This window comes from Pelophylax lessonae (assembly GCF_965119305.1).
Source record: "Pelophylax lessonae genome assembly, chromosome: 1".
NCBI classification, from domain to species: Eukaryota; Metazoa; Chordata; class Amphibia; order Anura; family Ranidae; genus Pelophylax; species Pelophylax lessonae.
This window is the reverse complement of record NC_138768.1, coordinates 289,392,180-289,508,479: the sequence shown is the minus strand read 5'-3', so window position 1 is coordinate 289,508,479 and position 116,300 is coordinate 289,392,180. Positions and strand designations below refer to the sequence as shown.

General features: G+C 42.8%; 1 protein-coding gene across 1 annotated transcript; it reads left to right on the top strand.

The window, feature by feature from the left end:
- Positions 1 to 37,341: 37,341 nt before the first annotated feature.
- LOC309544336 (olfactory receptor 6B1-like) lies at positions 37,342 to 98,942 on the top strand (the record flags this gene model as incomplete). Its single annotated transcript, XM_082243241.1, has 4 exons — positions 37,342 to 38,133; positions 89,791 to 89,802; positions 89,910 to 90,022; positions 98,882 to 98,942. The coding sequence occupies 4 exons, from the start codon at positions 37,342 to 37,344 to the stop codon at positions 98,940 to 98,942; spliced, it is 978 nt and encodes a 325-aa protein (XP_082099367.1).
- Between the last annotated feature and the right edge of the window lie 17,358 nt (positions 98,943 to 116,300).

The following is a 116,300-nucleotide window of genomic DNA, read 5'->3' as shown; positions in this document are numbered from 1 at the left end:
TGCCATTGGTCTATCACACCAGTTCAAAAATTTGGCCAGTGAGTTTGGCACTGTGTGTACCAAACTTAACACAGCAAATGAGGCAATATTGGTGCAGGACACAAATATACTTGTAAAAGTTTACTCAGATAACACCCCACTTTAATATGTGGTATTGGGGGGGCATTGGTCTATCACACCAGTTATAATACATTATAAGTGCTTTTGTCACTGTGTGTAGTATTGCTGCAGCAACGCTAAGTCACTCTATTATGATCGGTAAAGGTAGGCATGTCTTACCATCCATAGATTTGATTTGTAGTACATCAGCTCTTCTCCCCTCCATCTCCACTTTACCTGCACAGGTCCTATGGGAGTAAGGACTGCTGGGGCCCTTAATGTTTAGAATGTCAAATAACTCAGATCTAGCTAGTGACTTATTTCTCTGATCATCCAAGATGGCGTAGAGCTTGACTGCTTTGTCTCTGCCTCCTTTCAGGTAAACTCTTACTAGACAGATTTTGGAACAGGATCTGCCACCTGTAATTCCTTTGCAGACTCCAGTGCACTGTGAAGTTAATTACAAAACAAATGCAAGATCAATATAAAAGGAAGTACTTTTTGGATTACTGAATGCTTCCCAAAAGGAAACACAGGAGATGTATGTTTCCCTTGTTTTCGATTATCCTATTTTTTGCAAAATGCTGTTCAGACATTTTTCAAACTTGAGAAAACAAGAACTACAATCAATGTCTTCTTTCTATGATTTACTATGTACCCTATACTTTTTCACATGTGGGGGTGATGATTTGAGGGCCCTTTATTCTAGATGAGACCTTTAAGTCCCCTCCTGTAGACCCCACACTCATGGATGAGGCCCTTATTCTCTCAACATGGGCATTAGATGTTTTGCAAGAAGGAACGCTTTGCAACCACCCTTTGCATGCTCACTGTCTCTGCTTTCCTGGCCAGCCAGGCTGCATGCCTGGATAAGGGAATTTTATGAACGCTTAGAGAGATCCTTCACCATTTTAAAATTGTGTACTGGACCTTTTAAAAAGCAGCATGGAATCCTCAAATATCCATAAAACACTCTTGATCAAGCATACAACCTGGCTGGCCAAAAAAGGGGGTGGCAGCAAGCATGCTCCCCCTTCCCCCCCAGAACCATAGGCTACAAGCCTTTAACACTGAAAAGGCACCTTGTGGAAAGGCAGCCAAGCCTCCTTCTTTGCAAGGTACCTGCTCCACGTGTTGAAGGACAAGGGTGTTCTGTCCCCCAAAAGGAATGTGGGGATGTGAAGAGAAACTTATGAGAATTTGTAAGCACCCATTAGAATAAAGGGGCTCCTAGATATCATCGCATCCTACATGAATGTATATGTACATTGTACCCCTTAATACTTATTCAAAGAAAACAAAATAGTAAATACAAATATATATGGAATGAAAGAGTCTTTCACTAAATAAAAAATAAATAAAAAAGTAAACAGTGTGTGTCCAATATAAATCATGTCATTCAGCAAAATAGATCAACTTCAATAATTGTGAACAATACCATTGACCTGTTTACATGACAACCCGCTGCCACTTCTACTGTTAGATGTTAAAGGACAGAGGCACAACTACTCCTTGTTAAGTATCCTCGCAATGTTGAAGGCATATGACCTATTTTTGTTCTGGGGGGATCACATGCTCACTGACCCCTTTTCCTGGCCTGGATAAGGGTCTTTTATAAATTTTAAGATGGACCCCCACACTATTTTCAATTTTATTTATTAAAAAAAACCCTTATCCAGGCTTGCAACCTGACTAGACTGGAAGGGGGGCACAATCATGAAGACCCCACTCCTGAACCATACTAGGCCACATGCAAGGCAGCCTGGGTTTGACTTACTAAAGGCAAATAGACTGTTCATTGTACATTTTTTGCAAAGGACAACTTTCCCTGCAAAGTAAGCAGCGTACTTGGCTTTAGTAAATCAACCTCTTTTTCTCCACGTTAAGAGGACAAAGGCCTCATACTCACATCTTGTGGGGAACTTATAGGAACTGGAAACCCTCTTTGGAATATAGGGTCCCCAGATACCCCCCCCCCCCAAGTGAACAGTACGGGGCACATGATCCCGCTTCTAACACATTTACAAAAAATGTAAATAGTAAGCTTTTTATTAAATAAAACATGAAGACATGAACAATGTTCACCAATCATCAGGTTGTCCAGTGATCTAGATCCTTTTTAGTTCCAATGAGTGATGCCCAATAACATTAACCAGAATCTCATCACTAGAAATCATACTATCGGATCCAAATAGCTCCTGGAAAAAATATTTAGTTTATTGTGTACAATAAATTGAGTCTACAATGCCACACTAAAAAATTTAAGTGAATACCATAAATAAAAAACTATAATACAAATTATGAAAATATCAGTCCTAAGCAGAGGAAAAAAGTCCAAACGTGTGCAATATGGTAAAAGGAATTCTATAAACCTCCACCACCTCAAATATATAGAACACTTATTAGAGTGTACTCTTTGTACATAAAAAGAGTTACTTACAGTAGGCTTGTGTAAGAGTAAAATCATCTGGTGGGGAACATGTACCACCTCCACATATGGTCACTAAAACATCATATCCAATAACGCAAGATGATCAGCCATAAGAAATAAGGAGGACCAGAACCCCAAACATAGTGTAAAACTGTATACCAATGTTATTTAAAAAACGTACTAACCTCTCACATTATTTTTCTTTTTCAAAAACAAAGTTTATTGGGATGAAAACATAACATCATGGTATAACCCAGTTCAAAACAAATTGGAACATGGTACATGGTAAGACATTAAGGAAAACCGCAGCAACTACACTGAAACAGCCACAGAGGCGCCATCTTCCACTGACGGGCCAGGGTCTTTTCTCCAGAATTTTTCCAGCCCTGGAGCCTCAGATGTGACTTTCCGAGGTGGCGACATGACAGGGATAGCGGGGGTAATGTACCACATGGGTCCAGTAGCAGTTAGGAAGGTTTTATGTTCTATTTATGTTATTTACTTTATTTTTTTTAGTGCTGCAATATACACTCACAATAATTTTTTTTTTTTTTTCAATTAGTTTTTATTAAACTTCAAACAAGGTAAATAGAAGCTTACAAACATTCAAAGTGTCCAACAGTCGGACAATGCATAAACAAGACAAGATAACAGTGTTCATACGTCAATCGATACATTTGTCCAGTGCAGGTAATCACAAATAACATAAGATCGATAAGGCAACTAAATGACAAATAAGCTGCCACCCGGAGCAGCAAGGTGCAAATGCGTCCCATAGCGTTCCCTGAGGATTTTTCATGGTGAGACCCGGGTACGGACACCCCCAGCGGGAGCAATAACTGTGTCCCCGTCTAGGTCCCACCTAGATGCCAGGGAGCATTCCCCACAGGAAAGTGATGACCTAGTGGTGGTCACGGGTGAAAGGTGTGAACACCTAGGCAGTAGTCGACCATTGGAGAAAACAAGGTGCAAAAACAACAGCACGAAATGTAGAAGAATGGTTCAGACAAACAATAAAACAAAAAAAAAAAAAAAAAAGGAAAGAGAAAGATGGGGAAGGGATGAAACCAAAAAAAAGAAAAGTACAAAAAACCACCAAACATGTCAGTGATTAATCATCATCAAGAAAACAGTAAGAACTCGAGCTGCACCTTAGTTAGGAGGTGTTTTCGAGAATTGCTCACACCAGGCTGACCATACATTTGAGAATCGTTTAAGAGAACCATGCGAAAGGCGAAGAATTCTTCATAGGAGCAGTGTGTCTGCACTAATTACATCCGTGACATTTGGTGCCTCAAGTGACTTCCATTTAGATGTGATAGCTAGCCATGCTGCTATCAGAATATGAGTTATAATTGGTCTGTATTGTTTGGGAAAACTATCAATTTGTAAGTTCAGGATCGCAAGATCTGCTTTAATTGAGAAAATCAATCCTGTGACTTGGGCTATCAGTCTGGCCACAGCGTTCCAAAAACTACAAAGGCATTTGCAACCAAACATAATATGTAATAAGGTACCTGTGCCGTCGTAGCCTCTCCAGCACAAGTCAGAGGACTGAGGAAACATGCGGTTCAAACGTACAGGGGTTAAGTAACTCCTATGAAGAAGTTTCATGGCCAGCTCCCAATGATTCGTGCAGTGGGATGCTTTGAGAATAGAGAGCGAGGCTAGTCCCCACTTTTTAGGGGTATATTTAGCCTGAAGATCCTTTTCCCAGTTAAGCATACTCGTGGTTTTATTGGGTTTAGACTGGGTTTGTAAGTGGGTATAAAGCCATGAAATGCCTTTTGGTTTGTGTAGTCGTGACGTCAGGTATTGACATACCGCAGACGGCAGGGTCCAGGTAGTCTCAGGATAGCTAATATGATAGTATTTAAGTTGGGCATTGGCATACTAATGGGACCTATTAGCTTGTGCAAGGTAGAGTCGGTAGGAGGTATTTTGAAGGTCAATTCCCGTGGGGATTTTCAACGACGGAATTAGGAACCCATACATGGCTAGGGAAAGCTCTACATCATGAGTAGTGATGTGACTCTGGAGGCGGGAGGAAACAGCCCTCCAGGCCTCCAGAGTAGCATATATGGATGGGAAACTGGAGTAATATAGTGGTCTATTTAGGGTAGTAGCCATCAGTAAGGAGGCAAGATCCCTTCCTAGGAGAATCACCTTTTCGATGGAAACCCACAGTTTATCCGTGGCGGGCTCAAACCAAGCTTGTAATTGATCCAGAAGGGCTGCTTGATAGTAATCGCGTAAGTTGGGAAGGCCAGGACCCCCCATTTCTTTTGAACGAAGCATTGTTGAAAATGGGATTTTGGCTAACTTACCCTTCCATAGGAGGTGGCGAAGCATTCTATTTAAAGAATTAAAGTAGGACATCGGGATATGGACCGGTACCGTACAAAAATAATAAAGTAATTTTGGCAAAGTTTGCATCTTAAAAGCGGTTACTCTGCCTAGCCAGCTGAGCTCATGTTTAGCAATGTGTTCCAGATCTGATTTGATCTTAGGCAAGAGAGTAAGATAATTCTGCTTGAATGTGTCTTTTGATGGGGAAGTGAGAGTGATCCCGAGGTAAGTTAGCGTTTTTTAACCCAGTTAAAGGGGAACGAGGCTTTAAGCGACCGTAAAGTGGAGGCGGGTACATGTAAGGGCAAGCAAGAGGATTTGGCGACATTGAGTTTGTAAAAGGAGATACGACCAAAGGAGTCCAAAAGTTCAGATGCAAATTTAAGTGAAGTGGCCGGGGAGGTAAGGGTGAGGACTACATCGTCAGCAAACAATCCGAACTTATGCTCCTTGACTCCCACAGTGATGCCTTTGATACCGTCGTGTTGCCTAATGGCCTATGCCAGGGGCTCCATCATTAACGTAAATATGATGGGGGATAAGGGGCACCCCTGGCGCGTGCCATTGGTGATACGGAATTTCGTGGACATTGCCGCTGACGTATAGACATAAGCTGAGGGGGTGGTATAGAGAGCTGTGATTGCTGACAAGATAGGGCCAGTGAAACCAAACCGCTGGAGAATAGTCTTTAAATAACCCAGTGTATGCGGTCGAAAGCCTTTTCAGCATCAAGCATCAAAAAGGCTGTTGGTGTCCCCCTCTGTACAGCAAGTTTAAGCAAACTAAGCATCCTACGTGTGCCGTCTGGGGCCTGGCGGCCTTTCACAAATCTGACCTGTTCTGGGTTGATTAAATTAGGGGTGATGGGGGCCAGCCGGTTGGCAAGAATTTTCACGTAGATTTTAATATCGCTATTAAGCAACGAAATGGGATGGAAATTGGCAGGAGTGTCTGGTTTCTTACCAGGTTTTGGCAGGGCAACTATAACTGCTTCCAGCATCTCTGCGGGAAACAGCTTGGAAGAAAGAACTGCGTTGAACATAGGGAGCATATGTGGGACTAGGATGTCTTCAAACACTTTTTAGTACTCCGCTGACATACCATCTGCTCCTGGAGACTTGTGCGCGGGCAACGAGCGGATCACCACAGAAATCTCTGACGCGGTAATCGGCTCATTCAACCCGCGCAGAACCTCCCCTGAAAGGGCTGGAAGATTTAAGGGTCTCAGGAACTCCAATATGGAGCTCCCGGAGGGCTGTGTAGTGTCAGGGTCCGATTGTAGGTTATAAAGATTAGTATAATAATTACTTAACGCATTGGCAATTTCAGTAGGGTGATAAACTAATGTGTCCGTGGAGGGATCTTTAATATTGGCTAGTCTAGTGCTTGCCTGCTTTTTACGGAGATAGTTGGCCAGGAACTTCCCAGCTTTATTACCATGGGAATAATAAGTAGCTTGCGTCCTCTTAAGATGGAGTTGGTTTTCTTCCATGAGGTGTGTCTTAAGGTTTTGTCTACATTGGAGTAACTCCGACGTAGTCACAGGGTTGGGGTCTAACTTATTTTGCTTTTCTAAGGTTTTAAGTGTCGACAACAGCTTATTGAGGGCCTGCAGCTTACGCTTTTTTTCTCTAGCAGCCATTTGCAGCTGTATTCCCCTGCTGAAGGCCTTGTGGGCGTTCCACAGGGAAAACACATCCGTGTCAGGCAGATCATTCAAGGAAAAATAGTCCACCAGTTGACGATGCAAACGATCTCTCAGAGCAGGTATGGAGAACAAGGACGTGTTATTGCACCAAAGATGAACAGGGGTAGTTTTAACACGCTCCTCCAACTGAAGAGAGATCGGAGCATGGTCAGACCATGTCATGGTATGTACAGTCACCGAAATAGCATGAGGGACCAAGGTAACATCAGACAAAAACAAATCAATTTTAGAATATGTGGGGAGCCGAATAATAGGTATAGTCCCGGTCCGTAGGATTTAGGCATCTTCACAGATCATGCAGGTCATACTCATGGAGCAATGGTCGGAGTTCAGGTCTAGGACGCTTCTGTGGGTTAGAACAATCTAGGGCAGAGTCAGGTATGCAATTAAAGTCTCCACCCAGTAGTAGGAAGCCCAGTTTGTGCGCATTAACCTTTTTAAAAGTGAATGCAGGAATTAAATTTGCCACGAATTTGGAGCGTACACATTAACTAAAGTGTATTTAGCATTGTTTAAAGTACAGTTCAGAATAAAGAACCTTCCTTTAGGGTCCTCATAGGAGTCCTGCAACTGAAAAGCAACTGAGCTGTTGATAGCGATAAGTACCCCTCCTCGTTTTTTAGGACCTGAAGCTGTAAAGATATGAGGGAAACGTTTATCTGTACAGCGGGGATGCTTTGTGGCAATAAAGTGCATCTCTTGAATAAAGAGGATGTCCACTTTCAAAGTCCTAGCGTCCCGCCACATAGTCCTCCTGTGAAAGGGACTGTTCAGGCCATGTACGTTTAAAGAGACAAAGTTGAGCACCATAGGGACATAGTGTGAGGGAGATGGGTACTAGTAGCAATGACTTGCATAGACCAAAACAGGGTATAAACAATATACTTGCTGTGCCAAGTCCGGGCCGGAGTCGTGTACAACGAGGTTCATACCGGTAAAGCAGCCACGAGTGGTGTGACGTTCCAGCAGTGACATCAATTCCAATGGTGTAGGAAGGCGGTGGTGAAAGAAAAAAAGAAAAGAGACTGAAAAAAAAAAGGACAACAACAAAAACAGTCAAATAGTTAAAAAGATGACGGAGGTAAACCTCCTTATGCGAAACAGTCCGCATAACAGTGGTGGGAGTGAATTCTCCGCAGCCATGCCTGCAATCACTGCAGGGAAAGAGTATCCACACGGCCTTGAGGGCCTAAGGCAGGGCAGCCAAGCAAGTTCAACCTGGTTTAACTTGTCGCCATTCTGGAGCGACCCAGCTGGGTCTCGCTGGTTCAGCAGGGAGGTTGCCATCCGGGGGAGAAGTCCCCACTTCCTAGCCAGGAGAAGACCTTCTTCCAGTGATTTGATCGCATAGGTTCTGCCATCTTTTGTCACCAAGAGCTTGGTTGGGAAGCCCCAGGAGTATGTCAATTGATTGTTGCGTAAAAGTTTAGTCAAGGAAAGAAGTTTCTTGCGGGCTTGCATGGTATGTTGTGACAGGTCTGCATAAACAGCAATGCCAGTGTAGGGTTCAGGAAGGGTGGGAGTCTGCCTAGCGAAGCGCATCAAATCGTCCTTGATGTGAAAGAAGTGTTTTCTTGTGATCACATCGCGGGGCACCTTGTCAGGGAGGAATCTTGGCTTCGGGAGCCTGTGGGCACGATCCACTGTGATTTCCCCGGCCGGGGTATCAGGTAGCAGGTCTTGGATGAAGCGCTGGACATAGTTCCGCAGTTCTGATGGCGGGATGGACTCCGCCACCCTCCGCAGCTTGACATTGTTCCTGCGGGACCTGTCTTCCAGATCCGCAAGTTTGCATTTAAGCATATCCATCTCTTCATCCCTATCATTGTGGGCATCCACAAGTTCATTATGGGCAGTAGTGAATTCCACCATCTTGTGCTCCACTTGGTCCACCCGACTCCGCACCTCCCCAAGCTCTAATTTCATGCGGGACACACACTCCATCAGAGCCCTCTGCATGGAGCCTTGAAAGGTGATCAGCATGTCTTTCATGATAGTATCTTTCAGCGGTTGGCCTGTAGTGGGCAAGTCATGGATGTTATCATGAAACTCCAGGGTGCTGTCTGAGAGGTTGAGGCCTGGTCTGTCCCCGGCATAGGTGTGGGCCTCAGAGCGCTTAGGAGCCAATTTCTGGGGAATCTGGTGGGGAGTACGGCTCCTCGAGGAGCTGGGGCTACCATGCTGGGATCTATAGTCTGCCCTACTTTCATCCCTCCGGACTTGGGAGCCCGGGCTGGTGGAATCACGGCACCGTGGAGAGGCCACGGCGCCATCTTGGGATGTCGGGGTGCTGGCGGAGTAAAAAAAACTCTGTTAACTTGCGGGGGCCGCCACCCTTTTTTCGCTTCCCCATGTTCCGGGCAGTTGTAAGGGGAAAAAGGGCTGCCTCACCAGATCGTGGATCGCCGTCCTTCGTCACGGATGATGCGGATTGCTGGCGGATTGGCACGGAGCTCTCCTCTCAAGCGGCCATTTCCTTCAGCCGCCAGCCACGATCAACCTCCTAACAATGTTCAGTCACCACTACTTCCGTCACAAGTGACAGATGTATGGCCAGCATCTGCATGTAAACAAATGAGCTGAGGGTAGAAAATATTCTCTCAAAATATGCTCACATGTGTACTGTATGTGACAAGTTGACAACATGCCATTTAACACCATGTGCCTATGTGCATCCTCTATTCCCTCTTTGTGTATATCCTCACTGAAGACATAAATTTCCAATTGCACATCAATCCACAACAGCGCGGTGCTCCAAAGATGTTCCTCCAAATCTTGCAAGCCTCCTTGAGCACATTTTTTATGCAAAACAAAATAACAATAGTGCAATATACTCACACCAATTAATATTTTTATGTCTTTGTGCTCATGCTAATTAATACTCAGATTTGTGCAAAACCGACTTTCCCTTATTCCCTCACATGAATGTTATCCTTCCCCTATGTACAAAACAACTTACCAAGCTTGCCCTCTAAAACAAAGGGTTAGGTGGATTTGCTCAAAATATCCAGTATTTCAGGCAGATCACTTCCCCATGGTAGGTAGCATAAAGACACATGGGAAGAATAAAAACTAAATAGTGCAGAACATCTCACTAAAAATCGTTTATTTAGACCAGTATTGCTTAAATTGGCAGATAGGAACAAATTTCCTATTCCCAAGATGGTGGAGTGCGCACTTCTGGTTCCAGTCTGATGTCACTTCCTGACTCTCTAAAGGTTCCCTGTTTCCTGTTTCCTGCTCTGTGATTTAATTTGTGTACCAGATATTTGATCTTCTTACTAAGTTTTTTGGTCTGAACTTCGGCTCTCTTTGGTTCTCTTCATATTTTTGTATCACGTGTTTGGTCCATGCTCCATTTTTACCAGCAAATGAAAGATACTATTTTACAAGTAACACCAGATCTGGCCAAATAAATTGACTGAAAGCACACCAAGAGTAAAGATGGCCTTGCGGTTCGCCCGGCGGTCGGTTCACGGCGAATTTTGCTTGTTCGCTACCCGCCAAATTTGCGGACACATGACGTTGTTTGCGGCGGCCATATTTGTTTACATTGGGGAGAACTTTGACCCGTGACACAGCCGTCAGGTGGAACGGGACAGCCAGTTGAAACATTCCAGCACATGGACAGTCCCCCTACCCTATAAACCCTATAGACCCGATCTGGGGGCCATTTCACATTCCGCTCTCTGCCAATGTAGGGAGAGGTCTGCTGTGCTCATCAGGGAGAGGTTGCTAGACACATATAGCGCTGTGAAGATCCACATGTCCTTTTCAGGGCTGGTATTTCGGTATAGGTCTAGTATCTTTTGAGCTTAGGGAGAGGTATCCAGTGGTTGCTTTAGGGGCAGTTAGAGATCAGCTGCAGTCACACACAAATCGCTCTGTCAATGTCCACAAAAGTCCTTTTGAGGGCTGGTATTTCGGTATAGGTCTAGTATCGTTTGAACTTAGAGAGAGGTATCCAGTGGTTGCTTTAGGGGCAGTTAGAGATCGGCTGCAGTCACACACAAATCGATCTGTCAATGTCCACAAAAGTCATTTAAAGTGCTCCAATGTCGTTCTAGGGTCTATTACAGTCTCTTTACTATAGGGAGAGGTATCCAGTGGTTGCTGTAGGGGCAGTTAGAGATCGTCATCTGCAGTGTCACAAATTGCTCTGTTAATGTTCACAAAAGTAATTTAAAGTGCTCCAATGTCATTTTAGGGTCTATTACAGTCTCTTTAGTATAGGGAGATATATCCAGTGGTTGCTTTAGGGGCAGTTAGAGATCGGCTGCAGTCACACACAAATCGCTCTGTCAATGTCCACAAAAGTCATTTAAAGGGCTGCAAATTATTTGGTATTGCTGTGCAGTGCACTAAAAAGGGGGGGGGGGTGGGGGAGGGGGTTGATAACAGTATAATATACTTTGTAGAAAGCATATTATAGTGGATTAGTAGTATTATTGTGCACTGTGCAAGCATTGTGACAGGTGTGGTGGTGAGACTGAGCGTTTCTGCAGCAACACTACACACAGTGGCAAACTCCCTGGCCAATTATTTGTAGAACTGGTGTGATAGACCAGTGGCCCCCCAATAACACATATTGAAGTTGGGTGTTATCTGAGTATACTTTTACAAGTGTATTTGTGTCCTGCAACAATATTGCCTCTTTTGCTGTGTGAAGTCTTATACACACAGTGCCAAACTCACTGGCCAATTTTTTCAACAACTGGTGTGATAAACCAGTGGCCCCCCAATAGCACATATTGAAGCGGGTGTTATTTAACAGTATACTTTTCTAAGAGTGTATTTTAGTCCTGCAAAAATTTGGCTTCTCTTACTGTGTTGACTGTGCTACACATAGTGACAACAGTTACTGGAAAATTATTTGTAGAACTGGTGTGATAGACCAGTGGCCCCCCAATAGCACATATTGAAGTGGGGTGTTATCAGAGTATACTTTTACAAGTGTATTTGTGTCCTGCAACAATATTGCCTCTTTTGCTGTGTGAAGTCTGATACACACAGTGCCAAACTCACTGGCCAATTTTTTGTAGAACTGGTGTGATAGACCAGTGGCCCCCCAATAGCACATATTGAAGCAGGGTGTTATTTAACAGTATACTTTTCTAAGAGTGTATTTTAGTCCTGCAAAAAATTGGCCTCTCTTGCTGTGTTGACTGTGCTTCACACAGTGACAACAGTTACTGGCCAATTATTTTTAGAACTGGTGTGATAGACCAGTGGCCCCCCAATAGCACATATTGAAGTGGGGTGTTATCAGAGTATACTTTTACAAGTGTATTTGTGTTCTGCAACAATATTGCCTCTTTTGCTGTGTGAAGACTGATACACACAGTGCCAAACTCACTGGCCAATTTTTTGTAGAACTGGTGTGATAGACAAGTGGCCCCCCAATAGCACATATTGAAGCGGGGTGTTATTTAACTGTATACTTTTCTAAGAGTGTATTTTAGTCCTGCAAAAATTTGGCCTCTTTTGCTGTGTTAACTGTGCTGCACACAGTGACAATAGTTACTAGCAAATTATTTGTAGAACTGGTGTGATATAACTGTGGCCCCCCAATGTCACATATTGAAGTGGGGTGTTATTTAACAGTATACTTTTCTTAGATTGTATTTTAGTACTGCAAAAATGTGGCCTCTTTTGCTGTGTTAACTGTGCTACAGACAGGGACAACAGTTACTGGCCAATTATTTGTAGAACTGGTGTGATAGACCAGTGGCCCCCCAATAGCACATATTGAAGTGGGGTGTTATCAGAGTATACTTTTACAAGTGTATTTGTGTCCTGCAACAATATTGCCTCTTTTGCTGTGTGAAGTCTGATACACACAGTGCCAAACTCACTGGCCAATTTTTTGTAGAACTGGTGTGATAGACCAGTGGCCCCCCAATAGCACATATTGAAGCGGGGTGTTATTTAACAGTATACTTTTCTAAGAGTGTATTTTAGTCCTGCAAATATTTGCACTCTTTTGCTGTGTTAACTGTGCTACACACAGTGACAATAGTTACTGGCCAATTATTTGTAGAACTGGTGTGATATAACTGTGGCCCCCCAATTTCACATATTGAAGTGGGGTGTTATTTAACAGTATACTTTTCTAAGATTGTATTTTAGTCCTGCAAAAATGTGGCCTCTTTTGCTGTGTTAACTGTGCTACAGACAGTGACAACAGTTACTGGCCAATTATTTGTAGAACTGGTGTGATAAAACTGTGGCCCTCCAATACCACAGATTGAAGCGGGGTGTTATCTACCTTTTTCCAGATATACTGCGATTCTCTAGAGACTTTTGTCACAGGGTAATTAAAAAACATGGCAGGCAGAGGAAGAGGCAGAGACTTACACAGGGGTGGTAGGGGTAGGGCAGGAGCAGTAGGCCGGAGCCTAACTGTGAAGTTTCAAAAGCCGCAAGCAATTACGACAAAGGACGCACCAGACTTGGTTGAGTGGGTCACTCAGCCTTCCTCTTCTGCACCCTCCTCATCCTCTCTATCTGCACCCTCTTCACGCTCTGCTGTGTGCACCCCCAGAGACACCACCACCACCACATACCCTCCACTGGAATTATTTTTAGATCCATCACAAGATGTTTGCGATGCGCAGCCATTGTTGGCATCGGATCCAGCCAACACTCAGCAGTCTGACGACAGTACCCAGATCAGCCCAAGGAGGTTGGTCCCTGCTGTTGCTGCCTACTCCGAGATCTCGAATGTTAGTGGTGGGGATTCTGGAGAAGGTGACATGGATGATGACGAGTCTATGGACGTCACATGGGTGTCCACAAGAGAGGAAGAGGAAGGGAGGTCAGAGGGAGAGACGGACCGGCAGATAGGGAGGAGAGGCAGGCAGAACTTGCATTGCACAAGAGGTAGAAGCAGACTGCAAATGTATCAGGAGCGAGCCATCAACCATGTATAGTCACATCTGGCGCTCCCAGAATGTCGGCACATGGGTCCGCAGTGTGGGCTTTTTTTAATGTGTCCGTTAGGGATGATAAAATGGTTCGGGTCGACCATCGGTTCGACCCGTACATTGACTGTTTGAAATTCGGCCGAATTCCGAACTTTTTGTGGTAAAAGTTCGGAATTCGGCACCAGAACCGCCCAAAATGCAATGGGACAGGAACTGGGCTTTAAAAGCCCGTGATTGGACCAGAAACATGAGTAAAAGCCAATTGAGGGGGCAGGAGGATGCTAGGAATGTGATTGGAGTGACTAGGGGGTCCAGAGGCCAATCAGTAGTGAATTTGCCCCCCAGTATATAACATAGCCCCGCCAAATCTCTAGCACTGTAATACAGGGGCTGTGGAAGAGAGTGGAAGCAGTTCTGTTACTCCTGCTGCAAAAGTGTCATTTAGCAATTATTAGTGTGAGGAAAGGGATATGCAGTGTAGTTAGGGTACTATATACCACTATAGTTAGATTCAATAATCTAGTTTCTGTAGGTTAAGTGTTAAGTGTCAGGGTGACCGTAGTGTAGTTTAGGGTGAAATGACTCTGACTGCCATGTCAGGGTGACCGCCAGAGAAAAAAGATAAATGTATATGAATAGGTGGTTCCTGCGCTATCTGAGGTGGTTTTAATCCCTTCTTATTGCTGCACCACGATACTGGTACCAGGAACCAGTTTACACAGCAATTTAAACAGGGGGGTTATGGTACGCTTCAGAAGTGAATTAAACTCAAAAGAAAATTATTTAAATATTAAATTACAGTTGATTTGTTACAATTAATTTCAGTGCTGTGCTTGTGGGAAATGGGGTATTATATTTTGTTGAATCACATCCTCATAACCTTAAATATATAATAGTGCTTCAGTAAACCATGTGATCAAATAAATTAATCGTGAGACAAAACAATCTTTATCAATCTCTAAAGTGCTGGGTGCTGCAGTTCATATATAAATGCAAATGATACAGAAAAAATCCTTAAAAATCAAAATTTGTGATTTAAATAAATGTCCGTTCTTCCAGATCACCACAAATAATATAATCAGGTGTGTGACTTCAATCTCAAACCTAAACAACAAAGTGCTTCCGTGCAGTTAAGGTGCTGTGACTTTCTCCTCCACCAGGTGTCACTTCTAGGTGCTCTAAACTCTCACGTCAGTAATATGTATAAATCGCCTGTGTGTGTATATCTTTTCCCTCGGTATCGTGCTTCACGGCTCCCGGGTCCTGCCTAAAGGATCTTATCAGTGGTCCCGATATGCCTATAGGGGTCCGTATTGGGGCGCTTTCTACTGTGGATTCTTTAACTGCTGCCACGACCTCAGGGGCTCATCAAATAAAGAGGGCCATCATGGTGCAGTATTAAAACCAATTTATTTCGCATAAAAAGAAATACACTTACATTCGGCCCGCTTGTTTCAGGCATATAAACAATCTGAATAGCGCTGCGGGGACTTTGCCCCGATTACCAATGTCACTTCCGGTTACGGTGGCTCCTCCTACGCGTTACGTCACGTCACGTGACTTCCTCAGGGAGTGGGAGAGAAAAAAGATAATTTTTCTTAGAATTTTTAGTAGAGCAGGGATGGGGCTCCGCTCCTTTCACACCTGTGCATTTTTGTTGCAGGCGTTTATTGGGCTTTTTTGTGGACGTCTTTATATATATACACATATGTGTGTGTGTGTGTGTGTGTGTGTGTGTGTGTGTATATATACCCCTATACAGAAGTTCAGATGTCATGCCTGCCTCCAAAGATGCCCAAAAAATCCCCAATAAAAGCCTGAAACAACACACCTGGGCGTTTTTGTTGCAGGCTTTATTGGGCATTTTTTGGGCGTCTTTGGAGGCAGGCATGACATCTGAACTTCTGTATAGGGGTATATATACACACACACATATACAGTATATATATATATATATATATATATATTTATATACACTTACACACATATAGGTGTGAAAGGAGTGGAACCCCATCCCTGCGCTAATGAAATTATTTGCAGGGATGGGGTTCCGCTCCTTTCACACCTATATGTGTGTATGTGTATATATATATATATATATATATATATATATATATATATATATGTGTGTATATATATATATACCCCTATACAGAAGTTCAGATGTCATGCCTGCCTCCAAAGACGCCCAAAAAATGCCCAATAAACGCCTGAAACAAAAACGCCCAGGTGTGAAAGGAGCGTAGCCCCATCCCTGCGCTATTGAAATTCTAAGAAAAATGATCGTTTTTTTCTGGTTCTGGACATGCTACAGAGCTGAAAGTTCACATGTACACTTTTTAGACCCCCCAGACACTAAATCCAAAGAAATCTCATTTTTTTTTCAATAATTTCTTCAATAATTGGCTCTCTATCAAAAACGACAATTTTTAAGAACTTTTTTGTGTGATTAATAGTCCCTGGGGCATGACCCAGAACCCTAGGCACTTTTTAGGGGCATTTAGTGTGTTTTAGGGCTTCAAAATGGTGTTTTTTGATTACCGAAGTTCGGGTCCCATTGATTTCAATGGGGTTCTGGAATCCGGACCCGAACTTTTGGGAAGTTCGGGTGTTCTGGCCGAACCAAACTTTTCAAAAGTTCGATCATCCCTAGTGTCCGTTGCTGACAACAGTGTTGCCATCTGCAGCCTTTGCAGTCAACACATAAGTCGCGGTAAGCCCAACACTCACCTAGGGACAACTGCCTTAAGAAGGCACCTGAACTCCCATCACCGAGCCCAGAACTCCCATCACCGAACCCACAAAGCCACACTCCAGGCTCTCACCATCCAGCCCCTTCTCCTTCTGCTTCTCCTTCTCCTCTCTCCTCACATTTTCCCTCCACTCCACCTTCCATGATGCCGTCGTCATGTTGTTCTGGAAAAAGGCAGGCTTCTGTGGTCCAAATGTTGGAGCGGAAAAAAATTATGATGCCGGATAACCCTCTTGCCCAACGTTTGACTGCTGGCTTGTAGGAACTGATAGCCCGTCAACTACTGCCATATCAACTGGTGGACTCGGAGGCCTTTCCTAAATTTGTGGCCATTGGAACATCACAATGGAAGGTCCCAGGCAGGAAATATTTCTCGCAAAAGGGCATTCCAGAGCTGTATGACCATGTTAAGTGGCAAGTGAATATATCTCTGGCACACAGTGTTGGTGCCAAGATACATCTGACCACAGACACATGGTCTAGCAAACACGGGCAGGGAAGGTATATCACTTTTACTGCCCACTGGGTGAACCTTCTGACGGCCGTTAAGCGTGTAACCCGTGGCACCCATGTAGATTTAGTTGTACTGCCATGGATTGCAAGCAGGCCCGCCTCTTCGTCTCCTCCTCCTCCATCCTCCCCCTCCTCCTCGGCTGACTCCTCCTCTTCCGCTGCTACCGTCTCTTCTCCTGCGCCGCCCAAGATCCCCAGAACCTATTCCACATGCTAGGTGAGACGTTGCCATGCTGTGCTTTGTCTGTTGTGCCTGGAAGCAGAGAGCCACACTGGTCCTGCACTCCTTTCAGCTTTGCGTTCACAGGCAGATCAGTGGCTGAGACCGCTGAATTTGTCAGTTGGTAAAGTGGTGTGCGACAATAGTGCCAATCTGCTGAGCACGCTGAAACAGGGCAAAATAACACACGTACCATGCATGGCACACATCCTGAACTTGGTGGTGCAGCGATTCGTTGGCAAATACCCTGGGGTCCAGGACGTCTTGCGGCAGGCCAGGAAAATCTCAGGCCATTTCTGAAGATCTTACACAGCCATGGCTCGCCTTGCTGAGATTCAGCGGCGACACAACCTGCCCCTCAGACGTCTTATTTGTGACTGCCCGACGCGATGGAACTCAACGTTGCATATGCTCGATAGGCTGCTCCAGCAGAAACATGCAGTTAATGACTACCTGTTCGAACTCGGCGGCAGGACAGGTTCTGGGGAGCTTGGGTTTTTTTCACCAGTGGCTGCTCATGCGGGACACATGCAGACTTCTGCGGCCATTCGATGAGATCACTAAACTGGTCAGTCACGGCCAGAGCGCCATAAGTGACATCATACCTTACGCCTTCTTTCTGGAGCGTGCATTGTGTCGTGTCATTGATCAAGCCGTCGAGGAGCAGGAGCAGGAAGATCAGGAAGTCGCAATGTTGGATGAATTCCCAGGAGTTGCTACTCCATCTGAGAAAAATCAAACGCAGGAGTCTGAAGAGGAGTCAGAGGAGGAGGATGGTGCTGGGGGGGGGAGAGGATGAGGAGGAGCAAGAAGAGCATGCTTTAAACCTTTATGGTACATATATATAATTTGTTTTTTTTACAACTGATTGTATACACTGCATCTCCACAGCAACAGGCCCCTACCCCCAGAGACTCTCTGTCATATGACTTCCTTTTTCGGCCAGATTACTCATTGTATATACCGCATCTCCACAGCAACAGGCCCCCACCCCCCGGAGACTTTCTGTCATATGACTTCCTGTTCTGACCTGATGATTCATTGAATATATCGCATCTCCACAGCAACAAGCTCCCGCCCCCTGAGTCCCTCAGCTATAAAACTCCCAGTCTGACACACAAATCAGCATCGCCTGAGGAAGGAGCATGCATGCTCCGAACGCGAGCACCCCCCCTGCCACTATTGGATGTAAGCCTGGATACTGAATGCTGCCAGAAACACAGGAAGTGTCGGACTCCAACGGCACAGCCAGGACCACGGCTGCCACAGTGTACTTCCCTTACATCCCTGCAGTGTTGCAGATGAACCATCAGCATTTGCTGATCAACTATTTCCTCTGTGTGAGTTACTACGTTGTTTTTATGTAATAAATAACCTTTTAATCTACACTGAGGTGGCGCTGCTTTTCTTCTCCTACCCCTTTTAAACCTTTCTGGGATCCCTGGTGTTATCCGTGGATGGGGGGAGGAGAACGAGGACGACATTATCCTGGATGATGAGCTGGAAGCAGGCCACTATACTGCTTCCAGTTTAGTGGAAATGGGGGCCTACATGCTGCAGTGTTTTAACCGCTTGCCGACCGCCACATGACTATTTACAGTCAGCCCCTCACAGGCAAAGCGATGTAGGGCTGCGTTGCTAGCCTGTGAGGGTGTAGGGAGCGAGCTCCCGCGCGGTCATGGACCCCCCCGCGCGTGTGCCCGGTGGACCCGATGTCCGCTGGTCACTCGCGATCGTCCGTTAGAGCAGGAGAAAGGCATTTCATTCTCCCCTGTGTAAGAATAGTGATCATACGGTTCTACTATGTAGGACCGTTGATCACTGTCCCTACACCTCAAGCCACAGCCAATCACAGTTAGAATCACGCCCCTAGGGACACACTTAACCCCTCCCTCTCAAAAAAGTTAACCCTTCACTGCCAGTGTCATTTTACAGGAACAGTGCATATGTATAGCACTGATTACTATAGTAATGTCACTGTTAACCCCAAAAGTGTCAAAAATGTCAATCAAGGGTCCAATCTGCCTGCCGCAATGTCGCAGTACCCCAAAAAAATCGCAGATCGCCGCCATTATGCATTAAAAAAAACAACAAAAATGACAAAAATCTTTCCCTTAGTTAGTAAACGCAATAACGTTTGCGCAAACCAATCAAAATAAGCTTTTTGCAATTTTTTTTACCAAACATATGTAGCATAAAACAAATTGGCCTAAAATGTTAAAAAATTTTGATTTTTACATTTTTTGGGGGGAATTTCATATAAAAAAAATGTGAAAAATATTGTTATTTTTGCAAAATTTATGCACTTTTTTTTTTATAGCGCAAAAAGTAAAAATCTCACAGGTGATCAAATACCACCAAAAGAAAGCTCTGTTTGTGGGAAACAAAGGACGTCAAATTCGTTTAGGTACAGCGTCACACGACCGTGCAATTGTCCGTTAAATTTCACGCAGTGCCGAATCGCAAAATAGGCCCTGGTCAGGAAGGGGGTGAAATCTTCCGGGGCTTAAGTGGTTAAGGGGGACCCCCGTATAAAACGCATAAAGGCCAAGGACCAGTACTGGGTGGCAACGTACTTAGACCCCCGGTACAAACACAAAATGGCAGAAATGTTACCACAATCACAGAGGGCGGTCAGAATGCAACACTTCCAGGCCTTGCTGTGGGAAATGCTGCATTCTGCTTTTCCGTGCGCTGGCAGAGGAATTTCCAGTCACAGAGAGACAGTTGTGGGTAGCAATCCAACAGCGCCTGCAAGAAGAGGGCGGTTGGAAGATGTCTTGGTTACTTCAGATATGATATCCTTCTTTCAGCCAAACCATCGACAGCTGTACTCCGGATCCAGCATGAGGGAGCTCCTAGACTGACAGGTGTCCGACTACATCGGGTTAACGGCCGATGTGGACGCTCTGAGGAGTGATGAACCCCTGGACTACTGGGTGGGCAGGCTTGACCTCTGGCCAGAGCTTGCACAACTTGCAATGGAAATCTTGGCTTGCCCCCCATCCAGTGTCCTGTCTGAAAGGACGTTCAGGGCAGCAGGGGGGATCGTGACCGATAAGCACACTCGCCTAGCTCATGACAGTGTACACTACCTCACATTTATAAAAATGAATGAGGCATGGATCTCTGAGGAATTCAACACATGTGACCAGTAGACCAGGTTTCATCTAAATTCCTCATGCCAGGCCACAAATATCTGCCAGACCGCCATCCACCCACAGAAATTCCTGGTCCTTGGCTTCGCTACATACAGCAGCATAAAGGCATTTCATGTCCATTGAATGGCAAATTTTTATGACCTTTCAGGGCAGACAATAATTTTTTCTGTGAATGCCTAATGTACCTCCAGTCACCAAATACTAAGTTGTTTGCTGTCAGTTCAACCCATGTGAGCTAATTTTTGGAGCCTATACAGGCCGACACTTACCGTTCTGTGTACTGTGAACGCCTACCCTACCTCTAGCCATCAAAAACAATGTTCTTTGCTGTCAGTTCAAACCATGTGAGCTAATTTTTGGAGCCTATACAGGCCGACACTTACTTCTGTAACCTGTGAACGCCTACCGTACCTCTAGCCATCAAAAACAAAGTTCTTTGCTGTCAATTCATCCCATGTAAGCTAATTTTTGGAGCCAATACAGGCTGACACTTACCTTTCTGTGTACTGTGAATGCCTACCGTACCTCTAGCCATCAAAATCGAAGTTCTTTGCTGTCAGTTCAACCCACGTGAGCTAATTTTTGGAGCCTATACAGGTTGACACTTACTTCTGTATCCTGTGAACGCCTACTGTACCTCTAGCCATCAAAAATTAAGTTCTTTGCTGTCAGTTCAACCCATGTGAGGTAATTTTTGGAACCTATACAGGCCGACACTTACTGTTCTGTGTACTGTGAATGCCTACCGTACCTCTAGCCATCAAAAATGAAGTTCTTTGCTGTCAGTTCAACCCATGTGAGCTAATTTTTGGAGCCTATACAGGCCGACACTTACTTCTGTATCCTGTGAAGCCTACCGTACCTCTAGCCATCAAAAACAAAGTTCTTTGCTGTCAGTTCAAACCATGTGAGCTAATTTTTGGAGCCTATACAGGCCGACACTCACTTACCATTCTGTGTACTGTGAACACCTACCGTACCTCTAGCCATCAAAAACGACGTTCTTTGCTGTCAATCCATCAAAAACGAAGTTCTTTGCTGTCAGTTCAAACCATGTGAACTAATTTTTGGAGTCTATACAGGCCGACACTTACTTATGCATCCTGTGAACGCCTACCGTACCTCTAGCCATCAAGAATGAAGTTCTTTGCTGTCAGTTCAACCCATGTGAGCTCATTTTTGGAGCCTATACAGGCCGACACTTACTTCTGTATCCTGTGAACGCCTACCATACCTCTAGCCATCAAAAACGAAGTTCTTTGATGTCAGTTCAACCCAAGTGAGCTAATTTTTGGAGCCTATACAGGCCGACACTTACTTCTGTATCCTGTGAAGCCTACCGTACCTCTAGCCATCAAAAACGAAGTTCTTTGCTGTCAGTTCAAACCATGTGAGCTAATTTTTGGAGCCTATACAGGCCGAAACTTACCATTCTGTGTACTGTGAACGCCTACCGTACCTCTAGCCATCAAAAACGAAGTTCTTTGCTGTCAGTTCAAACCATGTGAGCTAATTTTTGGAGCCTATACAGATCGACACTTACTTCTGTATCCTGTGAACGCCTACCGTACCTCTAGCCATCAAAAACAAAGTTCTTTGCTGACAGTTCAACCCATGTGAGCTAATTTTTGGAGCCTATACAGGACGACACTTACCGTTCTGTGCACTGTGAACGCCTACCGTACCTCTAGCCATCAAAAACTAAGTTCTTTGCTGTCAGTTCAAACCATGTGAGCTAATTTTTGAGCTTATACAGGCTGACACTTACTTATGTATCCTGTGAACGCCTACTGTACCTCTAGCCATCAAAAACGAAGTTCTTTGCTGTCAGTTAAACCCATGTGGGCTAATTTTAGGGGCCGTTTATGGCCGACACTTACTTCTGTTTCATGTGAATGCCTAATGTACCTTCAGCCACAGAAAACTACATTCTTAGCTGTCAGGTAAACGCACGTGGGCTAATTTTTGGGGCCTGGAATGGCCGACACTTACTTCTTTATCCTGTGAATGCCTCATTTTTCAGACTTGAAATGAAAAACAATGGGTCTGTTAAGGTTCCACCAAATTGTGGAATGGATGCGGACCCATTTTACAGATGTGTGAATGGACCCTATATGTATTAGACAATGTATTTACCGGCTGCTGTCGGTTCTGTCTGATTTATGAAAAAAAATATATATATTTTTTGCTGTAAAAAAAAAAAAAATGTAGAGCAACTTTTCCAATTGCAATACTTCTGTTATGACATTGTCCATGTTCTGGGACTATTTGTGCACAGCTAGTATGTCTTTTGTAGCTGCAAATATGACCTAAAGGTTTTTAAAGTTCGCCTCCCATTAAAGTCAATGGGGCCCGCCGCGAACTCGCGGTTTGCGGACTTTTGAGAAAATTTGCGGCTGGCGTTCGCGAACCGCCCCGGCCGATGTTCGTCCATCACTAACCAAGAGTAAGGTCCAGTACACCAAAAATTGTTGTCTCTTTGACAACAGACAGGTGTAGGTTGAGGGATATTTTTGAATAATGACGCAACTAAACATAATGTACATTATGAGCCAAATATCCTTTTGGTAATATTTTATTCTCATCTAATAAAATGTAATTAGCATTCCAGCTTTTGCTTTTATTTTGAATTAGGTAAATGTCTAGTTTTCTCTCTTTTTTATTTAAGAACATTTTTTTTAGGGGGGGTGTGTCCGGCTGCCGGTGAAGACGGCCGCATAGCAGGGAGCTCCTCTAGCCTCACACCGTTAACACTAAACAGCAACTGAAGGGAGAAACGCCTGAAGAACTGACCCAGATCCCTCTGCTGTCGCTCACCCTCAGGATGCATGTTGAATCGGGGGAAGTCGAACAAGCCACCCCAGCGCCTCATGGACTTTTACCCGCCCGCCGCTCCACAAGTCAGGCAAGATGGTCATGACACCTGCTCCGGCAGAACGGCCCACACACTACTACAAGCAGCCCAGCTAAGACCAGGCAGCAAAGGGAGGAAGATGAGCTCTCCCCTGGGCTGCAGCATAGTATGTCTCAAGCACACACACAGGGAGGACACTCAGAACTATGGATTGAGCTGTTCCCAGCCACAGACCAGGCTGTCTAAGAGAACACACTGAAAAATATGCTCAACTCCTTCAGGAGAACCCTATTCAGTGATTTCTCTGACATGTTTGCACCCCTGAATGATACTGTACAAACCCACTCTAACAAAATCCAACACTTGGAATCCAAAATGGCAGACTTATATGTTGCACATAATGACCTTGTTGATGCCTATGCTGACCAAGAATCTGAGATCCAGTTCCTCCAAAACAAAATAGCGAACCTAGAAGACCGCTCGAGGTGGAATAACATAAAATTTAGAGGGATACCCGAATCCATACCCCCAATGGATGTGACCAGCTTTATTCAACGCCTCATGAAGGCCCTCATCCCCTTTCTGACTGATATTGAATTGTGCGTGGACAGGGCCCACCGCGATCCCAAATCTAAATTCCTGCCAGACACTGCGCTCAGGAATACCCTGGCACGCATCCATTCTTATCATGTAAAAAAGCGTATTATGGAGGCGGCAAAGCAAGGTTCGTTAGTACCAGATGAATTTACTGGGATCTCCTTATACACAGATATTTCTCAGCAGACAGCAATGAATAGGAAGAAACTCAGGCCTCTTACTAAAATCTTACATAACCACAGCATCATCTACCAGTGGGGATTCCCCATGAAACTTCTGGTCACCTGGAATGGTAAAATGTACCCCATTTATAGTGTGGAAAAAGGCATCCAACTTTTCAAGCAATGGCAACTACTCCCCCAATATGCGCAATCCAAGGATCCACCTCCTCTGCAGAGACTACAGGCAGAATGGACCTAATATGGTCCCCACAATTTAAATAGGCTTCTCCCTTCTACCATTGCAAATATTACATTGGCGTGAGGCATGAGGCCCAGCACTAAGTTCTCTTCCCTTTTCTGCTCTCCCCTGTCCTGTTGCCCAATGCGTGGCACAACCAACCTGCCTTACCCCCCAAGTTACCATAGCAGCCCCAGCTGCCCGTTTGCCTGCGTTTTGTCAGGAGGTTTTTTTTTTACGAATGTTGCTCATGATTTTGTCTTTCTGTTTTGTTATCCCATCCCTAATCTCCTATCTTCAACCAGTCATTAACCAGGGCCCTCAGATTACCATCATTGGAACTGAAATAAGGACCATACTACTCCCATATTGAGCGAACATCGATGAAGTCCCATCTAACGTACCTGAAGAATCACACCTGACTACCTGGACAGTCCACAGCTCCATCCTTCAATCTTCGAACCTCATGTCTGAAAGGTACTCTCCCCCCAACATATCCCCTTATAGTAAAATTACCTTTAGCCACATCAAAGCAATCAGTCGATTTTGGATATGCCTCTGAGGATTACGTCCATTAATGCTAAGGGCCTTAACAGCCCCTTTAAGCATGCTGTACTCCAAAAAGAGGCTCACGCTCTGAAAGCAGATGCCATTTTTGCTCAAGAAACGCACTTTGCGGCTAACAAGAGTCCACGTTTGAACTTCCGCCACTTTCCTCATATATACCTAGCGAATGGCCCTAAAAAAGCCTGTGGAGTACTCATCGCAGTAAGAGACTCTGTGATGTTTCGCCATATCCAAACTTTTCAAGACCCCCAAGGTAGATACTGTACATCATCCTTATCTGTGAACTAAACCAAACGTTTTTTACACTACTAAATTTATATGCCCCAAATACAAAACAACTGAAGTTTCTTTCTCCACTTCTAACTAAAACCCTGGAAGGAAAACAAGGCACCTTAATTTTTGGTGGAAACTTCAACACTATCCTAAGCCCCGAGATGGACCCCTCCACCCCATCTAGAAGACTCTATCACTACCCTGCTTCGAAAGCATGAACTCTACAATGTTTGGCGTTGTCTTCATGGGTCTCAGAAGGACTTTGCCTTCTTGACTTTCTTTTTACTTTTTTTTAACTAATCTTTAGTAATCATTACAGAATGTTCTGCATGCTGACATTGGTACAATTGCTTGGTCAGACCATGCCCCGATTATTTTGGAATTTGATGATAAATTCTGTAATTTTTCCCCCTACACTTTAGAGATTAAATACCTCTCTCCTGGAGAACAAGCAACTGTACCAAAAGATTGTGCAAGAGCTTCAAGATTTTTTGTGTACATGTGAACAGGTTTACTTTATGGAATACTTACAAGGTGTATATGAGGGGAGTATTGATCAAAATGGCTTCCTATGTTAGGAAACAGAGGGAGAGGCAGAGCGAAGACTTGCTTACTACTACTACACAAAAAGAACAGGCAAACAAGACCAACGCAACTCCCCAGCTTATACAAGACATTCTTCTCCATAGACAGGAACTGAAGACTTTAATACTTTACAAATATGAAAAAAAACTTCAAGTTCCTTAAAGTCATTTATTATGGCTTGGGTAACAAAGTGGGAGCTTGGATGGCCAAAAGGGTTAAAACAAAACAAATCAAACAAAGACTTACTGCCCTCACCTACCCCCTGTCTCAAAACACTCTAACCAACCCAAAATATTTTGGCAATGCCTTTGCAGACTACTATCAGTCCCTCTATGATCTTTGAAGTGATAAGTCTACCCCCCAGCCCTCGCCCAAGTTGATTCAGGACTTCTTAAGGAAAGTGCTGATGACCAACTAGCTTCTATATCCCAACCCTTCTTCACATAAGAAATTTGCTCGGTCATCAACAAATTACCCAATCGTAAATCCCCAGGAGAGGATGGTTTCTCCAACGTATATTACAAATGCCTTAGCAATGAACTCGCCCCTTAGGCTCCATGTACACGGGTCGTTAGAAAAAACGTGCTGCAAAGCTAGTTCTGACGCCGGGAAAAAGCAGCTGTTAAACGTGCTTTCAGTAGCTTTTTCCATTGGCGTTATTGCACGTTTGGCCATGTTGCTTTTAGCAGCGTTTTTTCTGCCTCCATTCAAAATCAATGGTTCCCTATGGGAGCCTATTGATTTGAGTGGAAGTCGCACCGCAAGTCGGATCAGGATGATCCGACTTGCGCTGTGAGAATCTTGAGGGGGAACTCCAAGCCAAAAATGGGAAAAAAACTGGGTGGGGGTCCCCCCCAGGTTCCAAACCAGGCCCTTCGGGTCTGGTATGGAATTTGAGGGTAGCCCCACGCCGAAAAAACGGCATGGGGTCCCCCCAAAATCCATACCAGACCCTTATCCGAGCATGCAGCCCGGTAGGGCAGGAAGGGGGAGGGGACGAGCGAGCGGCCCCACCCCTCCTGGACCATACCAGGTCACATGCCCTCAACATGGGGGGGTGTTGGTACTTTGGGGCAGGGGGGGCTCTGCACCCCCCACCTCAAAGCACCTTACCCCCATGTTGATGGGGACAAGGGCCTCATCCCCTCAACCCTGGCCGGTGGTTGTGGGGGTCTGCGGGCAGGGGGCTCATCGGTATCTGGAAGCCCCCTTGAACAAGGGGGCCCCCCAGATCCCGGACCCCCTCCCTATGTGAATGGGTATGGGGTACACTGTACCCCTACCCATTCACCCCATAAAAGGCAGTGTATGTAAATAACGACAGGAGACGTTTTGGAAAGTTTATTAAAAATCTTCATCCAGACTTCATCCAGACGCTCTGGTCTTCTCCCTCTCTGCTCTTCTTGTCTTCTGCTCTTTTGCTGTCCGCTCTTCTGCTGTCCAATCTTCTGCTCTTTTGCAGTCCGCTCTTCTGCTGTCCAATCTTCTGCTCTTTTGCTTCGCCTCATTAACCTGATCTCCGGGATCCTTGCGAGTGCCTTTTCTGCTCCTATCCCTGGATGCGGAGAAGGCATTCGACAGGGTCCATCGGGGCTATCTCCAATTTGTACTTAACAAGTTTGTAATTGAAGGATGGCTACATTCCGCTAATCTATCCCTCTACTCCACCCCGTCAGCTCGGGGTTCTTACATCGGGATCACCTCCAAAACCATAACCATATCTAACGGAACTAGACAGGGTTGCCCCCTATCACTACTAATTTTTACTCTCCTTAGGAACCTCTTGCTGAAAGTATTAGAACTAACCCCAAAATTACAGGCCTGCCCATAGCTGGTATAGAACATAAAATAAGTCTCTTTGAGGAATGATGTTATGCTTATCCTCTCCAACCCCCTGACATCCCTACAAGAGACACAGATTTATTATCACAAATTAAATGCCATGAAGTCCCAAATATTAGGTATTCATATTCCACCACCCATGCAAGCTTCTTTAACCGAAAAATACCCGTTAAGCTGGTGCCAATACTCTTTACCGTTCCTAGGAATTCAATTAACCCCGAACACATCTCAGCTTTATAGATATAACTTCAAGCCCTTCTTGGATATGTTACCCCAACAACTGACCCACTTAAAAAAAAACAAGAATTATCCAAGGCTGGGAGGATAGCGACTTTGAAAATGCTGCTCCTTCTCAAACTCCTCTACCTGTTCCGCACTTTGATAATCCCCTTACTGCGTAAATTTCTCACCTCTATTCAAAAACAGTTTATCCAATATATATGGAATCACAGGCCCCCTAGATGTTTTCTCCAAATTATGTTGCGACACAATAGATATGGAGGTATGGGGACCCCCAATATTATGGCCTATTATAAGTCCTATGCCTTGGAGCAAATCAAGCACTGGTGGAACCCCTCCAAACACAAGACTTGGTCTACTATTGAGGCCACCGATGTACCCCAAAGGGACCTCAAATGCTCTCTTATTGCCCCCATATTGGGAGCCCCACCTCCGTCCTCCACCACTCCAACTGTCCAAGCCTCCTTTAAGACATGGTCAGACTTTTTCCTCTCATCCGCAAATCTAGAAACACGGTACAAACTCCCCACCCCACTAATGGCACTCCAATATTTCATACCTTGAATTGACCTAAAAGTATGGCTAAATAATTGACTCACCCTTGTGAAGGACCTGTTTAAGGATACCTCATTTCATACCTTTAAGGAATTATCCTCCCTTTATAGCCTTCCCACAAAAGCATACTTTACCTACCTACAAATCAGATCCTTCCTTCATAGACACCCTTTACCTCTACACCTAGAATTACCAGCCTCAACATACGCATTCTTCTAAGACACTACAATCCCCTTAAGAGGAATATTGCTATTTTATGGGATACTCAATGCCCATGATTCCTTTTTCTAAAACAACCACTATTCACAAATGGGAAGAAATATTGGGGAAGACTTTCCCAGATATTCACTGGAAAAAGACCTTTTCCATTACATACACCTCGTCTAAATGTATGAATCTCTGGGAACATTTCCAGAAAGTAATCCACTTCTGGTATCTCACTCCATTTAAACTTTCCAAGTTTTATCCTTACCAATTGGCCCTGTGTTGGCGGTAATGCAGGGAGAGGGGGACACTGTATCACATAATGTGGTCTTGTGTATCACTAAGGTCGTTCTGGAATAACATTTTTTCTATGATATCGGAGATAATTGGCCACTATGTCACCCCTAACCCCGAGCTAGCTCTCTTTCACCTGAATATTCATGACCTGCCAACCAGGGTGAGAATAGTGATTGTACAACTCCTACTGGCAGCAAAACTCACCATCACAAGACTGTAGAACTCTCCGAATCCACCTTCTCCTAATGACACTATTACCACTCTTAACCACCAACGTGGAATGGAAAAACGATTAGCAGTTATAAACCTTAATGTCAGGTCGTTTCAACTTAAATGGAACTATTGGTTGGACAATCCCAAATGTACGGTAAAAATCGGAAATCTGTTTCTTGATTGTTATATAAGTTGGTTCCTGTAGTACCAATATAGAAATACATTAATGTTAATTACTGGGTCCCCATATCCTTCCTTCCCTAGCCCCTCTCCCCCTTCCTTTACTGCCTTGTGCATGTTTATTTTGTTTGTTTGCATATCCCTTACCCCTCATGAAGACTACCAACCTACATGACCAATGTCAGGTGATATTGTATCTCTTGTTTAAACAACAGTTATTGCATTTATGATCCATGCTAACCTTTTTCTCAATTCAAATCTTGCAAATGTAAGAACTACCTGATGTGTATTTTTCATTAACTGTTCTCTGTACTACCTTCTTTATTCTAATAAAGCTATATTGGAAAAAAAGAAAACATTTTTAAATGTTTAAACAACTAGCTTCCAAATTGTTAATCACTTGGTAATATATCCCTTTGGCTCACAAAATAGGATTATTAACTCATTCCCTGAAGAATGTTTAGATATTATCTTGATGCAATTATGTTATATTGTACATTCAAAGATGATTCATGCTTTTTCTGAAATCCAGGTACTTTCCTGTATCCCACAGATGATTATTTGCAGTTTTCCTATAAAAGCAACTATGTGTTTGATTGAAAGTGGGCAGAAGAGAACAATGGAAGAATAGAGGCAATACATATGTGACAAACAAGCAAACAGCAAAACAAATCCTTATTTTGTTCTGAAGTAACATTTTTAAGGAAGAGCCAACAACTAAGAGTTTTTAAAGTATAGTATTAAAACTAAAACAGTGTTTATTTACCTCTCTGCAAGACCATAGCTTTTAATTTGCTAAATTAAAAAATAAAAATTAAATAAGGAAACATATGTGAGTTTTTACATTTTTCTTTCTTTCTAGACCAAGATCTAGTCTAATTTTTGCACATTCATATGGCTGATTAAATTTAGCAACACAGGAGGTTTTACCATATTCTTTCAATATAAAAACACAGTTTTCTTTCAATACTTTGTTTTAGTGTGAAATCTGTTTACAGCAAGAGTTTATTTATATGTACATTTTTTTGAAAGCTTTGTCTTCAGATATTGGTAAAATGCTTTAATGTATGCAATGTGTGCTTTAATTTATGTTAATATCAGTCTTAACTTAAGGAATCATTCACATGGGGCTATTACATCCAAGCTCTATTGAGGACTAGGGATGATCGAACGGTTCGGGTCCACCATCGGTTCGGCCCAAACATTGGGTGTTCGAGGTTCGGCCGAATTTAGAACTTTTTGCCCAAAAAGTTCGGAATTCGGCAACCAGAACCGAGCAAAATGCAATGCTTCAGGAAATGGGCTTTAAAAGCCCGTGATTGGACCAGAACCATTAGCAAAAGCCAATTGAGGGGGCAGGAGAATGCTAGGAATGTGGAATGTGATTGGAGTGACTAGGGGGTCCCTAGACCAATCATTAGTGAATACGCCCCCCAGTATATAAGATCGCCCCCGCCATTTTCCTAGCATTGTCATACTGGACATGGAAGAGAGTGGAAGCAGCTCTGTTAATTTTACTTTAAAAGTGTCATTTAGCATTTATTAGTGTGAGGAAAGGGATATCTAGTGTAGTTAGAGTGCTCCTTTACACTTAAGTTAGCTTCAAAAATTTAGTTTCTGTAGGGAAAGTGTTAAGTGTAAGGGGACCGTAATGTAGTGTAGGGTTAACTGACAGTGACTGCTATGGAAGGGTGACAAAACCCTTCCATAGCAGGGTGACCGCTATAGAGAAATGATCATTTCTCTGAGTTGCTTCGGGACAGGAATATGGCTTCTCACCAGCAAGCATTTTTCATGCTGCAGTGGTTGCCACTGCCAGTGCTTTTTTGAGGACATGTTTGATGTCAGACATGACATCTGAACATGTGTATAGGGGGTATATATACACATTTATGTCTGTATATATACCCCTAGACATATATAGGTGTGATAGTAGCAGAAATATATGCTTGCGCTAATGAAATCATTTACAGTAATATATTTCTGCTACTATCACACCTATATATGGCTAGGTGTCTATATACATATAATTATGTGTGTATATATACCACTATACACAAGTTCAGATGTTTTGCCTGCCTCAAAAGAACCCAAAAAAATGCCAAAAAAACGCTAGCGTCAAAAAAAAAATGCCCAGGTGTGTTTTTGCTGGCATTTTTTGGGGGGTTTTGGAGGCAGGCAAAACATCTGAACTTGTGTATAGTGGTGTATATACACACATACATATATTTATATACACACCTAGACATATATAGGTGTGATAGTAGCAGAAATATATGCTTGCGCTAATGAAATCAATTACAGTAATATATTTCTGCTACTATCACACCTATATATGGCTAGGTGTCTATATACATATAATTATGTGTGTATATATACCACTATACACAAGTTCAGATGTTTTGCCTGCCTCAAAAGAACCCCAAAAAATGCCAAAAAAAACGCCAGCGTCAAAAAAAAAAATGCCCAGGTGTGTTTTTACTGGCATTTTTTGGGGGTTTTTGGAGGCAGGCAAAACATCTGAACTTGTGCACAGTACCACTATACACAAGTTCAGATGTTTTTCCTGACTGCAAAGAACCCAAAAAAATGCCTGCTATTAAACCGGCAAGGTGTGAAAACCGAGAAGAGAAGCCAACCCCCTGAGCTGAAAGTGATCTAATACAAACAATCCTTTTTTTTATGGTTCTGGACATGCTACAGAGCTGAAACTTCACAGGTACACCTTTTAGACCCCCCAGATACGAAATCACACAAAAAAAGTTCTTAAAAATTTTAATTTTTGATAAAAAAAGCCAATTATTGAAAAAATGTAAAAAAAAAGAGATTTTTTGATTTTTACTTTGGATTTCAGATCTGGGGGGTCTAAAAAGTGTACATGTGGAGTTTCAGCTCTGTAGCATGTCCAGAAGAATAAAAAAAGATTGTTTGTATTAGAACACTTTCAGCTCAGGGGGTTGACTTCTCTTCTCGGTTTTCACACCTTGCCGGTTTAATAGCAGGCATTTTTTTGGGTTCTTTGCAGTCAGGAAAAACATCTGAACTTGTGTATAGTGGTACTGTGCACAAGTTCTGATGTTTTGCCTGCCTCCAAAAACTCCCAAAAAATGCCAGCAAAAACACACCTGGGCATTTTTTTGTGACGCTAGCGTTTTTTTTGGCATTTTTTGGGGTTCTTTTGAGGCAGGCAAAACATCTGAACTTGTGTATAGTGGTATATATACACACACATAATTATATGTATATAGACACCTAGCCATATATAGGTGTGATAGTAGCAAAAATATATTACTGTAAATGATTTAATTAGCGCAAGCATATATTTATGCTACTATCACACCTATATATGTCTAGGTGTGTATATAAATATATGTATGTGTGTATATACACCACTATACACAAGTTCAGATGTTTTGCCTGCCTCAAAAGAACCCCAAAAAATGCCAAAAAAAATCGCTAGCGTCAAAAAAAAGATGCCCAGGTGTGTTTTTGCTGGCATTTTTTGGGGGTTTTTGGAGGCAGGCAAAACATCAGAACTTGTGCACAGTACCACTATACACAAGTTCAGATGTTTTTCCTGACTGCAAAGAACCCAAAAAAATGCCTGCTATTAAACCGGCAAGGTGTGAAAACCGAGAAGAGAAGCCAACCCCCTGAGCTGAAAGTGTTCTAATACAAACAATCTTTTTTTTTATGGTTCTGGACATGCTACAGAGCTGAAACTTCACATGTACACTTTTTAGACCCCCCAGATACGAAATCCAAAGTAAAAATCAAAAATCTCTTTTTTTTTTTTTTTTTTTTAATTTTTCAATAATTGGCTTTTTTATAAAAAATGACAATTTTTAAGAACTTTTTTGTGTGATTTTGTGTCTGGGGGGGGTCTAAAAGGTGTACCTGTGAAGTTTCAGCTCTGTAGCATGTCCAGAACCAAAAAAAAGATCATATAGGTGTAAAAGGAGGGTCCCACATCCCTGTTCTACTGAAAAATTATCTTTTTTTTTTTCATGGTTCTGGACATGCTACAGAGCTGAAACTTCACATGTACACTTTTTAGACCCCCCGATACTAAATCCAAAGTCAAAATCAAAAAATCTCTCTCTTTTTTTTCTTTTCAATAATTGGCTTTTTTATCAAAAATTACAATTTTTAAGAACTTTTTTTTGTGTGATTAATAGTTAATGGGGCATGACCCAGAACCCTATGCACTTTTTAGGGGCGTTTATTGGGTTTTAGGGCTTAAAAATTGTGTTTTTTGATTACCGAAGTTCGGGTCCCATTGATTTCAATGGGGTTCTGAAATCCGGGCTGAACTTTCGGGAAGTTCGGATGTTCTGGCAAAACCGAACTTTTCAAAAGTTCGATCATCCCTATTGAGGACTATATTTTGCCAGCATGGGGATACACAAGTGTTCCATGCATCCCCATGCTGGCAGTCCTATTATTGTCTATTGGACGCATTTGCAGCCTGGACATGGCTGATGCTCCTATTGTGTCATTTGTTCGAGAGCAAGAGTAGGGCTCCGAACACAACCAGGGAGAGTTTGGGAACATACACTAGCACCCACACGAATGTCATATTGGGACACAGTGGCTGTGTCCGTGCAGCCGCTGTTTCTTAATAGACATGAATGGGGATGCCAGGAACACCTGTGCATCCTTGGATGGCCCTACACAGGGCATAGATGTAATCGACCCACGTGAACGAGGCCTTAACTAATTGTAATAACTTTTTCATAGGCTGTTATATTTTTAAGATAGGTTGAGCTATGCTTTCTATATAAAAATCTCATTGATGGTGAAAATTCATCTATGTCCATAATACCTGCAGGAGTACACAGTGCCTAGAGTAGTATGTATTCTAATAAAGTGGGAAGGTTTCTAGAGGTCCTCTTTGGGCAGATTAACCTTTGTAAACAACATGTAACTGCAAGTTATTTCTGTGAAAGATAGATGCAGATTCGTTTTGAGGCTAATATGGTCACTGAAAGGACTGACGAGAAGGACAAGGGTGAAACCAAAGCCCTGGTGTCTGATAGGGGTCCAGGCTAGGAGGGGTTACAGTGCTAAAAGCCCCCAACATGGTGAATTTGCGTGGTTTTTGATCAATGTACCTTTTTGTGTTATCATTAAGCTTACAAATAGGGGCAGATATCTCTCTCCACTGTCTTGCCTGATGTTTAAATCACTTGCTCCTCAACTCACTGATTGGACAATACCACTTTCATAAGTCACTGGACACAAACATTACTGTGAGGAGTTGGGAGTCACTACATGTGAATGTGGAACATATGTAAGGGGTAAGGACAGAAGACTGGTGGCTGTGGAAGACTAAATACAAACAGTTGAAACTATACAGGCGGCTGATTACAGTTAGAGATTGCAGGGCCTGCTTAACTCCTTAAACACTGACTTAACATGTCTTAACGTGTGAACCCTGACAACAAACTTCTTTACTTTGCTCCCTTTAACCACTTCCAGCTCCGGAAGGTTTTACCTCCTTAATGACCAGGCCATATTTTGCGATTCGGCACTGCCTTACTTTAACTAACAATTGCACGGACGTGCAACATTGTACCCACATACAATTGATGTCCTTTTTTTTCCAACAAATAGAGCTTTCTTTTGGTGGTATTTGATCACCTCTATGGTTTTTAGATTTTGCACTATAAACAAACAAATAGCGACAATTTTGAAGAAAACACAATAACTTTCTGCTATAAAACATTCCCAATAAAATAATTTTAAACATCAATTTTTTTTTTCAATTTTGGCCAATTTGTATTCTGCTACATATTTTTGGTATAAAAAAAATCCCAAGAAGCATATTATAATTGGTTTGCGCAAAATTTATAGCGTTTACAAACTACAGGATAGATTTTTGGACTTTTTATTTATTTTTTTGTTTTTATTAGTAATGGCGGCGATCAGTGATTTTTAGTAGGACTGCGACATTGCAGCGGACAGATCGGACCCCTAACTGACATTTATGACTCTTTTTGGGGACCAGTGACATTAATACAGTAAGCAGTGCTAAATAATATGCACTGTTACTGTATAAATGACACTGGCAGGAAGGGGATTAACACTGGGGGGTGATCAAGGGGTTAAATGTAAGCCTAATTGTGCTTGCTACTAACTGTGTGGGGGAGGGCTCTGTGACAGGCACACAGAGATCGGTGTTTCGGCCTGTGTGACAGAGGAGCCGCCTGCTTTGTTTACATAGGCAGGCGGCTTTCCTGTCAGTTTCTGTGAAGACCACGAGAGGCCGGTGGCGATCCTGCCTGCTCTTCCTGCGATTTGGCTCTCGCTGTGTCTAATCACAGGTGCACATAATCACATAGATCTAAATGATTATGCGCAGCCGAGCCGCCTTATCACAGTAAATCTGCGTGGGGCGGTCGGCATGTGGTTAATCCTGTTAAATATACCATTGGATGCATTTTTTATTTGTTTGATGATTGTGTGCCTGCACTGTCATTCTGCCACCACAAGTTCTCTCATGCAGAGGAGAAACAGAAGGCATGTAACAGAATGCACCACACCAGGTACTGTGCTATCTGCTCTTTGGCAATCCAATAAAGGGTTTGTTTGAATCCTTACCAATTCCCTGCATGGATGCCTTTGCAAGATACTTGCATTGCATCCCAGAGTGCAGGATTACTAACATTTCTACAATGCATAAGAGCTAAACACTGTGCTTCCAAAGATAGTACTTGAAGTAGGGATGCACCAATATCATTTTTTTTTAACACAGAGTACTAATACCAATACTTTTTTCAATTACCCGCCGATACCAATTACCATACCTATTGCTTAGGAAGAATATGTATAGGGGTGGTTTGGGAAGTGGGAGTTGTTAGGGAGTTGGGTGAGGCTGGGGTAAGGGCAGGGTGGGGGGGGCATAGAGGGATAGGTGAGGGCAGGATAGTTGAGGGTGGGATGAAATATGGATTATGGGGTGGGCGAGTTGGGATGGAAAAGGCTGTGATCCCTTGGGGGAAGAGGATAGGGATGGGAGGGTCATGGGGAGACCTAGGGCAGAGGTGACAGCTGGTGGAGGGAAGAAGAATGCAACACAGGGAAGGCACAGCACAGGAGACAGGAGGGCACAGTACAGGGGGTTAAGATGGCAAAGTACAGGGGTACTGCAGGGTTCAGGCACAGGACATACAGAGTGCAGGGCACATTACATATAGAGTGCAGGGCACATTACATATAGAGTGCAGAGTTCAGGCACAGAACATACAGAGTGTAGGGTTCAGGCACATTACATACAGAGTGAAGGGCACATTACATACTGAGAGCAGGGTTCAGGCACAGAGTGCAGGGTTCAGGCACATTACATACAGAGCGCAGGGTTCAGGCACATTACATGCAGAGTACAGGGTTCAGTTCTCCTCCACTTCTTTCCACTGCATTCTCATCCACGTGATCCCCATTTACCCCTCCTCAGCTCAGACCTCATCTACTGTCTTCATCTTCTCACCCCTCCCTTAAAAGCTATATCCTGCACATGCCTTACCATTGTTGTACTAATGTAAAGTAATGTAATGTCAAGTATTGTAAAGTAATGTCAGGCCAACTCTAGCACAGACATCCCCACTGCAAGTGCTGCCTCTCTGCAGCCAGATCATCCAGGGACATCACCATCCAGGCATCAAAGTCAGAGAAAGTGCAACCTACCACCTGCCTCTGACAGTACTACCTGGAATGCCAGCATCTCCCCTGCACTGCATTTAGGGAGACAAGCTGTTAAAAAGCCCTGATCCAAGTACAGATTTAGCTAACAGCCTGGGGCTGATTTTGTGTCTGGTTCAGGTCACTTCGGGTATCAGTTTAGGGTATCAGAACCTTTTCGCGAGTACCAATTCTCACAAAAATGCATAGTATCGGCACTGATATGGATATCAGTATCGGTATCGGTGCAACCCTAATTCGAAGCATTTGTTTTCTTTTACATATTTCTCCATTTTGAGCAAAAAGAACTGAACAACAAATCAAGTAACTGAATTCTCATGCCATCTCTCTTTAGATAATTTTTGGTTACCTACTTAGTACTCCTCAACAACACCCTTACACTACTATTGTAAGGGATTATGCAAACAAAAAGTTAAAAAAAAAGTTCATTCCTTGACAGTAGGTTTTAACGATCACTGCTTCTGAGATAACTTTTAATGCTGTGTAATGAAGGTTGGTACAAACAACTTTTGGAAAGATGCTAACAATCATGCTTTTTTCCCCTCCTATTGATAAATTTAGATGTATGTTAATCAAAGCAAACCGGCTGAATTCATAATCCTTGGGTTTCCTGATTCTCTTAGTTTGCAATATTTGTGCTTCCTGCTCCTACTGATAACATACCTGTTAACACTTATGAGTAATTTTGTGATCATCATTATTACACGGATAGAAAGATGTCTGCACACCCCAATGTATTTTTATCTACGTAACCTCTCTTTTCTGGAGATTTGCTATGTTTCTGTAATTGTTCCCAAGATTCTCTCCACTATAACTCCACATGGGAGATATATTTCTTTTCCTGGTTGCATAATGCAGCTGTTTTTCTTCTTCTTCTTGGGATCCACAGAATGTTTTTTGTTTGGTGTCATGGCGTATGACCGCTACTTGGCCATCTGTCAGCCACTGCGATACACATCCCTGATGAATAATACCATGTGCTACAGTCTTAGTATAGGCTCAGTCATTGGCGGCTTTGTGACCACTTTCCCACATATTGTTCTAATCTCCCAACTTCCATTTTGTGGCGATCGTAATATTAACCATTTCTTTTGTGACACTCCCCCCCTACTTCTACTGTCTTATGCAGACACATACCTAATTGATATGTTGGATTTTATGTGTGCTTCCCTAGTAATATTATCATCTTTCTTTGTGACTTTGATTTCTTATTTTTATATTCTTGCTGCAGTCTTACGTATACCTAGTAAAAATAGAAGAAAAACCCTTTCAACCTGTTCTACCCACTTAATTGTTGTGTTTATTTATTATAGTACTGTAATATTTATGTATGTTAAGCCAAAAGTAAGTTTTGCTTTTACTCTTAATCGAGTAGTTGCAGTTTTTTACACTGTTGTAACTCCTATACTTAATCCTCTAATATACTGTTTAAGGAATAAAGAAGTGAAACATTCCATTAAAAAGCAAGTAGGTTATTTGATGAAATTTTATAGAAGATAACAAATATATTTATTAAAGGTAATGTAACGTGTTGTTGTACTTATATTATCCTTCCTCATTTCTCTATTTTTCTTTTTTTTTTTTGGTGGTTGGTAAAAAATTTTTCAGGTAAATTTGAAAGATTCAATATGGTTATTATGTACTGTATTCTCCTATCCACCCAGTAGGTGGAGCATAATGCTTCCATTTTCATTTTGTCTTTTTTTATCTAGTTGTAAAAAAGCTTGTTGATTGCAGATCTCAACACCTTGCACTGCAGTATACAAGCACAATAAGAGTAGATTTAATATGCCTATATATATATATATATACACCCCTCACATTTTTATAAATATTGTATTACCGTATATACTCGAGTATAAGCCGACCCGAGTATAAGCCGAGGCCCCTACTTTTACCACAAAAAGATGGGAAAAATCATTGACTCGAATATAAGCCTAGGGTGAGAATGCAGGGCGGCGGGCATGGTGCAGGAGAATGCAGGGTGACTGGCATGGTGCAGGAGAATGCAGGGTGACTGGCATGGTGCAGGAGAATGCAGGGTACTGGCATGGTACAGGAGAATGCAGGGTACTGGCATGGTACAGGAGAATGTAGGGTACTGGCATGGTGCAGGAGAATGCAGGGTACTGGCATGGTACAGGAGAATGCAGGGTACTGGCATGGTGCAGGAGAATGCAGGGTACTGGCATGGTACAGGAGAATGCAGGGTACTGGCATGGTACAGGAGAATGCAGGGTACTGGCATGGTGCAGGAGAATGCAGGGTACTGGCATGGTGCAGGAGATTGCAGGGTACTGGCATGGTGAAGGAGATTGCAGGGTACTGGCATGGTGCAGGAGAATGCAGGGTACTGGCATGGTGCCGGAGAATGCAGGGTACTGGCATGGTGCAGGAGATTGCAGGGTACTGGCATGGTGCAGGAGATTGCAGGGTACTGGCATGGTGCAGGAGATTGCAGGGTACTGGCATGGTGCGGGAGATTGCAGGGTACTGGCATGGTACTAGAGGATCCGGGGTTGTGGGCATACTACAGGAGATGCAGTGCTGTGGGCATGGTACATGTGGACCATGCCCGCAGCACTGCATCCCTCGTAGTGTGCCCGCAGCCCATGGCAGGTAGTGAAGCTGTTTCACTTACCTGTTCCAGAGGCGCCTTCATTTTAAAAATGGCGCCGCCCGGCGCCGACACGTCATTGCGCATGCGCCGCCGCCGCTCATATACTTTCGGCTATTCCCGGCCTCTCCCGAGCGGCGCCGGGAATAGCTGAAATTACACGAGCGGCGGCGGCGCGTGCGCGGTAACATGTATGCGACGGGCGGCGCCTTTTTTAAACCTTAAACCCGTCGGAGAGGACATTTTTTTCCTTGACTCGAGTATAAGCCGAGGGGGACGTTTTCAGCACAAAAAAATGTGCTGAAAAACTCGGCTAATACTCGAGTATATACGGTATATCTTTTCATGTGACAACACTGAAGAGATCACACTTTGCTACAATGTAAAGTAGTGAGTGTACAGCTTGTATAACAGTGTAAATTTGCTGTCCCTTCAAAATAACTCAACACACAGCCATTAATGTCTAAACCACTGGCAACAAAATTGAGTACACCCCTAAGTAAAAATGCCCTAATTGGGCCCAATTAGCCATTTTCCTTCCCCTGGGTTATGTGACTCATTAGTGTTACAAGATCTTGGGTGTGAATGGGGAACAGATGTGTTAAATTTGGTGTTATTGCTCGAACTCTCTCATACTGGTCACTGGAAGTTCAACATGGCACCTCATGGCAAAGAACTCTTTGAGGATCTGAAAAAAAACAATTGTTGATCTACATAAAGATAGCCTAGTCTATAAGAAGATTTCCAAGACCCTGAAATTGAGCTGCAGCACCGTGGTCAAGACCATACAGCAGTTTAACAGGACAGGTTCCACTCAGAACAGGCCTCACCAAGGTCGACCAAAGAAGTTGAGTGCACATGCTCAGCGTCATATCCAGAGGTTGTCTGTGGGAAATAGAGGTATGAGTGCTGCCAGCATTGCTGCAGATGTTAAACGGGTGGGGAGTCAGCCTGTCAGTGCTCAGACCATACGCCACACACTGCATCAAATTGGTCCCCATGGCTGTCGTTCCAGGAGGAAGCCTCTTCTAAAGATGGTCGAATACAAGCAGACTAAGGACATGGATTACTGGAACCATGTCCTGTGGTCTAATGAGATAAACTTATTTGGTTCAGATGGTGTCGAGTGTGTGTGGTGGCAACCAGGTGAGGAGTACAAAGACAAGTGTGCTTTGCCTACAGTCAAGCATGATGGTGGGAGTGTCATGGTCTGGGACTGCATGGATGCTGCCACCACTGGGGTGCTACAGTTCATTGAAGGAACTATGAATGGCAATATGTACTGTGACATTCTGAAGCAGAGCATGATCCCCTCCCTTCAGAGACTGGGCTGCAGGGTAGTATTCCAACATGGTAATGATCCCAAACAAATCTTGAAGATGACCACCAAAGAAGCTGAGGGTAAAGGTGATGGACTGGCCAAGCATGCCTTCAGACCTAAAATGTATTGAGCATCTGTGGGGTGTCCTCAAATGGAAGGTGGAGGAGAACAAGATCTCTGACATCCACCAGCTCTGTAATGTCACCATGGAGGAGTGGAAGAGGACTCCAGTGGCAATCTGTGATGCTCTGGTGGACTATATGCCTAAGAGGGTTAAGGCAGTGCTGGAAAATAAGGGTGGCCACACAAAATATTGACACTTTGGCCCCAATTTGGACTTTGGGCCAAAATATCACAAAATATTGACAATTTGGGCCCGATTTTGGACAGTTAGGCTTTTTCCTAGTCAAATATGTTTTACTGATTTAAATGAACTTGAATGGGCCCTAAAAACACTTTAAAACTAACTCTAATACACCTCTATAGTTGCATGCATTATAAAGAATTTTACACTCAAAGTTCAAAACAGGGACACTGAAGTTTATTTTTAGCTACCGTGTTTCCCCGAAAATTTTGACTACAAAAAACACACTAGGGTTTATTTTCAGAGGATGTCTTATCTATGCCCCTTGTCTTCTCTCTCCCTCTCTCCCTGTCAGCTCAGGAGTCATCATTATAACATCCTTAATCACAAAAATAAACCTTAGTTAAAGTCATTGTAAAAATATATAATCTGTTTTGTAAAAAGATTATATAATGTCCAGTGTGTCTCCTTTTGCAATTGTTTAAAAATATTATTTAAGGTCCAGTGTGTCTCCTTTAGTAACTTTAATAAAATATTATATAATGTACAGTGAGTCTCCTTTTGTAATGTGTCAAAAATTCCTTATTTACAGTGCCACTTGGTGCCCACATAATCCCTGCTGAAGGGAAGGGCCGAGATCACTCTGAGCACTGCAGAGGATGGGGCCGCTGACATTAGTGGGGAGGAGAAGAGAAGATCTCCAGCGGGTCAGGTGAGCACCCAGCAGCACTGGAAATAAGGTATTTTCGATAATAAAGTTACAAAAGGAGACACACTGAACATTATATACTCTTTTTACAAAACAGGAAAAAAGCTTATATTGCAACCCTCCCTGAAAATCATGTTAGGTCTTATTTTCAGGGTAGGGTTTATTTTCAGGGAAACACAGTATTACAAAGCAGGTGTTTGTAAACTATTGGAAACCAAATGAAACATGACCTGTGTGCCGGTATTGTGATCTTTGAGGATGTAATGATTTTGATATATGTGGCCAGAAAGGTTACAAATGGCTGGTTTTAACACTTGTAACTGCTTGTTAAGAATATGTTAATAATTTACTGTTCATTGTCTGGGCACAGGTACTATTTAACTTTAACTTCAGTCCAGTTAGATACTCAAAATACATAAATACAATAAAATAAGAGACATAAACATAATACTGCTTTAGCAAAGGCATCAGTCAAGGAAACACTGAAATACAAAAATATATATTCCAGTTAATATCTATGTGTATGTGCTGTGACAACATGCTTGCATTTTTTTACAACAAACCCGTAAATCTTTACCACAGTGGCCATGATGCATAAAAGATTCAGGGTCCAATAGAAGTATGAACAAACCTGTACAATTTTAACATCTGATTCTAATTTTGTGCATTACATTTTTTTATCTTTTCACCTACCAAACATCATTATACATAAGCCATTTAAACCTCTGAGCTATTAAGTGAAACTGCCTTTGTTAATGGGATTTGATGCCCTGTAGTTTAGTTTTACTCTAAGCAAAGACTTTCTTTTTTAATTATATTCCTTTACAATAGTCTGCCATCCTGCCTCTAGTATTCTGTGTGCTTTGGGTTTAAATGGAGAGAAAAACATATCAATAACTCCTAAAACTCTGAGAAATGCATTGATAAAGAAAAAAAAAAAAAAACTAGCATTGAATATTGGCCAGTGCAAGTGCATGTCTATTCGTTCTGTGTGAATCAGGGAAAAAAAGTTATTAGGCTATTTCTTGTGGTGGTTAAATGTCTTTCATTGATTTTAAATGGTAAATACTGCATTTGGTCACTAGATGATGCTAGGTATCACATTAAATTCCTACGACATTCTGTGCCATCTAGTGGCCAAATGTGGTATTTTAAATTTTAAATCAATGAAAAATATTCAGCCAGCATAGAAATAGCCCAATAGCATTTTATTTCTTGCCCTATCCACACAGAATGAATGAAAATGCATTTTCACTGAGTGAATTGCTATGCCGTTTTTATTTTTTTATTTTTTTATAAATACACCCTAAAGCAATTAGCTTTTACATTTATTAAATTAGTTACATACCCTCTTAGGCATGGAGTCCACCAGAGCATCACATATTAGGGAAATAAGTATTATTGATTCACTTTCATGACAAGGTTTCCCTAGATCTTATTTCCAGGGTAACCAGAGAATGTTCAGTAGTAAGATAGTTTAGACTGATTCATGTGGTGTTTCTCCACATGTCTGCAGGTGGACAATTTTCACTATTACAGGTGTAAAGTTAGATATTCACCACAAAGGTCATAAAACGTTTGTCGAATCCCTTAAATCTGTGTTTTAGGTTCCCTGACTATAAAAATGATTATTGCAATTCTGTCCTGAACCTGTGAAATGTTCTCTTTGATGATTATAAAGCAAATAGAACACAAATGAAAAATTAAATATTCCTTGGATTACTGAGTGTTTCCCAAAAAGAAAGTAGGATGCCTTAGTTTTTCCTATTTTTTTACATAATGTCAGGATTTTATTCAAGTTTGAGGAAAAAAAAATCTATGTGAATTTTCTACAATTTACACTATAGCTTACTAACTCCTGGAACAAACAGTGTTTCTTGAACAAAAGATTTATTTTTGTTTTTTCTGCCTCACTTAATCTGAACCAATTCCTCAGCAAAGGTTTAGCTAATGTTCTACTTCACAGTATAGAGGGATATGGGTCAATTCATAACTACGGAGAAGCATAAAGGAGAAGTATAGCCAAAGCAGTTCGTTCTGCACTTCATCCATTTTCAGCAGACTACTTCAGAAGCCTGCTGTCAGCTGAAATCACAGAGCCGGTCCAGGCTTGGGCAAGATTGCAACAATATAGTCAAGATCTGCCCACCACCCTGAACCAGCACCTGAGCCAGCCGCTCCCACTCCCTCCACAGCCCAGTACTCCACAGAGCTCGGAGGGCAGAGCAGAAAACCGGTGACTGACAGTCACCAGCTCTCTGCTCATGGAGCTCTGAGAACTGAACGATCAGCTTTTTTTTATTGCTCGGTACTCAGTCTTAGAGCCTGAGGGGGACAGATGCAGCATCAGACCAATGCTGCATCCACCTAGGTAAGTATGATTCTTGCAAAAAAAAAAAAAAAAGCCAAACTTCTCTTTTAAGGTTTGGGTCAAACCTAAGTCTGACCCAAGCCCAGCCGGTTGGCAGTTTGGTGAATGGGTGAATAAACTGGCCATATTTGTCCAGTTTGCCGGCCCTAACCTCTGGCTGTTGTTTGTAAAAGTGGTGGGCAAACATTGACACTCATTGTGATTGACATAGATTCATATTGTTGTACAACATGGCTGATATTGATTTTACATGGTAAAGCATTATTTATTTTTTAATTACCGTATCTTTTTCTCATTATTTTTTCACAGTGTGCTTGCTTTTATTTACTTTTTCATTTTTGTGTGTGTAAATAAGTAACAAGGGTGCTGTGTACCCCATGCTTCTTAACATGAGGAAAACATTTGTTGTGTCTTTTTTCTAAAGTTGGATCTCAGATTCCCATAAGTCCCATCTGTAGATCTCATATCCCTTTGGGGGACAGGATATGAGGGTGAGGCCCTTATCCTCTCAACAAAGGGCTTTGCTACACCCTCTTGCAAGATACTCTCCAAATGTTGGTCTGGCTCACTGTTTCTCTTACCTGTCTAGCCAGACTGCATGCTGCATGGCTGCATGTATATTTTATGAACTTTTAGCAGGACAATACACTTAAACAAAAAAAAAAAAAAAACTGGGTAGTAAACAGCATTGGTTTACCCAATAATTAATAAAAAAAAAAACTTTTATCCAAGCAAACAGCCTAGCTGGCCAGGAAAAAGGGAAGGGGCGGGGGCAGCAATCATGCACCCCCAAGAATCATACCATGCCACGCTGTACCTATGTTTTGAGTTTAAGGGTGTCCTGTCTCATAAGAAGAATGTGGGTTTGTGAGGGTAAATGTATCAGGATCAGACACCGTTACAATTAGGGGGCCCCTGGTCCCCCCCCCCAAACACACACACAAATGTTTACAATGTATTACATCATTGTTACTTATGCACACAAAATGTAATAGTAAAAAAAAATCCTAACTAGTAAAAAATAATTTTATTGGTTATAAAAGAAAATTAATTTGTAAAAGCAGCTAGACATGTGCAGAATGAAAAAAATGTGTTTAATTTTGTTTTGGATACATTCGTTATGTTACTAATTTTGTTTCATTGATTTGTCTCAGAATTAATTTAGTTTTGTTTCATTAAATTTTGTTTAGTTTAATAATTTTATGAGTTCTAAATTTTTGGAACTATTCAAATTTGGATCGGTCGAAAAATGATCGACCAATTTTAATTCTGTGTGAAGAATAGCTGGTTGTTAAGTGGCTGGGAAAACCTGTCACCACATCCTTAACCACTTTAGGACTGCTCACTGTGCTGCTACTGTGGCACAGTGGCAGCCCTGGGTCCAGCGACATAGATCTATGTTGCTGGACCCTAGCTGTCTCGGCAGATCGCGCGCGCCGCCGGAGGCTCGTTCCTGCTGTGTTTAAACATAGCGGGAGTCAGGCCGATCTTCGGGGAACATGTAAGAAAATCTGCCTGCTTGTGTAAACAAAACAGGTGGATCTTCTCTGTGACAGACAGAGAGAGATCACAGGATTCAGCATAGCTGAATCTGCGATCTCTGTCACAGAACCCCCTCCCCCCACACACGTCAGTAAGCATGAGGCATACATTTAACCCCTTGATCCCCAACAATGATCCCCTTCCCTGCCAGTGTCATTATTACAATAACAGTGCATATTTTTAGCACTGATAACTGTAGTAATGTCACTGGTCCCCCCATAAGTGTCAAAAATGTCAGTTAGGGGTCCGATCTGTCCGCTGCAATGTCGCAGTCCCGCAAGAAAATTGCAGATCGCCACCATTACTAGTAAAAAAAAAAAACAATAAAAATGACAAATCTTTCCTGTGGTTAGTAAACGCGATAACTTTTGCGCAAACCAATCAAAATACGCTTATTGCAATTTTTTTACCAAAAATATGTAGCAGAAAACAAAATGTTAAAACATTTAGATTTATACATTTTGTTTTGGGAATGTTATATATCAGAATGTGAAAAGTATTGTTTTTTTTTTCTCAAAATTGTCACTCTTTTCTCAAAAATTTCAGTGAGTGAACAACCCCCTTTTGAACCATACCAGGCCACATGCCCTCATAATGGGGGGGTGCTTTGGACCAGAAGTGGCTCTGCCCCCCAAAGCATCTTGTCCCCATGTTGATAGGCACAATGGGGTCTTCCCCACAACCCTTGCCCGGTGGTTGCAGGGGTGTGGGGGGTGACTTATCAGAAATCTGGCAGCCCCCTTTTGTGAATAAGTATAGGGTATATAGGGACGTAAACGAGATGACCCCACCCCTATGTCTACCTCTCATTGCGTAAGTGTTATTCCCGAATGAAAGATAGACACGGGGGCAGGGTTACCCAGTGGTGGCATCGGGTGATCCTGCCCCATAATGGCACTCGCATAATGAGAGGTAGGCATGGGGGCAGGGTCATCCGGTTACATAACTGGATAACCCCCACCCCCATGTATACCTTTCATTTGGCTGTGTCCCTGGATGGGAGCAGTCGTGTTCGTGAGCAACTGTTTTTTTTTTGGGTCAGTACTGGTGTTGTGTTTTTATTAACTTTGACTTTTTTTTATCCCATACACATTCATATGTGGGGTGGGGCAGGATCTGGGGGCCCCCTTGTTAAAGCAGGCTTCCAGATTTCGATAAGTCCCCCCCATCCCCCCACAACCACCACACTAGGGTTGTGGGAGGAGGCCCTTGTCCCCATTAACAAGGGGACAATGTGTTTTAGGGGGCAGGGGCCCCCTGCCTTAAGGAAGCCCCCCTCATGTTGAGGGCATGAAACCTGACATGGTTCAGGAGGGAGAGGTGCTCCCACCCCTTTCCTGGCTTTCCAGGCATCATGCTCGGATTAGGGTCTGGTAATGATTTTGGGGGTCCCACATAATTTTTTTTTTTTTTTTGGCATGTGAAAATCTATATCAGACCCAAAGGGCCTAGTATATGGTATGGATAGGGGGGACCTCCATGCAGTTTTTTTTCTGAAGTTTTATTTACAGGCAATTCTGTTAATATTCAGCTGTCAGTGAGGAGGCCCACTGACAGCTAAAAAGTCATCGTTTTTTTAAGGACACCGCAGCCGGATTCCCAGCCTGCACCTTAACAACCAGCTATTCTTCACACAGAGTTAAAATCGGTTGAGTATTTTTTGACTGATCCAAATTCTAATCATTCTGAAAATTTGAAATTCTTTAGAAAATGAATACAAAAAACCAAAACTAAATAAATTTCAAGAAAATGTGTTACTCTTGTCATTCGGAGATTTGGATACATTCGGTTTGCACCAGAACTCTCAAACATCACAAAAGTTTGGGCTTGAACCACAAACCCTATTGAAGTTTATGGGACCCGAATTTGAAAAATCAAAAGTCCCCATTCTGAAGGCTTATATGAAAGTTATTGGCCATAAAAAGCATATGGGGGCCCGGGTACTGCCCTGGGGGACATGTACCAATGCAAAAAAAACCCTTTTTAAAAAAATTGCTTTTAAAGGAGCAGTGATTTTAATAATGGTTAAAGTGAAGCAATAAACATGAAACAATATTTTAGATATTCTGCCTGGGGGGTCCCCATAGTCAGCCTGCAAAAAGGCACATTTGTACGGTGTTAAGAACCCGTTGCAACAAAACTGACATTTATAAAAAATAAAAAAATCCATTTAAATTGATTTCCCCTGCAAGCTTTCTTTATTTTGATAATAACGACTTGGGGAGCCAGTCTGTATGATGAGGCCACAATTTAGTGCACTGGGAACAAGATTACAGATTTTTTGGATAAATTCTGGTGTCTCTTTGGCAGACTTTGGGTGGAAAAAACAAAGTTTTGCACCATGGTGAGCATGCCTTATGTGAAGAAGCCAATTTATAGTACAAAAAAGCTTCTGTCTCTTTCCCAGACTTTGGATAGAAGTAACAGGTGTGGAAAAATTGGGCTTTGGGTATTAGTGGTGCCTTCACACCATAACTCTATATAGATATTTTTGATGAAAGCAAGAATTGAACTTGCTGTAAAAAATTTAAATCAGTGCATGGGAACGTCTGTCTCTCCTTGTTGGCCTGCCAGACATAATGGGGGGCTTATTACACAAACTTAATAGAAACTGGGAAATGTGGGATTGGATGCACTCTATTGCAAGAAATGTGGAGTTTGGTGGACTTTAACCACTTAAGCCCCGGAGGATTTGGCTGCTCAAAGACCAGAGCCTATTTTGCGATTCGGCACTGCGTTACTTTAACCGACAATTGCACGGTCATGCTACGCTGTACCCAAATTAAATTGATGTCCTTTTTTTCCCACAAACAGAGCTTTCTTTTGGTGGTATTTGATCACCTGTGCAGTTTTTACTTTTTGTGCTATAAACAAAAAAAGAGCGACAATTTTGAAAAAATTATATTTTTCACATTTTTTTATATGAAATTCCCCCCCAAAAAATGTAAAAATCAAAACTTTTTAACATTTTAGCCCAATTTGTTTTCTGCTACATATTTTTGCTAAAAGAAATCCCAATAAGCGTATTTTGAATGGTTTGCACAAAAGTTATTGCGTTTACTAACTACGGGAAAGATTTACGTCATTTTTATTGTTTTTTTTTTTAACTAGCAATGGGCGGCGATCTGCGATTTTTTTTGCGGGACTGCGACAGTGCGGTGGACAGATCGGACCCTTGACTGACATTTTTTACACTTTTGGGGGTACCAGTGACATTACTACAGTAATCAGTGCTATACATATGCACTGTTACTATAAAAATGGCACTGGCAGGGAAGGGGTTAACTTTATTGGTGATCAGTGGGTTAAATGTATCCCTAGAGGCGTGATTCTAACTGTGGGGGCGTGGCTTGTGACGTAGCCACAGAGACATACGATCCTACATAGCAGGATCGTACAGTCTCTGCAGTTACATCAGGGAAAATGACAGACGACTGTGTTTACATCAGCCGTCTGCCTTTCTCCCTCTCCAGCGGGAGATAGCGAGTGGCCGGCAGACATTGGTGCCGCCGGTCACTCGCGCGGGGATGTCAGGGAACGAGCAGGGGCGGGAGTGCGCTAGCCCCCTAGAGGCTCATGGGCGAGTGACATACCGATACGTCACTTTGCCCAGGAGGGGCTGACCGCCGCAGTATATAGTCGAGGAAATTGAGGACTGAAAGAAATGTAAAAACTATAAAAAAAATACAATAATAAAAAAGAGGGAATACAAGCGTCGCAGTCAGAACAACTGCGGCTGACAATTAAAAAAAAAAAAGGGGGCAGGCAGAAGACAAAAAAAAACCCAAAACAAAACAAAAAGGAAAAAAATTCAGCAACCAAAAAAAAAAAAAAGAAAAAAGGGTTTACAGCACTGTATATAGCACTAAATGTTATGTAATGCTGTGTTAAACACTGCACTACACTAACACACTATAATGACACTATACTGACACTATATATACTCACACTATACGGAAACACTATACTGACACTACACTATACTGTCACACTATACTGAAACACTATACTGAAACTACGCTATACTGACATACTATGCGCACATTACACTAACACTCTACACTCTGAGTCACAAAAACACAATAATTCAATAGCTTCCAACTGCCCCTGGTTTTGGGGGACTGTCCTTGGTTTGGAATAAAGTCCCTCTGTCCCTCTTTCCTCCTCATTTTTCTCTCATTTTGGTCTGAGCTATATAGTTGTATAAAAAGCACTATTTATTTTTCAAAAAGCGTTTCCCAGAGCTAAACCTTTCATCCAATTTCTAAATTGCTGCATTTGTATACATTTCAAAAACCAGTATAAAGGAATAGTAATGGTTACTTGTAGGTTTAACAAATCATTTTTTTTATATTTCTCCTTTAACCACTTCTGGACTGGAAGGATTTACCCCCTTAATGACCAGGCCATATTTTGCGATTAGGCACTGCGTTATTTTAACGGACAATTGCGTGATTGAGCGACACTGTACTTAAATAAAATTGATGTCCTTTTTTCCCCACAAACAGAGCTTTCTTTTGGTGGTATTTTATCACCTGTGTGATTTTTATTTTTTATGCTATAAACAAAAAAAGAGCGACAATTCTGAAAAAAAAAAAACAATATTTTTCACATTCTGTTATATAACATTCTCAAAAAAAAAAAATTAAAAATCAATTTTTTTAACATTTTAGGCCAATTTATTTTCTGCTACATATTTTTGGTAAAAAAAAATTGCAATAAGCGTATTTTGATTGGTTTGTGCAAAAGTTATTGCGTCTACTATCTACAGGAAATATTTATGTAATTTTTTGTATTGTTTTTTTTTTTTTACTAGTAATGGCGGCGATCTGTGATTTTTAGCGGGACTGCGACATTGCGGCGGACAGATTGGACCCCTAACTGACATTTTTGACACTTTTGGGGGGACCAGTGACATTACTACAGTAATCAGTGCTAAAAATATGCACTGTCACTGTACTAATGACACTGGCAGGGAAGGGGTTAACATTGTAAATGATCAAGGGGTTAAATGTGAGCCTAGGGGAGTGATTCTAACTGTGGGGGGGTGTGGCTTCTGAAATGACCATAGAGACATGTGATCCTATATAGAAGGATCACAGGGGTTCTATGATCATTCCAGGGAGAAGAACGGTCAGCTGTGTTTACAACAGCCGACAGTCCTTCTCTCTCAGTGAGGAACGATCGTGGGTGTGAGGCGGCAATCAGAGCCATCTGACCCGTGCATCAGTTTCCCCGCTGCCGACTAGGGGTAGGAGCGTGTCGCCGCCGACATGTTCTCGCCCTCTAGCTCCCCCTTGCCTGGGGGAGCCACACTGCCGCAGTAAATACACGGCATGTGGTCGGCAACCGGTTAAGGGGGAGTGGCAGGGGGAGAGTCCTATACCTATATACTTTTGCTAATCAGTGTCCCTCGTTCCCATCTCAAAAAGTTGGGAGGTATGTAACTCGCTAGTAGCAAACTGAGCCCTGCTCTATTTATCTTTAACAACACTCTGCAGAAGCTTTCTGTGGTAAGGAACCTTTTATAGTTTGGGATGAGACTATTTGCACTGAGCCATGATTGGGCAAAGTCATCATGACTTTGTCCAATCATGGCTCTGACAGTGCTCTGTACCTGACTGCGCAAAGCTCTGCACCTGACCAGCGGCCAGGTGCATTGCTCCGGCCAATCAGGGCCCTAGAATACACTGTGTGTCACACAGGTCATTATGGAGTGCTCGGCAGGTGAACATTCCGCTGAGCACCACACAAATTTGGGTGTTCGCTGAATGGAGAACAAGTGACGTATGGCCTCATGAACTAACCAATTACTCACATGGCCCTTAGGGTTCACTCATGAGGTTAGTGACAGTAAAACCTTGTGGTTAAGCACACTTTTCTGCCCCCCAACTGTTACCCCCTGCAGATGCAGCAGCTGGGGGTTTATAGTAGGGGTGTATGCTCCTGCCCCAGCAGGAATTATACCAACCTTTATGTTGGTTTGGTGCATTGTACAGAGGCTTCCTATTTGTTCATAAACTGAAGCAAATTAAACATAGTTTGCTATGCTTCGGTTATGAATGAACACAAGAACTGAAGCAGCAAGTAAATACAAGCCATGTTATCTGGCCCCTCGTTCTCCATCCTGACACTGATCCTACTGTGCCCCGCAGCAGCTAAGATCTAGTGGGAAAGATCGAAGGAGAAGTCAGCATTGTTGTAGGGGATCTGAGCTGTGGGAAGGGGGGAAGTCAGATTGTGGAGGGGAGTCTTTGTAGCAGTGGAGGGATAGTGCAACTACCGGAACCAATAGCCTATGGCTCCCTGCACAGCTGAAAGCCAGTGGGAAGCAAAGGAGAACCTGGCTATGCTGCAGGGGTATCCAGAGGAGGATCAGATACAGGGATTAACTGTCTGCAGCTTTGATCATCCCCTTCCTGTATGTCAGCTGCCCAGGCCCCCCTGTTGAACTGATGGGGCCTGGGCTTCATACAGGAGGCTAACACTTCCCACCTATTAGAGACCCTGCCCAAACAAATTTAAGAAATCCACAGTGGGGGACTTAAAGGAATTTGAAGCCCTCTTTAAAAAAAAGGGCCCTAAGATATTCTCTGCTTAGGTGAACAGTATGGGATACGTACGCCATGTTATTCATTCACAAAAATGTTAAAAATTCACACAATTAAAAAAGTTTTTTTAATAAATATATATTTTTTTAAATGACCAATGTCCCCTGTTGTAGATCAGCATAAGTCCATTGATGTAAAAGATGCTCACAAGATTACACACCTTCCGACGATGTTAACCCACCACTATTCCTCTTGTAAATGACAGTCAGCTTGTGTCTGTAAACAAACCGGGCAGGGATGGAGAATGATGGATGGTTCAACCAAAATCTCCAACCACGTTGTAGCGTTAGTGGTGGTAGTGCTACTACTGCTAAATGGCAAATTCTCTATTTGTTTGCAAACACAAGCTGGGCAGGAATCTGTCAAAGCTATCAGATGAACATGTTAATTTGCTGACTGCAGAAATTATAAAAATCCTTCCTTAATATCATCAAGAATCTCTGAGAGTGCCAAACCTTACTGCAGCATTGGATAATCACAAGTATCTACATGTATACACCCCTTTAGACTGGCAATTCAACTTTACCAGTGCACCCAAGTTTGTCTAAATCAACTGGTCTTCCCTTCAGGAAACTGGCATTTACTCATTAAAGCCACAGTGCCTAAGTATACCAACCATATCACAGCAGAGTCATTTTATATATGATATCACAAGCACTGAAAAGGTAGACTTCAACAATCCTCAAAACTTACTTTTGTGCTGTCAAGAAGACACCATCTCCTTATCTCTCATACCTATGTATTGGTTCTTTACTGATGAGCTGTCTCACTGGCCAATAAGGAGCTCCAGGTGATAGGAGTGGACAGGTCAGGACTAAACCAGGATACATCTGTTACAAACATGCGTACATACTGCTTCCTAAACCATGCCAGGATTTGTGGCACCTAGGGTTCTAGATGAAACATTGCAAGGTATGTGCAGACACTCTGGATATCTTCATTTTATTATAATGGCATTGTATTTTAATGGCTAATATAGTTGAAGTGACATGAACGCTTTACCAATTCCCCCAATTTTTTTTTTCACTTGGCATAGACTTTTATAGTTTGCCAATATTCAGGTTGTCTACACTCTCTCGATCCAGGGCCGCTGATAAGACAGTACACTCAGCCCTCCTGTACAGGGCCCAGGCCTCATTAGTTCAAAAGGGGGGCCCAGGCACCTGCCCAGCTGGAGGGCTGGCAATACTGCCTTATCGCTGACATTTGTGGCTCTTGTGCAGTCCTGCTGGCTTCTACTTTTCTTTTCTCCCTCCAGCTGCCCTACAGGGGGATTGTTTCTAGTTTCTGCACTCCCTGCTATATGGGACCCCTGTGTGCTCCTTTCACCACACAAGTGTTGCTGGTTTCACTCCTCTCCCGGGGGGTTGTTTCAGGATGGTGAGCAGGGGAGGGGGGCTCACCTTCCTGAATGAACACAGGGGTACAGATATTGCCTCCATGCCACTATTCACTTGAATGGGTCTTCTTCAATGGGAGTATAATTTCTTCCATGGCTGCAAAGCATAGCAAGGCGGCTGTTGCATTTTAGCAAAAAACTCATTTGATATTTTCAGAGGAGAGGGGCCCTGTCAGGTAGGCTGTATGGGGCCTGTATGAGGCCTGTATGAAATCGTGATTTTTGTCAGCAGCCCTGTCTCCATCCATACAATTTACTTTATCTTTCCACACATTTTTTTTTTTGTGTTATCCTGCTTTAGGTGCTATGGAAGACCTTCTCAGGTAGTGTCCATCAAATGTACAGTTACCAGCTGCAATCCAAAGTTTTTCTCTATACCATTTTCCTGCATTGGCTATGGCTAATCTTTTTTAGCTGGTCAACAGGCAGGGATATCAGATTTCAATGCATGACCTCTCTTTGCTGCTTTATGAGCATCATGTGACATACAAGGTGACAAATGACATAATGGTCATCTCAGCTCTTCTGGAAACAGGAAGGTTAGGCTGGGCTTCACCAAAGTTAGGTTCCTGTAGATGTCAATGGAAGCCAAGGGCAGCAGAATAAAGCCTTGTACACACTACGTCATGTGTATTGTGTAAGTTGCCAATTGTCTACTTAACCACTTTACCACCGGAGGATTTTGCTGTCTTACGTCTGGGCCACTTTTTGCGATTCGGCACTGTGCGACTTTAACTGACAATTGCGCGGTCATGCAACGCCGTACCCAAACAAAATTTACGTCCTTTTTTTCCCACAAATAGAGCTTTCTTTTGGTGGTATTTGATCACCTGTGCGGTTTTTACTTTTTGCGCGATAAACAACAAAATAGCGACAATTTTGAAAAAATAACAATATTTTTCACATTTTTTATATGAAATTCCCCCCAAAAAAAATTTAAAAATCAAAATTTTTTATCATTTTAGGCCAATTTGTTTTCTGCTACATATTTTTGGTAAAAAAAAATCGTAATAAGCGTATTTTGATTGGTTTGCGCAAAAGTTATTGCGTTTACTAACTAAGGGAAAGATTTCTGTTGTTTTTGATGGGTTTTTTTTAGCGAGTAATAGTGGCGATCTGCGATTTTTTTTGCGGGACTGCGACATTGCGGCAGACAGATCGAACCCTTGACTGAAATTTTTGACACTTTTGGGGGTACCAGTGACATTACTACAGTAATCAGTGCTATAAATATGCACTGTTACTGTAAAAATGACACTGGCATGGAAGGGGTTAATTTTATTGGAGAGGGAGGGGTTAATGTATGCCTGGTGCTTACTGACATGTGTGGGGGGAGATGACTGAGTGACACAGGGACAGATCGCAGGTTCAGCTATGCTGAACCCTGCAATCTGACACTGCCTGTCACTTAGGAGATCCGCCCGCTTTGTTTACACAAGCAGGCGGATCTCCACACTCGATTCCCCGATGATCGGGGAAGAGCAGCGGCTGTCGCCGCTGCTCCTCCCCTGGCCCGACTCCCGCTGTGACTGAATACAGTGGGAGCGAGCCTCCGGCGGAGCGCACGCGCCGCCGAGAGAGGGGAACGTCTGGCGACGTAGGTCTACGTCGCCAGACGTTATCGAACCACTTTGCCGCAGTAGAGCTCTAGTGAGCAGCGGTAAAGTGGTTAAAGGATAGATTCACCTTTGGGAACACGTTACATGTCCCACCCATTTTTAGGGTGGAACATGTACAGTAATATGTCCCCACTGCTGCAGCCTTTCCCCAACCCCCCGCCACTAGTAACAGTGAGCTGGCGATCTTCTCCCCAAACCCCCTCTTACAATTAAGACAAATGCATCCATGCGGGGCTCTGCCCTGCCACGTCATTCATTTACAGAGTTCTGTGAAAGAATGAACTACAAGTACCAACATCCTTTGTGACTGTCAGCTTGTAGTTCTCAATGAACTACCAATATTCTGTTGAGTTCTCTAGGAAGTTTTGTTTCCTTCTGTCAGTGTGTACCTGCCTGCTCATATTAGGTACAAGCAGATAGCTTACACAGACAGTCTGCAGGAGATCTGCCTTACACCCATGGTCTGCTGATCTTGGGTGCAATGTTTTGCAGGCTCCTAGTCAAAAAATAATAAATGCACGTATTTTTAATAGCAAAAAAAAAATGTGCATTTATTTTTTTTATAAAGGCGAACTTATCCTTTAAATAAATGTTTTTTTTAATAACCACTACACTCAGATGCATCCTCTGCTGTCCATAGCTAGGATAGAGTCAAGATATGAAAGTATGTCTAAATGACAACAGAGAAAAATCAGACCTTGCAAGACAGAGCTGTGATGTGTGGCAGAGTTGTTTAACCACCTCTGGACGGGAAGCCATTTTTTTGATACAGCACTGCATTACTTTAACTGACAATTGCGCGGTTGTGCGACGCTGTACCCAAATAAAATTGATGTCCATTTTTTCCCACAAATATAACTTTCTTTTGGGGGTATTTGATCACCTCTGCGATATTTATTTTTTACTCCATAAACAAAAAAAGAGTGACAATTCTGGGAAAAAAAACAATATTTTTTATTTTCTGCTATAAAACATATCCAAGTTTGTATTTTGCCACATATTTTTGGTTAAAAAAATCCCAATAAGCGTAAATTGATTGGTTTGCCCAAAAGTTATAGCGTCTACAAACTAGGCGAAAGATTTATGTCATTTTTAATTTTTTTTATTTTTACTAGTAACGGCGGCGATTGGTGATTTTTAGCGGGACTGTGACATTGTGGGGGTCAGATCGGACACTTAACTGACATTTTTGACACTTCGGGGGGGGGGGGGCAGTGACATTACCACAGTAATCAGTGCTAAAAATATGCACTGTTACTGTACTAATGACACTGGCAGGGAAGGGGTTAACACCAGGGGTAATCAAAGGGTTAAATGTGTCCCTAGGGGTGCTTTCTAACTGTGGGGGGTGGACTTGCTGCATGAACACAGAGACCTGCATTTCTAAATAATAGGAATAAAGGACCCCTGTGTTCATGACTGACAGAACAGAAGCCTGCTGTGTTTACAACGGTAGTCCACCATTCTGTCTCCATGGGGAGCGATCGCGGATGCCCGGCGGCAATTGCGGCCGCCAGACCAACTGATTTGCTGTAGACAATTGGCAGGTGCACACGCCTTACGTCGTTTCACGGGACAGAGCCTACCTGCCGCAGTATATGTGCTGCTGGCGGTCGGCAAGTGGTTTAATCTCCAAACTGGAAGGACAGAAATACAAATGCTACAAATGAAACAACACCTTATGATTCTAGGACAATATCCCCCCGGACAATATCCCCCCTGGACAACATCCCCCCCAGACAATATCCCCCCTGGACAACATCCCCCTTGGACAATATCCCCCTAGACAATATCCCCCTAACCCTATGTCCAGGGGGATGTTTTCCGGGGGGATATTGTCCCGGGGATATTGCCCGGGGGTTGTTGTCCCGGGGGGATATTATCCGGGGGGATGTTGTCCCGGGGGGATTATGTCTAGGGAGATGATTTCCGGGGGGATATTGTCCGGAGGGATATTGTCCTGATACCGCACCTTATATGTATTCTTTAGATTATTGCCTAAAGTTCAGCTTTAAAACAAAATATACTGTAGTAAAATGTAGAATATATATGTATATATAAATGTAAAATGAGAAACATGAATTCTGTCAGGACTGTTTCAAGTTCAATACCAAAGCTATAGATGATGTGTTTTTTAAATTATGTAATCAGCAATGTATTAAAGCATTATCTAATAAATTATATCTCTTAAGATGTATTCCTAAGAGATGCACATCATGTATTTATATTGTGCAAACACTAAAGACATTGTGTTCTTTTTCAGAATATTGCAACCTGGGAAATATTAGCAGTATTTCCAAACCATATGTGGTCATATAAACAGATTTTCCAGCACTGCTTACTGTGTCTTGAGTCTGAAACAGTTGTATTAATACCCCTAGGTTAGAAACAAGTATAAAATACTATTCGAAATAATAAACTTTAATTCTTGATATTTTTATGTTTTTTTATTTTGATCAAACTTACTTACTTAATTTGACTGCTACATGCATTTGGTGGATTCTGTTTGTAAATGGATAGGAAAAATATTTCCTGTTCTGAACATTTTTTTCTTTATGGACTTCTGCACGATTCTCCATTTGATATATTTTTGTTTTATTTTTTTACCATGATATATTGCATGTCATTGATTGGAAATGTGGCAATAATTCTTACAATATTTTTGAGCTCCAGTTTACACATACCATTATACTTCTTTCTTGCTAATCTGGCAATTCTTGATATCTGTTGTATTTCTACCACGGTTCCCAAGATGTTACATAACTTTGTGATGGCTTCATTTACAATCACATTTTATGAATGTGCTGTTCAATTGTTTATGTTTTCATGGGTCGAGATTACTGAGCTTCTACTTTTTACATGCATGGCTTTCGACCGCTATATTGCCATCTGTAAACCTTTACATTACACTATTATCATAACCCATAAAGTCTGTGTACAGGCATCGGTCAGTATTTGGCTAGTAGGAGCTTTCAGTTCTGTTGTCCACACTTCACTGACTTTTTCTCTGACATTCTGTAAAGACCAAGAGATTAATAATTTTTTCTGTGAGGTCCCGCCATTATTAAAATTATCATGTACTGACACTACTCTAAATGAATTGTTTACACTTTTAACAGATCTCATAGCTGGTATCCTCTGTTTTATCTGTATAGCAATTTCATACTGCTTTATTATTATTAGTATTTCACATATCAGGTCAGCAGAAGGCAGGAAAAAAGCAATATCAACCTGCACTTCTCATATCACAGTTGTGTTAGTTTATTATGGAACATTATTTGTTGCCTATATAAAACCCCATTCTGTTTTTTTTGAAAACCAAGACATCATTCTATCTATTATTTATGGCATATTTATTCCCTTTCTTAATCCTCTTATATATGCTCTTAGGAACAAGGAATTGACAAATGCTATAACCAAACTGAGCAGTAAGATCATGGTTAATTGATGGCATAGTGTATATTTTTATTATGCAAATGCTAGCTAATTCAATTGTTGTGATTTTACTTATAATTTTATTTGCCCAGCTAATTTTTTTAAACATTTTAATCCACTGTGAAAATCAATTACACGGTAGATTATTATGTTTAATCTACTGTGTAATTGATTCATGTTTATGTGGAACAGCTTACATACAGTACCTTAGAAGAAACAGAAGGGTGTCAAAATGTAACTGTTCTAGTTGAGTAAAAGGTACAAATCAGGTCCTAGCACTAATAAATTGTAAGGGGGTGTTTTTCCTCCAATGGTTCACCAGTATGGTATATTTTCCTGGTTTCTTTACACTGTATTCCATTGAACTTTACAATGTACATACTCCTGACCACTGCACTCTGTACACTGTGGTGCCTTTTCTTCCTCCAAGAAATAGATCAATTTTTGTCTCCTTACCAATTTTAGCCACTTCTTTTGTAGTAGCTAAGTAAGGCACAGGTGATTGCAGTAAAGAAGTAGTATTGATAACAACATCTTCCCCTAGGTCAGTCAGTAGCAGCTTCAGTTTAATACGGCCCCAGGGACACCTCTGACTTTTCTCAATGTCTCTCTTTTCTCAATATCTCATTCCCTGGCCTGATGCAGATGCGATGGCTCGGGGGTGGGGCCTCGTCGCCTCTGGCCTCCCTCGGCAGCTCAGCTCGGTCGCTCCTGAGTCCCACCGAGTTCCACTCCAACCCCCACTCGGCGCCTCCCACAAGTAAAGTGGTGGCGCGAGAGAAACGCGATTGCGCGGCTGCGGAGTTCAGAGTGATCTCTGGGCCCTGGCTGGGGGAGGGACTGAAACTGAGGACTGTGCACTGCAGCGCCGCTGCCAAAGTGCGGGAGGAGAACTGGATGGAGGGAGGATTTGGACTCTGGAGGAATAAATTCTTGGAGACTGGAGAGAGAGGCTGGACTGGAGGACTCAAGACAACAGCTTAAGGTAGGCAAAGTAAGAAGAGAACTGTCTTGAAGTCAAGACAGAGTCACTCACTACAATACTCACTATGGATCAGATCTTTTCTATGGAGGAGGGACATGCTCTGGCCTGCTCTAAGGAGATCTATAATGGGAGGGGGACCCTGGCCTTTTCTAAGGGGGATCTATAATGGGAGGGAGACCCTGGCCTGCTCTAAGGGGATCTATATTGGGAGGGGGACCCTGGCCTGCTCTAATGTCAGGCAAAATAGTTGGCCCTTACGCATGTTCACTTCATCAAGTCTGGCCCTCTTTGAAAAATGTTTGGACACCCCTGCCCTAGGCCTTTGAGAGTGGGATCAGAGGGATCTGCATGACTCTTGTAGGTAGGAGGTCTCAGAAGAAAGCAATCCATTACTGGGTCCTGGAGGGCCACTGATGTCATGGACGAGAAGCGGGCATCTTCTGCCGGCTGATCTTACCTGTCTGAGTTAGAAGGAAAACAAGGGGAGTCGGGACTTTGAATGAGGTTATAAAAACTTATGTATCTCCATCCCTAATATTAATATGAGAAAAGGGGGGGTTTTTTGGGACTTTAAATGAGGCGTGTGATAAACTGGCCATTGACTATACAAAAAATAAAATATGAGGTATATATATGTGCATACCCATCCAAACAAAAACATGAGTAGGTACACATGTAAATTTATTTATTGTGTATGCACGGGTAGTAATATCATAGAGACAGTAGATGACATACAATAATCCCAATGACCAGAGCATATAAAAAATATATATATATACAATTACATGTTCAAATGGAGTATAAAAACAACATGAAATAAAGTGTAACAAGATAGTACATAATCCACAGAAATTGCATCATAATTGCTCTACGCGTTTCGTGTTGTGTAACACTTCCTCAGGAGCTGGTGCAAATTATTAACTATAAAAAAGAGAATATCATGAAGTAATGCATATAGTAGTATACATGCCCATTGAAAAAGGTATTAATTGTATAGGGTTGCTTACAATGAAATGAAGCTGTTGCCTCAAGGGACTCGCCAAGGAAGGACCCCTGTATACCATCTGCCCCGGGAGCTGAGGGAGCAATACCAGGCATGCATAGGGGGCGAACCATAGAAGTACAGTGACAGAATCTTGATAGTTGGAAGAATGGTAGACATCTCAATAAACATCCGATATAATATCTAGGATTGAGTTAAATATATATATAATAATAATAATAATAATAATAATTTGTATATTAAATTGTAATAGTAGTATAGTAACCAATTATTGAGTAGAACAGATTGATGAGTACCAAAGTAGGAAAAAGAACCCGAGTGACAAACCCAACATGGAGTATCCCCGTAGTGTGTACATACTGAAAGTGTCAGAAAAACGTGCAACTAGAGCATTGAATGAGGTGAAATGGTAGTGAGGATGAAATGAGTGAAGAGCATCACAAATGACCCAAGGTGAAAATTGTGAACCGAGGTGGTTGAAAAGATAAGATAAAGTGAATTGTAATGATGGTGAAACCAGCGTGGAGAAACAGACCCCTGTTCCAAAGAATAAGGGCAGATGGTATACAGGGGTCCTTCCTTGGTGAGTCCCTTGAGGCAACAGCTTCATTTCATTGTAAGCAACCCTATACAATTAATACCTTTTTCAATGGGCATGTATACTACTATATGCATTACTATAAACTAGGATTATGTACTATCTTGTTACACTTTATTTCATGTTGTTTTTATACTCCATTTGAACATGTAATTGTATATATATATTTTTTATATGCTCTGGTCATTGGGATTATTGTATGTCATCTACTGTCTCTATGATATTACTACCCGTGCATACACAATAAATCAATTTACATGTGTACCTACTCATGTTTTTGTTTGGATGGGTATGCACATATATATATCTATATATTTATTTTTTGTATAGTCAATTGCCAGTTTATCACATGCCTCATTTAAAGTCCCAAACCCCCCCCCCCCCTTACCTGTCTGAGTTAAGCTGATGTCAGACTGAATCCTCCTATTTTTTAAACTTCAAATGTTGTCTGGAAAGGAGAAGGAAGATGAGTTTTGGCAGGGCTCTCGAGTCACATGTCTATCCTTAGTTGCTACCAGCCATCCCATAATAGTAATAATGTTGCAAGCAGAACTTGGAAATTAGAGGAGGAATTAAATAGCAGGGATGGTGCTCTAGGAAAGCCAGGGGTCTTAAGAGAAAAAGTCCCCAAGTAATGACACCTCATGATCTCATGATAGTGCTGCTAAGATGGTAGACAAGGGTTGGGATGCAGAGTCTCATAAAGCAGCCATGCGTACCTGACGTGTCAGCGCCAGGTGATGAAAGGGATCTGCCAGTTGTCTGAGATCCTGGTTTAGTCTTCTTCAGTGTCCAGGAAGAAAGTTGTCTGGACTTCTGACTGCTCCCAATAGTGAGGCATTTCCAGCTGTGACGTGTGCCTTTCAAAGAAGAACTTCCAATGTTGCTTTTCTATCAATGTTAGACCCATCAGGCTAGTCCTGTCAATCAATCAGCAAATGACCTGCCATCTGTCTTTAAAATCCATGTTTTTAAATATTAAATTAAATGAAATAATTAAATTACATATTTTATTATATCTAAATTCAAAACAGTTTTTTTACCTTTGGTTTGAGTAGAAAATGGTTAATAATAATATAATTTATTTTTTTTTTGCTGTCTTTGTGGGGAGATTTCACTTCACTTCCTGTCCTGAAGAAACAGAAAGAGAAGATCTATTTAAAGTGTGTGAAATACTTTATTAGGCAGCTGTCCCCAAAATAAGTGGATATCCTATCACTCGTGTGCTCAGTGACAATTGTCAACAGGAAAAACAGAGTGATTTAGGACTTTTTTGTAGTACAGTAGTGCGACCCAAGGTCGCAGCGGACCCTTGTAAATGCTTGCAAAGATTTACCTGGTCTTTCAAAACAGTATCAAAACAAAAGAATCATCTGGAAAGCATTGCTTTTCTTTCTTTTTTTTTTCAGGGTAGCTTTATTAGACTTTTACGAACAATACATCAGCAACTAAAGCAAAGTTTTAAATATAATAAAACAAACAAAACAAAAAAAAAAAACATGCCAAATATGGCGGTGCACTGAGCCGCAGATCAGAAGAGTACTGACATAAAAGAGAGATTTTCATTTATCCATAGAAGATGACATCAGTGAGTACTGAGGGACCAAAAAGTCTCAAAGCCAGTCATAACAAAATAATAAACAAAGGCTATACAGTAAAAGTAAATATGCACAAAATACCTCATAGCCAATAACATTACATAGTCATGGGTGCGAGGACACAGAGCATTATTCTGGTGGAACCGTACCTTGGAAATCCAGCCAGGGAGACCAAACTTTAGTAATTTTTTTAAGGCATTTTCTCTCTTCATAGGTTAATTTGTACATACAGTAGGTTGAGCTTGATGAACCAAAGTGTGCCAAGAAGATTGGGAAAAGAAGGGGTTATAGATTTCCAATTTAAAAGTATCGCCAAGTATTGATTTCAACGCAGAAGGTTCTTATCTGGGCTCCAATTTCCTGCCTCACTCACATTTGGGATTATGAACATGAACCCTATCCCCAGGTCAATGGGTCAACCACATGTTTATCTGCCTGCCTGTCCTCCCAACAGATATTCCACAAACCTTAAGGCTATGACCCATACCAGCACTACTAACTCTAGCTGGAAGGAATTATTGCTATATAGATTATTCTCAGTTTGCTGTAAGCTTTGGCTGGCATAGGCAAAAGCTCATTTAATCCAATCCTGATTCTGTGTACACATGTACACATGTACATGTACACGTGTTCAATACAGCCCCAAGTTGCTAAGAGTTGTCATTGATTTACACATGCAAGGGGTTGGTGTAATCAGCATATACCAGAAGTTGTGAAGCAGTTAGTTATTCCTTAAGTGTGTTAACCAAACTGGTGGTCTGATTATGTCCAGATTTCTGTGCTAAAAGCGGTACATTGTTTTGCATGGAAATCTGTTGTTTTATATTTAAAAACTCACCTTCCCCTGTGATCCCCCACCGTCCTCCCACAATCCTTCCAGCAGATGCCAGCACCTGTCTTTCGGTTCCCTTCCCTGCAAGCGTTGTGAAGCAGGGGGGTGGAACCGGCAGCTATTTCAAAAATGTAAATACACTAAATGACATGATACAAAGCTGTGATCCTAATGGATTACACTGTATCATGCCATTTCAGCACAGGATTGCACCAGGTGACCTTTCCAGTGCCCTGCCTGTTCTTTTCCAGTTCTTTGTGCCTGGAAAATTGAGAACGACCATGGCGTCCAAACAGCGTTCTTTTTGCGCAAAAGAGCTTTTAGCTGTCGCTGTTTTCCAGTTCGTCTAAAAGCGCTTTTGCACAAAAAGAACACTTTTAGGACACCATGGTCGTTCAAAATTTTCCAGGCACAAAGCACTGGAAAAGCACAGGCAGGATACTGGAAAAGCACAGGCAGGGCACTGGAAAAGACACCAGGTGCAATCCTGTGCGGAAATGGCATCATACAGTGTAATCCGTTAGGATCACAGCTTTGTATCATGTCATTTGTGTATTTACACTTTTGAATTTGCTGCCGCTTCCACCCCTCTGCGTCGCAACACTCGCAGGGAAGGGAACCGGAAAGCAAGTGCCGGCAATCGGCCGTGCACAGAGTGGGGATAGAGTGTAAGGATGGCGGGGAGGATGGCGGGAGATTGCAGGGAAGGTGAGTAACATTCCAGGGTAATCCCAAGTGTGGCTCTGGGTTACCGCTTTTGGTACTGAAAGTTAACCCCAAGCCACACTCCGGAATACCGCCAGGGAGGTTAAAAGCTTAGACAGATTGTCAGCTAGATTAGAAGAGGAAATTTTACCTTTCAAGTGGGTTGGATGTCCACATAGGAATTGCATAAGGGTACCAGCAATCTAGGTGAAATTGGGAATACATTTGCGGTAGTACCCTAGGAGTCCCAGAAATTAGTAAAGTTAGGTAACTGTTTATGGATCCAGCCAATTCTATACCTCCTGAGTCTTGATGGAATTGGGATATACTCCCCCAGCATTCCTGATATGGCTCAGATACTGTATCTAGCTTTGAATAAAATGACACTTACTAGGCTTTAGCTTAAAATGGTTGTAACCCACATTCCTAAAATCTATCTGTAGTGTTTACTTTTTTTTTTCCAAAATATTTTTTTGGGGTATCAAATGCATAGTATACAGAATTGTCAAACAACAAATAACAGAATTATCAGAGTATACGTTTGCTAATACATAAATCAACTACTGTATGGCATAGTAAGTAAACAGTTTGAGTACAATATAGCGTATTCACTGCAGTGTTGAGAATAGCATATAGAAAGAACAGTGATAATCTAGAGAACATTCACAGTACGTTAGTGCAGAGCAGGTAACGGTTAACAATATAGAAACTGTTTTCTTCAAAATCCTCCTGCAGGCATAAGAAAAATCGCAATGTTTGGGAACCGGGAGGGGATCAACAATATCAATGTGATTTGATCATGGTGGAATAGGTTCAGATGTTTTAGCTGTATAAAGTTGTGGAGCGGGAACCTATGTCCAACACTCCAGGGAGCATCCAACACTTACCCCAAGCTCCAATCATGCATTAGGTAGCATACAATGTCAGGGGAAAGGAGTGGGGAAGATATAAAAGGAAGAAAAGAAGGAGAGAAAGAAAGGGGAGAGAGGTAGGAGGTTGGGGGAAAAATGGGGGGGGGTGACAGTGGGGGGGAGGGAAGGGAGGATTGTGTCACTTCCCAGTCTCTGTCCCAAATGTAGCTATAGGAGTGCATAGATTGATTCTTAAGCCACTCTGAGTGGAGTTTGTGGGTAGTTCTAGTGGGGAGGCGAGTGAAAGATCAAGGAAGATAAGGTGCCTCTCATACTCGTTGGTTAGGGGTGAGAGGAACCCTGTAACATAGCGAACCATCTAGCTTTAGGTTCTCCTTATTCTTCCATTTTTCGTTTCCTTTGGGGGAAGGAAGACAGAAATCAAGAAAAGGAGATAAGCTCTATTGATATTATAAATTGGTTATTTTGTTAGTGTTGCATGGTATACTGTAGGTTGGCTCGTAAGTGTTGTATATGTGTTAGAAGTACGAAAGTGTGTCCATGGATCCCATAGGCGGGCATATTTTTCAGTGGAATCGCATGACATGGAGATCAGCTCCTTCATTTTTGCTATCTTGTCAACCTTATGTAGCCATTCAAGAATGGAAGGGGGGTTGGGTGATTTCCAATGTATTAGGATACATGTTTTAGCTGCATTAATTAGGTGCAGTATGAGAGTTTTGAGATATTGGTGAGTTGGGAAATCAGAATTGTGTAGCAAAGATTGGGCCAGGGAGTGGTCTAGAGTGATGTTTCCAGAATGGCTGAATTGAAGGGCAAGGCCAAAATAGATGTAGTAATGTACCCGGATCTTTGTTACACCTCCAACATTTGGATGTTGGATTCATTTTGGATGGAGTTCTATACCACTGGGTTATAATTTTGTAATTATTTTCTTGTATTGACACATTTAGGGAGCCTTTGTGGGCAATGGTACAGATCCGTTCCCATTGGGGTTCTGTAAGTTCAAGGTTTAGTTCGGATTCCCATGTAGCAAAGGCCTTGGCAGCCTTTAGCGAGGCATGTTGTATGTAATAGATATTAGGTGTCCTTGTGAGGATGTGCTTAGGCAAAGGTGTTCGAAAGGCGTGAGGGCTCTGGAGACTGAGCCTTCTCGATTCAGAGTGTTTAGAAAACGGTGTACCTGAAAGTACGTCCAGTAAGGCATAGGGGCAGCGTTTGTGTTGGTTCTAAGAGAGGTGTGTTCAAGTAGGACTCCATCCTTATAGAATTAGTAAGCCAAGATCGATGGACCTTGCCAGGAGTTAGAGAGGAAGCGGGTAGACATACCCGGACAGAAGGCTGGGTTGAGTCTTACGGGAGTTAAGGGTCCTGGGTTAGAGGAGATAGAAGTATGTCAACAGGTCTCCTTAAAACAGGATAGCATCTATCAACGAGTGATCTTTAAGATATTGGGGAATATGATTTGATGTAATCCAGGGTGTTGTGTGTATGGGTATGCTGGAGCGCGAGTTTTCTAGATTGACCCAATCTTTACTACTCTTGTGAAGGGACCAGTCTACCATTCTAGTGAGATGGCAGGCCCAACGGTATTTTTTAGGTCAGGTAAACCGATACCTCCTGTATGCTTGGGCCTAGTCAAGAGGTCATATGGTAGTCTGAACGTTTTTGGTTCCATAAGAATTTTAGACACAGACGTTTGAATGTGTGGAATTTTGATAGGGATTGTTTGGAAAAGATATAGAAGGCGTGGAAGGACATTCATTTTTAATATGGCAGCTCGCCCAAACCAAGAGAAATGGAGTTTGTTCCACTTTCCTACATCCTGGGCTATAGTTTTGAGGGTGGGCAGGCAAGGTTTTTCATACAGTTCAGAGAATTTAGTCGGTAAGTGGATACCTAGGTATCTGTCTTCCAGTGGAATGGGAAATTGTTCATGCACTGTGTCACTAATAGGGATGAGCTTCGAGTTGAACGTAAGTTTGACTTGAACATTGGCTGTTTGCTCGTTTGTGGAATGATGAACAAATGGGCTTCTTCGCAAGAACTTTGAGTTCCCGCATTATCATGGACTCTGACCTCTGAATTCCAATAAATCACTTGCTGGCCAGGGGATTTGAACCAACAACCCTCTCTCATTGCAAGCCTGGTATCCTACCACCTACGCCACTACACCACCTAAGCCTGCTCAAGCTGACCACACTCTCCCTAACTTTTATCTCATCCACTGTGTGTAGGGTGAGATAGGAGTTAGTTAGTTAGTTAGGCAGGGAAAGCGTGGACAACCTAAGTGTACTTGATGGTGGCGTAGCAGGTAGAATACCAGGCCTGCAGGTGCAAGGTTGTGAGTGTGAATCCCTTGGCCAGTGGGTGATTTATAAGTGGCATTCTATAATTAATAATACATTGGTGGCAGGGAGAGAGATTTTTGCTTTCCACAGTTTATTGAGATCAGACACAGTGCAGTGGTGCAGTGTATACCACAAAAAAAAAAAAAAAAAAAAAAATATATATATATATATATATATATATATATATATATATATATATATATATATAATATAGGCACTTCAGTTTATAGAATTTTATGTCAGTATTGCTGAAAAAAACAGCGTGGGGTTCCCCCTAAAATCCATACCAGACCCTTTTCTAAGCACACAGCCTGGCTGGCCAGGATGGGGGGGTGGGGGTCAGTGAGCACCCCCCTTCTGAACCATACCAGGCCACATGCCCTCAACATGGGGGGTGGGTGCTTTGGGGCAGAGGGGGCTCTGCCGCTGTCCCCCAAAGCACCTTGTCCCCATGTTGATGGGGACAGGGGTCTCTTCCCGACAACCATGGGCTGTGGTTGTGGGGGTCTGCGGGGGGAGGCTTATTGGAATCTGGAAGCCCCCTTTAACAAGGGGGCCCCCAGACCCAAGCCCCCCCATGTGAATGGATATCGGGTACATCGTACCCCTACCCATTCACCAAAAAAGTGTACAAAAATATAAAGACAAAAGCTAGTTTTGGAAAAGTCCTTTATTAAAAAATAAAAAAATAGTTTCCCCCGATGATCAAGTTGCCAGCCCGAAAAATAGAAAAAAAAAAGAAGCTCCTGCTTCTACGGACACTTCACACACTCTGAGCTGTTTTGATTGTTTCAGCTATTTTATTGGGACCTGACGTCATGAGCCACTCCACAATGCACTGCTGAGTTGCAGTGAATAAATTACTGATGTCACATCATTTATTCACTGTACCTGAGCAGTGCATTGTGTGGGTGTTCGGCTCATCATTAGTATCTGATGTAACTGTCTTATATAATGTAAAGAAATAAATCTGTTCCTACCTCACACAGGAACCTAGCCCTCCCTACACTGCTAGCAATGTCTCTCCACTGTCTGATATGATGTAATGAAATCAATCTGTCCCTACCTCACATAGGAACCTAGCCCTCCCTTCACTGCTAGCAATGTCCCTCCACTGTCTGATATGATGTAATGAAATCAATCTGTCCCTACCTCACACAGGAACCTAAACCTCCCTACACTGCTAGAAATGTCTCTCCACTGTCTTATATAATGTAAAGAAATAAATCTGTCCCTACCTCACACAGGAACCTAGCCCTCCCTACACTGCTAGCAATGTCTCTCCACTGTCTTACAAACTCCAAAAAACTACTCTTGCCCTGCGTCAATCATGTGCCTGTCCCTGTCTCATCGCCCGCAAACTGACACTACATGCTGCGGCTGCGCGAGCAGACTTTATGTAGTGTGGGGCATGTACTTGGCCCCTGAGCCAAGATTGGCTAAAGGCACTCTGCCTTTAGTCCAATCATGGCAGTGATCATTTGATTGGCCAAAGCATGAGGTCAGGGTGCATGCTTTGGCCAATCACATAACGCGCTGCATGCACGGCATGTGTCCAGTGCATTATCGGTAACTCAAATTTCCCGTAAAGAAGCACATTTGTTCGTCACTCGACGAACGATTGAATGTGCGATGTTCACATCGAACATACCTTCGACTCAAACTCGAAGCTCATACCCGGTCAGAGTATTGTCAGATACCGGTCAGAGTATTGTTTATTGATCAGTTGTGGAACATTCTCTAATCATCACAGACCTATAGGGTTCTAGATCACTTCAGATATCAGTCAGTGTATTAATCGATCAGTTGTGGAACATTCAATAATATTCACAAACCTATAGGGTTCTAGATCACTTCAGATATAAGTCAGTGTATCCATTGATCAGTTGTGGAACATTCTAAAATATTCACAGACCTATAGGGCTCTAGATCACTTCAGATATCAGTCAGTGTATTCATTGATCAATTGTGGAACATTCTATAATTTTCACAGACCTATTTGATTATAGATCACTTCAGATATCAGTCAGATAATTAATTGGTCAGGTGTGGAACATTCTATAATATCCATAGACCTATTTGTTTATAGATCACTTCAGCTATCAGTCAGCGTATTCATTGGTCAGTTGTGGAACATTCTATAATATTCACATACCTATAGGGTTCTAGATCACTTCAGATATCAGTCAGTGTATTCATTGATCAGTTGTGGAACATTCTATAATATTCACAGACCTATTTGATTATAGATCACTTCAGTTATCAGTCAGAGTATTCATTGGTCAGCTGTGGAACATTCTATAAGATTCACAGACCTATTTGATTATGGATCACTTCAGATATCAGTCAGAGTGGTCAGTTGTGGAACATTATATAATATTCATAGATCTATTTGATTATAGATCACTTCAGATATCAGTCAGAGTATTCATTGGTCAGTTGTGGAACATTTTATAAGCATCACAGAACATCCATCTATAGGATTATAGATTACATCAGCTATCAATTAGAGTATTATTAATCGGTCACTTGCGTACATCTATAACCACCACAGCTCATCTATAGGGCTATCAATTACATCATATCAGGTCATTGAGTATCTATTGGTCAGTTGTGTATACCCTTTATTGATCTGAATCAACATCATGGCCGAAAGGCCAACAAGGAGAGGCCAATGCTCACAGGCCACGAAAAGAGGGCAAGCAGCCTCTGTGTCCATTGTGAAAAGTGGTGGTCACAGTTGATATAGTGCATCCTCTGCAGGCGGGCACGCCCATCCTTTATTTCCGGTGCTGCCCGTGCTATTCAGCCACAACATGTGGAAGAGTTGGTGGAGTGGATCAAAAAGCCGTCCTCATCCTCTTCTTCCTCTGACACCCACGCTCCCAGTAGTTTGCCTTCCACCGCACTTGCCAAACACAGGCTCCTTCTCCACAGCTACTCCTTCAGTTGCCCCACCATTATGCATGGAGGAGTCACCTGAACTATTCGATCATAGTGTCAGTGACATGCTCCTGGAAGGATGCGCAGCAATTTGAAATCTGTGATGTTGGTTCCCAGGTTGATGAAGGGAATAACGTGAGCCTAGAGAGAGGGGGTGACAATGACGGACAAGAAACCAGCAGTCATGTTGCCACAGCTGAAGCATATTGTCTAGTTTGCTCCAGTGAGGAGGAGGGAGGGGATGATGAGGTCACTGACTGTACTTGGGTGCCTGACAGGATAGAGGAGGAGGAGGAGGAGGGGGAGATGGAGGAGGAGGAGGGGGAGGATGAGGAGGACGCACAACTCCAACGAGACAGGATGTGCTCCAGGGGCCGCCATAGCATTAGCCAACCTATTGCGCCACAGCACAGAGCTCCACAGGACTCCAAAATCCCCACGGACTCCAAAAAGTTTATTAGTATGGGCTTTTTTCAGCATCTGTGCAGTAGACCACGGCGTTGCTGTTTGTAACATCTGTCTAAAGCGGGTCAAGCGTGGCCAGCAACACCAGCCACTTAGGCACCACATGCTTGACAAGGCATATGATGACCTGCCATGCAGTTCGTTGGTAACAGCACCTGAAAGAGGCACCAGATCAAAACAAGCATACATCTCCTTGCTCCTCATCTGCGATCTCTAACCCTACTATACCTCATGCCTTCTCAAATACCAGCATTGAGAAGGATGATGGTATAACAATGAGTGGCACAGAGACTTGAACCCAATCTGCTAGCAGTACACCACCGCATGATTTGAGCAGCAGGCAAATTTCACTACCCCAGTTGCTGTACCGTAGAAAGAAATACTGTCACAGCCATCCACAAGCTCAGCGTCTTAATGCTAGCACCTCAGTGGCAGGTCCCAAAAAGGCATTTATTTTCACGTAAGGCCATTCCGGCTCTATAATGTCATTTGGATGGTAGTGTGTTGGCCTCGTTGGACAAAGCGGTAAGCAGGAAGGTGCACATTACTGCTGACTCTTGGTCCAGCAGGCATGGACAGGGACGTTAGATTTCTTTCACGGCACTCTGGGTAACTCTGCTGGCAGCTGGGAAGGATGCAGAACAGGGTTCGGTGTTGCAGCTTGTTTTGCCACCAAAAAGCTGGTGCTGGTTCTGCCAAATCTGCCTACTCCACCACCTCCTCCTCCTCCATGTCCTCTTCTGCTCAATTGTCCTCTGAAGCAGCAGTGCTCCCTAAACATTCAAAGGGCTATGCAAGCAGTCAGGCTAAAAAATGCCATGCTGTGCTTCAGTTGGTCTGTCTAGGGGATAGGAGTCACACCGGTGCAGAGATTCTGTCAGCTCTGCAGGGGCAGGCTCAGAGATGATTGACACCACAACAGCTTGAACCGGGAATGGTTGTATGCAATAATGGCACCAACCTTCTCTCTGCCCTCCAACAGGGACAATTGGCACATGTTCTATGCTTGGCACATGTTCTGAATCTGGTGGTGCAGCGTTTCTTGAGCAGATACCTGGGCTTCCAAGATCTCCTGAGGCAGGCCAGGAAAGTCTGTGGCCATTTCTGCCGTTCGTTCAATGGCAGTGCTCACATATCTGACATTCAACGGGAATTCAAGTTGCCCACCAACCGCCTTATTTATGACATTCCAACCAGGTGGAACTCAACGTTTGCAATGCTGCAGCAGCTGCACACACAGCTCACTGTGTACCTGTGTGAGTATGGCACAAGGACAGGGTCAGGGGAGCTTGGTTTTTTTCGCCATGCCAGTGGCTTTTGATTAAGGATGCATGCATCATCCTGTCACCATTTGAGGATGCCACAAGGATGGTGAGCCAGGATGATGCATGCATCAGTGACACTATCCCACTAGTCTACCTGCTTGAGCACACGCTGTGTGGAATCATGGAAATGGCTCTTGAGGCAGAAGAGCGGGAGGAAGAGGAGGACTTCCTTTCCACACAAGGCCCCCTTTATGCAGATATCATTCCTGCAGGGCCACAAAACACACAGGAGGAAGAGAAGGAGGAGGAGGAGGAGGAGGATGAGGATTTCGGCAGCATGGGTGTAGAGGAAGAGGATAGCATACAGCAGTCTTCAAGGGATGGTTTTGATTCCCCACAGGAAACCACAGGAGTTGAACGTGGTTGGGGAGAGGTTGCTCCTGCTGACAATGTCATCCTTAGTGACCCATGGGCTCCCTGATTCTGCAAAGCCTGCAAAAGGACCCAAGGGTTCATGCTATCTAGGAGAGGAATAATTTCTGGTTGGCAACCCTTCTTGATCCACGTTACAAGGGTAAAGTTCATATGGAAGGATTGGGAAACAGGGATTTCGGGCACAAAAGTTTTTGTAAAAAGATTTCTTTTATTCAACAAAAAACTAAATATTTTAAAATCATAGAACATTACAGGCAGATAATTGTGTATTAAGGACACAGTAAGACCACCAAACAATGGTCTATATTGTACAATATCTACAGTATATAGAACTTATAAAAGTGATTTACATACAGTTCAGAGTACAAGATCATTAGTAGTCATATAATTCTTGGAAACGTGTTATTTGATATCAGAAGAGAACCGCTGAAGGACATCCAAGCAATATGGTGCCGGTCAGCGGGGTCAACTGAAAATATGAGTTAACATTCACCATGTAACATATGACTTTTGCTCGACATGTTTCGCTTTCTTAAACAAAAAAGCTTCATCTGGAGCATATCATTTCTTTTGTCTGTGTGAAAAATAACAGTGTTTAGATAAATTACATATATATATTACCTCATTTTCAGTATGTTATAATTACAATTGCATATCATTTATCTCTCCTTTTAATTACATACAATCGTCTTACATATCTCAAATAAGTCCTTCTACTTTTGCAATATCAAACACAATATAACATTGGGTCTTAGATTGCATTCCGACACTAAAGGGGGTTTAGGGGAAACAATGGAGGCTGCCAATAGTGAGTATATGTGGGGATCCATGCTGTAGTTACAGTGTCAGCATATGTATCCTATTTATATACCTAGTATATGGACAAGAAAATGTATACATACCTGTACATATAGTAATCAGGCACATATCTCAACTTCCATAGAGAATTCTTTAACGAGGAGGACTGTGCGTTTTAGGAAGCTCAAAAACATAGGCATTGTATAGTGACATAGTAGTGAGGGTAATCACTCCATGTCTAATATCTGAGTGGATGAAAGCAAAAGAATAATGTTTCTCAGAGTAGTAGGCAACTTTTATTCTATAATATCGCTTTAAGGGAGAGCCCATAGAGGTGCTAAACCATGAACTCAAGTGTTCCAAAGTGGTAAAATCAGTGTGCCACATGCCTGTTATAAGAGTGTGTAAGTACCTACTGAGCCCATAGAATATCTGCCTTGGAAGGGGCAAAAGAAAAGACATATAATCATTCTGGACCGTAAGAATGGACAGGTGCCATGCGTTTCTAAACGATTGTACACCAACATATAGAGTTTACCCATTCGTATGTGGGCTACCCCTATAGTAAAATATATATTGTGTATATTAATTTGCTTTTATATACATATGTAAATATGTGTATGTGGTCAATTTGGTATCCAGCCCACCTTCATCTATGATGGTAGGAGGGTGACCAGGATTACGTATACATAGGCAGTTGCCACATAGGGTCCAAGATGAGTACATGCACGGCGTGCTTAGAATAAACATAGGTAGTAAATATAGTGGTAGATATATAGAGTGCCACTCAGTATAATAGATCCCTATGCAGTACGAGAGTCCCAAACATAAACAGACACCTTAGTAAGGCTCACCAAACTTGGAAAGGACCAGAGCTTAATGTAGGGAGCGTATCTCCTCTGCTTGTATGTCGGCTGTTAAGCACAGTAAGATTAAGGTAAATTCCCGGGTATTACAAAGTGTAATGTTAAAGTATTGGTGCTAGCCATGTAAAAGCTTACCCCTTGCCACGCTGTTCCTAGCTTCCGCACAGTCCTCACCGGATGGGGAACCTCCGCCATACCAGGGCTTGTAAGTGGCGCCCTTAAGTAGCGTGGATCCCGGGCGGTTCGTCAAAGGGCGTCACCGCCCCGGCCACTCCCACCGGACATCGCTCGAGAGCAAGCGCGGGGACACCCCAGCGAAGCTCTCGGCTCTGTCACAGGTGTATGCAGATCACATAGAGGCAGGAAGTGCCTCCGTAGTCCGCTCGGGTGCCACAGGAAAGTTCCGCCCGGAAGGGGCGGAGCTAACCTGCGGCCTGTCTGGCCGCACATATCTCACTGATGAGGCCGACCTCCATGCTTATCCACACTGCCCCCACCAGGATCGGTCCGCAATTACATGAGAATTCTAATTGCCTGAAATGAAAAAACACAACAAGAAAACAGAAATTATATATTTAAAAATACAGATATAAAAGCATATTTCACTAAAGTACAAAAAAGTTCCTGATAGGCCAGGAGATATATATTGGTAATATATTTGTTTATCAAAGATTATTATGTAACCATGTTTATTTTTTGACATTAACCACTAGTAAGGGCGTTCAATAATATTAGCCCTAATGAAAGAACAGGGGCTGAACTGCCCCTTACTAGAAACACTTCCATACTTCAAACCCCAAGGGAAAGTTGCATATTTTGACTTATTGTTATTATGAATCCTCAAGATCCTAATATTGATGAAATAGGGATTATAACACAAAAAGCTATTTGTTATACTTTTAGAAAAGGAAGAGAAAGAGAGGTGTATGTGCCACAGAACCTATATTAATGTGAAGAGGTATCAGAATAGTTAGATATACAGGGGGAGGATAACCACGTCAAATCCAAGCAGACATCCCGACCCACGAATCCCACACAGGGCCATTATCGTAACCAGAGTATGCCAACCAAGATCAATTAGATCTATTGGCACTAAGTAAACAAGGGAGCCTTCACAGAAAGGGTTTGTACGACTGTGTTTCGTTCAAACCAGGTCTATATGTGGCACTGAGACGCTCTATCCAGAGAGTCTCTCTCTGGAGAATTTTTTTGTCCCAGTTGCCACCTCGAGGATCTTGAGGAATAACCTCGAGCACATAAAATCTTGCCTTTCTGGGATTGAACCTGTGGTATAGGTCGAGGTGTCTGCTCACGGGCGTGATCATCCTTCCCCCTGCTGATACGTACACATGGTCATTTATCCTCTGGCGGAGCTCTCTTATAGTTTTACCTATATAGAACATGCCGCAGGCACAATGCATCATGTATACCACTCCACGGGTACTACAGTCAGCTCGGAATTTTGGAACAAAAATTTCCCCATTGGGTAGGGTGTATTGAGTATTCTCCTCTATCCAAGGACATAGGGCGCATGTGCGACACTTATAAGTACCCCTACATGTGGTTACTTTGTTTCTGATGGGTTGATAGTGGCTTGTTGTTAGTTGATCTCTTAAAGATCTTGTTCTCCTAAATACAATTTGGGGGTATTTGCCAACATATTTGTTTATGACCGGATCATCACGGAGAAGATGCCAGTTCCGTTCAAGAATATCTCTCAATACTTTTTCATGAGCGGAGTATTTGGTTATTAGTTTAACTGTCGGTTGTGTGCTTGGAGGTTTGGCTCTAAAGATGAGGCTGTTTCTATTTTGAGAAAACGCTTTGTTGAAAGCTGTTCTCAACACCCGTTTACTGTATCCACGAGCCATTAGGCGTTCTCGTAAGTGATTAGCCTGTATTTTGAAGTCGCTGTCAGATGTGCAATTACACCGTAGGCGTATGTATTGGGCGTATGGAATGCTACGTATGAGCGCCCCTGGGTGGGCGCTAGACGCGTGTAATATTACATTCCCTGACGTCTCCTTTCTGTATAGGTTGGTCGTCAGGTGTCCATCCATATGTTTGAGTACCGTTAAGTCAAGGAAATTAACACTCGAGTCGCTGATGGTAGATGTTAGCTTCAAATTGAAGTCGTTTATATTTAGTTGGGCAATAAACTCATCTAGCATTGATTTTGAACCTGTCCAGACAGCAAAAATGTCGTCTATGTAACGAAACCAAATTGCCACGGATGAAAAGAAATTAGATAAATTTTCATCTGATGTGATTTGTCGCTCCCACCCCCCCAGGTACAGGTTGGCGTAGGCCGGGGCACAACAAGTGCCCATGGCCACGCCCTGCACCTGGAGGTAGTGGGACCCGTTGAAAGTGAACCAGTTGTGTTTCAAAATAAACAGTAAGAGTTCCAAAATAAAATCACAAAATGGCCAAGTATGATGGTCTTGCTCATATAAGAACGTGCGTATCATCCCGACGCCCTGCTCGTGAGGGATACTGGAGTATAATGCCTCCACATCCAAAGTCACGAGCAGGGCGTCGGGAGGAACCACCATATCTTCAATCATTTTCAAAAACTCGAGTGTGTCCTTGACGTATGACGGTAACCGCACTACGTGTGGTAGTAAATAATAGTCGATCAAGCGACTAGCATTTTCAGTTAGACTTCCAATGCCCGATACAATAGGCCTACCAGGTGGAGAAGTTAAGTTTTTGTGGGTTTTTGGGAGTGAATAGAATGTCGCCTGTCTCGGAAATTTGTTATTAAGAAAATTATAACAGTCTTTATCTATAAGAGCCAATTGATATGCACGTCCAATTATATCCAAATACTCTGCTTTAAATTCTGTAGTAGCCGATGGAGATATCTTTTTGTACCATGTACGGTTTGAGAGGATATTAAGGCACATTCTCTCATATCCCTCTCGAGTCATCAATACTAGGTTACCACCCTTATCTGAGGGTTTGATGACCAAGTCTGTATGGTTTTTTAGTTTGTTAAGCATCTGTAGTTGTTGTTTAGAAAGATTATTTTGTGTTGATTTTAACTCACAATTTTTGATCTCACCTACCACTGAAGTCAGAAAAGCCAAAAGGTTAGGGTTTGTAGTCAAGTCAGGGAAATTGTTAGATTTTGGTTTGAAGGGGACCTGTCTTGGGTTTACTGTCTTTGTTTGTATAGGTTGATTGGGGGACTGGGAATCCGGAAGACTGCCTTCCTCCAATAGTAGAATTAGATCCCGTAAAACACGGAATTCTTGCATTGTGTAATGTTTTATTTTTTCTGAGATTTCTTTATCTTGTATATTACGTTGTCTTTCTGGATCGTAAATATGTTTATACGTCAAATTCCTTATAAACATATAGACGTCCTTTATGGTCTCATATCTATCCATGGGAGTAGATGGGCAGAACGTGAGGCCAAGTTCAAGGACCTCCTGTTCTTGAGGGGAGAAGTGATAAGGGGTTAAGTTAATGATTGATAATTTTAGGTGGGAAGGTTTAGTGATGTGCTCAGGGGAAAATTTGAGGCCTGGGCCTGTGAGGCTACAAAGTGGCCATCAATAGTGGTTTGTCTAAGAGAAGTAGTGCTGGTTATATTTAAAAGTGGTGTGTTAGAAAAAACAGGTGCCGCAGCACCTAGTGAGTGTGTTTGAGAATTAGATGTGAGATCCTGTGTGGATGAGTTACTTGGATTAGTGTTAGTGGATAAGGGTTGCAACATTTGTATCGCTTGGAGAGCCAGGGGTCCCAAATACGGGTCCTGTGCTTCCAAACCATCTTGTGTGAGTGTCTCGACAGATCGAGCAGTCTGTCCAGTTTGGGTCCCCCCAATTCCCAATGGTTGAAATTTGGAAGTTTCGTCGGGTCGCTTTTTGGAGCGTGGTGTGTAGTTGGCTCCTTCCTGTTGTCCTCGTTTACGTGTCGCCATATCTGTTTTTGGTCTAGTATCTTGATTAGATCTAATCGATGTTTTAGATCTATTGGATTGTGCGGAGATCGAAGACGAGTCTGATTCCCAATCAGTTTCCCTTAGACCTGTGTTCGATATCTGTTCACGGGGGCCTCGCGAATAGCGGGGTCGCCTTGAACTATTGGGTCCCGGCCATCGGTAAGCATAGCCTTCCGTGAAGGCCATCCTATCTTTTAGGAATTTAGTTTGTTTTTTACCAATAATATCCCTATTAAGCTTGATTCCATACTCCTTCACCTCCTTCCATCTTGCCTCATAATGTATGTGTTTTTTTAGATTCTCGTTCTTAGTATATAAAGATGATAACTCAGTATCTAAAGTAGCTAGGTCCAATTTGTATTGGGACACCAACAGCTGGCACAAGTCGGTACTGCATTTAGTTAGAATACGTTCCCACAACGTTCTAAACTCACTCGAAGCATTATCGAAGGAGGGGAATAGATGAATCCTTAGACCCATAGGGCATACATTTGCTTGTATATACTTCAAGAAAAATTCTATATGCCAATATAGGTTTGACTTTTTTTTAATAAGTCTCTTTACTGTGTTTATATACTGGTTTAGGCTTATATCATCCTTGGCCGGGATGTTACAGGTAGATTCGATTTCGGTCATAAGACCCGTCCATGCATTTCCAACTAAATCCATGGTTGTCCTGTGAATTCTATCAGTTGTTATTGGAATGGTTTGTGGTCTCTTCTATATAGATTTCTATTTTTTGAAAAAAATGTGTATAGAAAATGACTTGACTAAATAAACAACTACAAAATTATCTTCAAAGGCCAGGTACAGGCCAGAAATTGGCACTAGAAAATTATGAGCAACTTTTTATGGGGTTTTTTGCATAAAAGATGTTTCACGATCCTTCCACATGATATTGTTCAATTATAATATGTATAAAGGGTAATAAGTGGTACTCAAACCTAAATACCTTGCTGCTTGCCACTTCCCAGGATGGCTGGTGCTTCCACCTTTATATCAGAATTATTTTACAAGTCATGTGTCCATAGATAGCAGCCATCTTGGCCATGACGTATCCATTTAGGGTGTGCCCCTATCCTCAATTGACTAATTCATATGGAAGGATTGGGAAACAGGGATTTCGGGCACAAAAGTTTTTGTAAAAAGATTTCTTTTATTCAACAAAAAACTAAATATTTTAAAATCATAGAACATTACAGGCAGATAATTGTGTATTAAGGACACAGTAAGACCACCAAACAATGGTCTATATTGTACAATATCTACAGTATATAGAACTTATAAAAGTGATTTACATACAGTTCAGAGTACAAGATCATTAGTAGTCATATAATTCTTGGAAACGTGTTATTTGATATCAGAAGAGAACCGCTGACGGACATCCAAGCAATATGGTGCCGGTCAGCGGGGTCAACTGAAAATATGAGTTAACATTCACCATGTAACATATGACTTTTGCTCGACATGTTTCGCTTTCTTAAACAAAAAAGCTTCATCTGGAGCATATCATTTCTTTTGTCTGTGTGAAAAATAACAGTGTTTAGATAAATTACATATATATATTACCTCATTTTCAGTATGTTATAATTACAATTGCATATCATTTATCTCTCCTTTTAATTACATACAATCGTCTTACATATCTCAAATAAGTCCTTCTACTTTTGCAATATCAAACACAATATAACATTGGGTCTTAGATTGCATTCCGACACTAAAGGGGGTTTAGGGGAAACAATGGAGGCTGCCAATAGTGAGTATATGTGGGGATCCATGCTGTAGTTACAGTGTCAGCATATGTATCCTATTTATATACCTAGTATATGGACAAGAAAATGTATACATACCTGTACATATAGTAATCAGGCACATATCTCAACTTCCATAGAGAATTCTTTAACGAGGAGGACTGTGCGTTTTAGGAAGCTCAAAAACATAGGCATTGTATAGTGACATAGTAGTGAGGGTAATCACTCCATGTCTAATATCTGAGTGGATGAAAGCAAAAGAATAATGTTTCTCAGAGTAGTAGGCAACTTTTATTCTATAATATCGCTTTAAGGGAGAGCCCATAGAGGTGCTAAACCATGAACTCAAGTGTTCCAAAGTGGTAAAATCAGTGTGCCACATGCCTGTTATAAGAGTGTGTAAGTACCTACTGAGCCCATAGAATATCTGCCTTGGAAGGGGCAAAAGAAAAGACATATAATCATTCTGGACCGTAAGAATGGACAGGTGCCATGCGTTTCTAAACGATTGTACACCAACATATAGAGTTTACCCATTCGTATGTGGGCTACCCCTATAGTAAAATATATATTGTGTATATTAATTTGCTTTTATATACATATGTAAATATGTGTATGTGGTCAATTTGGTATCCAGCCCACCTTCATCTATGATGGTAGGAGGGTGACCAGGATTACGTATACATAGGCAGTTGCCACATAGGGTCCAAGATGAGTACATGCACGGCGTGCTTAGAATAAACATAGGTAGTAAATATAGTGGTAGATATATAGAGTGCCACTCAGTATAATAGATCCCTATGCAGTACGAGAGTCCCAAACATAAACAGACACCTTAGTAAGGCTCACCAAACTTGGAAAGGACCAGAGCTTAATGTAGGGAGCGTATCTCCTCTGCTTGTATGTCGGCTGTTAAGCACAGTAAGATTAAGGTAAATTCCCGGGTATTACAAAGTGTAATGTTAAAGTATTGGTGCTAGCCATGTAAAAGCTTACCCCTTGCCACGCTGTTCCTAGCTTCCGCACAGTCCTCACCGGATGGGGAACCTCCGCCATACCAGGGCTTGTAAGTGGCGCCCGAGCTGACTGTAGTACCCGTGGAGTGGTATACATGATGCATTGTGCCTGCGGCATGTTCTATATAGGTAAAACTATAAGAGAGCTCCGCCAGAGGATAAATGACCATGTGTACGTATCAGCAGGGGGAAGGATGATCACGCCCGTGAGCAGACACCTCGACCTATACCACAGGTTCAATCCCAGAAAGGCAAGATTTTATGTGCTCGAGGTTATTCGAGCTTATCCTTTGTAATACCCGGGAATTTACCTTAATCTTACTGTGCTTAACAGCCGACATACAAGCAGAGGAGATACGCTCCCTACATTAAGCTCTGGTCCTTTCCAAGTTTGGTGAGCCTTACTAAGGTGTCTGTTTATGTTTGGGACTCTCGTACTGCATAGGGATCTATTATACTGAGTGGCACTCTATATATCTACCACTATATTTACTACCTATGTTTATTCTAAGCACGCCGTGCATGTACTCATCTTGGACCCTATGTGGCAACTGCCTATGTATACGTAATCCTGGTCACCCTCCTACCATCATAGATGAAGGTGGGCTGGATACCAAATTGACCACATACACATATTTACATATGTATATAAAAGCAAATTAATATACACAATATATATTTTACTATAGGGGTAGCCCACATACGAATGGGTAAACTCTATATGTTGGTGTACAATCGTTTAGAAACGCATGGCACCTGTCCATTCTTACGGTCCAGAATGATTATATGTCTTTTCTTTTGCCCCTTCCAAGGCAGATATTCTATGGGCTCAGTAGGTACTTACACACTCTTATAACAGGCATGTGGCACACTGATTTTACCACTTTGGAACACTTGAGTTCATGGTTTAGCACCTCTATGGGCTCTCCCTTAAAGCGATATTATAGAATAAAAGTTGCCTACTACTCTGAGAAACATTATTCTTTTGCTTTCATCCACTCAGATATTAGACATGGAGTGATTACCCTCACTACTATGTCACTATACAATGCCTATGTTTTTGAGCTTCCTAAAACGCACAGTCCTCCTCGTTAAAGAATTCTCTATGGAAGTTGAGATATGTGCCTGATTACTATATGTACAGGTATGTATACATTTTCTTGTCCATATACTAGGTATATAAATAGGATACATATGCTGACACTGTAACTACAGCATGGATCCCCACATATACTCACTATTGGCAGCCTCCATTGTTTCCCCTAAACCCCCTTTAGTGTCGGAATGCAATCTAAGACCCAATGTTATATTGTGTTTGATATTGCAAAAGTAGAAGGACTTATTTGAGATATGTAAGACGATTGTATGTAATTAAAAGGAGAGATAAATGATATGCAATTGTAATTATAACATACTGAAAATGAGGTAATATATATATGTAATTTATCTAAACACTGTTATTTTTCACACAGACAAAAGAAATGATATGCTCCAGATGAAGCTTTTTTGTTTAAGAAAGCGAAACATGTCGAGCAAAAGTCATATGTTACATGGTGAATGTTAACTCATATTTTCAGTTGACCCCGCTGACCGGCACCATATTGCTTGGATGTCCTTCAGCGGTTCTCTTCTGATATCAAATAACACGTTTCCAAGAATTATATGACTACTAATGATCTTGTACTCTGAACTGTATGTAAATCACTTTTATAAGTTCTATATACTGTAGATATTGTACAATATAGACCATTGTTTGGTGGTCTTACTGTGTCCTTAATACACAATTATCTGCCTGTAATGTTCTATGATTTTAAAATATTTAGTTTTTTGTTGAATAAAAGAAATCTTTTTACAAAAACTTTTGTGCCCGAAATCCCTGTTTCCCAATCCTTCCATATGAATTAGTCAATTGAGGATAGGGGCACACCCTAAATGGATACGTCATGGCCAAGATGGCTGCTATCTATGGACACATGATTTGTAAAATAATAAACAAGGGTAAAGTTGCAGAGCTCATCCTGCCTTCGAAGAGGGAGCAGAGGATGAAACATCTTGAGGAGGCCTTGAAAAAAAGAATTGTGTACCGCCTTTCCAGACACTGGGAGGTCAACATTCTCCAGGCGTGTTTCTGAGGCATCGTTCAGCATCATTAAGGAGGAGTGGTGGAGAAGGCGGCCGACTGAGCGATGCCTTTAAACAGTTATTTTGTCCCCAGCAGCACCCAGGGCTGTTAGGTTTAAGCAACCATCGGCAGCGTCTCCATCATATGGTGCATGATTATCTAGGTGCAAGAGCAGTTTTGGAGACATTTCCAGGTGAGCATCCACTAGCTTACTGGGTCTTGAGGATGGACCACTGGCCATAACTTGCTCAATATGCAATGGAGCTACTGGCCTGTCCTGCTTCCAGCGTGCTTTTGGAACGGACGTTCAGTGCTGCTGGAGGTTTTGTGACAGACAAAAGAGTGCGTCTGTCCACAGACTCTGTTGGCCAGCTCACTTTTATCAAAATAAATGAGTCCTGGATCAACAAAAGCTATCAGGCCCCTGATGCTGATGTAACTGATTGAAATTGCCAGGGGTCTGCCATCCCTTGAGACTGAATATGCTGTCTATCCTATTCCTCCACCTTTATTCTGCTAGCTTTCAACAATGTTTTGGTTGAGGTCACTACCAACACCCAAGGCCTAATTTTTCTGCACTTGTATGACAGGTGCATACAACTGAAATGTCGTATGTCATTTTTAACAGCAGGCCCTGCCCCTGTGCCCTGCTAACTGTAAGGGGTTACGATGTTCAGGCACCAACAACAGCAAAGGCCCGATTTTTGGCACCTGTGTAGTACATGCAATTATAAATTTGCATGGAATTCTTACCAGCAGGTCCCATTCCTGCTTCCAGCAAGAGTAACTGTGATGCCTTGGTTACAGTGTTCAGGCACCACATACGGCAAAGGCACCATTTTTGGCACTTGTATAGCACATGCAATTTCAAATTTGTATGGAATTATTACCAGCAGGTCCTGTTCCTGCATCCAGCAAGAGTAACTGCAAGGCCTTGGTTACGGTGTTCAGGCACCACATACGGCAAAGGCCCAATTTTTGGCACTTGCATAGCACATGCAGTTTCAAATTTGTATGGAATTCTTACCAGCAGGTCCTGTTCCTGCACCCAGCAAGAGTAACTGCGAGGCCTTGGTTATGGTGTTCAGGCAACACCTACGGCAAAGGCCCAATTTTTGGCACTTGTATAGCACATGCAATTTCAAATTTGTATGGAATTCTTACCAGCAGGTCCCGTTCCTGCACCCAGCAAGAGTAACTGCGAAGCCTTGGTTACAGTGTTCAGGCACCACCTACGGCAAAGGCCCAATTTTTGGCACTTGTATAGCACATGCAATTTCAAATTTGTAAGGAATTCTTACCAGCAGGTCCCGTTCCTGCTCCCAGCAAGAGTAACTGCGAGGCCTTGGTTACAGTGTTCTGGCACCACATAGGGCAAAGGCCCAATTTTTGGCACTTGTATAGCACATGCAATTTCAAATTTGTATGGAATTCTTACCAGCAGGTCCCGTTCCTGTACCCAGCAAGAGTAACTGTGAGGCCTTGGTTACGGTGTTCAGGCACCACCAACAGCAAAGGTATGACAAGTACATGCAATTTCAAATTTGTATGGATTTTTTAGCAGCAGGGTCCGTTCCTGCGCCCAGCAAGAGTAACTGCGAGGGGTTACAGTGTTCAGGCACCACCAATAAGCAAGGCCCAATTTTTCTGCACCCGTATGACAAGGACATGCGATTTGAAATTTTTATGTATATTTGTATATGACATTTTTTGCTTTATAAATGTCAGTATTGCTGCAGCAGGCTACATACATTGTACAGATGCACTACTTTACAGGCACATTCAGGGGACCCCCCAGGCACGATATTTGAAGGAATTTTTCATTTTTATAGTTTCACTTTAAGCCTCATTAACCACTTGCCGACCGCCGCCCGACTATATACGGCGGCGGTCAGCCTCTCCCAGGCAAAGTGACGTACCGGTACGTCACTAGCCTGGGAGCGAATAGGGGGCAAGCGTGCGCCGCCGGAGGCGTGCTCCCACCCCCGCTCTTACCCGACGAAGCTGGCGTGTGTGACCGGCGGACCCGATGTCCACCGGTCACTCGCAATCGTCGGGTAGAGAGGGTGAAAGGCAGGCGGCTAATGTAAACAAAGCCGCCTGTCATTCTCCCCTGTGTAAAAGCACAGATCACTCGGTCCTGCTATGTAGGACCGTTGATCTGTGCTGTTACACCACTAGCCACATCCAATTACAGTTAGAAACACGCCCCTAGGGACACACTTAACCCCTCCCTCTCCAATAAAGTTAACCCCTTCCCTCCCAGTGTAATTTTTACAGTAACAGTGCATATGTATAGCACTGATTACTGTAGTAATGTCACTGGTAACCCCAAAAGTGTCAAAAATGTCAGTCAAGGGTCTGATCTGTCAGCCGCAATGTCGCAGTACCGCAAAAAAAAAAAAAATTGCAGATCGCCGCCATTACGCGTTAAAAAAAACAACAAAAATGACAAAAATCTTTCCCTTAGTTAGTAAATGCAATAACTTTTGCGCAAACCAATCAAAATACGCTTATTGTGATTTTCTTTACCAAACATATGTAACAGAAAACAAATTGGCCAAAAATTTAAAAAAAATAGATTTTTACATTTTTTTGGGGGGGAATTTCATATAAAAAAATTTGAAAAATATTGTTATTTTTGCAAAATTGTTGCTCTTTTTTTGTTTATAGCGCATGATCAAAAAATGTCCGCCGGTCACTCGCGATCGTCGGGTAGAGCGGGAGAAAGGCAGGCGGCTAATGTAAACAAAGCCGCCTGTCATTCTCCCCTGTGTAAAAGCACAGATCACTCGGTCCTGCTATGTAGGACCATTGATCTGTGCTGTTACACCACTAGCCACATCCAATGACAGTTAGAAACACGCCCCTAGGGACACACTTAACCCCTCCCTCTCCAATAAAGTTAACCCCTTCCCTCCCAGTGTAATTTTTACAGTAACAGTGCATATGTATAGCACTGATTACTGTAGTAATGTCACTGGTAACCCCAAAAGTGTCAAAAATGTCAGTCAAGGGTCCGATCTGTCAGCCGCAGTGTCGCAGTACCGCAAAAAAAAAAAAAAATTGCAGATCGCCGCCATTACGCGTTAAAAAAAACAACAAAAATTACAAAAATCTTTCCCTTAGTTAGTAAATGCAATAACTTTTGCGCAAACCAATCAAAATACGCTTATTGTGATTTTCTTTACCAAACATATGTAACAGAAAACAAATTGGCCAAAAATTTTAAAAAAAATTGTTTTTTACATTTTTTTGGGGGGGAATTTCATATAAAAAAATTTGAAAAATATTGTTATTTTTGCAAAATTGTTGCTCTTTTTTTGTTTATAGCGCATGATCAAAAAATCGCACAGGTGATCAAATACCACCAAAAGAAAGCTCTGTTTGTGGGAAAAAAAGGATGTCAAATTCGTTTGGGTACAGCGTCGCACGACCGCGCAATTGTCCGTTAAATTCATGCAGTGCCGAATCGCAAAATACCCCCTGGTCAGGAAGGGGGTAAAATCTTCGGGGGCTTAAGTGGTTAAAATCAGTAAATCAGTGCTCCTTTATAAACAATTGTTTTTAAAAACTTTTTTTTTCATTGCTACATGTTTCCCAGGTCAGGACCCGGACCCCCATACACTTTTTTGGGGCAATAACTTGCATTTAAGCCTTGAAAATGAGGTTGTTTGATTTTCGAGGTTCGAGTCCCATAGACTTTAATGGGGTTTGTTTGTTCAAACAAACTTTTCCTCTGTTCACAGTGTTCTGATGCGAACCGAACCGGGGGTGTTCAGCTCATCACTAATCTCAGTGCAGCTGGGACCATAGTCACCAAGAAAAAAATTGGTAACACACTCTGCCATGAAGGACTGAAATCTTGCAGCGCCAAGGTCCCCTGCTCAAGAAAGCACATGTACATGCCTGTCTGAAGTTTGCCAATGAACATCTGAATGAGGAGAACTGGATGAAAGTGTTGTGGTCAGGTGATACCAAAATCAAGCTCTTTGGCATCAACTCAACTCATCGTGTTTGTTTGGAGGAGAAATGCTGCCCATGACCCCAAGGACATCATCTCCTAAATCATGTTTTGCGAAGGGGTCAAATACCTTTTTCCCTCATAAAAATGCAAATCAATTTATAACTTTTTTTAAATACGTTTTTCTGGATGTTTTTGTTTTTTTGTCTCTCACTGTTAAAATTATAGATTGATAATTTTTGTCAGTGGGCAAATGTACATAATCAGCATTGGATCAAATAATGTTTTCCTTCACTGTACAGTGTGAAAGCACCACTGACACCCAAAGACGTTTTTTCACCACTGTTTGACCAGGGAATATCATTTCATTTTTTGACAGCAAGGCCTTTTCTTGCTTTCATCAAGAGTACCTCTATAGGGTTATGGTGTGAAGGCACCACCAACACCCAAAGCCCAATTTTTCTGCACCTCTTACTTCTATCCAAAGTCTGCGAAAGAGACACAAGAATTAATACAAAAAATCTCTAATCTTGTTCCAAGTACACTAAATTGTGGCCTCTTTATACAGACTGGTTCTCCAAGCTGTTGTTTACAAAAACAAGCTTGCTTGGAAAATGTCATTTTTTGGCTTTATAAATGTTAAAATTGCTGCATATACATGGTACAGAAGTGCCACTTTACAGACAGACTAGAGGACCCCACAGGCACTTTATTTAAATAAATTTTTCATTTTTAATGCTTCAGTTTAAGCATCAGTAAATCATTAATCATATGAGAATTATGTTTTTTTTACAAGCTTTTTACATTGATACATGGTTATAGGGCAGGACCTCCATAGTCATTGAATGCCAAATTACTTACATATAAGCCTTCAAAATGGCCACTTTAGATTTTTCCAGTTTGAGTCCTATAGACTTTAATGATGTTTGTTATACAGTTCTGAACTTTTGCAATGTTCAAAGGTTCTGCTGTGAACCGAACCAGGGGTCGTTTGGCCCATGTCTACCCATTGCTGGGAAAGAAAGATGCAAGTGCTCTGCCTCATGAAGCACTGCCTCGACTACCACTTTGGACACAGAACCTGTTTGTCCCCTAACAGCTGCAAAGGAACCACTTCTGCCTCTCATTTTAGGCCTCCCAGACATTGTGGTAATTTGGTGATTCACTGGCTTTATTAACAGCTATGAAAATGGCTGGATGGGGGATATGGTGCTTTGATGCACTTGACACTGGAGTGCTTTTGTAGACTAGACTGGTCCACAATAGGATGCACAAATAATATACTTCATAGAACAAAACATGACAATATCTAAAAAAATAAAACCCAAACACCAAACCCGAAGCAGTATAAAAAACAAAATAAAAACCCTCTTTTTGTTGTTTTTCTTTTATAGTAAAAACAAAGAAAAAGGTGGATGTGAATACAAACTGAAATGGGGAAAAAAGCAACAAACCCCCACAAAAAAAAAAAAGAAAAAAAAAAATTCTAAAATGACTGTTGGGTTTATTCAAATCACAGTATCACAGTAAATACAAGTAGGTTAACACGTTACTCTCCCCCAGCCCCAAAAACTGCAATTCAATGCAATGTATCAATAGAAAAATACAACACTGAATATAGCACTGTATAGCTTTGGATAGCACACTAGTGCTGTAAAATAACACTAAACACTCCATAAAAGCACTTTCATCTGTCCTTTACAACTAAAGCCCTGTACACACAGGCCGAATGACGATCGTCATGGGCTGCCTCAATAAAAACCTTTGCCCCATGTGTATGGCAGCTGGTCCAGCAGAAGCATGCTGAAAAAATAGCAGGCAACCACCTCCCGGCTCCAATGGCAGAGAGCACTGATCAGGCAGGTAGTTCAGTGGGGGAGATCACTGTACCAACCTTGAGTTGTTAGTACAGCAACCAGAGCTGACAGTTTTTTTTTCGTTCAAGCTGCTGGGTTGAAGGGAAAAAAATTAATAGTGTGTATAATGATTAACTCCAACACACTGACAAATGGCTTCTGGTAGAGCAGAATTTTATAGTGAGGGGGCAGGGAGTTTGGTCAAAAGCCATTATTGGCCAAAGCCATGCACCTGGCAAGAGGTCATATTGCACAGCATTGCATTATGGGACATGGTCTAATGTTCTAGAAAATTTGCATTTTAGATGAACTTCAAACATGTAAACTTCGGACTGAAGCTTGCCACAACAATTTTGGCTGTAGCTGCTTTTGAAAGAGACTGAACACTAGACATTGAACACCTTTTGTTTTGATGCACATTGAATATATTTAGCTGTTTTAATATGAAAGGTCAAAGGGGCTTTAGAATAATTCAGCAAGATTAGCTCACAATTTTTTTTCATCACATGCACGGTTAAAAATAATAAAATGATAGCTTAAATGATGAACAAGACTGTCTGGATATCTCCAATTCCCATACCAAAAATTAAGTTGATGTGTTGTTTTAAATAATATACTCATTATAATGCTATAAGGCATTGCTTAACAAAAAAAAAAGTCTCCAAAGATATATTCCTAAGAGACGCATGATGTATATTTATAGTGAACAAACACTAAATTCATTGTATGCTTTTTTGTTTTATATTATTGATAACCTGTGAAATATTGGCATATAACATATATTTAAATATTTCATCTACATTTATATTTTTCAACTAGATGATCACCAAAGTAAGTATACTGTAGAAGAAAATGCATTATTCTTTCCCATAACTACATAAAAGATTGGTGACTTCCTAAGATATTTTATTTTTGTGTGTACTGTGTCCTGTCTGCAGTTTGAGTTTGCAGCAGTTGCTTCGCCTAAAATTCAGTTAAAAGCAAACACAGAATGTTCTTTGAAAGCACAAATTTATATTGATTATTTCATAATGTTTATTTTGGACATACTGTATGTGCTTTTCGTGATTTTGCCTGCTGTTACATTTTTTGTAGATTCCAATTGTGAATGGAGAAAAAAAATCAATCCCATCCAGAACAATTCTTACTTTATGGACTTCTTTATGATTCCCCATTTGATACACTTTTGTTTTATGTGTTTACTATGACATATTGCATGTCATTGATAGGAAATGTGGCAATAATTCTTACAATATCTTTAAGCTCCAGTTTACACATACCATTATACTTCTTCCTTGCTAATGTTGCAGTTCTTGATATCTGTTGCATTTCCACAACGGTTCCTAAGATGTTACATAACTTTGTAATAGCTTCATTTGCAATCACATTTTATGGATGCGTTGTCCAATTGTTTATGTTTTCATGGGTTGAGATTACTGAGCTTCTACTTTTTACCTGCATGGCCTTTGATCGCTACATTGCCATCTGTAAACCTTTACATTACACCATTACCATAACCCATAAAGTCTGTGTACAGGTATCAATTGATGTTTGGCTAGTTGGAGCGCTATGTTCTGCTGTCCACACTTCATTGACTTTTACTCTGTCATTCTGCGGTGACCCTAAGATCAATCATTTCTTTTGTGAGAGTCCACCATTATTAAGATTATCATGTTCAGACTCTACTATAAATGAAATTTTCACACTTGTAACAGATCTCATAGCTGGCATCCTCTGTTTTATCTGTATAGCAGTTTCATATTGCTTTATTATTGCTAGTATTTCACATATCCGGTCAGCAGAAGGCAAAAGAAAAGCCATATCAACCTGCACTTCTCATATCACAGTTGTATTAATTTATTATGGAACATTGTTTATTGCTTATATCAAACCCCATTCTGGATTTTTCAAAAACCAAGATGTTATTCTTTCCATTATTTATGGCATATTTATTCCTTTTCTTAATCCTCTTATTTACACGTTTAGGAACAGGGAATTGATAAATGCTATAACCAAACTGAGCAGCAGGATCATCGCTAAACATGGCTGAACAGACTTATTTATATTGGAACTGTAACATGACTCATAGGCATTAGGCCTTGCCACTATGTGCAAGCATGCATAAAATGCTCTCATGTGGCTTATGTTCACTGAAGTATCATCATCCCAGAAGCCATCTTTATTTTCTAAACCTTTAAAATTTGTCAAACACAAAGTGCAGCAAATGTATCAGAATTTTCTAGCGACTTATGCTCTGTGTCAGTCTAGGACTGCTTTATTTGGCACTATTTTTCCTTCATGGATCCCCAGGGATGGGACCTGGCACCAGTGGCAGGTTTCCTGGCTTAGTAACAAACTCATAGAGCATCTTCTCTAGTAAGTAATAACTGACATCAATTCTGGGGCATTTTGTTTCACACTGACTGCCAAACCACCTGCATGTGCTTGTAATCAAACCACCGGCATGTGCTTGCAATCACACTAGAAGAAATACCATTAAACATAACATGAAAGGTCCAGTTCATTTCTAGTCTATTCACATTATTTTCAATCAAACCATGATGAAGCATTTTTTTTTTTGGACTTCTGAAACATGTTGGATACTCTATGAATTGTCTTCTTGACTTTTATTGGAGTAAAATTGCATCTGGACCTCTTAGCAGTGTTGTGGTGCTTTCTGTTTAGGTCCCTGGTTATACAGTACAAATGTTGTCTCTGCGGGCATGTTTAAAGGTGTGTTCATTTTAATACTGATTCTGTCTCTGTTTATATATTTCAGATTATATTAAAGAATATTTAAACCTATGAACAAAAATATGAAATATGGTAGCTTACGAGTCCATAGATGTGGTGACTGCATTAGTTTGCTTTTTTTCAGGATTTGTTTCCCTTTATTTTTCACTTAGTGATTCTGCCAACAACACTTCCCAACCTAGGGTGAAAATATACACTTACAATACTGTATATATGAGAAAGCAGCAGTCCAGTATCTATGAGGAAGCATCAGTGCAATCCGGTCCTATTTCCTAGGACTGGACTGCAACCCCCCCCCTCAATAAAATAGAGGGGAGAAGTTATATTGTCCTTAGAGATATAAGTGATAAAAATGCAGCACAGGCAAAGATCATTGGTAGTTGTCAAGCTTTCTGATGGTACTGTATATTTAACTGAATAAAAAAGACTAATATAAGAGGATTTCATTGTGAGAGTTTACATACTCTTTAAGTGCTACAAAATTGTAAAATTATTTTATGAACATTTTCATAAATGATTTCATGTCAACTAATATTAATGATTTATGTTATTTAGGTTTTTACTTGTAATCTAAAGGCCTCAAAGTTTTATTAATGGCCAAAACTTTTGGTGTCATTATTTACTGTTTACATTTTTTGGAACTGAATATCCTTCACTCATTCACATAAGGGGAGACCAGTGTCTTGGGGTCCCCTTCTATTAAAGGAGAATTTCAGATTTCACTAACCCCCCCACCCAGAAACCCTCACAACCATCGTCCCAGGGTTAATGGAAAGAGACCCTTGCTCTCATCAATGTGGGGACAAGGAGCTTTGCCAAGGGTCCCCCCCCTAGCAAAGTACCCTCATGATGTTGAGGGTATATGGCATGGTATATCTCAGAAGGAGGTATGCGCTCATCCTCCTCCCCTCTTTCCTGGCCAGCCAGACTACCTCATCAAGACTAGGGGTCTAGTATGTGTTTTTAAAGGGAACCCATGCCAACTTTATTTGGTGTGGCTCCCCCATTAACATCTAAGTCAGACCCTACTCTAGGATAGGGGTCTGGTATAAATTAAAATAATCCCCAGCTGTAAAATTTTGTAAACAGAATTTTTTAGTTAAAGTCAGTTTTTCTGCTGTGCCACTTCATGGGCAGATTAAGAGAATGCCACAGGCATGGTATTTAAATAAATGTTGCATTCTTAATGGCTCAATTTAAGCAATAATAAAAATACTGCACCCCAGAAAACATAATTTAAAAAAATCTGCTTTGGTACATGTTGCCCAGGGCAGTGACCAACCCTCCATGCCATTTTGTTCTTTTCCAATACTTTTCCTATTATCCAGGAAAATGTCTATTACTGCTTTTAACAGTAAGCCAAGATTGACTTCAGTGGGGTTTGAATTTGGCTACTGAACTTCTCCAAACCCACTTCAAAACCGAACGCAGGTACATTTGGCTCATTGTTAATTGCCAATATTTTACATTTTCCTGATTTAACACTGTACTTTAAGTGCTTCTGACTACTGTACCTTGTACACTGTAGTGTACCATTCATACAGTAGACTATATCTGAGCAAAGCAATGTGTAAGCCATGCTGTAAGCTACACACTCCTGACTGCTGTACACTGTATGCTGTGCTGTATGTTACAATGACTAGACCATGGAACTCTGTAAGTTGAACTGTACTTTTACACAATAGATTACAAATTATGTTTTCTGGATACCTGCACTAATTATGTTCTTATCATTTCTATTGTGCTGTATTCATGTGTGATCTGTTTTATTGATTAATTGCATTTTGACTTTGTTCTAAGTCTTAGGATGCCTACAGATGCAGGAGGTTGTCAGATGTGCAGAATAATCAGAATGTCCTTAAGCACCTGTAAAGCTCAGGTACTCCAGGAATAGGAACATTCTGCAACAAATAAAATATGTATTATATAAATCAGTGTTTTTCAACTCCGGTCCTCAGGGCACACTAACAGGCCAGGTTTTAAGTATTACCTTGGGGAGATGCAGACTAGAATACTGCAATCACTGAGCAGCAAATTATATCACCTGTGATGTATTTCAGTTTTCTTGCAAACCTGGCCTGTTAGTGTGCCCTGAGGACCAAAGTTGAGAAACACTGATATAAATTATATATTACCAATAATCAGTCTTCTCTTCAACAGCTTCTGCACATACATAAGGGTCGTAAACATGCATCATAGGCAGATTCAATAGAACCCATCCAATATTTGACCTGCGTGTATGGCAGCTGGTCCGACAGAAGCTGCCCGTTCAGCATGACTGAAAAAGGTCTACCAATTGGCTTCTAATTAGCGTTCTCTGGCAATTGCTGAGAGCGCTGACCAGTGTGTTCTGGCGGGGCTGAGGGGGTCCCCCTGCTAGAACACAATAGCTCAGTGGGGGAGATTGCTGTACTAACATTCCAGAGTTAGTACAGTGGCTCCTACTGAGCACTTAATTTTTTTTTCATTCAGCCCACTAGGTGAGTGTGTACTAGGCTGTTATCTATTGATAAAGACTGTTATCTACTGATGAAAATTAAGTGCATAGATACACCAATTACAAGAGTGCTTGCAGCAAAGCAACCTAAACTTATTTGTGGCATTTCAAATACTTTAGGTACACCTGACATGCAACATATGTGCTATTATGACATTAATATTAAAACGCAGATGCCTGATAATACAGATATTTTAATGAGCACCCAAGTGGCCAGAACCCAGGTCTTACTGGTCACATGGAGATTAGGATTTTGGAGTCAGTGAAGCAAAAAAAGACTAAAGCAGGAATTGTCAAGGAGTGCCAGGATTGCCAGTTAGAACACCCAATCTCACCAAAGCAATGTAAGGAATCTGCAGGCAACTAGAAGTGTCTGTAGTTTGTTTTTATAGGAAGCTTGGGAGGAATGTAAAGTGACAGGTCAACTTTAGCAACCTGTGGGTTTTGTTTTTATGGTGTGGTTTGCCACTCTCCAGATTGTAGGTCTACAGCTGTTTGATGCTTTTCTTTAACCCTGAAACAGTCAATATGGAACTCCTGAATTGATCAACTTCCTTAGGGTCCTCCTGATTATTTCTTTGGTAGTAGGCAAGAATATAAGGTTTCTGCTATGGCCACTCTTTGTATGATCTGTGAACAGCTATATACAAGAAATAAGTTTTTCCATCTTGCATTTCTTTTTTTTACCTTCTGGGATCAAATAGACAGGATGGCAGTAAACCACAAAGGGATCACCACCTTCAAAATCTAATAGTCCATTACACTATGGGTTCAAATAAAAATTAGCTTTTTGTGGTTATACTGTATGTACTGTATATGATGATTTTGTTCCTCTAAAAGTATGTAGGAATGCCCTCAAATCACCAGCTGATGTAATCTGTTATAGAAAGTAGCTTGCTTTAATAAAGACTTGTTTTTTATTTAATTATGTATGTAGATCTTGGCCCTTTGATGCAAGACTATATGGAGTCCTTTATGCTTAATTAAAGGTTTTATGTTTTGCATTTCACCTGTTGTAAAATGCTTGAACAGATATGTTAAGAATTCCTGTCTAGGAGAGAAAGTGGAATAACTGAAAAAATGAAATGTAAAATAAATTACACAGAGTCAGAGCAGAGAAAAACTGAAGTGGAATGGTTAAAGAAGAAGACTATGTAATTCTTGAGAGAGGTAGAGCAGTGTGATAGAGTGTGTCTGGTCCCTGCTAGTAATAAACATGTGAGACTTTGAGTATATTGAGAAAAGATTTCTCAGATCCAGATATACACTGTTGAGCGTGTTGTAATCTGTAGCAATGTAAAAGCTTTCTATGGAGTAAATTGTGAGCAGGGCAAGAATGAGGGGAGTCTGGAGGGGCAGCTGCCATGGGCTTGGTGTTTTCATGAGGTTGGAGCGCTGCATGTTGAGCGGCACTTGAGGCTCAAAAAAGGGGAACAGTGAGTGCCAGGAAGCTGTCTTTTGCTTACAAGGGTAGAATGGGCCAGTGCTTCTCTGTGATTTTGAGGGCTGGTCCCCTGCTGCCTCCCAGCATCCCAGACTCAGTCCTACTATAATATTCCTGTGCAGTAGTGGTTTCCTTAGTGTCTGTGGGGCTGGCTGCTTCTTCACCCAACATCCCCACCTGTCAGACCTCATACGCTTTGGCAAAAAAAGGATAGGCATTCCTTATCTAGGGAGGTACTGGGAGACCTCCCTAAAGTTAAATTATTTCCTGATCTCCATGGTGCTCCTATTCATTCAGAGTCTGCATTCAGTGCTCTAAGGTGGAGGAAATGGACAAAAAAATCTAAAGTGGCAGTGGGGAGTTGCAATTTTCACTGGCAAATTGGCAAATTTCTTTATAAGTTCAGTTGCCAGTGAATCTGATAAAAAAAAAAATACCTACTTGATCTAAACCGATGCTGGGTCTCTTTAAATGTGTAGTGAAGTTACCTATATACAGTAGGCTGGGTCATACCACAATGTGCATCTTAATGCACATGTTTTTGTGTGTTGAGGTGCATTGCACTAGGCAGCCTACTCATTTTGAACTGGCTCTCAATGCAAAAAACAAAGGTCCTGCACTTTTTTTTTTTTTAAATGTGGTGTACAACAATGCACTGAGCATTCATGTGTTGGGGTGCACAAATAAGTAATAAACTGCACCAAAGCTCACATATGCACTATACGCTGTGTGCATTTTCTATTATATGCCAATGCATCCTGTGTGCTGCACTGTACATTCCCTATTCCACATCACTTTATCCTGTACGTTACAGTGTATTTTCCCTATTCTTCACTATCCCATTTTATGCTTTTTTGCTGTAAATTCTCTATCTGCAACATCTCATTCTGTTCACTGTACTGTACAATTCCTGTTCCATACCACCTCATCCTGTATTTTGCACTTTATATTCTCTGTTTTGCACCAAACTCTTTTGTGCGCTGTGCTTTACATTCTATATTCTGCACCATGCCATTTTGTGTGTTGGACTGCACATTCCTTATTCTACAATGCCTTATTCTGTATGCTTTGCCGTACATCTCCTATGGTACTTTGACTCACTCTGCATTCTCATGGTGCCATAGGCAGAACCCCAATAAATTTATACATTTGTAAAATTAATAAATAAATCATTTACACTAATGACTCACAGGCTTGCATTGGTATAATTGGCCAAGGCCATTTATTACTTCAAAATTAACACACTACATATATATAAATATATAACCTAGTTCAGCCATAGAGCTCAAACTAACCAATATTAACACATACTGTTATTTATATAGAATATGTAACTCAGCCATAAAGCCCGAGTTACCAAAAATATTTAACTTTAAAACAAACATTTGTAAAAGCAAATAATGATACAAAATTTTGGCAAAAAAAAAACAGGGCGGGAGGGAGGGACGAATTTCTTGCTCTGCTCCCGCTGACTGAATCCTTCTAACGGAATTTGCCAATTTTTATAGGGGACCACTCTGTTTCAAGGTGGCAGAATATGATCTTTTAAACCAATTACAGGTAAGTGCATCTCTAACTGTCCAATTAGTTTATTTCTCCTAACTGACCAATCAACAGGTAATGCTTAACCGACCAATCAGGAAGGACAGTATTGTTGTCCTGCCATGGCCCCATATATGCAGAACGAGTACTTTGACTCACTCTGCATTCTCATGGTGCCATAGGCAGAACCCCAATAAATTTATACATTTGTAAAACTAATAAATAAATAATTTACACTAATGACTCACAGGTTTCCATTGGTATAATTGGCCGAGGCCATTTATTACTTCAAAATTAACACACTACATATATATAAATATATAACCTAGTTCAGCCATAGAGCTCGAACTAACCAATATTAACACATACTGTTATATATATATATATATATATATATATATATATATATATACAATATGTAACTCAGCCATAAAGCCCGAGTTACCCAAAATATTTAACTTTAAAACAAACATTCCCACAAGCCTTGCTCAGACATTTATGAGCAAGGCACCACCACCGAACCAGCGGCCTTCTCAATGCAAGTCTGTAGATCCAAGTTAAAGATGTCATTAGCAACATCTGAAAGATGAATCCCATCTGTCCTATTAAAACCAAGTAAGCCACCCTCTAAATCTATATGGTGAATGAAAATCCACCAATATAAGGCATGAATTTCGCAACAGCTCTATTCAGCCTTTTTCTATTTTTTTCCAAAAATGTATATTCTTCTGAAAACCAACCCAATTGGGGGATGAGTTCAGAAAAAACAAACACACAATCTGTAAACATAGATCTAAAAAACAATAAGTCAGTTTTAACACTTAAAACAATATCAATAAATGAAGGATAACAACATCTGGAGGAGGCCAGCAAAGACTAAGCTCCTGAAAGGTAGAACTCAATTCACTCCAGCGCATACCTTTCTTGCCATACCAAAATGTTTGAATAATGGACTGTGAAATTCCTAAATTTGCGCCATAGTTCCTCAATTCCGCTCTTCTGTGGGCCCAAAAAATGTAGGAATGCCCAATTATCCAAATAGTCCTAGACGGACCTGAAATCAAATGCAAAATTTTGGTCTAATGTAAGATTTGAAAGCATCAGAATGCTATCTTCCTATAGCTTTAATGGAGGAGTTAGAAAAACCATAACCAGCAGCAGTAGTAGCAGCACCTATTCTGAAAGAATGAGAGGAAATAGGTAGATGGCTGAAATTCAAATAAGACATGCACTTTTTCAAAACAGCGCCAAACTGAAAAATAGTCAGTGGCGAGCCATCAATATGAACAAAAAATTGAAGAAGCGGTAAAGGCCGAAGACCCATATATCTCTCAGCCAAAGCAATAGGGCAAATATTCAGATCATGAAAACGAACCAAGGAAATTCACTGTCCATGCCCCAATTGGTCAGTTTTACAGCGCCTTAAGAAAATGCGTAATCTATCACGCACAATGGAAACATCAGCATATCCCAATCCATTAGCCGCACTGAACTTAGAGCCCAGAAGTTCAGAAATGCAAAATGCTCCAAAATAACAAAAAGAAAAAGTGCTACTGAACAACAGGGCCTCATAATCAGAAAAGCACACAGCAGCAGTAGCTGCACAAATATCCCTAAGAAGAGACAAATATATTGCAAATCTCTTATAAACATTCACATGTGCCTTTCTATAGCCCTTCAAAGCCGTCTTGGCTGAAAAGTAATGAAGACAGGAAGGACCACTATGAAGCTTAACAAAAAAAGAAATTCCAGCCAGGAGCTTCATAATATGGGAATAAGAATAACCAAGGTCCAGTAACACCTTCAAAAAAAAGCTAAAATATGAGATTCTGAAAAATAAACAAGAGGAAAAGCCCTGTCTTGTGTTAAAGAAACCCATAAAGACCAAGCCGAGCAGCAAGAATTCCATGTGGAGGGTGCCACCAAATTCCTAATCGCAGAATCGACATTAGTTAGACTAAATCCCACAGATTTTTTGGTTGAAAATGTAATCTTTATTTGCATAAAAGATATACAAAAAACAATACTTTTGTCGGGGTACATTCTCCCCTGTACTGCGACGCAGCGCATAAATACACTACATTACAATACATTTCCGGTCATACTAATAAATACATTCAATCACATACATTCATTCTGCGGTATGATGCCTGATGTGTTGTGCGGAGTAGGGATGACCCGAGCCATCACATCATGCATGACGCCGCAATACCCCAGAAGCATGAAACTGAAAAATACGTTATCTATACGTTGCATTCCTTAAACGATATCAAATAATAAACATTTCAAAAAAGCAACAGGTGTGATGGGGGGTGGGAGAGTGGGGGTAGGGGGAGGGGGAATGAAATCACAGGCCCGAAGCTTTATTGAATGGACAAAGACACACAAGGGAGAGTGGGGGAAGGGGAAATCTTCAGACCTCCTCTTCCTCCATGAGATCCATCAGGTTATAGTCTCTGAGCAGACTGTGAACCAGTCTGCGACAGTCCTCGATGGACATCCTCTCCCGCTGGTGGATAAGGCGCTTTCTGGCGCACCATAAAGCGTCCTTAAAGCAGCACAACACCCGCCAGGCGTTGTCAATGTCCTCCTGGGAAAATGTTCCATGAAAAAGTCCATTCAGCACAGCAAAATGTGTGATGGCAGTCTGTGGAACAAAGTCTCTAAGTTCAGGTTCAAAGGCCCTCAACAGGTTCTGTGCAAATGAGCACTCCCAGAAAACGTGGAAAGACGTTTCCTCATGGATGATACAAAAGGGGCAGTGCCTGTATCTGCACAAGTTTCTGGCATGCATAAATGTCCTGAGTGGCAAACCCCCCTGGACAGCCATCCACGCCAGATCTTTATGCCTGTTGGTGAGTCTCTTTGAAGAAACATTCCTCCAGACCACTTTGCAAGTGGCTGAAGGGGGGCCTGGAACACAGCCTCCGGAGAAAGGGTGGGGAGGCCGGAGGCCGAGAGATACGATCGAATCTCCCGGATCCCAACGTCCCGTGAGGCCGGCGAGGGGTCAGATGACAGACTGTACAGGGAGGAATAGTACAGACGGAAAGCCTCCGCTATGTCCGTCGTCGAATGGACCTTACGGCCCGCTGCCGTGGAGATCTCCGGGATAAACGTCCTGGATCTCTGCTGTCGCAGAGCCCTGGCCAGCAACTTCCCACATTTGTCTCCGTGCTCGTAAAAAGCTCGGCGACACTTAGCTAGGGCGGCCTTGGATTGGAAGAGGACCAGATCTCGGAGCTGATCACGAAGAACAATGAGCTCCTGAAGAGCAGCAACTGCCTAGGACCGTTTGTGGACCCTCTCCAGGTTTCCAATTTTCGCCAGGAGGTCAGACATTTGAGCACTCCTTTCCTTCTTCCTCCGGGATCCGAGCTTAATCAAGACCCCGCGCATATAACTTTTATGGGCCTCCCAGACCATCACAGAAGCACAAGAGAGAGTTCAATCTCAAAGGACAATAGGGCCCGGTCCACCACCCCCGCAGGCAGGGGACAATGGACAGGTATCCAGGGATCACCCTATGTGGGGAACGAGGAGAGCCACTAACCGGGAGAAGCAGGTGACCGCTCCCACGCCCCCCAGACCAGCCAACTATTATCCTAACAGTATATTATAGCATAGTTACCAGCAATAAAATATTAACAAACCAAACATAAAAATCAGCAACACAGTGTAGTAGCCAGAGTCCCCCAACTAAAGAGGAGTTCCCTCCCCCGCCCGCCATGTGCCAAATTAGCAATTCCCAGGGCACTCCAGTTAATAATCGCCAGAGTCAGCGCCCGCTCCCCTGCCCGGGCTCCTCCCGCCGGATCAGTAGCAGCAGACAGGAGGAGGAGGCGTCTCACCATCCCTCACCCATATCACCAGACCCGGGGGGGGATACACTGGAAAAAGAAGGGGGGGGGAAAAGGGGGGGGAAATGAGGGGAACGGGGAGGGGGAGGGGGGAGGGGGAAAGGAGGGGGGAGGGAGGAGAGAGGAAATAGGGGGAGAGGGGGAAAGGAGGAGGAGGGAGGGGGAATGGGAGGGGGGGCAGTGGGCAAAAGGAGGTGGGGAAGAGAGGGGAGGGGGGAAAAGAGGGAGAGAGAGGGAGGCAGGGGGGAAATGGAGAAAAAGGGAGGGGAAAGGCGAGGGAGGGGGGGAAGGGAAGGTGAAAGAGGGAAAAAAGGGGAGGAGAGAGAGGAAAAGGGGGGGGAGAGAAGGGGGAGGGGGGAAATGAGGGGGGAGGGAGGGGGGGAGGGGGAGGCGGCATGAGGAGGGGGTACAGAAGGCAAGTAGGTGGTGCCATGCCGGAACTGACGGGAAACCCAAGGCCCCACAGCCCCCCAGCCCGGCACAACGCACCACCAAGTACTGACAGGAAAGCAGCACCCCGACCGCGCCAGCGCCTGATATAGGCAAAGCCCGGCCAGAGCGCCGCCGGGAAGCAAACCAGGGTATTAACCGACTAGTATATCCCGAGCCCGCTTCAGACCTGTACAGACCCCAGCAGTAATCTCAGCATAAACAATGCATTGACACAGGACATAGAGATAAGCATATAAGCATCAAGCCGTCCGGCAGGGGGTAACAGCCACCACTTTCACACTCTCTCCAGCAGGGCACCCCCGGAGCCAAAAGTAAAGGGATCGAACACTGCACCATACAAGGGAAGGCGGGGGCCGTAGTTCCAGTCCTTAGAAAGGGGGGCAGCCAGGACAGCGGGACAAGGCATCCGTCTTGCAAGGACAGGGGAGTGGAGCACGGGATAAGTCAACAGGAACTAACAGGGGGGCAGTCAGAGCCAATGTAGACAGCGGGCAGGGCCGGGCAGAAGTCACAGGGTGGCTCGGGCGGGAGAGCCGGAGGGGAGATCGTGTGGAGTAAGGGAGGGGGCCAGGAGGCTACTCACTGTTCCAGGGAAGTCCAAGTTCAGTCCTCAGGCGCAGCCGCGGAGGAGCCGGCGGAACTCGGCCCGGGGGCATGCCGCTGATGGCGCCGGCCGGCGTGACCCGACCGCGACGGCCCCCCGCCAGGGGATCGAGCATCACGTTCCGGGAGCCTCGCCAGCCAGTCCGGGATCGTCATCGGAGTCAGATCCGCAAACCGGAACAGGGCCTGAAGATCGGAGTGTCTACGGAGGACAAAGGTCGATCCATTTCTGCGGACCACCAGCTGAAGAGGGAAGCCCCAGCGATAGGTAGCGTCTTGACCACGGAGCCGTTCCAGAAGGGGCTTTAGCATCGCCCGGCGCATCAGGGTCCCTGGCGAGACATCCGGGAATATGTGGATTGTAGCCCCATCGAAGTCCAAAGGGCCCCCCGACCATGCGGCTCTCATCACCTGCTCCTTGACCGCGTAACGGTGGAGGCGGCAGATCACGTCCCTGGGCCTCTCGGCATCCTGCGGCTTGGGGCCCAGAGCCCGATGGATCCTATCGAACTCCAGCACCACCGGGGGTTCCGGCGGGAGAATCCGGGTAAGTATGGCCCGGACCGTCTCTGGCAGGTCCTCGTGGCCTGTGGCTTCGGGAAGGCCGCGGAGCCGCAGATTATTCCTACGGCTCCGATTCTCGATGTCCTCCATGGCAAGTTGTTGTTCCGCCAGGATGTCCGCATGAGCCGCCTGGGTCCTCTCCAACTGGGTCACCCGGGTTTGCAGGTCACAAATAGCGGACTCCCCAGAGGCCACCCGCTCCTGCACCCGGGCCACCTCCCCCGACAGGGCCTGGAAGTCCCTCCGGTGCTGCTCCGTGACCTGAGCCACCAGGGCCTCCATGTCCATTTTGGTGGGGAGGGATCGCAGCAAGGCCCAAATGTCTCTGTCCTCCCCCGAGTCCCCGGTAAGAGATGACTGGGACGCCATAGGAGGTGCCGGAGATGCCACAGAAAGCGAAGGCGCTGGGGTGGAGGGTGTTTGAGGCGATGATGAGGCAGCGGCCGGAGCGGAGTCCCCACGTGGGCTCAGTGCAGGCGCCCGTGTTCCCGGGGCCGGAGATCCTTGGAAAAACGGGCGGATCGGAGCCGAGGAAGTCGCCCGGGGGGCAGGTTTGGCAGATTTAGTCCTCCTCCGCTTGTAAGAGCTCATGACAGCCGGTAAATGCTAGGTTAAGGCCGATCAGGGAGGCTAGGAAGCGGGAGCACCATGAGGAAACGTCTTCAGGCCGCCATGACCTAGCCACGCCCCCCGCTCAGACATTTATGAGCAAGGCACCACCACCAAGCCAGCGGCCTTCTCAATGCAAGTCTGCAGATCCAAGTTAAAGATGTCATTAGCAACATCTGAAAGATGAATCCCATCTGTTCTATAAAAACCAAGTAAGCCACCCTCTAAATCTATATGGCGAAATGAAAATCCACCAATATAAGGCACACAACTCAAATGCCACTACAACAGGGAATAATTCCAACAGAACAATACAACTAGTAAAACCTTTAGCTACCCAAAGAGGATGCCATGAATCAGCAGACCAATGACCATCCAAAAAAGCTCCGTACCCATGTGCGCCAGAGGCATTAGTGTATAAAGACAAGGACTCAGAGCAAAATTGATCTTGCCACATGGAAGAGCCATTAAAAAATTCTAAAAATTTAAACCAGACGGAGGCGCATGCGTGGCAGCTCCCTGTATGGCCGCTTGATCAGGGAGCTCCGTCCCACTGTGTGCTGACAGACAGCCCCGCAGCGCTCGCCGGCACATACCTGCCTCCTCCGGGCACCGATCGGCTCCGGAACACCCGCGGCACCTCCAGGGACCCCCGATGTCTGGTTCCCAGGTCCGTAGGGACCTCTCCCGGCAATTATTTTCGGAGGCCTCCCGCCCTGCCAGCCCCAATATGGCGTCCGCTTCTCCTCACAGTGCGGGACCGGAGGATCAGGGGGACATAGCGGATGCTCCAACACCCACCACGCCACACAGGTTAGTGGATGACTGCCCGACCACCCCCCTGGACTTGCCCCAGATCCTGTCCCCTGCCTCCACAGTCTCCCTCCTGGAGAGGACCCTTGGGGAACTAACTCAGTCCCCGGCTGCGGCCTACCCTGCTATTCAGCTCCTGTCACAGGGCCCCCTGCCTCTCCCTCCTCCTCAGCAGCAGGATTTTTCCTATATTATGGCAACCTTTTCTCAGATGCTCACACAGGGCCTGGCACAGAATGCTTCCCAAATAACTTCTGCCATCCACAAGGATCTCCAGAACCTGGGATCCAGACTGGAGGCTATTGAACTGAAATCGGACCAGACTGTCCTTAAAGTCAACCAAAACTCAGCCAGGATGCAGGATTTACATGATCAACTTGACACTGCTTTATCAAAAATTGATGAGCTTGAGAATCGCTCCAGGAGATATAATTTTAGGATCAGGGGATTACCTGAAAGTGTTAAAGATATTGATGATGCTGTTACCGCCTTCATCCGAGACTTGATTCCTGACATACCGCCTCACCGCCTGGAACTGGATAGAGCTCATAGAGCCCTGAGAGCCCCTCTCCCTGACGGTTCCCCAAGAGACGTTATCGTTAAGCCACACTTTTACAAAGTAAAAGAGGCGGTCATGAGGATTGCACGCCGCTCCGATCATCTGTCTATCCAAGGCCACGCTATCCAAATATTCGCGGATTTATCGCCTACTACTATTCAGAAAAGGCGATCCCTCAAACCACTCCTTCAAGTTTTGCAACAGAAGGCAATCAAGTATTGGTGGTCCTTTCCCTTCCGTCTTACTTTTCTGCACCAACAACGTACCTACAGCTTCTCGGCTCTTCCGGATGGCGAACAGCTCCTCCTAAAGCTCGGCCTCATCACTCAAGACCCCAACTCCTCCGCTCCTAACAGAAGCTCCAGCTCCTCCAAACGCCCTTCTCCTCAGAGCCCCCTGGTTCCAGCCTGGCAGAAGCAGCAGTTCAAGAGGGCCAAGGATGCTAAACCTCCCTAGATATTCTCCACATCCGGGTTGTCTCTCCACTTTTTGCCTTGCAGGACTCGCTCCTGTTTTCTTGCCTATGAGGGGCTAGGCCCCACGGTTACATTTCTACATGGACTCTCCTTACATATAACTCCCCCCCTTTTTTTTTTTTTTGGTCGGTATTGTTTTTGTTTTGTTGCTACAGGGTGTTGGACATCTTCTAATACTGTTTTTTTCTATAAATTGTACTGTTCTGCTTACACCGTAGGGGGTCACGCCCCCATTGTCAGTAATGGCTATTGAACCTTTCAGGTGGTAAACTTTGGCTGTTGAAACTTTCCTGAAACGTGTATTTTTATCTCTTGCCTTTCTCCTCTTCCTTGGGGTGTCTGGCCACAGCGGGATTCCTGCTGCGCCTCGCTCCGTCTCTTCCTGGGACTTTTTTCCCCACGTAGAGTGGAGCTGATGCCTTCGCTCCTCGAAGTCATCTACGGGTTTCAGGGGTTGGTGGGATCTGGCCTACCTCTCCTGAATTGGGTGGGGATTTTTTCTCTCAATGAATGTTGGCTAATGTTACAGTTTGTGTTCTTGTTTTCTCTTTTCATTTTGTTTCTTCTTCTCTCTCCCCTTTCCTTCCCTTCTCCCCCCCACTCAGGTCACCGGGGGTCTCTCTAATTTTTCCCTACAGGGATTACGTCTTCCAGGACCGTCGCCATGTTTGAGCTTCGCTGCCCGTCATGAACGGCTCTGAACTGGTTGCTTTGCTCCACCCTCAGCTCCTCTTGTACTACTGAATCGATGATGACACCGAATACCGCCTCCCGTCCTTGGAAGATTGCTTCTCACAATGTCCAAGGGATTAATTCCCCGTCGAAGAGACGTAAGCTTTTCAATCTGTACCACTCTCACCACATTGACATTGCATTCACTCAGGAGACTCACTTCCCGGCATCTTACAGACCTTTGTTTGTTCACCCTAAATACCCTCAATTTTATTTGGCCAATGCTACAGATAAAACCAGAGGTGTTGCGATATTTTTTGGGCGCCATGTTCACTTTGAACTTACCCGGAAAATAGAGGATCAGGAGGGGAGATATTTGTTGCTCATAGGCTTGCTGGGGGGATTAAAATACTCTCTCCTATCTTATTACGCCCCGTATAAACGTCAAGATCTGTTTTTTCGCCACTTGGCCACCAACATCATTCCCCAGGCAGAAGGCACATTAATCATGGGGGGGGACTCTAATGTAGCCTTGGACCAAAGTCTAGACAAATCCCGCCCGGGTAACCCCTCTCTTTGCCGCCCTCCCTGGCTGAGTACCAGGATAGCTAAACTACTCTTCTCGGATGGGTTGGTGGACATTTGGCGGGAACATAATCCCCACGCCAGAGACTACACTCATTTCTCGGTCCCACACAACCTCCTATCAAGGATAGATCATATTTTTGTTTCCACGCGGGCGGTCCCATACACGCTTACTTCCTTCATTAAGGACTCACCTATCTCTGACCATGCCATGGTTGTCTTATTGCTGAACCGCTCTCCCGTATTCAATGGTATGTTTCGGTGGCGTCTTAATGAGGCGCTCTTAAGCGATCCAACTCACTGCACAATTATATCTAAAGCACTTGAGGAGTACTTCTCTTCCAATGTCACCCCGGAAGTCTCCCCCGAGACTATCTGAGCTGCTCACAAGGCGGTTATCCGGGGGAAGCTGATTCAACTTTCCACCAACCTTAAGCGTCAGAGGCGAGCGGATCTCCTTAAACTGGAATCTGACTTTCTCGCGCTTAGTAAGGACCACAAACGGAACTCTACCCCGACTTCAAAAGCTCGCCTGGAGGATTCCAGACTTCAATTGAATCTTGCATTGACGACTGAGGCAGAGAAACAACTCCGTTGGTCGGGAGCAAAATTTTATGCTTCCACCGACAAAATTGGCCCCAGACTCGCGGTTAAATTGACCCCCAGACAGCGTTCGCACACAATTCCCAAAATTAGAACGTCTCAGGGCACACTCTCCCAAAATCCCCAGCAGGCTTTGCAATCCTTTCATTCCTTTTATTCCAAACTATATGATTTTCAATCCCGATCCCCCTCCCGGGAAACGCGGTCCTTCCTAGATGGGCTTTCACTCCCATGTCTCAGTCGAGAGCATAGGGATATTTTGGAGGACCCTATTTCCGATTCAGAAGTCTTGTTCGTAATTAAGCACTTGAAGGCGGGGTCCACCCCTGGGCCCGATGGATTCTCCTCGCTCTATTATAAAACTTTCGGACTTAACTTAGCGCCTCACCTCTGTAGATTCTACAACGAGCTGCAAAAGGGGGAGCCTATTGAGAGGGTCTTGAATTCAGCATACATTTCGGTCATCCCCAAACCGGGCAAGGACCACAGTGATGTTAGCAACTACAGACCTATCTCTCTCATTAACATGGACCTTAAAATATTGACGAAGGTCCTCGCTAACAGGCTATCCAGCTTCATCAATACATATGTCCACAAAGACCAATCGGGTTTTATTCCAGGGAGACAGGGATCTGACCAAATTAGGAGAGCTGTAGACCTTATCTCTTTGACTAACTCCAGATGGGATGGCGGCCCTCACCTAGATACTTTACTCCTTTCTCTCGACTTACATAAAGCGTTTGACTCCCTCTCTTGGCCTTATCTCTTTGAGACCCTCCAGAGGTGGGGTTTTGGCACCAAATTCCTCAATATCTTGCGAGCCCTCTACTCTCTACCCTCTGCCCAGGTCCGGTTGCTGGGACACTACTCTGCTTCTATCCCCATTAGGAGGGGCACGCGACAGGGTTGCCCCCTTTCACCCCTTATATTTGCGATTGCGATAGAATCCTTGGCGATTGCGATCCGCAACCACCCGGACATTCATGGCGTTTGCTGTGGTCCGACGGAGCACAAATGCGCTCTTTTTGCAGATGATGTCCTACTCTTCCTGACGTCCCCTGTGGTTTCGCTCCCTTCCGTCCTGCGCTTGCTCCAGGCATTCTCTCTTGCCTCTGGCCTCACCGTTAATTTCTCCAAATCCAGGGCTCTCAAGATCACGGTTCCCATACCTACTCTCGAGGCCCTAAAACCTTCCTTTCCATTTCTCTGGTGTCATTCCTCGCTCCCCTACTTGGGAGTGCACCTTACCCGGTCCATCGCCACTTTGTACCAGACTAATTATCCCCCTTTGTTCAGAAAGTTGAAGGCTGACATGTCATGCTGGGATTTCCACAACCTCTCCTGGCTGGGCAGGATAAACTCGGTCAAAATGACCCTGCTACCGAGGCTGCTGTATTTCTTTCGTTCCCTTCCCATCCCCCTTCGTAAAAGTCATCTGAACGCCTTACAATCCAGTGTAGTGAAATTTGTTTGGGGCAAGAAGGGTTACCGATGCTCACGCTCTGTACTGTTCCGACAAAGGACACAAGGCGGATTGGCCTTGCCCAATCTGTGGAAATATTATCAGGCAGCTCAGCTTGCCCAGTTTTCTGTGATCTATACCCGGTCCGAAACCCGACTGGATTCACATTGAGAGGCAGGCTATACCTACTTACACACTGGACTATGTCGCCTGGTGCCCACCTAGGCTACAACCTGCGATCTTAGCACCCACCCTATCGCACTCTATCAGCCTATGTAGACAGCTCTATCGACTCCCTAATCTGGTCTCACCCATGAGGCCGTTAACTCATTTATTCCATCATCCCCAATTCTTGCCCGGGCATGACGTCAAAGCTTTTCACTGGTGGACAAACAAAGGTCTGTACCGCATAGGACATTTCCTATCGCCCTCCGGCCCACTCTCCCTTTCCCATTGCATTAACAAACTTGAGATGCCGGCGTCCGAAAAGTTCCGTTTTTTTCAAATTTCCCATTTTCTGCATGCAATGTGGTCAGACAAACAGGTACCTCCAAGATTGATATCCTACGAGCGGTGGTGTTCTGAATCATCGGAGCTGAGGGGGGACATATCAACCATATACGCAGCCCTGATGGACCCCTTAGATAAGCCAGTTTATGCTCTCAAATGGGAAAGTGATTTACAGACAGCTTACTCGCTAGACGAATGGCACCGTATTTTTCATAGATCCTTCAAAGGCGTCATTAACATGACTCTCATTGAGGCAAACGTAAAAATTTTGACTCGGTGGTATTTGGTACCGACCCGTCTGGCACTTATGTTCCCTGGCACATCACCCTTGTGTTTCAGGGGTTGTGAACTCCAGGGGTCCTTCATTCATGTTTGGTGGACATGCCCTAGAATCCGTTCCTTTTGGAATAAATTTTTTCACCTGCTTCGACAAGTCACGAACCTACAGGTCCCCCAAACACCTCATGTCACCTTCCTCCATGACTTCCCATGGACGTATCCTAAAAGCTTGTCCACCCTACTGTTTTTTATGCTCCTGGGCGCGAAGTTCACTTTGGCAAAGTCCTGGAAACAACCTTCGGTCTCCCTTAACGCTGCTAAACGGAAGATCTCTTGGATCATGGCCCAGGAAAAAATGGTGGCAATCTTCCAGGACCGATTAGCTAAGTATGAAGCTGTTTGGGATCCATGGGCTCAATACCTGCATATAAGCTTGTAGACTTCCCTGACTTCCCTACCACACCTGCTGTACCCCCGGTGACTCTCCCTCCCTTCCTTCATCCTCATCCTGATTACTTGCCCCTTCGTCCTTCTGTCTCTCATACCCCTATCTTTCTACTCATTTCGTCTGATTTTTGTATTTTATTTTATTTTCTTTACTTATTGCTTTTAGGATTGGGGCTTCCCCCACTCCTCCTTGTGGAGCCTTTTCCCATTGCACCTGCCTCCGTACCTGCTCAGGGTTTCTTCTGCTGAGAACCCTGTTATGTATTGGTGAGAGGCCTGGTCCCCAAATGTGTCGCAACCCTCCTGGGTGCTTGGGGCCGGGGTTTCCCTCACCGATTTGCTGTATGTTCACCCCTTCTCCCCACAAGATTCCGCTTGGCTCCCGGGGGGATCTGGGGAAGTCTCTCCATTACTGGTTCCGGTTTATGAGCACACGTAATAGGCCTTTTCTTTAGTCGTCTTTCTTAGTTGGCCAGTAAATGCTCTTCTGTGTAGTTCATTGTTGTTATGCATTGTTCAGATCGATCTTTTGTCTCATTGTTGATTGCCACTGGTTGCATTTGACAGTTTGTATTGCTTTCATTTTATTCAATAAAATTTTTGAAAGTAAAAAATTTAAACTAGACTAGTAAATCCTCCTTAATATCAGAAGATAAAAAAATGAAACTGGAAGGAGACATAACCGCAATAGCCCGGTATAAAGGTTTTATGAAAGCCCTGCTTATGAGCATAACTCTAGTAGCAAAATTTAAACCTAATAAAGATTGCACAACTTTCAAGCAAACCCGATCTTTACTCAAAAGAGACCGTAAAAGCCACCTCATCTTAACAATTTTTTCAAAAGGTAACCTAAATTCCATGGCAACCGTGTCAATCTGTATGCCAAGGAATTCCAAACAAGTCGTCGGGCAAACAGCCAAAGGGACACCAAATGCTTGGCATACAATCTGAAATTCTGTTAACAGAAATAAACATTCCAAAGAATCAGGCCCACCAATAAACAAAAAGTCATCAAGGTAATGTAAAATACCGTTAGAACCAGTTTTAGGGGATACTACTCATTCTAAAAAGCTTGAAAACAACTCAAAATAAGAACATGAAACTGAACAGCCCATGGGCAGGCATTTATCAAAAAATAACTTATCCTCAAAAACACAACCTAATGAATTAAAAGCTGCCGGATTAATAGGTAGCAATCTAAAAGCTGACTTAATGTCAGCTTTAGCAATCAGGGCCGCAGTACCCACACCTCTGATCTTCTGCAAAGCATCCTCAAAAGTTGCAATAGGATACAGAACACAGAGAAGGGTCAATATAGTCATTCAACAACAAACCCTCTGGGTAGGAAAGGTGGTGAATCAAACGAAAATCACCCGGCTCTTTATGATGTCCAGGGGGGAAATCCTGAAATTCATAAAAGGAGGACTGGAAAAAGGGCCTGTAACCCTACCTTTATCAATCTCTTTCAAAATTTTAGATCTAAAGCCCCGTACACACGTACCGATGGTCGGCTTACAAATGTTCCTCTTTTCTCCCCGGGATGTCGGTGTCTGCTGAAAAGTGCAAAGACAGCACAAGGACAGCACAAGAATTTTGTCCGCCGACTGCAGAAGTGATGTCATGTAATGGTTAACTTTCCCTGTGTTTTCTATTTTCTGAGCATGCCCAGTCTTGCAAATCTGCGGTCTGTCGGCCGAATTGTGTACTGACAGGCGAACAATCGTCCGTTCTGGTGTCGGCATACAAATATTTTCATGTTTGCACGAAAGACTTTTGTCCGCGGATTGTGCGCAGACATCTGTCGGAGGCACCATACTAACACGCGTACAATCGGCAGATCCTTCGTCCACCGACGTTTGTATGCCGACGATCGGTACGTGTGTACGGGCCTTAACTATATCTGGAAATGCAGCAACAGAAGGCAGATTAGACCTAACAACACAACCAACACCAGAAAAAGTAGGTAAATCAAATCCAATATGAAAACCATGAAAAAGAGCCTCAGCTGCCTCCCTGTTTGGGTAAGCCTGTAACCAAGGAAGCATTTTTTCCAATTTCACCCGAGTTTCCGCTCTTGAGAAAAAGCTGTTCCTTAGAAGAATGACCTGTTAAAGAATTACCCTTCTTAAAACATTTGGCTGCGGGGTGAGTGCCAGCACAATGGGAACACTCGTGTTTGAATTTACAGGTAAGAGGCCACTTACACTGGCCATCATTAAACCCAAAACACACCCCTTTACGATGTTGCCCAAAAGTAGGAGGCTTCTGGAAGTTAAGAGGTCTTTGTGGCAACAATAAATTAAGCCAAATGCCAACATCTTTCACACCCCAAGTGAGAGATTTGTGTATAGACAGCTTTTGACGAAAAGATTCGTCATAGGCAAACCAACCCATACCAGGAAAATATATTATAGGCTTCCAACACTAGTGTTGGAAAAGACCACTACACAAGTCAGGATGTCGTTCACCTAAAATACCACCGCTTCGTCGTCCTGTATAAAAGAGATAAAAGTATCTGGAAGGGGCACCGGAGGTCTGGCACTAACAGTACCTTTAATAAATCTCCCCTTTTTCGCAGGGCCAGTCTTGGACAGAGCAGGAGCCAGTGCCGAATTATATCTTCCTGGACGCTTGGACACCCTTCGCAGACGACTGCCATCATGACCGAAACTTCTTGATGACTCGAAATGACGTTTCCGGAAATCGTCACTGGGGTCACGTACTGCCAGCGCTGTAACATGATGGCAGCGAAGAACGGAAGTTTCGTCCGAAGGAAGGTCAACCGGAACAGCATCAACAGCCGGCGACGAAGATGGCGGACGGGGCTGCAGTGGAACCAAATCCTCCAGTGGAATCAAGAGGCACTTCGCCATCCACGCTTCACCATCAGCACCGCCGGCTCTTTCCATCAGCTTCCGCAGCAGCAACCCCATGACAAATAAGAAGAACAACAAATTTCTTGCTCTGCTCCTGCTGACTGAATCCTTCTAACGGAATTTGCCTATTTTTATAGGGGACCGCTCTGTTTCAAGGTGGCAGAATATGATCTTTTAAACCAATTACAGGTAAGTGTATCAAGAACTGTCCAATTTGTTTATTTCTCCTAACTGACTAATCAACAGGTAATGCGTAACTGACCAATCAGGAAGGAAAGTATTGTTGTCCTGCCATGGTCTCATATATGCAGAGCGAGTACTTTGACTCACTCTGCATTCTCACCCCACAACACCTCATTAAAATCTGAACATTACAATATAATGTTGATTATTGCTCACAGTTACTATATGAGTTAATATGTTACTTGTAATGGTAATTAGGTTGTTGTACAATGGTTTTATTTTTTCTGTTGGTGGGCCCTCCTATGGGGCCCTGTGTTTTCTAGTTTTGCTCCTTGTGCTCTGTCTTTTGTATTGCCTCTGGCTATTCACAGTCAGCACAAGGAGACTGGCCAGGCAGAGAACACAACAGGAAGGTCTTACAACATCACTGCTCACTTCTGGGCTAAGTGAAACCCGATAGATGAATCCAGAGCTACACTGTGATGCTGAGACAAGAATGGTGGCAACTAGGAAGGGGAATTCAAGCAGCAGAAAATAATCAACTGTGCACATAAAAAGAGGGGGGGGGGAGCAGTTTGGCATCTTTGCCCTAGGCACTGGATAAACTGATACTGGCACTGAATGTCAATACTTTACTTCTTTCAGATCAGGTCACCTTTCTGTTTTTCAGGTGGACCTGATCAGAAGATTAATGCAGGTCTATGGGCAGGCAGATATAAATGGACTTGTGCCCATTTTCATCCACCTATCTCGGAGGCCATCTAAGTCCCTACACAGAAAAGGACTACCTTAAAGACCTAAATGGGATGGGCTAGAGGTAGATTGATGTAAATGGGCACAATCCGTTTACTTATTTGTGTACTTTTTTGAAATGTTGTTTTTTCCCTTTTTGGTGATGACCGTTAACCTTCCTAGCGGTATTCCCAAGTGTGGCTCGGGGTTAAATTTCAGTGCCAAAAGCGGTAACCCCGAGCCACACTCGGGGGGAACCGCTAGGAAGATTGCTGGATCCTGAAAGCGGGGTTACTTACCTTGTCACCGGGATCCAGCGATGTATCCCGGCGGTGTCTGGCGGCGGATCTTCCTCCCGATCCTCTGTGTGCTCCGACTTCCGTCTCCTGCGACGTGACGTTCGCAGGGGGGGTGGAACCGGTGGCAAATTCAAATGTAAAACACACCAAACACACTGATACAATGCAAAATTTAAAAAATCACATTAGTTTGCCCCCCAGTGCCCTTTCCTGCAGTTTTACTGTACTTTTTATGTGTATATATATATATATATGTATGTGTATATGTGTATATATATATATGTATACATACATACATACTTTAACTTATTTATAATTTTTTATTATATTATAATTTATGATTTTGTGTTTCACACTTTATCATACCCGAGATGTTATAAAGAAGAACGCACAGTAAAAAAAAATCATATGTAAATAGTTGGTTTGGGCTGCTCATTCTTAAGAATTACATGCAAAATAATGGTACCGCTTTCAGCACCTAAAATCTGAAAGAATCATACCGCCAGGGAGGTTAATAGAGAAAATAAATAGGAAGTTAAAGACTATATATAGACAATATGGGGGAGATTTACAAAAACTGAAGCACAATCTGGTGCAACCGTGCATGTTAGCCAATCAGCTTGTAACTTCAGCTTGTTTAATTAGGCTCTGATAATAAAACCTGGAACCTGATTTGTTTGGGCTGCTCATTCTTAAGAATTACATGCAAAATAATGGTACCGCTTTCAGCACCTAAAATCCGAAAGAATCATACCGCCAGGGAGGTTAATAGAGAAAATAAATAGGAAGTTAAAGACTATATATAGACAATATGGGGGAGATTTACAAAAACTGAAGCACAATCTGGTGCAACCGTGCATGTTAGCCAACCAGCTTGTAACTTCAGCTTGTTTAATTAGGCTCTGATAATAAAACCTGGAACCTGATTTGTTTCTAAGCAGAGCTGCACCAGATTTTGCACTCTCCAGTTTTAGTAAATCAACACTTATGTATACAAACTATATACTGTATATAGACAGGCTTCAAATCATGTGAGTGCTTTGACAGCTAGTTATGGTGGTCACATAATCACAAAATATGTCCCTGCCACACAGCATTAGGATGCAATTAAGGGCCTCTATTGGGATTCCCTTACTTAATTAACTATAATTTGATTTTTTCATATCTCTCTGTCTATTCCCCACAGTTTATTTTTTTTAAAATACATAGATCATGGGCAAAAGACCAAGAGACAAAAAATGATTATTTTTCTCCACCCTGGTTTGAATACTAGTAAGATTTACTAGTCAATTTCCAGCAAACACAAAGGCAGCATCACTTTGAAGACCATCAATCCTCCAACCTCTTTTTTAGTAAAGGGTTCTAGACAATTTGCAGCATACACAATCAAATGTACAAGACAATGGCAGCACCTCTACATTACACTCCTCCTGTGGAGCCACTATACAAAAAAGATGGCAGCAACACTTCTGCATGGCCTACTGTTTAGATATGAAAAAGTTTTTTTCACAGAAATTACAAAGAAATTCCAGTAAGCATTTAGAAAAGAATCAGGCAGTATAAATGGTCAGATTGCACTTGATGTAAAAAGGGTAAAGTATATAAATAATTCTCAATTAGCAGCAGATAATGACTGAAATAGAAACATTTGTAGGCCTTTTATAGTACAAAATATTAATATAATTTTTTTTTTTATTTAATATAAATGCTGGATGGTTGCAAACAGTGGCACCAGCAGAAGGTGAGTTTCCCAGAAGTTAAAGACATTTTAATATTCTGTCAAGGTTGCCACAACCAGGAAGAGTGATTGGTCAAAGAGTCGGCAGCAGAGGAAGCAGCAAGAAGCTGGACAAGGCCACATTGGTTTTACTGCAATAATTAAACTCCTGTATACATATAAGTTACCTGTACCATCTCCACAAACACCCACTAATCGTAATATTCCATATAGCTTTTTGTTGGAAGACTAAAGGGTACCCCACAGCAGCAACATTAGGAGAATGACCTCACAGGTTTACTCCTAACTAGGGTTGAGCGAACACCTAGATGTCCGTGTTCGACGGGTTCGGCCGAACTTTAAAAAAAAGTCCGGGTCCGTGTCCCGGACTTTTACCGAACTTTTCCCGGACACCGAACCCCATTGAAGTCAATGGGGACCCGAACTTTAAGGCACTAAAATGGCTCTAAAACACCAAAGGAAAGGGCTAGAGTGCTGCAAATGGCAGCAAAACGTAATTAAGAGCATGGCAAGTGCTCTGCAAACAAATGTGGATAGGGAAATAACTTAAAACAACAAAAAAAAACAGAAAAATAAAACAATGTTCTTCTTCATCTCTGAAGGACGAGGCCCATATGGAGTAGGAGGGAGGTTGAGGTGGTGGTGGATGTGGCGGTGACTAGACATATGCCGGTTTTCGGTAATTCGATATATCGCGGTATTGCATAGCCACGGTATTGTTATTGTGGCATTTTTAAAATACCGAGTTTCTCTGTCAAGTCTGCCTGAG